Source organism: Amphiprion ocellaris, chromosome 7 (assembly GCF_022539595.1).
Source record: "Amphiprion ocellaris isolate individual 3 ecotype Okinawa chromosome 7, ASM2253959v1, whole genome shotgun sequence".
NCBI lineage: Eukaryota > Metazoa > Chordata > Actinopteri > Pomacentridae > Amphiprion > Amphiprion ocellaris.
Window position 1 is genome coordinate 28,530,493 of NC_072772.1, and position 109,690 is coordinate 28,640,182.

A 109,690-nucleotide genomic window follows, 5' to 3' on the forward strand; every position below is an offset into this window, starting at 1 on the left:
GATTTACACCTTCATGACTTTGTGGTGGTTTCACACCTTTCACTCATTTACTGCAATGATACCAACCATAAAGAAATAAAGTAGTGGCAGTGGGGCCTCAAAACAGAGAAGAAAGTGCCGGGAATGTGCAGATGTTGTGTACAAAACTAATAAAACCAGTGAAGATTTAGGTTTCATGGTGCATATGGAGGATCTGTTTGTGAAGTCAGACATATCAGTGCGCGATGAGAAGTTGTTGTACAGCATTGAAATGATCATGAGAATTTAAGGAATTAGTTTTCTATCTCATTAACATTGCCAGGGGCAAGACATGTCTGTTTAGACTTTGATGTGTTGACTCCAAGACAAATACAGGATATTTAGTCAGCGCTGCCTCATGGGCATACACAGTAGGCAGGGATGTTGCAGCTCCCAGAGCAGCCTCTCGATCCCTCTCCCACCCTCTTTAGTAATGACTTTACCCCTCTCTTCTCTGCCTCTTCCCTTTTTTGCTGAAAGGAGGAGGGCCTGTTGAAGTAATCCAATACCTTCCCAATTCATGAATGTTACTGTAAGTTACTGAACTGCCCTGACAAGTGCAGGGGTTAAAACGCATTAGCAGTCTGAAGCTGACAACACTGGCTGCATCGGTGCATGGCAGAAATTTGCTGCCCAGCAAGGAGAAAGAGCTGAAGTCTGTCAAGAGAGGGGAAAAGGAAGAGAGAAATTAAAAACTACACTACAAAAAAGAGTGGAAAAAACCTGGCGCTGCTTCAAATGACTCCTTTAGAAGAATGAAAGAAGTAGCTGTGGGCTTCCAGCCATCCAACATGTCTTCGGAGGAGAGTGCTGTGAGAGACATGGCTGAGAGTGAGACGGATTGTTCTGAAGGACTGGATGAGGTTGTCTTGGGGCGCATTGCCAACTTACCTCTGGATCCATTCCCACCCAGGGACTTCAGAGGGAAATTTAAAAAGATGCGCCATAAGAAGAGGCCCACCATTCTCGAAAGTAGGTACAGCTTTGGCTCTGTGAAGCCGCGGTAATTGCCACAAGAATTTTGTTTTTAATTTGTGAGAAATGTGGTTTTTGAAAAGATGTTTTTGCACAGGCAGCACCAGCAGTTCAGCCACTATTGGCGTCAATTTGTAAAATTCCTCACCTCCTCATTGTATTTGTCATAGTTACACAGGAATCTGAGGGCTTGTTAGTAATGGACAGTTAGGGAGGACATTGCACATTTTTTGTAGTATGTAGTTGGACTCCCTGCCACAAATGACTACATGTTCCAATATTTATGTACATTTTAAGTCCTTAGAAAAATGAGCAACAAGAAAACACAGGACTTGAAATAAATAAGGGCATTAAAGAGCAGAATATGTGGGCAAACAAGACAAGACGATGAAGAAATGAGGGGCGCCAGGACAGAGAGTGAGTGCAGGAGGGAGTGAAGGGTTTCAACTTGATAACCGCAGCAATGGCTGAACTGGACAGACATACCTCACATTCCTTACCTTCATCAGAGCTTGATAATGCTTTTAATAAGTCCCTAAAGTGTTAGAGCCTTCGCCCACTAATTACTAAGGAAAGACGTTTACAACCTTTTTTTACTAACCAGGACAGCCTTTCTGAGTTATTCATCTTCTGTTTTGCTGTTTTGAGAGTGAACACGAGTGCTCGACAAGTTGCCAATAAGGTGCAGAAAACATGGTAATTATGAGACTATTAGTGAAGCAGTTTTCCTTTCTAAGAAGTGACACTGATCCTAGTCAGCGTGCCAGCAAACCGTCACTGCTTTGTGTCTGCATGTTTGGCTGCAGTTAGCCTGACAAGTTTGGAGATCTCCAGATGAGGTGCTATGCTGTAAACACTGTTTAAGTTTCCTCACAGTGGCATTAGGAATGATATTTTCATTATGCGCTCTCCTGTATGGTATGATGTGATACTGACACTAAGCTTTTTCTTTCACGGGCATATTCATTACCTAGATCTTTCTATGTACATTCACATTTCAGACGTCTTTAAAAGCACACGTTTTATTCTTTTTAGTCCAATTTTGTTTATGTAGTACTAGTTTACACCTTCTCATGCACATTATGCCTTGTGACTTTCTACACTTGTAAACTTTATCCAGTCACTGTTTTGGATTAGTGACATTTTGAGGAAGTTAGTGCCTCACATAAGCTATTTTACAACTGCATCCATTCAGTGTAGGGTCTTCAGTGGTTCAGAGTTGGCAGAAAAGTTTATCTTTGGTCCTGTAATAAAACTTTAGTTAGTCATAGTGATTTTAGGCTGATAACACAACAGTATGGGTGGTGTTTTCACATTTCTTTTCTTTAATTCTTTCAATTTAAATCCTGAGATGTCTCCATTAGACGACCGCTGCTTTGACTTCTTCCTGTTTTCCAGATTTGTTGAAAAAAGCAAAAAATTCTTCATCCAGGGAATTACATAACCGCCTGCCCTTCGGAGAGCCTCTCGCTGGACAAGTCAGGCAGATCAGATTATAACTGATGGATAAGTCATGGAAGCAAACTTTCTTCATTGTGTCTATTTGGGTTGAGCTCTTCCAGTAATTAAGTGTTTTGCTTTCTATAATAGGCCAAGGAATTGCACATAACACTGGTCTACAAGCAAAATGCTTCCTGGATAAGAGTAGTGAAATTTTACCAACTTTTGGTCACTATTAAAGAAAAAATAAGTCAGAAGTGCCAATTAGCTATAGTTTTCAAGATACAGTATTAGGTCAAATTGTGAAATTTCTTGAAAATTAATGAGAAATCGAGTCCCATTTCAAATGGAAATATATTTCCCTAAGACATAATCGATTTCAAACAGTGATTCCAAACAAGAATACTATCATGTTGAATAGAAATTTGAATGAGCATCCTGTATTTGACACATTACTTGCAGAAAACCTGTGTCTTGAAAGTTAAGGTAATGTATTAATGTAGAGATATTTCTTGATCAGTAGCACGAGTTGACCTGTGGATTATAATTCCCATGCAGCCGTTTTCATAACTGAAAAGTTGCCAGGACCTCATATTTCTATGGAACTCTTTTTTTTGGATGCAAAATAGGTGACCAGGACAAAAGCTGGGCCCCACATTATTGCTGTAACACATATGCATCAAATCTACGCCAGTGGCTCAACAAGAAAAGAAAATCTATGCCTTTTGCAGTTCCAATGATTTGGCGTGAACCAACAGATCACACTACTGATTGTTATTTTTGTATGGTACCCCCAGTTGCAAGTGGTATTTCCAGAAAGAAAAAATGGACAGTGCAATATCCAAATATTCCATCAGCTCTTCGCCCTGTGCCTCATGGAGAAGACCTACCAGTTCCTGATGCACCAGAATCTTACTCCTTAGACTCTGATGATGACCAAGATGATGATCAGGATGCAGCTAGTCCTGACCCATCAACATCAGCTGATCCAGACTTCAGGCCGTCACATTCCTCTCCTGAACCACACTTTATATCTCAGAGTGAACTGAATGACCTAGTCAGGGATTTGGAACTGCCTAAGAGTAAAGCAGAGCTGTTGGGCTCCAGGCTGCAACAATGGAATCTCCTGGAGAGTGATGTCAGGATCTCTAGCTTTCGTGATTGCCAAAAAGGTCTGGTTGAGTTTTTTCTGATGGAAGGTGATCTGGTTTACTGCAACGATATCAATGACTTGATGACAGCCCTTAGCATCACTCATGATCCAGATGAATGGACACTGTTTATCGATTCATCCAAAACAAGTCTTAAAGCAGTTTTACTCCACAATGGAAATGTTTTGCCATCCATTCCAGTTGGTCATGCCGTTCATATGAAGGAAACATACGAAAATATGAAACAGCTCTTAAGGTGTATAAAGTATGAGCAACATCAGTGGCAGATTTGTGGAGATTTGAAAGTGGTTGCACTCGTACTTGGGCTACAGGGTGGATATACAAAGTACTGCTGTTTTCTATGTGAATGGGACAGCCAAGCCAGGGAATCTCACTATGTTCGGAAAGACTGGCCGCTACGACAGTCCTTGGAGCCAGGAAAGAAAAATGTCCAACACTCACCCCTTGTTGATCCCCAGCATTTGTGCAATAAAACTTTAACATTAAATATCTTGAAAAGAGTAGCCAACTAAGACGTTTAATGTTTGTTTTTCACTTAATTGTATCAAATTACATAAGATTTAGCAAGTTTTATCTCTGAAGCAGAGACTTCCCATAATTTTGTAGACCAGTGTAATTAGTCAGATTTGCTTAGAGCACATGTAATAGGTGAAAGATGACTCTCCTATCTAGTCTGGATCATACCTAAGATTGCAATCATTAACTTTTTCGTCAACAGACGACAAAATACTGGGAACTTGCAGAGAGAGTTGATTGCACAGTGTAGTTGTTGAAGAGTTTACTCAGAGGACAAAGATACTAATAACCCCTGATTATTAACAAAATACAGTACCTTTAAGAAAATATTCACACCTTCATTGACGTTTTCCACTTTAAATTTTTTTCACTAGTGAGCCATAGTCAACTTCATTTAGCTTTTTTGACAAAAAATTTACTAAGACTCTTTCATGTCAAAGTGAAAACTGATTTTTGCAAAAAAAAATTAAAAATTAAAAAATTAAATGTATAAATACTTCTTAAAAAGCAAATTATACTGATGTTCATTCAGTATTGAAAAGCCATAAAAACTTTTTATGGGCACGATATTGAAGCAAAAACATTGGTGTAATGTTCACATCACTGTAACATTCTACTCTGTATGTTTTAGTAACACACAACTGATGATCTGGGCAATAATAAAGTGGAAATATAGATCTGTGACAGTTGTAGTACTATGATTATCATCACCATATGAACAGCAGTAGAGTCAGTATGTAAAGCTGGTTTCTTAATATTATAGCTACTGTATTAGCCTAGCCACTTAGTGCTTTATAGTATCAACATACCTAACAATCTAAAGGAACCTTTTTTCCCCACAATTTAAGACTAGTTGTTGAAAAAATATAGACAAAATGTTTGATAAGAACATAGTCAATAAAATCTGAATTTGCAGTCATCCCCAATTTATGCAAAGCGAACAGATGGTTGGTGTGTTAATCTGTTGAATCGGTTAAATTTGTCAAGAAGCATAACAAGTTGGAAGCACAACCCTTAAAAATGGTAGGGCAAATCACAATAGCAGTTTTCTGCAAGGAGGTTTTTTTTCTTTTCTGGTAGCATAACAGAAAATGACTGCATGGCAAAGGAGGGAGAATATTATTTACTATATATAAAGATGGACCGATAGGTTTCTTGAAAAGTGGTTTTGATGCTCAGTGACGTTGCTCCGGCCATCGCCATGTTAGCATTTACTCTGCTTGACTATCAACAAATCCAAAATTTAGCAAAGAGGTGGAGTGTTAGTGGATCTTGTGCAAACATTTCCGGGCTGGACTGTCCTGTGACAACATCCACTTTTCACTCAAAGTGGCCACACCCGTAATTCTTAATATCTTTAGCCTTAATACAATTTGAATTGGTGAGTTGTAAAACAATTTACTTCCAGTACGGTTGTCATGAATGGGTCAATTAGCTATATGGAGCAAAACCTGTTTCTCTGCCAGACTGTAAACATGTTTCTTTCTACTGAAAACTTTGACATTTTAACATGAGTGTCTATCGGGATTGATGCACTTTTGGAGGCAACCTCAAGTGGGCATTTTAGGAATTGCAATGTTAGGCACTTCCATATGGGCATCATTTTTCAGCACTAGAAGTTGCCACTTGGGTTATACAGAAATAAATTGCAGAGTATGTCACAAATAAAAATAAACCATGTGATTCTAGAGACCCCACAGGAATCCCAGACAGTATTGTTTTCGGCATAGCCAGGACGGGTAAAATATGTGTTTACCAAACGTTGCAGCCACCAGTGACGGCTTCTCCATCACAGAGTGTTATGTAATCAAGGTCAAGTGGCTGTCGCTTGATGGACAGACAGAGTTCTGATAGGATTATACTAAGAGCACTGAGAGGCAGTAGAGGAAGGGGGATTGGGGGATGTAGTCCATATGGTTAAAGACATGCATCTGATTTTTTACATGGCAAAGTATTGTGAGTATTGGATGTAATTGTTGCGTGGTCAGAAAAAGCCACAGGAGAGCTTATTATCATTTTACAATAGTTGGAGTGTGGTAAAAGGAATTTAATGGCATCCATAAAAGGGCTCTCTGAAGATGTGACAGAACTGTCTCCTTTTTGTGTCCCCTTTTAGATTAAATTATCAATCCATTAATTGAAAATATATGTTCCAAAACAAAAGGAAATGTGCAATATTTTAAAGTTTTTTTATCTGACTCCTGTCTAAAGTTGGTGCTGTAAAGACCTAAAGGGGTTAAATGTCATCAGACAGCTTCTGTTCCCATGTAGATCCTCTGTGTTCAGTTGATCCCATCTGCTTTCCGATCACTTTAAGTGTCTTCCTCTTTCCACTCCTCTCCCAGATGTTCGTTGTAGTGTGTCATGCTTCTCACATTCTCCGTCTCCTCTGTCAGCGGCGGTGACCCATCAGATTTTCCCCAGTCATTCTGAAAGACGCACTAGCCCGGCCCTGTCATCATTATCAGGCCCTGCACGCAGACAAACAGTAGTTATTATTAACTGCGCTCTGCTAAGAGGATTGCTTCCTGCACTCTCAGCCTCCGCGCAGTTATTTAAAGGGAGCTTGCATTGCCGCCCACTGCCTGCCACAGCTTTAGAGAGAGAGAGAGAGATGTTGAGAGAGTGTGGAGGGAGAGAGAGAGAGAGAGAGAGAGGGCTGATAGCCAAGGACAGGACACAAGAGGAGGGCTAAAGCAGCGCTAGTGTGTTTTCTCAGGGTCTCATCAGCACAGCATTGTGTGCGTCACAGAGAGGTGACAGCAGGCAATACCTGCTGGTCCCAGCTCAACTGCTGCTGCTGCTGCTGCTGCTGCTGGAGGGAAACCACAACTGTAAGGGGGACACTCAGTAAGAAGCTGCAGCCATGGCCAGTCAGCAGGACTCAGGCTTCTTTGAAATCAGCATCAAGTCCCTGCTGAAGTCCTGGAGTGGAAGTGAGTAGCAGTTTGTCTTGTTGTTGTGCTCAGCTGACAGGACTGACAGACTGCAGCTCTACTGGGAACACGACTTTATAGCCTCATTTTCCTGTTGTGGTCTGTGACTGGAACATGCTGCCGCTTGCTGCAGATTGAGCTCAGCACAATTGTATTGTTCATGATGCCAGCAAATGCAAACTTGGAAGCGTCTTACTGTACTTTTAGCAACAGAGCACCACAGGTTTTCAGTTGTCTCTTAGCAACAGCCAGATACATAACTCTGCTGAGAGTTGCTGGCCAAGAAGAAGTTGCATATTACTGCAGAAGCACACAGTGTTATGGTGCAGTTACTCAAATTAACTGTGCAGTAGTTCTGTTGCTGGTGATTCTGCATATGATTTCTGCACCTCTTAAAATTGCAGCTCTAAATCAGTTGAGTCTCTTTTACTAGCGTTTCTGACAGAGTCTAAACAGCTCTTATTAGGTATGAGGACACAGTAATAGGATTAGCGGAGGTTCAGCTTGGTTGCATGTTCTGTCTAGAGCTCATAGCTTCACTGCCTTCCACTGGGCCCATGAGACTGGGATGGAATGCCTTCCTGCTTCTGACATGAGAGACATGAGAGGTGGTCCAGAGGATGGATGCTGAAACCAGCAGACAAATAGACAGTAAACAGCAAAACAGCTCCTTAGCTGTTCAAGCATGTGTAACATAGATTCCCCACTAAACCAAAAATTGCTTAGTTATAAAGGCATGTGCCAGCACTTAATATCTAAAGTGAGAAATGCGAATAAATCTGCTGCTCCACTCAGGCAGTGTGGTATCGTGTGTGTACCTACTGTATGTGATTGTAAAGAGATACCATAGAACATGCTGTCCCTGTCTACACACTCAACATTGAGCCATCTCCTGATGATGTTGCATAATCCTTACAGTAGGTCACTTTGCTAAAGTGATAAAGGCACAGGCAGTCATTGTACAGTATCAGCACAGTCTCATGTCTATGCATTTAACATTTTCATTAAATATGTGCTCTGCTAATCTCATCCCTCTGCCCTGAATCGCACGAGCTGTTATGTAATGAATCACAAGATGGCAATAGAGACAGTGTAGTTCCTAAAGATTTATATAAATTAATGAATATTGGCTGCTGATGTAGACGTTGAAGATTGTTCTTTTAATTGTTTAGTTTTTAAGTAGACCATTTGTGAATTAGTGACTGCAACCAGCAGTATGTCTTCCCTGCTGTGTGTCAGATACTGTTTGCACTGTGACCACAAAGTTAACAATCTCACGACCTTTTGGACAGTTCCTTTAATAAGTCAGTGTATCCAGCTCTCATAAAACAGTGACAAACAGCCGCACAGAGCTGGCATTGTGCAGCAGCGGCATCAGGTCTGCTGTTCAAAGTGCCTGAAGGCCAGTCCTCCAACAGCCAATCAGAGCAGGAAAAGAGCTGTTGGGAGCTGGGCACAGCAGTGCTCCTGATGACGAGTCAAACATGCTGCTCAGTTATTCACCTACTATTGCGAAATACAATCACGCTCTTCTTCTGTTTGGTTTTTAATCTTGGATCATTTTGAACTGTTTCTGCTCTATTCTTTCACTTCTAATTCAAGTTCTGTCATATTGGGCCAAACCATTAAATCATTCTTCGCTGTGTAGCTGTAAAATACTTCCGCTCTATTTTTGAGCAGCTAAAAATAGTATTTCAACAGCAACTGAAGTTAAACGTAGAGGAGTCCCATCTGTTTAGTTGGAAAAGACAGATGCGGGCTTTTAAAGAGGACTTATATAATTGGCCTGAAATGCTCTCTCACAGCGGGCAGCAGTTTCCAGCATGATGTCAGCTCACTAAAGCAGGGCTGATAGTCAATAGTAAGAGACCGTCATTTTAATCTGCTTTTCATGGAGGTCTGTAATAACACCCTCTCTCTCTCCACACTCTTCCCACTCTTTGAGACACTCAAACTGTGAACTTGCAATTATGTATTAGTATTATAACGCTGCTGCGCCATCGGCTCCAGCTGTTCCCTCTCTTTTGATAAATGCTTCAGCAGAAATAGTTCAGCTTGAACTTTAGATAGCATTCCAAGAGATTTGAAGCAATTATTATGGGAACGTCATAGAGTGGTGTTAGTTCTTATGATTTATTCCGTTTGAGTTTAATATGGAAATATGTTCAATGTGGCACATCTGGTTGTTAGGAGGAGCTGGTGCTTTCGCTTGGCCTAAAACTTTATGACTTCACCTCGCCAACAACATTTTGTCACTTTTTTTTTAAATTAACTCTCCATTTTACTGGAGCACCTAAAACAGTGTCCCTTTATTCCAAGAATGAAGTTTAAATAGTGTACAGTAATGGAGGAGAATAGTAGCATTACAAAGCTTGCATTTCCCACTACTCACTCACAGAAATGCAGTGTCAGTGTTTCTTACAGAAGCTGAACAAAGTGTTCTCAGAGGTTTATGTTGATATTGGAATGTCTAGTCCAGTTAAAGAGGTCAGTGGTATCTAAATATCCACCCACACTGTTCACAAACGGCCGCTAAAGTGGTTGTTTACTCAGTGGGAACGTCTCTGCGGACTGCATTATATGCAATCGTGTATGTGTGTATGTGTATATGTGTATATATATATGTGCGAGAGAGAGTCACTTGTTAGCTTGTCTGCATTGTCCCTGAGGGAGCACCACCATGCTCAGGGTGTTTCCAGCATGGCAATGATGTAATGCATGCTGTGCTTGAGCTCCTTGTTTGCAGAGTCACATGTCGCGTCTGAGACTTCATACAGTGCTGAGAGCAACAGAAAAGAGCTTGATTTGCACACGGGTTCCTTTATTTAAGCTCTCATTTCAAGTTTAATTCATTGGTATAGGACAATTTTGATACAATTATGTGTTTATTTCATTTAATGGAGGATAAAAACGTTTTAGAAAACAGAAAGGCCTGCACACCAACCCTCTGTTGCTGGGAAGTTACCTAAATTCATTACCTTAAGAGCTCTACTTCTTCTTCTTTAAGCCAAAAACTGTGATGGCAAAGTTTGAGTGTGCCTGATCAAGAATGGTGTTTACACTCTGTTGTCTGTGCCTCGCGCTCCAGGATCACAGATACGAGGAAAGGGGAGGGAGAGCTGCTCTGTCAGTATAGTGTTTACCCCAGGATAAATATAGTCGCACAACTATGCCACCATAGCATGTTGGACCTCATCACTGTGCCGTGCCTCAGCTAAAAATTCCCACCTGACCTTCACTCTTGGAAGGCACCGGTTGGTCACAAGGCTAGAGGAAGCCATAGAAGAAGCAGCTCAGAGAGAGAGAGAGCGAGAGAGAGAGATCCAGCGATTGCGTGGTCTCCCGTACCAAACACTACTCCCACTTTTTAAAACACACCCGCTGTTGGCTCTGCACGCCATGGAAAATATACCCAGGAGGACAGAGCCAGCTGACACACAAGACATGGAAGTTGGTGGATTTTACTAGCGAGCGTTTGTCTCGACTCAGGACAACCCTGGATACCGTATCCTCCTTCCCCACTATGGACGGGACAGCTGTGTGCTGGAGTAAGGCCAGCGTCATCAGCTTCATCAAGGGTCTGGGTAGGTGCTGAGTTGCCACGAGTGAGGGAAGCATGTTCTGAGAGCCATAAAAGGTCGTCACACATGCTGGGCATTCCTTGAAAGATAACCAATGCTTCATGTCCTGAGAAGACCTGGAGGAGAAAACCTATTTACCAAAAATGATTCTCCAGCTTGTCTTGTGCAACTTTGTTCGTGCCACATACTTTGTGCTGCCTGTAAAAAATGCTGATTAGAAGGTTGACATGATTTTTCCGCTATGCACAACAAGTGTTGATGTGCAAAATCTCAATTCCCCTTTCACTTTTGTGGATGTGTTTGCATTTTCCTTCAGCTACCTGTAGCGAGTTAGAGAGCAAAGCAGTTTAGTCAATTCATTATAGCTGTTTCTAACCTCCCAACATTTGAAATGCAAGAGAATCTTTCTACTTGTGGTCCCTCATTTGGCTGACAACAATATTAAATCATTAAATTAAATTACTAGCTATCCAGTTCCTCTACTTAATGCATGCTTTAGGTTTTTGTTTCCTCACAACTCAAGCTGAGACATACTGTTTATTAAAGGTCAAGACTTCTTCAGCCCACGTCTCGTACGTGATATACCAGGCTACAGTGTACATGGTAAAGATCTTTCTAATTACACTGTGTAAAAAAGAAATAAATACATGTCTCAATTTTTTCTGTATTCGTGGCTAGGTGTGGCCATCTCTGCATTAATTTAGCCATTCAGAACTTCACAAAATCTCTCAATATGGCACTTTGCATGAGATGTATTTGATTTGTTTTGATCTGTAATTCAGCAAAGTAAAAGAAAATCTAACTAAAAAGCTGACTCTGCAGTCTTCAGTTTGATATGTAGCTTTGACAGATGTACAGTAATGTGCTCCTGTCACTGTCTTGGCCGTACTTTGCTTCTACTGATGTGATTTCTGCTCAGTCACATTTATTACATGCTGAAGCTGAAGAAAATGTGGTTCTCATTGTACGGCAGTAAGTCTAGTCTGTCCCCCCTGAATATTTTACATCGGATTTATGGCACTTCGTGAGGTTGACATGTGGTTAGTAGTTGCAGAGTTTCGGGCTAAATGGAAATTTCACACTTCTACTGAGATGTTTGTATGCATTTCTTTTCTATATTTAGCACTTTGTGTGTGAAGGCAGCTAAGTGTAACACTGAGGTAAATTTTTAACTTGTTAGTTCGTTCAGGGGTTTTTCGTGGCCCGAGCCCATCCATCCGTAATTTCACATGGGCCACATCATAACACCGGCTGAAGGACAGTCACATGCACAAGATTCTTGCTTCCCTCGAAGGGCAATCTTTGGTACGAAATCAAAACACCAGCTGCCGGCCATGGTGTTTTAATTTCCATATGTGCACTGTTCACTGTAGCAATCGCAAAAAAAAGCAGACTCAGGGCAAGCCTGTGCCCTTTGGACAGTCTTCCTCAGGAATGCTCAACATGTTGGGAACTTTTTGTCCATGTTTGGAAACTTCTCTGCAATACCCTGTTCGGTGATCTCTCCTTATAAACAGATCTGTGCCTGATCCCGTTCTAGTCGTTTGTGCTGGAATTAGCAGTGTTTTATTTTACAAAATTGTTTCCCATCTTGTGCTTTTTGTGTCTTTTCCGCAGCCTCACCCGTGGGGAACGGATACAGTAAACCTCCCATCCCTCCAGTCTGCTGTCCTCAGGGAGAAAAGGGTCCACCAGCCATGATGCCCATCAGCATTGACCCGGAGAGCAAACCGGGCGAGTACGTCCTCAAGAGCCTGTTTGCCAACTTCACCACCGTGTCCGAGCGCAAGATCCGCATAATCATGGCTGAGCCGCTGGTGAGTGGGCAGAGAGAAACCGACCAGAGAGTTACTGGTCCTGGTTTTCTGTAGTGACTCGCTGTTGTTGCTCTGTTTAATTTTAGAGGAAAAACATACAGTCAAGGGTGTTATATTAGTAAAAATGTAAATATATTCTAAGATTTTTTATCTTGTTTGCTGCTTCATTAATCGTCTCGTAAGTACTTGTGAGTGTTTGGTGTTTGTTTCTAGTTGACAGTACAGAATTACGAGCAGTGGTGCAAGTATTTAGATCCTTTACTTACAATTGAGAAAGTGAAGTAAATGTTTCAGAATAACACTTTATAAAGATTCAGTTGCAAACAAAGGTCATCAAAAGTAATGATGGAAGCTAAAGGAACTGAAGAAATCTTAAAGAATCTTATTTCAGCTGAAAAAAAACAATGAAATAGTTGGTTAATTTGTTATTGACTGTCGAAATAGCAGTTCTAGGTTTTGCTTTATGAGTGATATACATCATTTTTACAAACTCTATTGGATTTACAAAATACTCTGTACACATGGATCATTATCGGCCTTTTAAAGTAGTCAGTTAGTCAAAAAATTACTTGATTTATCATTAAAGTAGTTTACCGTTGCAATAACATTTGGCCATTCCTAACTCTGTGAACCAAGGATTTGTGGCTTTTCTGTTTTTTTGCCTGTTGATCAAACAAATCAAGACATTCAAAGACATTAATTTGACTCTGGGAAAAGATGATGCACATTTTACTCTATTTTGTAACATGCTATAGAGCAGACAATGAATTAATTAATTTAAAAAATAATTGGTTGATTCATAATGAAAATAAAGTCATAATATTCCCAGTATTTTGATGAAGAAAGTACTTTTGGCCTGAATATTCATCAGTATGTAAAGGTTTAGGTTGTTCCAGTATTGAATCATTTTCATTTGGAACTGATGATCAACTATTTCTATCTATGATTTTCTGATTTGCCACTAAAGATACAGATTTATGATCATTTCTGGAAAAGCAGATGAAGGTAAAAGCTGCCAGTAACATCTTCCAGGAGACTTTTTGTGCGGTGGAAGGTGAAGCTGCTCAGTAGGGCCAACAACAGCTGTTATAAATAATTCTTTTTACAGAAAGGCAGGTGGGGAAAAGCCATTGTCTGGTGGTGTGAGCACCATTCACCACCTGCTCCTACAACCACATTAGCATCTTACAAATGCTACTGAAAGTCAGCCAAAAATGACCAACTGATCCATATTACTAGGAAACTGAAATGCATTTAGCAGTAATTTTCTTACCTTTTGCTTTGTGTCTTTAGGCACGGTTGAGTTGTTTACCAGAAATAGTTACACTTCCATGTGATTTTTAACAGATCTGATATACTGTGAGTTGTACTTGCGGTCTTACATCAGTGAGGCTGCTGTGGACGTGCTGTCTCCAGTTTTAGTGACTGTGATTTATATGTAGCTGTTAGTCACTGGCCTCGGTCTGCAGAGACATGTTAATTACCACAGGGAAAGTGTGCAGCCCCTAGCTTTTTCGTAATACCCTCTAGAGGACGGAAGGGAGGATGTGTCCCTCTTTGTTTTTTCCTCCCAATGGAGAACTAGCTGAGTAAATTGTTTTAGCTTTGCGGTATAGCTAGTGGCATGTTGTCCCCCTTGTTTCTGACCTTCTTTAACCCCAGGAACCCCACATCCTTCCGGTGGGTTTGAAAGGCGTGTTGTCTTTAAAATAAATCACCAAAATTACGCCAATTATCAGAGCCAGGAACCGTAAAAACAGGCATAATTGGTGGATTTTTAACTTTGCGATGGTGAACTGCTCATCTGTGATTTGCTGGTATGTTGGGAAAAATAAACAAATAGGCTTTTCATCATGACATTTTATCAAAATCAATTTTATCTATGTGTCATTTGAAAATTTACCAATAATAAACATTTTACTGTCACCAGATTATGTATAACACAAAAAAGTCTGCTTTCCCTGGTGCAACTGAGAAGCTATTAGTAACTCAGCTGCAACCAACAGTCACGTAATAAAAATTCTGAGAGTTTTCAACTGGACTAAACTGCAGGCTGTGCTTACATAAAGCAGATAGGAGATAAGTATGGAAACTAATTAAAATGTAAGTAATAAAATAATAAAAGTATGCTCCTGTTTTTCCCAGCATTGGTAACACCTGTGTGCACTTGAAAAATGTTGTACATGATGATTCCAAGTTTTTTTTCCAACTTTCATTTAAAAAAATGTATTTAACAGTTCATGACATTATAACTTTATTATTTATTATACTGCAAAAAAGATATTTTTGAGTTTTCTCTATTTCTATCCATGCTTGTGCTGTTTCCACTGAGATACAGGACTTTATATTGCAGTGAAAAATGAGCCCACAGTAAAAATGCAACAGCTCAACGCGCCTAGAAACTTAGGATTGAGAGCGTCAATAGGATTAGTCAATTTTCAATTAAATGAAGTTGTATTAGTCAATAAAGTGCAGAAGAAGTAAAAACAAAACTAATGGGTACATGATGTTTAGGTCGCAGGAAATAAATTTAGTATAAATGTAAAACTATGAGGTGATTGAATACAGGTTTAGTGCAGCCGGCTGCCACAAAGGCCAGTAAACTTGGTCGAACCCTGACATTGCAAGAGGCATTGACTTTTCTGTCATTCCAGCACAGATGGGCTCCTCAGATGCAAGCATTTGTATAAAAACTGAAAGGTTCATCAGTGCATGAGGCTTAGCTGGTGTTCCAGATGTAAGAGAGAGAGAGAGAGATAGACATTGCCATCAGCCCACGCAATGTCAATGCCACTCACATTAGACAGTTAGCTATTTGGGATTAATCATCAAGAGATGTGCTGTCTGGCAGATGAGACAGCAAAGGGATGTGTCTGGGATAGCAGAGTATCAAAAAGGTGAACGAAAGCAGATGCTTTGATTTGTGCAACCAGAGATTCTGTGGAAATAGTGGGTTAAGTGTATATAAACATCCTCCTATTACTGCTTTAGATGCATCACTTTGCTATTAAGTCAGGCGACTGCTGTGTGATGAAGCTTCCCTTGCTGGAATTGCATTAAAGATCTTTAAAAGCTGCAGTGAAACACTTGCAGTAATTTACCATTATTTATCCCAGGTTTAATTTGTTAGCATTTCCCAGAAGATTGCAGGTAAATTTCAGGCAGCGTGTTAAATTTGTGTACAAATGTTATCAGCTGGCAATGTATAAAGTTCAAAGGCATTTTATTGGAACTACTTAGGAACACTATATTTAGTTTTCTGTTTAATCATCGTTTTTTAATGTCAGGCAGTAAACTCTGTCCTGATATTTAACTTTTATATATAATCAGCCTTCAGCCTACATTTACTACTAATAGTATGACCTGCTATCACACAGAAGTCATCTACAGGACTGTCTGTTTTGCAGGAGATGAGTACATTGAGCCTAAATCCCTCTGGAAGGCCTTTATCTCAGATGATAGAAGATTGTAATAATGGGAGCTGTCATGAAAGGCCCATCTCTAATACTGTACGTGACCCTGAATGCTCATGCCAGGCCACAGACTGATTGATGGCTCTCTCATTAGCTGCACTGTAATGAAACACTGTTCAAAAATACTCCACACTCTCCGTCCAGGGCGGATAGACTTATGAGCTTCAGACTTCTAACAACTTTTCCAGATTTAATTTACGAAATTAAGAAAACATACAAACTTGTAAAATGACTCCCCTTTTTCTGTGTTTTCAGGAAAAGCCATTGACGAAGTCACTACAGAGAGGAGAAGATCCTCAGTTTGACCAAGTAAGTGCAGAGAAATATGGACAACTGTTCATTTCAACATGCGTTAGATGTCATTTTTATTCTATAAACGATCATGTTAAACGCTGCTCCGGTGTGATGCACTGCAACGTGAAACAGTCGCTGGCTGAAAGCTCTGCTCACATCCCAAAAGGTCTTTCAGATTCAGTCAAGGGCAGGAGTGTTTACCTTGAGAGCTGGCACTGCCTCGGCTCTAGGTGTGTCCAGCAGGTCTGTGGCTTTGCAGAGAAGGCCCTTTCACAGCCACAGAGGTGTGTTTGTGCTGCTGCTGCGCGAGGCCATTCAGCAGCCACACAGAGCCAGGATTCTTCTCCAGCCTGGTGCTGAATGAAGGGCTCGCTGTGTTCCCCAGTCCAGCCAGACTCTCCTCCCTTCCTGTGTGCCCGACCCGTTCCTTCCTTTCCCTCTCCCTCCCCCAAGACTGGGGGAGGCAGCCCCATGGGCACCGAGTCTTTCTCCATAGTCCCAATAAGGACCAACTCACTCTTCAATCTCAATTCTCTGTCTTAATGTAGCCTTGGGTTTTACTTAAAAGCTGCCTCATTTAACCATATTTATTGTTTAAATGTTAAAAACATGAAGAAATGTAAATTAATCCCTGTGCGCTGTTGGAATTTTTGGTGAAATTGCTGCACAAATAAACAAAGGAAGCGCTGATTGCTATCTGTCGCTTTGGTATGTTAACTGCTTAACACTAATGTACATTTGCACGACGTATGTCTTGTTCTTTCTAGTTGATAAGCACCATGAGCTCTTTGGCTGAATACAGTCTCCCCTCCATCCTGCGCACTTTGTTCGACTGGTACAAAAGACAAAATGGACTGGAGGAAGAGCTGCACGAGTACCGGCCCAGAGCCAACACCAAGAGCAAAAAGTGAGAACCATTCCTCTGATTTCTGACGTGCCACCTGTTTAATATGTAGAGAAACAAGGGTGAAGCTCACATGATTGTAGCAAACCTGTTGTTCTTGTATTTTCTCTTTCAAACAGTGACGAGCAGCAGAGAGATTATCTACTTGAAAGGAGGGATTTGGCCATCGACTTCATCTTCTCTCTTGTGCTTATAGAAGTTTTAAAACAGGTGACTTGACCACGCCCTGAACTATACAAAAGCAACTTGCAGATAATCTTGTTATTTTATGACATAAAGCTAACTTACGTAGAACTCCTGTGACTTATTGCTACTAAAAAAATAATCTTGACATAGCCTGTATTTCAAGAATATCTTTTTTCCAAAGTTCATTCTCATACAATTGTGATTCTTTACTAGATGCCGCTCTACCCGGTCCTCGACAGTTTGGTGAATGAAGTCATTAATTTAGCCTTTAAGCACTTTAGATATAAAGAGGGGTAAGCTCTCATTCCTTCCAGCCCAGTTTATTTTTCTTTCATATATTTAAGTTTCTCTCAAGTTTGCTTTTCTTTGCCTCATATCATATCTCTCTGCAGGTATCATGGTCCTAACACTGGCAACATGCACACTGTAGCAGACCTCTACGCTGAAGTCATAGGAGTATTAGCCCAGTCCAAGTAAGTAGCAAAGACAGAACTATGATTATGTAATTGAATATTATTGTTTGTCCATCTTAATTTAGTGTCTGTCAAATCTTTATTCTCTGCTCTGCTGGTGTTTGGTGTTATGCCACATCTCGCTGGTGTGTTACCATTCCTAACTGCAAAACATTCCCTGGTCCAGGAGGCTGGGCCGTACTGTAGAGACGACACACTTTTAGACAGGTCCCCTTCACACCAAACTAGGACTGGAAATTGATGTCTGTTTATTTGAAGTTTTGAGATCATTACAGCAAGGAACAATCCCTTAAAATAGAGATATGGTTGGTGAGCGTGCCGCATACCTCCTCTCCAAAGTGCGCTCTGCTTAATTTCCTGCTAGAGATGCTTCACTGAAGGAATTATATAGAGATCTTTGCTTTCCTCTGAGGATAAAAAGAAAGAAAGAGTTTTACCGTAAACTAAAATTTGATGTAAAGATGCAGTTTTCTTAAAAATAACTTCTCTGTCTGTTGAAATAATAAACAGTTTTTCCTCCAAGATGCAGAAACAGCTGGATTCACTTTCGTACAAGTGCAGCACCAGTCACCAGGGAAGAGATTAAGAAGCGCTCTTATAAGCTCCCATGATGAATTAATGTCTAAATTTAGACCAGCTGAAGAATCCCATCTCTGGTTCAATTTGGGCAAAGGATCAGGTGCTCGACAAGGAGTTCATCTTGGGGCGCAGACTCGCAGTCGTAAAGCCTGGAGACAAGGGGAAGATATTTTTGTCAGGCACGCTCCCTGAATATTGTGACTGTATTCTCTCTGAGTCGCTGCTCTGAGTTCTTACTTTTTTGTGGAAGTGCTGATTTGGGATTCGTGTGAATGAGTGTCTTTATATAGAATCTCAATAAGTTGTTTTATTCTCAGGTTTCCTGCTGTAAAGAAGAAGTTTTTGACTGAGCTGAAGGAGCTGCGGCAGAAAGAGCAGAGTCCATATGTAGTGCAGAGCACCATTAGCCTCATCATGGGGGTCAAGTTCTTCCGAATTAAAATGTATCCCGTTGAGGATTTCGAAGCCTCTTTTCAGTTCATGCAGGTACAGTAGACTTCAGGAACTGATTCATATTTCAGTACTTTGAATTTGTTAGAAATGAGCTTTTAAAATCTGCCAAGATACAGGTTAAATGTTCTAAACTAAACATTCATAATCAGTTTGCTTTTCTCATTTATTGGCTGTCTTTTGAATTTTCGGTTTTAAAACTATTACATACTTAAAAATTCCCAACATTGTTAAGATTTTCTGCCCTTCACTGTGCTTCCCATTGCCTTTGTCATGCAGTTTGTGGATTGCATTTAGTTTTGGCCATACAGTAGCGTTAAAAGTCTATTTATCTCTTGTTTAAATTCTTACTTTGCATTTTCCACATGTACAGTAGATTTAAAGTGTAAATTGGACTATCTGCTGCTCTCTTTTCCACAGGAGTGTGCCCATTATTTTCTCGAAGTCAAGGACAAGGACATTAAGCATGCCTTGGCTGGCCTTTTTGTTGAGATCCTGGTCCCTGTTGCAGCAGTAAGACCCTGTTTTTTCCTCTTGCACTAATTGATCTCAATAGACGAACTGTGCAGAGGATTGTCTCTCTTGATGCTACCTCATGTGATGTTGTTCTAGGCGGTGAAGAACGAGGTGAACGTACCCTGCCTGAGGAACTTTGTGGACAGCTTGTATGACACCACGCTGGACCTGTCCTCCAGAAAGAAGCACTCGCTGGTTAGTTACAGAACAGAAAACAAACTGACGCTGATTGTTGGGTCTCTGTTTTCACTCCGACACCCTCGGCTGCATGCTGGATGCCTGTGGTCTCTGTGAATCCTCAAGGTCACTTTTGTGTAATTTTATTTTACAACACAGAAATAATTTATGAGGGCAGACAGGCAGCCAATACTAAGCACAGAAAAGAGAATGAAAGCAATGCAGCATGCAGTAGATATGCATATGTGAAGTTCCTTGCCTTTAAAGTGTCTTCAATAAAGCATCTCACCACATTAGTTCATAGGCATATAGAAAGAAAACAACCCTTATGAAACTTCAGTTTGCTGAAAAGGTTTACATTCCCCTGAGGCAGCATTTTATAAATGATTCATGATCAGCAAGATCATATAAAAGCAGAAACTGGTTTAAAATGCACTTATGCAGACTTGGTTCAGAGGTAATTCTTCAAATTGCTCAAATTGTCTACTTAAAAAACACACTCAGATTCCAGAAATAAGATTTAGATTTTTAAGTCAGTGTGAAGCTTTTTTTTTTTAACAAAAATGTGATCTTATTCTGGAAACTAAACATTTGCTTTCCTCCACTCAGGCTTTTTACCCACTGGTGACATGCCTGCTGTGTGTCAGCCAGAAGCAGTTCTTCCTTAACAGATGGCACGTCTTTCTTAACAACTGCCTCTCAAATCTGAAGGTAATGTAACCTGGAAACCAGCCGCCATTAAGTCAGATTACAGCTGTCTTTGTTTACCACAGAGGGGTATTTAGATCTGTGAAAGCTGTGTGGATCATGTATGGATTTCTGTTGCACAAAATACAGATAGAAGTGTGTTAAATTACATTGTTGTTTGATATTTGATTGTCTACATGGCACTATTACACCGAATGCTTTAGGCTATAATTATTGCAGCTGTATGAGCACAGGGTTATTACAGTAATGAGCTCATTTAGTTACTGCATCCTAATCTAAAATAAATACCACTTTCAGGCTGGTTCTGTCACTGACTTTGTTTTAAAATTGTGATTTTATTACAGAGCAGAGACCCGAAAATGGCTCGTGTTGCACTGGAGTCCTTGTATCGACTGCTGTGGGTTTACATGATCAGAATCAAGTGTGAGAGCAACACTGCAACACAAGGGTAAATATCTTTTAATTCTCTGTATTTGCACTTTTTTCCTCCAGTGTTTTCAGTAAGCATGAATGAGTATTTTTCGTGAAACGTGTGAGAAACTGCTAATGCTGAAAGTAGACAATGTAATATTTTAGTGAGAATATTTTTCTGGATTTAAGGGAAGAGCGCAAAATTTGATTTCAGTAGTGGCTTTGGACTAAACTGTCCATCCATGTTATGGATTTTATTTTGCTATTTGGTGAATGCTTTGTACACGTCCAGGGGTGCAGGTTTTCTGTGCCAGTGGCTCACAGGTTTATCAGCAGTTATTATGAGCCTCAGCCCACTGGAGGAATCCCAGACAGGCCCAGCCAGACTTTTTAAATGTGTTAATTAGGCCAAAAATAAACATGTCTTAAAATAAACCTCCTTTCAAGCAATAGAAGGACTGTACAAAACATTTAAAAGCTTGCTCAAGGTGTCCTCATAATGTGTTCTTTTCTTTGGCTCCACAGTCGTCTCAACACCATCATAACGACACTTTTCCCCAAAGGATCCCGCAGCGTGGTACCAAGAGACATGCCACTGAATATCTTTGTCAAAATCATCCAGTTTGTTGCACAGGTAAACACATCAATACTGTCAGCAGACGTCAATTTTAATGAAATGCTATGTAATATAATACTCTCATTGCATATTCTTATTTTCTTATAGGAAAGACTGGATTTTGCCATGAAAGAGATTATCTTTGACCTCCTGTGTGTTGGGAAACCAGCAAAAGCCTTTAGTCTTAATCCTGAGGTAAGAGTTCAATATTTACTTATACGGTGTGACACACTGATATTTATTTGTTAATTTATTTCTTTGTTTGTTTGGTTGTTATTTGTTTTATTTCATGTATCCCCGATCAAAATTCAGTTTCTTGAAGAGCACATTTATTCTTAGTTTAAAGGAAATTATGTGAAAGGTCTTTCTTGCCGTGTACAGAAGTGTATCTTGTAAGGTAAATATAAAATTTAAAAGTAGTGTTGCTGTGATTAAATTGAGTTGGAAAAATATTATCCATGGCTTATCAAAATTGATACCTCATCTAAATATCCGAGGACATTCCAGTTGTACATGTACTGGACAGTTTTATGCCACAGCAATGCCCTCAACTATACAGCAGCAGTACTGTTGGAAATATAACAATAACAACAACAAAAATAATAATACTTTTTCTATAGCACCTTTTGAAAACAAAGAACAAATGTTAAATTAGACAAATATTGACAACAAATTTTAACAAATGATAAGATCCCAAACATGCAATATAAAGAAAGTCAACAACAGCCGTTGCAGCAACATGCTTTCCAATAATTTTTTTTATAACAACAAAAAAACACGGTGATTGGCTGGAAGAAAGTAATCACATGTAAAAATTACGCTAATAATATGTTAAGACCCTGAACAGTTTTTTGTAATGTGATTCTGCCTGAGTAATTTACATACTAGCGATTAAACCCTCCAAAAACTATATAAAATTCCCCTCAAATATGTCCACAGTACTCCCAACACTGCTACTGTTACAAGGTAATTTTGTGCAGGTGGTTAAAGGATTTTTTTTAACCCCTGGTAATTAACATCTGAACTTTCCTTTCCATTCAGAGAATGAATATTGGTCTGAGAGCATTCCTGGTCGTAGCCGACAAACTGCAGCAGAAGGACGGTGAGCCTCCCATGCCGAACACCGGTTGCACTTTGCCCTCTGGGAACACACTCCGAGTGAAGAAGACGTACCTGAGCAAAACGCTGACAGATGAGGAGGCCAAAGTCATCGGTGAGGCAGATGAAGTGTGGTCAGGAATGTTGGAAATGGCCAGCTTTTGCAGACTCACATTACAGCATCAACAGAGTGGATTTAGAACAGTTTTTTCATTTCTTCCAGGTATGTCACAATATTATTTTCATGTGCGGAAGGCTATTGACAACATCCTCAGACACCTGGACAAGGAGGTGGGACGCTGCATGATGATGACTAACGCTCAGATGCTGAACAAGGAGCCTGAGGACATGATCACGTAAGTGTGCATATGCAGTCTATCATACTAGCTACCAAAACACTTCACCTGGTAGAAGTCCAGAATGACTCAGCAGGATAGTGTTAAAAGTGCCATCATTAAATAATTCTTACTTATTAACTCTTCATAACATTCATCACAATACTTTCTCAGTTTACGCTTGACAGTTAGACACATTGGCAAGACGCGTTTGGAGTAATAATGAAATCTGACCTTTTCCAGAGGTGAAAGGAAGCCAAAGATCGACTTGTTTAGGACATGTGTTGCTGCCATTCCTCGCATCCTGCCTGACGGGATGTCCAAGCCAGAGCTCATAGACCTGCTCTCTCGGTGAGTCCCCAACATTTCTAAGGAATGCCAAGCTCAGGCTGCGCAATCTGACTGTCTGGCAACATAATTGACTGCAGATGTAATCAAGTGTTATTAAATTTTGTTTCAAAAGCTCCTAACTTGTTGACAGACTCTCAGATACCAACCAGGGCAATCTTGAATTAAATGTTTGTTGTTTTTTAGAGACGACAATAAAGTTATTTATTCCTGAGTTATACACACACCACAGCTGTGACCTCCAGTAGTACTTCCAAAGGAGGATCATTTCTGTTTATCATGTTAAAAACATTCATTTATGTATTTTTTACTTGTAAACATTCCACATACTTATTTAACCAATTGCCTGACAGCAAATATGCTGCTAATATTGTAAAAATAGATTCAAATCAGATTAGTAGTTTCCTGTTGTGTTTTGTTTGGTTAAAGGGGGCAAGTTACATTAAACTGAGTGTATTCCAGACTTAAAACACCTAAAAGTTTGACAGCTTAACTTATTTGATGCTTCAGGGGAATTCAAGGTAATTGAATTGAAGAATTGCCTCTGCAGGACTTGTTTCTGCTTGTCAGATTTGTAACTTAGACTATGCTGAAAATCCTGCCTGCCAAGAAATCTTCAGGCTAAGCTAATTGGACACTTAACCTCACTGACTGACTGACTTATTTTTATTCCTGTTTGGGTTTTTTTTGTTTTTGTCCTACTCTTCAGATTGACAATCCACATGGATGACGAGCTTCGACTCATTGCCCAGAATTCCTTGCAGAGTCTGCTGGTGGATTTCCCTGACTGGCGTGATGATGTCCTGTTTGGATTCACGAACTTCCTGCTACGTGAGGTCCAAGACACCCACCAGGGATTGTTAGATACGTCCCTTAAATTACTGCTACAGCTGCTCACACAGTGGAAACTAACTCTAGCTGCTCCAGGGAAGAGCTATGACACCACGAAAATGCACACTGTGGAGGTACACACCTTGTGTTTATATTTATTTAGTTACTTATTTTGTGCCCTTAACAAGAGGGAGTGACTTTCTGATTGGGAATGCTAACAAACACCTGTTGTACACATAGATATTCACTTCACAAATGCTTCACTTTAATAGTACAACAATGAAATCCACTTTTTTTTCCTTTTTTTTTTTAATCGTCATGTTTATTTTATAGCTGTTGCAGAGTAGTTCGAGCCTGAAGATCCCTGCAGAACGAGGTCCTCATTCCACTGTGCTTCATGCTGTGGAGGGACTGGCGGTCGTGCTGCTTTGCTCCTGCCAGCTGAGCACCCGCAGACTCGCCATTGCTATACTCAAAGAGATACGCAGTCTCTTCATGACCATCGGACAGTCTGAGGTAAAACAAAGAAACAAAAACTGATCCAACAGGTTAACTGTGCAATAAAACCAAATAATCCTGGTCTGCCCTCCTGTATGCTTATAATTCTTTCCATTGTTATACTGTATTTAGACTTTTCAACACTTTTTATTGTAAATACCTGTACACTATTTACACAATAGTTTCCTTATTTTTGTGAGCTACTGGATACCTTGAATTTCCCATTTATCTTTCTGTCTATCTATCTATCTATCTATCTATCTATCTATCTATCTATCTATCTATCTATCTATCTATCTATCTATCTATCTATCTATCTATCTATCTATCTATCTATCTATCTATCTATCTATCTATCTATCTATCTATCTATCTATCTATCTATCTATCTATCTATCTGCAGGATGATGATAAACCGATGATAGAGATCATGGATCAGCTCAGCCCTATTATCTTGGAGAGTTTTGTCAACGTTGCAGTGTCTGACACAGTAAGTTGTTTGTATCTTCATTTTGTCACTTTCGTTTCTTTGAGGACACGATTGGGCATCACTAAACAATTTAACCACACTCAACAGCAAATTATTGTTTGTTGAGTTAACTGTGAGGGAGAAGCTCATTTTAGTTCCTGAGCGAACAGCTGGAACTGAGCAGCTGTTGGCCAAATGACTCTCATTTACATAATCATCAGGCTATCAACATGAGGCTGAGAATTTGTCGAGGATTGGATAATACCGTAAATATCCTTCTATGTATTATAAAAATGCATTTCTAAATATACTGTGCCATAATCTGACATGGGATTTCCCTTAATAGCGTTTAAATTCTTATTGTTACACATAAGAAATTAAACGAAAGCTTCTGGTTGGATGTCTACCACACTCGTGACCTCTGACCTTTGACCTTTGACCCCCGCTTGTTTGCAGGCCGCCCTGCCAGCTGGTCACCATGTGGACCTCCAGTGGCTCGTGGAGTGGAATGCGCTGCTTGTCAACAGTCATTATGACATTAGGAGCCCCTCGCATGTGTGGATCTTTGCCCAGTCTGTGAAGGACCCCTGGGTGCTGTGCGTGTACAGCCTCCTCCGACAGGACAACCTGCCCAAACACTGCCCCACAGCCCTGAGCTACGCCTGGCCGTACGCCTTCACTCGAATGCAGATGCTGATGCCGCTGGTAGATCCAAAGTAAGTCGACTCAAACGCTGCAGTGAGTTGAAGACGGATAATAAAACACTTCCTCTCTTTTCTGTTTTCTTACTTCCCTGTTTGGTGTTCCTGTTTTTAGAGTGACCGCCTGATACCAGCTTCCCATTGAGCATAAAGCTGAGATAAAAATAAGGATCTAATAATATTTCCTTTTTATGTGATTCTCCAGCAACCCAGTGTACGCGAAGAAAACCAGCACCTCTGGCAGTGGCGATAATTACGTAACCCTGTGGAGGAACTACCTGATCCTTTGCTTTGGGGTAGCCAAGCCCAGTATCATGAGCCCCGGCCATCTGAGAGCGTCGACACCTGAGATCACAGCTCCTACGCCTGACAGCGGTGTCAGCTACGATAACAAGGTAGCTGCGTCCCCCATCCTCCGGCCTTATTCATTCCCTCAGTGCTTTGTCTGTCCACGATCAGGTGTTCACACTGAGCTTGTTGACATTCAAACTCAAAGCATCAAATTACACAGCAGCCATTTCACATGAATGGAACAGAAAGCCAATATATTCTTAACTGTGCAGACACTTATCTCAATGCAGCCCTGAGTAATTAGTGGTGTTCAAGCAGCGTGAGGGATTTTATTTGTCTGACTGAACTGTCGCTGTTTGATGTTTCAGGTTATCGGAAGCCCATCTGTGGCTTGGCTTCTGAAGCAGTTGGTTCCACTGATGAGGGCAGAGAGCATTGAGTTGACAGAGTCATTAGTTCTGGGCTTCGGTCGCACCAATTCACTCATATTCAGGTATATCAAATAACCGCCTTTCAGATCTTCTACTCTGAGTTCTTCTACAGCCTTGATGGACAAATCTTTCACCTAATTTCCCTTTACAAAAATGTACTAATTGTTATGGTTGCTACTTAGGAACTGCAACAGTTCAGTGCTTCTGATTTGAGCTGCCGTTTTGTTTTTGCCTCTTTTAGTGAGACAGAAACCAGTGAAATGGAAGTTAGAGCACAGTCCATTATTTTCTCCATAATTAAAGCCTATGTTGACCTGTATTTATGTGGATTTAAAGTGGAGATGGACAGCGGATTATACTGGAGTGCTGCCTTGTTGCCTTTTTACAGTTGTTTCCTAGAAATCTGATTTTACAGTTTAATCTCTTTCCTTGAAAAGATAGAAAAAAATTGTCACAGCGCAGTTTAATTTTGCTTATGGAGCCAAACATTGTTTGATGAAACATTTTACAAGTTTTTTTTTCCAATGTGTGCACACAGGGAACTTGTGGAAGAATTACATCCCCTAATGAAGGAGGCATTAGAAAGAAGACCTGAGGTTTGTTGGTCTCATTTGCTGCACAATGCATGATATAAGCAGAACCATTAGAGTGACTAGAATGGACTACATCATACACCATCGTATCAGAGAGCTGCTATGTTTCAGAAAATCAGTCAGTAAATGAGGATTACTAATAGTGCCTCCAGGGCTTATTCTTCAATTAAGGATTTGGATTAATGATATTTTGCAGAACAAGAAGCGGCGAGAGCGGCGAGACCTGCTGAGACTGCAGCTGCTGCGGATCTTTGAGCTGCTGGCTGATGCAGGTGTCATCAGCGACAGGTAAGCGTGGCATTAATGAACACTTTCAGCCCAATTCACAGATAAAACCACATCCAGCATACTTAACAACTAAGAAGGGTCAATAAGATTTATAATACTGACTTTTTGCTGAACTGTCCGCTCACTTTGGGCTAACTTTTTTATTGCAATATGAAGCCCTGTGTCTGTATGAAAACAGCACAACGGCTAGAAGTAGAGGAAACACTAAGATGGCATGTATGGTATATCAAAGATATAATGTCATACATTTCTTTGATTATTAATTTTACATAAATCTTAAAAACAAGCATCAGAATCAACATGTATAATTTTTCCAAGTGCACACAGGTCTTACCAATACAGGAAAAAATGGGAGCTCTGTATACTATAGATATTTCATTACTAATTTGTTTCCATACTTGTCTCGTCTCTGCCCTGTATATGTATATCCTGAAGTTCAGCCCCTCCAAAAACTATATAAAATTCCCCTCAAATATGTCCACAGTACTCCCAACACTGCTACTGTTACAAGGTAATTTTGTGCAGGTGGTTAAAGGATTTTTTTTAACCCCTGGTAATTAACATCTGAACTTTCCTTTCCATTCAGAGAATGAATATTGGTCTGAGAGCATTCCTGGTCGTAGCCGACAAACTGCAGCAGAAGGACGGTGAGCCTCCCATGCCGAACACCGGTTGCACTTTGCCCTCTGGGAACACACTCCGAGTGAAGAAGACGTACCTGAGCAAAACGCTGACAGATGAGGAGGCCAAAGTCATCGGTGAGGCAGATGAAGTGTGGTCAGGAATGTTGGAAATGGCCAGCTTTTGCAGACTCACATTACAGCATCAACAGAGTGGATTTAGAACAGTTTTTTCATTTCTTCCAGGTATGTCACAATATTATTTTCATGTGCGGAAGGCTATTGACAACATCCTCAGACACCTGGACAAGGAGGTGGGACGCTGCATGATGATGACTAACGCTCAGATGCTGAACAAGGAGCCTGAGGACATGATCACGTAAGTGTGCATATGCAGTCTATCATACTAGCTACCAAAACACTTCACCTGGTAGAAGTCCAGAATGACTCAGCAGGATAGTGTTAAAAGTGCCATCATTAAATAATTCTTACTTATTAACTCTTCATAACATTCATCACAATACTTTCTCAGTTTACGCTTGACAGTTAGACACATTGGCAAGACGCGTTTGGAGTAATAATGAAATCTGACCTTTTCCAGAGGTGAAAGGAAGCCAAAGATCGACTTGTTTAGGACATGTGTTGCTGCCATTCCTCGCATCCTGCCTGACGGGATGTCCAAGCCAGAGCTCATAGACCTGCTCTCTCGGTGAGTCCCCAACATTTCTAAGGAATGCCAAGCTCAGGCTGCACAATCTGACTGTCTGGCAACATAATTGACTGCAGATGTAATCAAGTGTTATTAAATTTTGTTTCAAAAGCTCCTAACTTGTTGACAGACTCTCAGATACCAACCAGGGCAATCTTGAATTAAATGTTTGTTGTTTTTTAGAGACGACAATAAAGTTATTTATTCCTGAGTTATACACACACCACAGCTGTGACCTCCAGTAGTACTTCCAAAGGAGGATCATTTCTGTTTATCATGTTAAAAACATTCATTTATGTATTTTTTACTTGTAAACATTCCACATACTTATTTAACCAATTGCCTGACAGCAAATATGCTGCTAATATTGTAAAAATAGATTCAAATCAGATTAGTAGTTTCCTGTTGTGTTTTGTTTGGTTAAAGGGGGCAAGTTACATTAAACTGAGTGTATTCCAGACTTAAAACACCTAAAAGTTTGACAGCTTAACTTATTTGATGCTTCAGGGGAATTCAAGGTAATTGAATTGAAGAATTGCCTCTGCAGGACTTGTTTCTGCTTGTCAGATTTGTAACTTAGACTATGCTGAAAATCCTGCCTGCCAAGAAATCTTCAGGCTAAGCTAATTGGACACTTAACCTCACTGACTGACTGACTTATTTTTATTCCTGTTTGGGTTTTTTTTGTTTTTGTCCTACTCTTCAGATTGACAATCCACATGGATGACGAGCTTCGACTCATTGCCCAGAATTCCTTGCAGAGTCTGCTGGTGGATTTCCCTGACTGGCGTGATGATGTCCTGTTTGGATTCACGAACTTCCTGCTACGTGAGGTCCAAGACACCCACCAGGGATTGTTAGATACGTCCCTTAAATTACTGCTACAGCTGCTCACACAGTGGAAACTAACTCTAGCTGCTCCAGGGAAGAGCTATGACACCACGAAAATGCACACTGTGGAGGTACACACCTTGTGTTTATATTTATTTAGTTACTTATTTTGTGCCCTTAACAAGAGGGAGTGACTTTCTGATTGGGAATGCTAACAAACACCTGTTGTACACATAGATATTCACTTCACAAATGCTTCACTTTAATAGTACAACAATGAAATCCACTTTTTTTTCCTTTTTTTTTTTAATCGTCATGTTTATTTTATAGCTGTTGCAGAGTAGTTCGAGCCTGAAGATCCCTGCAGAACGAGGTCCTCATTCCACTGTGCTTCATGCTGTGGAGGGACTGGCGGTCGTGCTGCTTTGCTCCTGCCAGCTGAGCACCCGCAGACTCGCCATTGCTATACTCAAAGAGATACGCAGTCTCTTCATGACCATCGGACAGTCTGAGGTAAAACAAAGAAACAAAAACTGATCCAACAGGTTAACTGTGCAATAAAACCAAATAATCCTGGTCTGCCCTCCTGTATGCTTATAATTCTTTCCATTGTTATACTGTATTTAGACTTTTCAACACTTTTTATTGTAAATACCTGTACACTATTTACACAATAGTTTCCTTATTTTTGTGAGCTACTGGATACCTTGAATTTCCCATTTATCTTTCTGTCTATCTATCTATCTATCTATCTATCTATCTATCTATCTATCTATCTATCTATCTATCTATCTATCTATCTATCTATCTATCTATCTATCTATCTATCTATCTATCTATCTATCTGCAGGATGATGATAAACCGATGATAGAGATCATGGATCAGCTCAGCCCTATTATCTTGGAGAGTTTTGTCAACGTTGCAGTGTCTGACACAGTAAGTTGTTTGTATCTTCATTTTGTCACTTTCGTTTCTTTGAGGACACGATTGGGCATCACTAAACAATTTAACCACACTCAACAGCAAATTATTGTTTGTTGAGTTAACTGTGAGGGAGAAGCTCATTTTAGTTCCTGAGCGAACAGCTGGAACTGAGCAGCTGTTGGCCAAATGACTCTCATTTACATAATCATCAGGCTATCAACATGAGGCTGAGAATTTGTCGAGGATTGGATAATACCGTAAATATCCTTCTATGTATTATAAAAATGCATTTCTAAATATACTGTGCCATAATCTGACATGGGATTTCCCTTAATAGCGTTTAAATTCTTATTGTTACACATAAGAAATTAAACGAAAGCTTCTGGTTGGATGTCTACCACACTCGTGACCTCTGACCTTTGACCTTTGACCCCCGCTTGTTTGCAGGCCGCCCTGCCAGCTGGTCACCATGTGGACCTCCAGTGGCTCGTGGAGTGGAATGCGCTGCTTGTCAACAGTCATTATGACATTAGGAGCCCCTCGCATGTGTGGATCTTTGCCCAGTCTGTGAAGGACCCCTGGGTGCTGTGCGTGTACAGCCTCCTCCGACAGGACAACCTGCCCAAACACTGCCCCACAGCCCTGAGCTACGCCTGGCCGTACGCCTTCACTCGAATGCAGATGCTGATGCCGCTGGTAGATCCAAAGTAAGTCGACTCAAACGCTGCAGTGAGTTGAATACGGATAATAAAACACTTCCTCTCTTTTCTGTTTTCTTACTTCCCTGTTTGGTGTTCCTGTTTTTAGAGTGACCACCTGATACCAGCTTCCCATTGAGCATAAAGCTGAGATAAAAATAAGGATCTAATAATATTTCCTTTTTATGTGATTCTCCAGCAACCCAGTGTACGCGAAGAAAACCAGCACCTCTGGCAGTGGCGATAATTACGTAACCCTGTGGAGGAACTACCTGATCCTTTGCTTTGGGGTAGCCAAGCCCAGTATCATGAGCCCCGGCCATCTGAGAGCGTCGACACCTGAGATCACAGCTCCTACGCCTGACAGCGGTGTCAGCTACGATAACAAGGTAGCTGCGTCCCCCATCCTCCGGCCTTATTCATTCCCTCAGTGCTTTGTCTGTCCACGATCAGGTGTTCACACTGAGCTTGTTGACATTCAAACTCAAAGCATCAAATTACACAGCAGCCATTTCACATGAATGGAACAGAAAGCCAATATATTCTTAACTGTGCCGACACTTATCTCAATGCAGCCCTGAGTAATTAGTGGTGTTCAAGCAGCGTGAGGGATTTTATTTGTCTGACTGAACCGTCGCTGTTTGATGTTTCAGGTTATCGGAAGCCCATCTGTGGCTTGGCTTCTGAAGCAGTTGGTTCCACTGATGAGGGCAGAGAGCATTGAGTTGACAGAGTCATTAGTTCTGGGCTTCGGTCGCACCAATTCACTCATATTCAGGTATATCAAATAACCGCCTTTCAGATCTTCTACTCTGAGTTCTTCTACAGCCTTGATGGACAAATCTTTCACCTAATTTCCCTTTACAAAAACGTACTAATTGTTATGGTTGCTACTTAGGAACTGCAACAGTTCAGTGCTTCTGATTTGAGCTGCTGTTTTGTTTTTGCCTCTTTTAGTGAGACAGAAACCAGTGAAATGGAAGTTAGAGCACAGTCCATTATTTTCTCCGTAATTAAAGCCTATGTTGACCTGTATTTATGTGGATTTAAAGTGGAGATGGACAGCGGATTATACTGGAGTGCTGCCTTGTTGCCTTTTTACAGTTGTTTCCTAGAAATCTGATTTTACAGTTTAATCTCTTTCCTTGAAAAGATAGAAAAAAATTGTCACAGCGCAGATTAATTTTGCTTATGGAGCCAAACATTGTTTGATGAAACATTTTACAAGTTTTTTTTTCCAATGTGTGCACACAGGGAACTTGTGGAAGAATTACATCCCCTAATGAAGGAGGCATTAGAAAGAAGACCTGAGGTTTGTTGGTCTCATTTGCTGCACAATGCATGATATAAGCAGAACCATTAGAGTGACTAGAATGGACTACATCATACACCATCGTATCAGAGAGCTGCTATGTTTCAGAAAATCAGTCAGTAAATGAGGATTACTAATAGTGCCTCCAGGGCTTATTCTTCAATTAAGGATTTGGATTAATGATATTTTGCAGAACAAGAAGCGGCGAGAGCGGCGAGACCTGCTGAGACTGCAGCTGCTGCGGATCTTTGAGCTGCTGGCTGATGCAGGTGTCATCAGCGACAGGTAAGCGTGGCATTAATGAACACTTTCAGCCCAATTCACAGATAAAACCACATCCAGCATACTTAACAACTAAGAAGGGTCAATAAGATTTATAATACTGACTTTTTGCTGAACTGTCCGCTCACTTTGGGCTAACTTTTTTATTGCAATATGAAGCCCTGTGTCTGTATGAAAACAGCACAACGGCTAGAAGTAGAGGAAACACTAAGATGGCATGTATGGTATATCAAAGATATAATGTCATACATTTCTTTGATTATTAATTTTACATAAATCTTAAAAACAAGCATCAGAATCATCCATCCATCCATCCATTATCTATACACCGCTTAATCCTCACTAGGGTTGCGGGGGGTGCTGGAGCCTATTCCAGCTGACTCGGGCGAAGGCAGAGGACACCCTAGACAGGTCACCAGTCTGTCGCAGGGCCACACACAAAGACAAACAATCACTCTCACATTCACACCTACGGGCAATTTAGAATAATCAATTAACCTCAGCATATTTTTGGACTGTGGGAGGAAGCCGGAGTACCCGGAGAGAACCCACGCATGCACAGGGAGAACATGCAAACTCCATGCAGAAAGATCCCGGGAAAGCCGGGATGTGAACCAGGGATCTTCTCGCTGCAAGGCGAAAGTGCTAACCACTACGCCACTGTGCAGCCCGCATCAGAATCAACATGTATAATTTTTCCAAGTCCCTTTCAGTCAAAAAGTCCCTGAATTTTTGTCACAAGACTGTTGGTTGCACTTGAGCCACTAATGGCTTCACAACTGTGCTGAGGCCCACAGAATGTCTTTTACTTTTACTGAATTTGGTTGCTGTACACTGAATATTTAAAACAGACATTTAGAGTAAAGAAATATCAGGACTTCACTCTTAGATTTGGTTACATTTTTTGATCAAACTGCACATCACAGATGAGTAGTTCATGGACAATCAGGAAAGTGACTGCTGATTCTTTCTGTTTTCAGAAAATGGTTTGATAAATGGTGTAATTGTAGCTTTTTTTTAAAAAAAATATAAGATGCCATTAAAACCCACCAGCAGTTTTCAAAATTTCAGTGCAAAGTTCAGGGGTTGATTAAACACCTTTGTAATTAACACACACACAGTTTGGGTTTTGACAGATGTTTAACTAGAAATTAAGAAAGAATTGTTGCATACTATTTTTTTTCGTGGTTTGTCTTGACTGGGCGTCTCCCTGTTTTCTCTGTGATCCCGCAGTACAAACGGAGCTCTGGAACGTGACACCCTCGCCCTGGGCGCTCTGTTCCTGGAATATGTGGATCTAACCCGGATGCTTCTGGAAGCTGAGAATGACAAAGATGCAGAGATCCTCAAGGACATCCGAGCTCACTTCAGCGCCATGGTGGCCAACCTCATCCAATGTGTACCAGGTGCTCCTACGGCTCAACTTTACAGTCCTTTTTTCTCCAACCAGTTACCGCTCAGACAAATTTCCGAATACAGCCTGCAAACTCGCCTACTACAATCCCTCTGTCTATTTGCGAACTGTGAATTTTATAAGAGGCTTCAATTTGGCTGGAGTTAGCACAGCACACAGAGTACCAGACTCTTGACATTGATCTTGTTTTGGATGTAGTCCAGGGGGAGGTGATCCAAAAATAGAACAACTTAAGGACACAGCAGGCAAGGGCAGGTGATGACTCATGGGTTACCACGCATTCACAAGTCCCTACTGAACGGCTAATGGTCTGTCGAGGGACATCAACATCTTGTTATCATATTGAGGAGTGCACTTTTAGTTGTGAGCTAAAAGTTTAAGATTGCCTGGATATTTTAGATGACTCCACACTTTCTTAATGAGCCTTTCTTTATTTCCCTCCTCAGTGCACCACAGGCGCTTCCTGTTTCCACAGCAGAGCCTTCGGCATCACCTCTTCATCCTCTTCAGCCAGTGGGCCGGCCCGTTCAGCATCATGTTCACTCCTCTGGACCGTTACAGTGACAGGAACCACCAGATCACAAGATATCAATACTGTGCCCTGAAGGTAAACATAACTTTCTTCACTCTAAACAGAACAACCCAGCTGTTAGGATCATTACAAGGTCACCGAGGCTGAAAACTTTTGGAACTCTTCACCTTTTCTTGTCCAGTGTTGTGTTGACATTGGATTGAAATGTGCTGCTATTTTGGCAGTGTAAGATGAGGCCAACAGTGGAACAGTTATTAAAACCATTAACATGTGAGCATTCTTGACTGATGTTTGTTGTTCCAGGCCATGTCGGCTGTGCTGTGCTGTGGGCCTGTGTTTGATAACGTTGGCCTCTCTCCAGACGGATACCTCTATAAGTGGCTGGATAATATACTGGCCTGCCAGGATCAGCGGGTATGTAGCCAATACTTTACCACTGTGGTGCAGTTAAACAAAGAGCTGACCCAGGAAGCTCATCTGATAGCTTGCTCAAGCCTGCTTTATAAAGGCCCAGCACTATTCTTTGCCAACTGCTCACCATTATCTTGCTGCTGGCAACTACTCAAGGAAGAGTTTTGTTTCAAAATAAACTTGTGTGATACTATCTTTATTCCAGTTTACTGTGATACATGATAAAGCAGCTGCATGTTTATTTTATCTTTTGTTTCTTCCTTTGAAAAGCCCATTACATGACTTAAGGTGTAGTATTTACTGGGCAGCTAACCAGAAAATATAATTTATCAACTCTGTGATATGACAGAAGTAGAGCTGCTGGAATCATTTTACACTGAATGTTTAACTCTCTGAGTGCCAAGCAGTTTTTGGGCATTTTTTGCTCCTGTTAGATTTTTACTTACTGTGAGCTCATTTTTCACTGCAATATGAAGTCCTGCAGCTCTATGGAGACGGAACAACCATGGCCAGAAGTAGAGAGACTTCAAAATGTCTTTTGTGTAGTTTAACAATATTATAATTCCACGAATCATTAGAAAGAATAAAACAAAAGGTAAATTTCTTTGATAATTTAATTTACAGTAATTGAAAAAACCTGGAATCGATGTTTTCCCAAGAGCAGGTATTACCCATAGTGGCACAAATGGTGACTTTAAAAACTATAGGTTTTTTACTACTTGCTCTGTGATAATACAGTCTGCAGTTGAGCCAAAAAGTACTTTTGTCGTGTGAGTGTTTATCGCAGCTGAGTCACTAATGGCTTCCTGTTGTTACAAAGAGCACAGAATTTTTTATTTGTTTTTACAGAATCTTGTTTGTATAAACAAGTTATTTTGGCAAATTTTAAAACGAGCCATGTAGAATAATATGATTTTAATGAAATGTCAAAACTTAAAGTAGATTTGTTTAAGTTTCCTAATCGAGCGGCAAGTCACAGATGAGCACTTCAACAACTGTCAGAAAGTGCAAATCCTGATGAATCACTCTGCTTTTAAAGTTTCTGGCCCCGTTAAATGGTGAATTTTTGTGTTTTTGCAAATACAGCATGTCAGTGGGTTTGAAATGCAGATTCAGAGGTTTCAGTCATTCAAAAAAGAAACAGCCTCAGGTCATCACTGAACAAAAAAAGAAAAATTAAATGAAATATGAGATTGTTCGTGTTTCGTCTCAGGTCCATCAGCTCGGCTGTGAAGTCGTCATCCTGCTCCTGGAGCTCAATGCTGACCAGGTCAACCTCTTCAACTGGGCTGTGGATCGCTGCTACACAGGCTCCTACCAGCTGGCCTCAGGCTGCTTCAAAGCCATCGCTACAGTCTGTGGCAGCAGGTAGAAAATCTCATAACAAGCTAAACTCAGCTGTCTGCACAAACCGTTTATATCAGGGGCAGTTATACTCCAGTCTTCCTTTCTTTCCATTTGTGTTGGATAATCTTGTGTTTATTTGTAAGTCTTTTTAATGAGGTGAAGTTAATTACCGTTTTCCCTAATTACCTTAACTACCACATACTCTGGATAATGCACATTTCTTATCCTAGTGAGGAAACTGGCAAAGCCTCTAAGTGTCACCTCAGCTAATCCTATTAAAGGGCTCATTATTCACGAGAAATTCACCTCTTCAACTCTCACTTAATCTCAGCAGGAATTAACCCAAGGATCACATGAAACACTCACTTTCTTGTGTTGAAACTTTACTTCATAGTGTATTTTCTCTCTTTTTCTATACCAGCAAAAGCTACCCATGTGACATCGTGACGCTGCTGAATCTGGTGCTCTTTAAGGCGTCAGACACCAACAGAGAAATCTATGAGATTTCAATGCAGCTAATGCAGGTGAGAAACGTAACCAGTCTGTTGTGCTGCTGTGTAGTTTAGCATGGCAGCAGTCCAAGTGACACATTTTTACTCTTTCATTGAACAGATTCTTGAAGCGAAGTTGTTTGTATACTCTAAGAAGATTGCAGAGCAGAAGCCAAACAGCATCCTCTATGGCACCCATGGTCCACTGCCATCTCTATACACCGTCTCTCTGCCTCAGCTCTCCAGCCAGCTGGCCAGGATGTACCCCGAACTCACGCTACCTCTATTCTCAGGTAGCTGTTTGTCTTGTATGTGTGACTACAGCAGTGCTAGCCAACTGTATTCTATGTATTTCAGATTTCCTCCCTGCTGTAATACTCGGTCGGCTTGTCATCTTCTCCTGGTTTGCCACTAAATGCTGCTCAGTCATCTTCCGAAGAAACCAGACACATACTGTATTTACAGACACTTCCACAAACCACAGAGAGTTTAATTTCACTGAGAGACACCCCCTGTTTAAGTTTAATTCATATGCGAATCAGAATCAAACTGCTCATTATGGTAAAACTGAGTATACATTCTGTGTTTGATTTCCTTATAGAATATAACCACCGCAGTTGCCACTGATGTTATTCTGATGTTAGTGTTGCCTTCATTCTGAATTTTTCCAGAGGTTAGCCAGAGGTTCCCCACCACTCATCCCAATGGGAGGCAGATCATGCTGACCTACCTCCTGCCTTGGCTTGGTAACATAGAGCTGGTGGACAGTGGCCTTCTGCTCCCAGTCTTCACACCGTGCACCACAGCTTATGATGCTTCCACCCAGTTAACCAACACAACTTCATCACACCTGCTCAAAGGCACCGGCTGGGGCTCCTTACAAGCTACATCCATGGTTCTCAATAACCTTATGTTCATGACCGCCAAGGTAACGTCATGTTGAGGTGGTCTGATGAAAACATTAATAAGTAATCTGAGGTCAGGGCAGCTAACATGGCATTTTTTTACCTACTCTAACCAGTATGGAGACGATCTACCTGGACCAGAGATGGAAAACGCCTGGAACGCTTTAGTCGGCAATGAGAAGTGGAGCAACAATCTCAGAACCACACTGCAGTTTGTCATCAGCTTGTGTGGTGTTAGCAGTGACACCACCCTCCTCCCATATGTAAGACATTTAGGTCTTGCTGGAAAATGCTATGTAGCTCTTTTTCTTTTTTTTTAAAAATCATTTGAGTTTCTCACGGCTACTCTGTGGTGTATTTATTTAGATCAAGAAGGTGGTGATCTATCTGTGCCGGAACAACACCATGCAAACCATGGAGGAGCTGATATTCGAGCTACAGCAAATGGATCCAGTGAACCCTGTGGTGCAGCACTGTGATAGCCCTCCTTTCTATCGCTTCACTGCCACAAGCAAAGCCTCCGCAGCAGCTTCAGGTACATCTTTTAAAAACACAGTCTCTCTGAACAGAACGGACACCTGTTGAAATTGATATTCTTTAATGGAAAAAATCATCTAACCGTGAAATCCCAACTGTTTCAATGGAACTACTTAGTGGTCAGCCACAGAAAACCAGACTTTCTGTGAACATACTATAAAATATGGGCACGGTTTTGTTTCATTTCTAGGCACAACATCGAGCAGCAATACTGTTGTTGCAGGCCAAGAAAGCTTTCCTGACACAGATGACACCAAGATTGTAAAGGAGAATGAAGAAAGGTACAGTCATCAGTGACCTCTTAAGTCTTGTGATTCAGTGAAGTACTGCATTAACAAGACACATTCTAATGTTGTTTTTTTCTGACCTCAGGCTTAGTCACATAATACGAGCACACAACCGTCTGGAATCACGCTACAGTAACAGTTCAGGCGGATCTTACGATGAAGATAAAGGTGAGTGTTTTTCTGTTTCAAAGACTGCATGAAAAAGTGTGGTTGTTGTGGTTTGGTGTGTGTGGGATACACAGGCTGGGTTGGAGGGTAAATGGTAACCGGCATGGTGTCATTGATAATGCATGAGCACTGCAGAGCAGCCTGGGGCTTTTATAGAGCTTCTGTGAGAACTGGCACTCAAATACAAGTAGTGGAGCCCAGAGCCCCAGCACTGTAGCCAGTGACCCAAAAACTGCTTTGTTTCACAGTCTTGGGCTGAATTAGTCCTGCATACTAGTGTGAATAAGAATCACCTGAAGATATAAAGTATCCTGGAATGTCCTTTGGATAACTCTTCTTTTAAACTGAAGCTCTCTTTGGAAATGCTTTATTGATAGTTCTTCGTCTCTATGGAAACACCACAACCATGGCTAGAAAAAGAGAAAACTCAAAAATGTGTTTCTTTGCAATATGACAAAGTTTAAATGCAAAAAACACGAAAAAAGAAAAAAAAAATTTAAAAATGACATTCACAGATGCTACCACAACTGGAAAAAAAGTGGCGACTCTAAATGCAAAAGATATTGTACTACTTACAGTGCATTTTTGTTTTGATTTCCATACTTTTCTCCACTCTACTCTGTGTAAGCACAGCCTGCAGTTCAGTCCAGTTCAGCTGAAAAGTCCCTGAAGTTTTGTCATTTGACTGTAGGTCACAGTAGAGTCACTCACATTTTCATGGTTGAGCAAAGGAATGCAGAATTTTTTTATTTTTTACTAAATCTGGTAAATCTAATTTATTTATTTTTAATACATTTCTAAATGAGTAAAGGAATTTTGATGAAATATCACAATTTTTAGCTTAGATGTGGTTACAGTTTCTGACCAAATGGCATGTCACAGATGAATATTTCAAGAACTGTTAAAAATCTGTCAATTCTTTCTGTTTTTACAATTTTTGGCTCTGATAAATTTTGCATTTTGACAGTTTTCTTAAACTGAACTTAAGTGTCGAAGCCACCTTAAGATTTTGAGGTTTAGAGTCTTAACTGTGTCCTTTGCCTTCATGCCACTTATATCCTGCAATGGAGAAACCACAAACTCATTTAAATAGATGTCTAAGCTGGGATTAATTTAAACACAGTATTCTATTACCATTTAGGTGAACCTTTGCCCCCCTATGCTGATTGGTTAATGATGGTTATTGAGACCAACCAGCCCCATCCTCTGCCCATGCCTCTGAATGGAGGATGCTGGGCTCCACTGGTGGACTTTTTACCAGAGACCATCACTCCCAGAGGACCACTGCACAGGTTAGACTGCAAAATGTGCTCATTCTGTCACTCCGGAACAATTTTAAGGGGTGCTTGAGACCAGTGATGGGATTAATCTTTAGCTTTTAATACTCTGCCACAGTTGATTTTGATTTAAAGTGTGTTTCATTTAATTGAGAGGCTTTACAGTGTGTGTTTTTGCTCATTATAGGTGTAATATAGCAGTCATCTTCATGACAGAGATGGTGGTGGATCACAGTGTGAGGGAGGACTGGACCATGCACCTGCCTTTACTGCTGCATGCCTTGTTTTTAGGTGAATTCACTCATCCTTATAGCAGCCATAACATAAGCAAAGTAAATGTTGTGATGTACTGCGTATTTGGACGCAGATAATTGAAATAACAAGTAGTGACATTATGGTGAAAGAGACTACCTGGTCTAATCATGTTTTTTACTTCAGGCATGGATCACTATCGTCCAGAGGTGTTCGAGCACAGCAAACGTCTTCTCCTCCACCTGCTCATCACGTTATCCTGCAACAACAACTTCCAGGCCATCGCTTCAGTCTTACTGCAGACTCGTGAGATCAACTGTACAAAGACTCTCACCTGCAAACCGAGTCTGCAGCCGGACTGTTTACCTTCAGGTAAAAACACATCTTCCTTTACTAACAGTGACGTGTGTGAGTTTTCTGAGTTGCAAATATGATCACACTTTACTAAAATGTTGACATAGCAACTTGGCATTTGACACATGTCTCTTCTTCTTGGACTAATAAAAACTTGAACATCAGGAGGGGATGGCTAGCATTCCTTTCAGACAATAGATAAGTTTCTTATCTGGGGAGAAAATATTTGGACGCTGTGCCAAAAGCAATAACAGAGGACATCAAAGGTCTTGATTAAAGCATTCCATTCTGCTATTTTTATCCTCTTGCCCAAATTGGGGCCATCTGCTCAGGCCTGGATAGGCTGCTTCAGCTTCCCTCCTCCCCCAGCTGATAAACTGTTTTGCAAATGTCTAGACATTTGAAAATATCCAGAATGTTATTTGTCCATTTTACCAATCAGGTAAAATTTGTATGCCAGAAATAGTGACTTTTTAAACAATGACGACGCACAACAATAACAACGCTGCCTCTGAAATCCAAAGAAAACATGAATTGCAATGTCTTCCCTCACGTGTTTATTGAATTTGTGTGTAACGTGTCGTGTCTTGCAGGAAAAATCCGTTTTTCAATAGCAACAATAAGATTAGATGTGCAGCAGCTTAGTAGTTAAGTTTGACAATTTCATCACATTAAGTATATTCAGTGAGTAGACAAGGCTAATTAGATTCACATTCCATGTAATGTTAAAATGCAAGTCATGCTGTTCACTGCATGTTTCCTACTTACATTATCCACTGCTATTTCCAGCTACAAGTTGCAAGTCAGGTAACTGTTTTGATTACTGCACTGAAAAGGAGAAGCTTTCCAATTTCGTTATACACTGTATAATGACAATAAAGCATATTCTATTCTATTCTATTCTATTCTATTCTATTCTATTCTATTCTATTCTATTCTATTCTATTCTATTCTATTCTAAATGAAATCCAACATCAACAATGTGTTTCTGAACAAACACCTGTCCCTCTGTTGTGTTCAGGAGGTTTTGACTTCTTGCGGGAGTGTCAGGCATCTCCTGTGCCGGACTCTGGTCTGAGTTCTTCTTCCACCTCGTCCAGTTTAAGTCTGGGAGGCAGCAGCAACAACCTGCCAGAGATCTCACAAGATATGGAAGAACTGGTGACCTCCAGTAAAATGGATGAGAAGACTAACAAGCTCATTGAGTTTTTAACCACAAGGTACGGATTGTTACGTGATTTTATACAATAAATGCATGTTACAGTGCAAAAACATTTTACGGATGGCAGTCAGAAGTAGAATTCTGATATGCTGGTAGGCTTTCTCACATTTCTTGATGTAGGTTCCCACCTAGTGGTGCTGCATGCATAGTGCAACAGATAGGAGTAGATAAAGTTTGATATTAATTGTACATATTGTAAATTCCAATTAAAACCATGATCTTGTAAACTCCTGTAAAATTTAGGATTTTATTTATTTAAAATAGGTTTCACTACATACATAAACACCTAAATTCACACTTGGTGCAGGTTATTCAGAATGTTTAAGTAACTGTCCCATGTCTATGATAGCATATTTCTGAAAAAGACAGTATGCTGGGTGTTGTTAGTGACAAAGAAATGGTTGTTTTGTAGAGCATATGGACCACTCTGGTGCCATGAAGACATTTCACCAAAGAATCAAATTTCAAAAAGCACCGGGCAGCTGACGAACTTCCTGCGACATGTTGTGTCTGTGTTCAAAGATTCCAAGTCAGGTAATCCTTCCGTATATTCTTAACGGGGATTATTAAACAAATACACTACAAAACTCTGTCTCTGACACTGAATAATACTCTCCACGCTCTGTCATTGTTAGATTTCCACCTGGAGCAGCAGCTCAGTGACGTAGCGCTGCAGACGGCCTTGTGCAGTTCATCGCGCCACTACGCTGGTCGCTCCTTCCAGGTGTTTCGAGCCCTTCGGCAGCCAATCTCTGCCCACGCTGTGTCCGACCTGCTGTCACGGCTGGTGGAAGTGGTCGGTGAGCACGGGGAAGAAGTGCAGGTAAGTGGTCTTTGTGTGTATGTGATGCATGGGAGTATTTGCATTGTCATATATCTAACAGCAAGAGTTCACAGGATGTATCAGCGCTTCACGGTGTTCCTCAAGAAGCCAAATTCACAAGTTCAGTCCTTGTTTCCAACTTTGAGATTGTCCAGGTTGTCCAAGAAGAAACAGATTCAAACTGTTTTTTTAGGGAGCTGGATGAACCTCTGTGAGTAATGGGATTTCCGTTCTGTTAAAAAGACTCTTATATCTGTGGACATCCAGTATTGTTGTATGGCAGTAGGCAGGTACAAAGTGGTATCCAATCAACCAAAAATGTTCAGCTTCCATCTACAAAATATCCTTGTAACTCAGTTGTGTCGTTTACTTTTCGAAACAAATGGAGCCTGAGAACCCCTAATTTTTTAAGACTCATTGTGTTCAAGATGACTTTTTAAAATGCCATTTAAGCTATAGTTAGTTTTTTTAAACAATGTAGATCATTGATTGGTACACAAGAAAACACCCAAAAATGCAGTTGTGTGTTTTTCTTGCAGGGCTATGTGATGGAAGTATTACTCACACTGGAATCTGTGGTGGATAACTTGGCTGAGTGCCTCAAAAACAATGATCTCATGGCTATTTTGACAAGGTTTGTGTCTCCTTTACATGTATTTATGTTTAAAGATGTTAACATTTTTGTTGAAATATTTGGTAACTTTATTTTTTTTGGTAAATTACAGAGCCTCATCTCCAGATTTCCTCACCAGTTTCAAGTTGCTGTCCAACAGGAAGAGCACCGGGCAGCTCAATCTGAGAAGAGAAGAGAGGAGCAGACATCAGAGGAGCTCTTCAGTTCCCAAGAAGTTTGGTGAAGCAGACAGGTGGTCAGATCCACCTCGCAGTGCCACACTGGACCGTATCCAAGCCTGCGAGCAGCAGGTGTTGTTAGCAAAGATCCGCAGCTCGTCCTCCTCTCAGGACAACATCACCGACCCGACGAGCATCAACCATCCCACCAACCTGCTGGCCACCATCTTCTGGGTGGCAGTGTCACTGATGGAGTCAGACTTTGAGTTTGAGTATCAAATGTCCTTAAGGCTGTTGAATAAGCTGCTGGCCAACATGTCGCTGGACAAACAGGAAAACAGAGAGAGGCTGGAGAAACTGCAGAGCCAGCTGAGATGGAGCAGCTTCACTGGGCTGCAGCAGCTGCTGTTAAAGGGCTTCACCTCAGTGTCCACAACTGACCTCACGCTGCAGCTCTTCTGCCAGCTCACACCTGTGTCACGAGTGCCTGTAGTGGACACATCACAAGCCATAGGTACAATGTAGAAATCAATGGATATGGTTTTGTAAAACATAAATTTTGTAGTACACGTTGTGTCCATTCTTGTATCCATATAATTTTAGTTTCATTTACACCAGTTACTGTGCTTGGAAATTTTTTAGAAAAGGATTCATCAGAAATACTGCAGTGATTTCTCTGTTTCATCTATTAGGTTTTCCTTTGAATGTCCTTTGCCTGCTCCCGCATCTGGTGCAGAACTTTGATGGTCCCACGCAGTTCTGTCAAGATGCTGCTGAGAGGATAGCTCAGGTTTGGCTCTGTTAATGTTCCTATTCTCACTTTCACTCATTATATGTTTGAAACTAATGGACTTTTTTTTGTAGGTGTGCCTCGAGGAGAAGAACACCAAGCTCTCCAACCTTGCTCATGTCATGACTCTGTACAAAACACACTCCTACACTCGAGACTGCTTCTCCTGGGTCAATGTGGTGTGTCGATATCTTCATGAAGCTTTCTCAGATATCACCCTGAACCTAGTCACTTACATGGCAGAGGTCTGTGCCGCTGATCTGATCAGATTTTCTCAGTCACATTCACGGTGTGTTGGAGGTGCTAAATATATTGATTGTTGTGTTATTGTTGTAACAGTTGTTGGAGAAGGGTCTTCCCAGCATGCAGCAGACCCTTTTACAAGTCATCTATAGCCTCCTGAGTCACATGGACCTGAGTGGAATTCAAGCCAAACCCTTCAACATGGAGGTGCTCAAGACAATAGAGAAATTTGTCCAGGTGAGTTAAAACACTGTGTAAGAATTTGTGTTCCCCTATACATGATTATTTTGAACATGCAGCGACCAGATGCTTTTCCCGGTGTTGATTTTTAACTTGCGGCTGTTGAAATTTGTATGATGCTTCTATGGTAACTCACTGAGTTACACATGTGCGTGGAATGTGAAAAGAATTGTATAACTTAGATCAGATGTGATCAGTGGAAATCTTTAGCTAGTGGGGTGTGAGTAAGAGTCTTGTGTTCCCTTTTCCTTTTGTAAGTGTTCATGAGAAAAAATGGGGAAAAAAGCTGCCTTGTGTCAGTGCAGTAAATTCGTAGACACACCCAGACTATAAACAGCCTGCCTCTCTGCCACAGGCCAGGCCTCTGCCTCTTCTCATTCCATTTTCCTTTCACACCTCTGTCTACAAAAATAGAACTTTGTAAAAACACACAAAAAGACATTTGTGGTTGTGTTTTTTCAAACATGTAGCTATGCTGGTTTTTGTCTGTGTGCACAGGTGAATTTGTGTGTTTCTGTTCACTGTAGACTGCCCATTGGAGGGAAGCGCTGAAAATCCTGAAGCTGGTGGTTTCTCGATCGGCCAGTTTGGTGCAGCCTTCCTCCCCACAGAGTGACCTCTCCTATGAGGACATCAGCCGTGTCTGGGATCGCTCTTCCAAGGCCTTGCCTGGGAAAACGCTGGATTTCTACTTTGACATATCTGAGGTTAGAGACCCCTTCTCTTGCTTTCTCTTTACCAAGGTCTGTGCAGTCTGCAGAAATCCTGTATGTTTGGCCCTGTATTTTTTCCTGTACTTTCCAGGGTGTGGTGCTTGTTGAGGTTGTGCGGAATCTTTTAAAGCTCTTTGGAGGGGAAACATTTCTTCCCCTTCCTTAATGGTGATATTTCTTTTTGACGTAACCTCTTGAGATTAGCTTGAAAGCTCGAAAGGTAAACACAATTAGTCAAGCAGAGCGAAGCTGGAAAGTGATGTGAAAGATACAGAAGCAGTGCTGTATGTGTGGGAACCGAACAGGGAGCTATTTGTGTCGTTCATGAATGACAGGAAATGATGTCAACTCTTTGCTGCCGCACTTTGTATGTGAATCAGTGAGCTCCAGTGGATATTCAGCAGTGTGTGTCTTTAAACTTGAGAGTCACTGGACAAACCGCTGATATTTCTTAAAATACCCAGATATTTTTAGACTGACGGATAAAGCAGAGGAAATTAAAGCATTTTTTTCTTTAGATGCTATTTGCATTTGGAATGCTGATTGGAATAAAAACTGTGACCACTGAGAAAAAAATTTCTGCCAATGTATCTTAAAGCATCGATCACTTTACAATCATTGTGAATCAGTTACGGTCGAGATGAAGCAGGAACTGCAATGAAGCTGGACTCAGGATTGGCTGAGCACAAAAGGACACAAAAGGTAGTTTTCCTGACTCATTGCGGTTTCTGTCTGCACGTGTTTGCTTGTTTGTGTCCATCCCTTTAGACACCGGTGATAGGTCGGCGCTACGATGATCTGCAGCGCTCTCCAGGCCAAGATGTGAAGAGCAGGACGACAGCAGTGACCCGCAGCACCTCCTCGACCTCGTCTGGATCCATGTCCAACAACGTCCTGGTGCCAGTCAGCTGGAAAAGGCCACAGTCTTCACAGGTTAGAATTTCTGACTGTTTTCTTTCAAATTTAGGTTCATAATTTTAAGGATGAATGGTCAAATTGTTCAGATTTGAAAACGTGAATGTCAAATGTAATTGTGTTTAATAATGAATATATACATATATAAATACCAAGTGTTTGTAGCTTGTTTTTTACATTTGTGCTCCATTTACACCTAGCAGTAAAATATGTCTGCCTAGATAATGAAAAATGCATGTTGATGCCAGGTGTAAATACGTGCAAAACAAACTGTAATATGCTAACCAGCTGAAGATAAAATGTTAATATAAATTGTAAGTAGGGTGTAAAACTAATTTGTGGTTCAAATGAAATCAAATTATTCACATTATTTCCATTTTATCTGGTCGTCTTCAGAAAAGAACACGGGAGAAACTGGTGAATGTCCTGTCTTTGTGTGGCCAAGAAGTGGGGCTCACAAAAAATCCTTCGGTAAGATTTGCATCATTTTAGCAGTGCTATGAATTCAGCACTCTCATTTTTTATTTTTAATTGTGCATTCAAAAACCACCTTTAATATATATATATTTTTTATCTCTGTGTAGGTGATCTTCTCCAGTTGCGGGGAGCTGGACCTCATGGAGCACCAGCCCAGCCTGGTGTCCTCCGACGATGGGACCCGGGAAGCAGACAACATGGACGACACTGCCTCAGAGCAGCAGTTCAGAGTCTTCAGAGACTTTGACTTCCTGGATGTTGAGCTTGAGGATGGAGAGGTGAGTCTGAGGATCTCCAAAGGTTTAACACAGCATAGTTCAACTTTTAAAGCAAAAGCAGCAGCAGTATGAAAAACTGTCCTATAGAACGAAGAACAGAGTATTTTCCTCTGTATTGTGCTGGGTCAGGTCTGCCTACTCTCTGTAATGGGGTTTCTTTTTCTGTTTTTCCTGTTTGTGCTATCTAGGAGCTACAGGTAAGTTTAGTCGTGTTACATTTTTTTTGCTGTGTTCCCTAAATGGGTGTTTGCTCGTGCAGATAATTTAGTGAGCTGCCACACTGATGGCAAAGAGTAGCAAATGTGTGTGCATGCTGTGTAATTTACAAAACTGATACTGCAACATTCTCATAGCAGAGAGACAGAGGAAAAGTATTGGAAACAGCGTATTTAACTTGTTTCTAATTGACACACAGAGGGCTAACAGTCTGATAGTCATCGGTTAAATAGATGTCAACATAAAGCATCTTTAACCAGGAATATTCCCTTTTATTTGATGCACAGCTGCAACTTCAATTGATTTAACGGTGTTGGATCATTTTTTAAGTATTCTTTATGATATTTTCCCATTGTATGCATATATTAATAGTTTATGTGCCTGTGTGTAGCCTTCAACTCTGAAAATGAGCAGCTTGATGTTCACTCATATTTGCACCATATTTTTACATGTTATGATCCTTGTAGCCTGTGTGTAGATTTTATTAATTCAAACTGAACGTCTTTTATTTGACGCACAATAGGTTTGCCCTAGTTTTCAGAATTCACCCAATTTTTTATCTTAGTACTCTGAATAAAGAAAAAATGCTCTTGGCTTCCTGAATTAACAAGATACCTTAAGATCTCCAGGAAAACTCTCATCTATTTAAGAGTTTATCGACCTTTCGCAGGCTTCCCAAGAGTGGCGGTATCGCATTAATTCAGAAAAACAAAATCAGTTTTGTGTCCTCCATGAAATCTTTTCTTGGAATTCTGACTTAATGATCTTGGCAATCCAGGAAAACAGCGCAAACTTTTTTTTTTCTCAAGTGAATGCATTATGCTTCTGTAACAATCAGATCAACATGATATGGTTTTTAAAAAAATAAGTCTGTGTTCCAATTCTACATTTACAATTCATGATATTTTAGCCCCATCTAGGGACTCAAAAGTAAAATACAGTGCAAGAAATTGTGTTCAGTTTTAACAATTCTCATTGTCATCACACTGAAATCATTATTTATAGAGTCCTAACACAGATTAATTCTTTAATTCTGCTATACACCTGTACCCTTTGCTATTTAATAAATTTATGCAGTGCAATGTAACATAAAGTTATATTTCTTTTAAGTTACTTGCAGTAGTAAGTATCAAATTCTCCAAATTTGCTCATGTCAGTTAAAAAATTCTGATGATGTACATATTGTTCACATTGTTCAGATAAAGCATTGTTGCTTTATTTATAAGTGATTTAATTTAACTTCACTCATGTTGCATTATTGTAGTTTTGGGTGTCTTTTTGTTTAATTTCAGGACTTCAAAAACCACATTGTAATATTTTAATTATCAGCTGTTTCACCTGCAAAAATTTCACACAGACTAAAAACAAAAACAGCTACAATGGTCAAGAAAAGAGCAGCATAAACAGACAACAACTCAGACAACATGTGAGGACAGATTTCTGATCTCATGCAAACTTTGTATTTTATCTCAAACGTGGGATGGTTTACTTTAAAAGAAACTAATAATGTTAAGTTTTGGTGGATGTTGACTGACAGCTTCAAAATCATGTCAACTTGAAAAGTCACTCAGCATTTCATGCAAGAGATGAATGAAATCTGTAAATATTCAAAGTCTGGCAATATCAGGGTTTTTCTGGCACTTTCACCGGCACTGTGGATATGTTGGTTGTAGTTTTAGTAAAGTGTATATCAGGGTGTGAAAAGTTTCCCAGAAACTGGCCCCTCTTTGAGTCTACACTGCATGTTTGTGAGTGTATAAGTGAAGTATGTGTGTGTGCATGTGTTTGTGTTGAGAAGAAACTGTGCTGTACATCTTGTTCTTTGGTAACTCAAGGCTCTTCACTGTTGCAGGGGGAGACTATGGACAACTTCAACTGGGGTGTGCGTAGGCGCTCCATGGATAGTCTGGACCGAAGTGACCTGCAGCCCTTGGAGGAGAGTCAGCTGTCCAGCAGCATGCCGAGTCTCAGCAAGATCGCCCGTGAAGACTCGGATGAGTCGTCCGAGGAGGATTCCCTCACAGCCAGTCAGATACTCTCCCACTCACAGCTTGTAAGTTCATCTGCTAGTTTCAGGTCATACTGAAGGGAAAATCGAGCTGTCACCGCTCAGTAGCATTGGGAAAAGATCTTTATTAATGCAAATGGTAATTTCAACCATCATTCTAACAAGAAATAGGAAAAAGGCATTTAAAGGGCAAGCTCTTTTCATGTTGGACTCATTAAGACCTTTATTCTTGTGCCACTGTCCAATTATCGTTTCCTTTGTGCATTAAAAAATGCCATGAATCTAATTGCAGATTACTGTAAAATTTGCTGAGCGCATTCATGCTTCTAAGAGGATATGGCCCTTTTTTGTAATCACTGGAATGGCTTTTCCTCTTTTGTCAATCTCAGGACAAATATTTCAAGCTGTGAAATTTTTCTGTTTAAATTTAGTGTCCAGGAACTGTAATGGGGCTTTTTTTCCTGGGTCTTTTGACATCCTCGTTCTGTTATTCCGAGACAGAAAGTAGTCTTCATACAGTTATCAGGAAAAGTTTGTGGCAACTAGTGTGGCAGATGGAAAGCCCATGTGTCCACGCAGCTGTCACCCCTCTTCTGTCTTCTTGCTGATTTGTCAGCCACTCTACCAGTGTCAGTGCTTGCAAGAGTGCTGAGGATTTTGCAGTTCTTTATGGTGACTTTTTTTAAGATTCCAAAAAGTTTGTCCTTGTCTCTTTTCAGATTGTCAACCTCTCTCCAACAGCAGAGACCAGTAGCATGGACTCTCCCTCTGCCTTTTTTGATACAACTTCAGCAGAGTCGACTCCTCTGAACACCAAAAATCCTAGCTTCGAGGTCCAACTACCAGAGGACTCGAAGCAGCGGGTGAATAAGGGCTTCAGAGTGTCTGAGATTCTGGGAGCTACTAATTCCTATCGCAATTCCATACTAGAGTTCTTTACTAATTTTGCCAAATAGGAGCTTTTCTGTTGCATGTTTTGTTGTGAAATGTCTTTGATGTTGCTTTCAGTTTTAGTCTATGTTAATTGTTATTTTGTGGCACTGTGACTTTTCTACATTTCCTCTATTCAGATGGGAGCATGAGTGGGTCTTTTCTTGATTTTAGTTGCATGCAAAAGGAGAATGAACTTAAACCTGCAAGCACAAAAATCAATAACTCTGGGCTCTGGGTTAGTCTTATTTTAATCGTTGCAGAGATTGTGCAGGGATGTGATGGGGTTGTAGCCAGCAATAGAAAAAAAATTCTTTCTTTCTGTGTCTGTCTGTTCAAGGCAATGTGTATACCTATTGCTTCTGTGTGGGTGGCTCTAAGCAACAACTAAAATACCTTGGCATGTGGAAGGTCAAGAAAGGTTTACACATTGCCTGTCCCAAACCATGAGTGTGCAGGGCCACGATGTTGGCTGAGCTAAATTGTTTTATCTAATTGGCACAAACTATGCACACAAAATTAACTAAATAAAAGAAAACACCACATGGAGTGTCCATAGGGTCCAATGCAAGGTTAGTGTATCCATTTTACCCACAAAAATTATCAGTTTAATAGCTAAGAATAAAAGAGGGAACACATTTCATGCATGCTGTCTCAGTATTCGTTTGTGACTTAAGTTCATTTTACCAATTGCTGTCCCTCTTGATGTGTTTCAGCATGAGATGTCACAGGAAGATGAAGACATAAACGTCCATGAAGACAACATCTCCCTCTGCATCAGCGAACTGCCCTCTGAATATCACTGTGGTGACAGTTTGACCATGGATATGGTTCACTGTGATTTCAAAGGAGAGCTGGACCTTGACAGCTGCTTACCCAGGTACCTACTGTGTAGCCTTTTTCAAACATGGGGTGTGTAGCATTGATGGCTTCATCAGTCTGAAAAAGTGACAGCATTCTACCATTCAGACAGGAGACACTTTGACGTCATGAGAGCTACTATATGCACACAGTATATATATGACATTGAACATCCTACACCAGCGTGTTGTAATCCTGTGTATTCCTACCTGTTAATGCAGTTCAGGCTTGTGCTGTGCTGAAAGTAGTAATAATAGTAATAACTTTATTTGTGTAGCACCTTTCAAAACACATGGTTACAAAGTGATTTACAGTAAAAACAATTAAGATAAAATGATTAAAATTAAAAACAAGATCCCATAAAAACACTGTGAAATTGTACAACTAAAAGCAGCAGTTAAATAAAGACCATAAGTTAAAGTGAGTTTTAAGAAGACATTTAAAAAGAACACTGAGTTTGCATGCCTGAGAATCTTACGCAGGGAGTTCCAGATCTTTGGGACTCGAGCATTGAAGGCTCAGTCACCTTAAATGACCGAATGGGAATTCAGAACCATCAGAAGGGCCCTGCCAGAGGATCTCAGGCTGCGATCAGGCTCATAAGGAGCTAGCAGTTCCTGGATGTAGGGCCTGGGCATTTAAGGCTTTAAAAGCAAGCAGTAACATCTAAAATCAATTCTAAAACTCACAGGTAGCCAGTGAAGGGCAACAAGGCCTGGTGTGATGTGGTCATTTCAAATTGATGTGTAAATCTTACTAAGCTCAACCTAAGACTGCCATTGCAGCTTTTAATAATATGTGACTCAGACACAAAGCCGACCAGCTTAGATGCCATGAGATCAATGCAAAGGAGTGCATGTCTGAAAGGAGCTTAGAATAAACGCAGTTACATAATCGTGACATAGTTCATAACATGGCTTTCTGTCCCTTCAGTCTTGCTGAGGAAGAGAGAGACGACATGCTGGAGTTACGTTCCTCACCGCCACCGTCGCCCTTCTTCTCCGCCATCCTCGCTGCTTTCCAGCCAGCATTGTGTGACGATGCAGAGGAGGCCTGGCGGAGTCACATCAACCAGCTTGTGTCTGACTCAGATGGCTCCTGTGCAGTCTACACTTTCCATGTGTTTTCCTCACTGTTTCAGGTATTACTTCACGACCGTGTAGACATCCTGCTCTGAAATTCCGTTAACAGTGATCCTGGTCAAACTGAATAATTAAACGGAAAGGGTAACAGGATTACTTATGTGGCTGATTAACCTTTTAGAGAAAGAGCCTTCCTTTCAGAAAAGGTCTGCTTAATTACAAATCGAGGACACTGTGGAGGCTTTCGCTTTGAAAATCTTCTGAGATTCATTAACCAGATGTTGTTCACTTCACTGACCAAAGCCGACAGCAGAGAATTATAGAAAGAAGTAGAAATGATGAAGGATGTCAGTACCTTAAATCATGTAGGAATGATTTCGACAGTATTACAGTGAGAGTGTTTTTTGGTTTGCAGAGCATTCAGACCAAATTTTGTTCTTTGACCTGCGACGCTGTGAATTACCTCGGTGATGGCTTGAGAGGATTAGGGTCAAAGTTCCTGAGGTCTTCTCAGATGCTGACATCGTGCTCAGAGTGTCCGACGCTATTCATCGATGCAGACACAGTAAGTGACCTGACAGTTTAACATTGCAGTTAATCTAACATTATACCTCATTGGTGAACAAATTCAATATCCAAACTGTGTTTTTGCAGATTATGTCTCATGGACTCCTGGAAAAAATGAAATTCAGTGTGTTGGAACTTCAAGAATATCTTGATACTTACAACAACAGAAAGGAGGCGGCTCTCACTGTAAGGAGATTTAATATCATGCTGACCTTTCTGCATGTCATCTGTATGTATGTTGTCACTGAGTTTTCTCTGTTGCACATAGTGGCTGAGCAACTGTAAGGCCACCTTTCCCAAGAATGCTGGAGGTTCTGTGATAACATGTCAACCAGTGGAGCACGAGGAAAAGGTACGTTTTTTTTAGGAATTTGAGCAGCAACAGACAAACTGAAGGATTTAGTAAATCACTGGGATAGCATTTCCTTTGGCTTAACTAATGCATTCAGCCGGTTTGCACGCAAATGAGAAAATAGCTGCTGATTCTGTACATTTTATAAAAGTGACTGAAAATACTAAGGATTCCATTTCGTCTGATCTTTCATACTGGACTTTCTGCATTACTGTGTGATACTGTAGCTCTGTGAGTGTTACCTCTAATTTTCTCACACTATACTATAAATGTCAAGTTTCTGATAACCTTGAGTTGCCGCTCGTCACATTGAATATTTCATATCCAATGTGCCTTGTTATCATTTTCGGCTCTGCTGAGCATGGGAGCGGTTTCTCTTATGTTGCATTTAATCTAGCTGTGAACAATTACACTCACTCCATAACCGAGGAAAGTTAACAGCAAAACAGAAAGTTCTGCTGTTAAAGTTTACTTAATGAGCTCAGACATTCCCACCAAAGTGAGTGCATTTGTGCTGATTAACAGGCAGAATTTTTGATTTGCTTGGCTTGTTTCACTTGCCGTTTTGATTAATTCATGACCACTATCAGCCCTCTTTTCATTTCTAATTTACACATACATCGACCCTTACTTTTCTTCCTTTGTGCATGTCAATAAATGACCTCTTCTAATGTTTTTCACCCACTTTTCAACAGAAATAACTGCATGCCCTTGATCTCTCTCCCTCTCTCATGTTTCCTCACTTCTTACTTCTTTTCTGCCTTACAACATGCTTGCTTGGTAGCAAATGGAATCTCTGGCCGTAAGTAGGATAAGGATTGTGTCTATTTTCCCTATTTGTAAAAGTCAACCTTATATTTGTTGTAATGTCATTTTCAGCAAACTGCTTTTTTTTTTAACTCTTTGACTGTATTTACATGTGAGTTTATTATTGATCAAAAGCATAACTCGCTAGATATCCACAATAATAAGGAATTTGTGAATTTCATGACCCTGTTTTAATACCTGAATTGCTCTTACTTCCAGGAACTGGAACTCTGTCAAAGACTCTACAAACTCCACTTTCAGTTATTGCTGCTTTTTCAGTCCTACTGTAAGCTGATTGAGCAGGTCCATGCAATAAGCTCTATTCCTGAGGTAGGTATAGCATGTATTTTCTTGCCTTCTTCTTTTTGAAGCCATGACACCCACTGTCTAATCCATGTCTCCATTTTAATAATATTAATCCTTCTTAACCTTAAGCTGACAAACATGTCTGGAGAGCTAAATGAGTTGAAGAGCAACCTGAAGATAGCAGCAGCCTCAGTGACAAATGATGAGATTTCAGCCCGTGAGAGTTCCTGTTCTGAACCCGTCTTCAGCTCCTCTGAGGCTGCAGTTCAGGCCATCCTGGAGGCTCTGAAGAGCAACGAGTTTGCGACAGCCATTCGCTACATTCGTGAGTGCAGGTGAGACAATCAGAATGCTTGTTTCCATGTTTAATAGAGTATGCTGTTATATGTCGCTTTCTGTCAATAAACGTCTGTTATTTTCTTTGCAGAACGTTGTGGCCTAATGACATCTTCGGCAGCCCCTCTGAGGATGAAGTCCAAACATTACTGAACACATACTTCAGACATCAAACTTTGGGTCAGACAGGAACCTTTGCTCTGGTGGGCTCCAAGCAGGACCTGACAGATATTTCTGTCAAGCTGATGGAACTTAATGGAGAGACTCGGGACATGATCCGACGAGCCCAGGGCTACCGAGCCATCACAGCTTTTCTCCCAGACTCCAGGGTTTCAGGCTCGACTCTCTGATGGCCGTGTGGCAACGTGTGATGCCCATAACTCCACAGCAGCCTGCGTCATGCCTAACCTCTCTTTGTGTCTGGGGTAGCTGCTATCATCTCAGTGGTTGACAAGAACTATGCTCTCACCTGGGATTAACCAAACCCCCGTCTCTTCTTCATGCCAGAATACATCAGAATGTCAAAAATACGACCTTCAACCGTGCAGCAATACTGTTGTTTTCACACAGGTGCGTGACTTTGCCGTTGTAAACAAAGTTAGATTCTTATTGCACTAATAATAATAGAAGCTGTCACAAAGCGACCACTTGCTACTGAGGTCAACAACTTTCACATTTCACAAAAGACATACCAAAGCTAAGTGATGCTCTTTCTGTTATGTTGTTTTAATTGTCAAGGGAAAATGTGCAATCCTTCACTGAAGTGGAAGACCTTTATTGTCTCCTGAAAGAATGTATTTGAATATCAAAGCATTGGAAAACATGAACACTGTTCGTACAGAAAAAGGGAGGCTTCATTACTTGGTGAAAGTAGTGGGTCTTTTGTGTGTTTGCATGTGGGTGTAGGTGTAGGTGTGTTGTGAGTGTGCTCGAGAGTGTGAATTTAAATCCGACGACCATCCTAGATGGAATTATTGATACTGATTATGTACGTGGTTCATGTTAAACTACTCTGACATGCTGCAAACCTACTGTAATGTCTCTCAAACCTACATGCTGCTGTGTGGGTTTTCTGTCACTTAAAACATCTTACTGTACCTTTTAACTGTGCAGCTTTTAGCAAATAGGTAAATTATTTATATTGTAAGCAAGAGAAAAACATGCTTTTATCAGACTAGATTTCTAGAAAACAACTATTTTGTTTCACCTGTTAAACCTGCCAAGCTTGCAAATTCTATGTACTATAAAGTGTAATAGTAATGTTTGTGAACAAACACAGAAGCTATTTTAACTAAACAATTGTACATAGTGAAATGGGGGCTTTGCTGAGACTCATAAGATTGTATTTTTATGGATTTACAGTTGGAGTTGCATGCAGCGTGAGTAGCTACATATTTGTAAAGCTTCCACAAGAGTTGTCGTAGCCTCTCGCCTTGTAAATACTACTGCCTTTGCAATGTACTGTACTTTGGTGTTCTGTACACTTATGTAACAATACAATAAAACTTACATTTGTTAAATGTTTCTATTTTGTCATTTTTGTAAAAATACTAAGAGCTATACAGTTGTTTCTTTATTTGCACAACACAGTCCTCATGGAAGTGCGGCCTGATGGCATTGCTGGTAAAGCTAGGAAGGGAACAAGTGTACCCAAAAGTTTCAAGCATATTATTATTTTCATTATTGACTAAGAAATACAGCATAATTGCCAGCTGTTGTTACAGAGTAGGTCCTATATTTATATAAGTTCCTTTTAAGGCTTGTACTCTTTTCCATTAATTTCATGTTTGAATGAGTACACAGGTCACTTTTTCATTGAAGTCACAGTGGTGATTACTAAGTTAGACTTACCAACATTTACATATCACTTTCAACTCAACACAACACGTCTGAATCGCACACTAACCAAGAGGCATGCACATCAGCATGTCATTTGGCAAAGACTTCTTCCAAATTTCAGCACCAGTACTCATAAAAACAACACATTGTGTGCCAAAATCACAATACAAGTATTGTCTGTCACTTTGATCTACAATTTCAGATCTGAATTGTAATAAAACTTTACTGGGAATGAATGTTATTTGTGAATGTATATGGATGTAATCAGTGTTTGTTTGATTGATTTTACACAGGACTTTAACAGTGGCTGCCATTTAGTTTGTTGCTTCCAGCTGTTTACAGGAGTCTTTCCTTTATTAAACACCTGCAGCATCAAACAGCAGCAGGGTCCATATGAGTGTCTCCGAAGCAAGAGAGTTGTGTGTACTTACGTTCTTTGCATACTTAAAATATAAAATATCCCTGACATGGAGACAGGATCAGTCTGGATCTTACAGCAAATCCCAGTGTCATTTTCTTTTCTTCCAACAGGTGAGTTGTCACACATAGAGCTGCAGTTTATAAACAGCAGGTAAATTATTCTTACATTGCTGTCGTTGAGTCCTGAGCTCCATTACAGCTGTCTAGGTATTTTTATGTCGCTGTTTAGAAAGTAATACTTGATTATTGCACACATGGGCACAATTTTCAGTTGTTAGGGGAAATCATAAAGAAAGTAGGCTATTTAACATTTGGATAGTTTGATAGTCTTGCTATTAGTTTAAATTTAATATGTTCACCATTATTAGTGCAGTACTTAAACATTACATTACAACGACTTATGTATGAAGGACAGAATGCCGTCTCTTTAACAGATTGATGATGCAGTAATTTTACGTTTCTGAAAAAGCTTTTATTATTGTAACAATAACGTGTCTACTCTTATTTTGAAGACGCCGTGAGTTCCGGTGCGGGGCGCGCGAGGTTTGTTTTCATCGCATGCATAAATTAGCTAACAGGCTGACAGCCAAGGGCTGATTGTACGAGAGTACACGTAGTTAATACAGTACTTCTGCTGTTTTTTATCGTATAGTTTTGAGGTTTGGCTTCAACATTTCGTCAGGAGTTTCAAGGCGACATGAAAGTCCAAACTCTTGTACGTCGTCGTCAGGGTAAGTTTGAGTAACTTCAAAGCTAATTTTGCCGTCTACGGTTTCTTTTTGACAAGCATTAGCAGTCAGTGCAAGTTAACGGTGTTTTGCTAATATTGTCAACCGGCTGTAACCTTTAGAAGACTGTAAAACAAACTTTAGTCAAAGTTACATACTCAAGTGTTGTTCAAAGCGGTTTTGCCATCAAGTTAGCTGTTAGATGATGTAGCTGATTAGCGGCTACTTTTATGTTATTGAGGTCGGAAGCAGCAGAAAACAGCAGGTTGTTCACTTAGCTTGAAGCTAACTAGCTTTGACAATCTCTGCTTTTTTGTTTAAGTCATGATAAAAACTGTCTTTTCAGGTGTGCCATATAACAAAGTCTAAGTGTCACAGAAGTACATGGGATGGATTCACCCTCAAAAGACATGTACGACACGTTCAAAGATGAAATCTGGAAAGGTAAGCGAACCTTGATGTGGACGTGCTAGGTAACAATGTTGTGACTTTGATCGATGGAACAGTTAGTCCGTGTTGTCAAAAACAGTGATAGAAAACAGATTCCGTCCGTAGGAGCAGTTATCTTTATGTCCGCATTATTGTACCTTCTCTGTGGCCCAAATTATAAATAATTCAGTTCTTTTTACAGGTTAAAATAGCTTTAAAAGACCAATCCAACTTATAAAAAGCAATTTCCCACTGGTAAAAAAAAAGTGATTGCAGCCCCTACACTGTGAATAAAATGTAATTTAATGCATCAAAATGACTTCTGAGAGTTATATTTTAAATATTGTAGCCCATTTGGATAATATTTTCTTCATTTTATGAAGAAAACTCATCTGGAAATAATGTTAATTATAATGTAAACAAAGATAGTATATGTATTACAAATCCTAAACTCATGTAGCCTGTACAGTGAAAACAATATGATAGTATTGCCCATAATCATCCAACTGTCACACCAGATTATGCTATAAATGTTTGGTCACAATAATTCAGTTATATGAAACCTTAAAGTTCCGCAAAGATGTACTTTTTCTGTTACCACAAACATAAAATTATGTGTATTTGCACAGTATGACTGTTCAATCTGGGCATAAGCAGCTGTCGTTTAATAGAAGCTGGACAATAAGGCTTTAACAAGAAGCACAGTCAGTTTTGTGCAGCAGATCACTGTCTGGCACCACACTGACAAACAAATATCTTCATCACAATGATCACTGAGCTATATATGTTGCAAAATGCATTGTGCATATGCTTATGTTATTGTGTCTGCTCATTTAAATCCAGTTATGTAGTCACTAAAAGATACTTTTTGTGCAATACCAAAAGACAGAACATGTTCTGTGTGTGATTTATAACCAATTTATGATTTGTAATTTTAGAACTGGGACCACTGGACCCCAACTGGTTTGATATACTGACAGCTCAAACATCTGCTAATGAGGAAGATGTCTCTGACCAAGATGAGCTGTGTGCTAACCAAGAGGGAAATTTTAAAACACCTTTAGAAAAACCTGCGGTAGACAGTCAGCTGTTTTCAACCCCCAAAGTTTTCAGACACAGTCGAATTTTGTCACCTGAAACTGAGGATGAGCATTCATTCACTACTGAACAAGGTAATGTTCGATTAGTGTTTTACTGTTGATGCATTTGTCCAATAATATTTATCAGATATGTCTCACATATTACATAAAAACATGATGCTTAGGATATAGATGTTTGTTTTAAAGTCATTGTTATAAATTGTACTGACCTACTTCTCTGCATGAGCTAGTGAGCTTTCTTAAATCTAAAATTAATGTGTCTCTTCAATGTTTTTTAGAAAAAGGAGCATTGCCATGGTCAACAACACAAAGTCCATGTTTGTTTCAGATGTCAAAACAGGGGTGAGTGCAACAAACAAGTTATAAGTTCTTTCTAACTCATTACTTCTTATTTCTTGTGTGAATGTCATCAGTAAGAATGGAGTTTATGTGAAGTGATTTATCCTCATGTGAGATAGCTTTATGTGACTTCCATTATTAGGGGGCCATAGTCAGTATAAGTACCTATTAAATTAAAGCAGAAAAATGCACAGAATGTTTTATACGTAACTGTTGATGGTGCAAAAATTACGATGTTAAATAAATATTCATGAAGTGCCAAATTCAGTCAATTTAGTGCCTTATGGTGCTATTTTCCTTTTAATTTCATAATATTTTAGAAAAAATTGCTTGTGTTGTCCTTTGTTATTTCTGTTTTTTTGATATCTGTTTATGTCTTTCTAGCATTCCAGATGCAAAATATGGAGGTATCCAGCCTCAGAGTCAGGGAAGTTTTGGTGAGCTACAAATATATCTGGATTTTTATCTGTTTAAACTGTAAATGGAATCAAGGTTTAAATCTTAATTTGTTCATTTATTTTCTTATGCCATGGATACAGATCTGCTTCATACGCCACACAAATCTCCGGTAAGTTTGTTAAATCTAACAGCAATGGTATTTTCATGTCAGTGGTGCCAATACTTCAATGTGGATTAAGGGACACATTAAACTTACTCCTGTTTTTTTATTTTGTATTGATACAGGCCAGCTATGCCAAGCATATTTCTGAAAGTCTCGGTGCACAGATCAATCCTGATATTTCATGGACGAGTTCGTTTAATACCCCACCAGCAGTGCCATCCACCCTGATTTTATGTAAGCAAATGACACAATTTGCTGTTTTTAAAGTCTAAATATGTAATCTGTTAAATAACTAGTGTGTCTTTTTAATGTTACAGCTAAAACTGATGAGAGTCCCTGTCCAGTGAATGTTTCTGTCGACAACACTGTAGTTGTGAGTAGTCTGTCCAGGCCTATAATGAGTTCTCTGATTTGTAGAGCATCTCATGTGTTGGTTTCATGTCAGTGGCACAAGAGCTTGTGTTTTATTTTGAGGGTAAAATGTTTCATTTAGTTGCTGTTCTATTTTGTCACTTAACAATATACTGATGCTGCCTCTTTTTCACATATGAAATGTGAACATTTGAAAAATTGATGTTCTGAAATGTTACTCTTAAAATGCAGAAGATGTGCACATTGCCTTTATTTTTTTGATGTTGGACAAATGAAGCTTACAACATATTGTTAGCAAATAAGTGTGACCTTAAATATTGCTCATGAAACTTTTTTTTAAACCTTTTTCCAGTTTGTACGGAAGCTTTTTCCTTCTCTTTCAAATGCATCCAAAGTTGGGGTAGCACCACTTAAAAACAATGACATGCCTGCTACTGACCAAGGTAAAGAGTTTTTCCTCTACAAATTCAAATTGTCTAAAATGTATGCATGAGTATGAACCAAATAACTATGCCTTGTAATGGGTTTACTTATTTTGGATTGTGTAGACTCTTACGGGCTTAATCATGAGACATGATATGAAATCAAATCATATGATGTATTAGAATATATTGTATGACACCAAAAATAATACTTGTTGCTGCTCTGTAATCCACAGGTGCTGTTTCCCCTGATGATTCCTTCCAGACTTCATTAAACCAGAATGAGGTTGTTTGGCAACAGAAGCTTCCAGATGCAATTGAAGATGGAGAAATTTGCACCACAGTAGCAAGTGTTCCTGATGGAGCTGAAAATGTTTCCTCCATTTTCTTCGCCAACAGTAGTTCAGCACTGAGAAAAGTGAGACCTAACAAAACCAAACGAAAGCAAATCATTGCAGCCAAAGAACATGGCTGCAGTTTCACAGACAACTTGACAACAAACAATGCCGCATCAAGTGAAGAGAGAGCAGCTGATCGGGAACCTGGCAGCGTTTTTTCATCCCCACCTGAAAAATCTGGAGTTACAGGAATCACTCAGTGGTCCCCATTGAGTTTATCTGAAATTTCCCCTTCTGCTGTTGATATCAATATTTTAACAGGACAACTAAAGAGTGGCTGTGATTCTTGCCAGCCAGTCATGCCACCGATGAAAATCACAGACTCTGGACCTAATAAGAAAAAGAGAAAATTTGTTTACACTGTTGGGACCGTGAAAACACAAAGTCAAGGAAATGAAGCACAAATTCAGAAGATGATTTCCTCACCAGGGATTCCAGATTCTGGTAAAACCCTCCTCTTGCAATGTAGAGTGTGAAAATGTAATCGCATATTGTCTGCGAGCATGGAAAATGTTTTCTACAGTAACATTTTTTCTTTCTTTCTTTATGGTCATCATGTTTTCTTTTAGGACAAGAATTGAGTGTCAAGCAGTTGAGGAAAGCCTCGGGTGGAGCAGACTGTTGCAGTACTGGGCAAAAATTGGGAAATCTTGCTGGAGGAAATCTACCTCCATCTGTACAAGCAAATGTCCAGGATCTTGACATGTCTCAGCTTCACAGAGATTTTGCACAAGACTTCAGCCAAATCCCCGACTCTGGTATGCTGAGTAAAGTTGTAGAGCATACTAGAAGTCACTTTTCTCCATCAGCCTGTCTGTCAGCCATGAAGCAAGCAAAGCAGAAAGCAAAGCAAGCTAGCTCTCACTCTGACTGTGATGAGGTCAGAAGCAGAAGACTTGTTTCGGCCTCTTATCAAAATTATTCCACCAATGAAGGCACTGTAATTGACAGTGGATTCCAATCTGCAGTTACAGATCTAACTCATACAAGTACATCTTCATTTGCTGTTCCTTTCTCTGAGAACACTGACCAAAGTCAACAATGCCCTGGCTTTAAAACTGATATCCACAGGACTACTCCTTTGACATCTACAAATAAAGGAAATGGAAAAGTACATTTGGGTGCTGAAGCTAAAGCCGAGCTGTCCAGTGCGCAGAAGGAAAGATGGATACTGGACCCTGGAACAGAGACTGGCTTGCACATGGAGAGAATTGCAACACAACTACTGAGCAGTGCAAATGGAGCTGTCAATAGCACTAATTGCATTCCACTAAATGGTCAGATTCATGGCAGTCTGCCAGAAGAAACAGCTTTTTCTCTTCCTTCTGTAAGTGCATCAGGATTCAAAACTGCTTCTAACAAGAGTATACGAATTTCCTCAGCCAACCTGGAGAAAGCCAAGCACCTCTTTGAAGAGAGTCAAAATGAAAGGACTTTTAGTGATCGGCTTACCAAAAGCATCCATACCACTGAGCAGAAAATTAGCACAAGTAATGGACCAGTGAAAAATGCAACTTCTACCTCAAACTTAAATTCTTTAAGTGAAACATCTGGGAATGTGAGTTGCCAGTTAACAGCTTCCCAAAAAGCTGATGTGACAGAACTGTGTACTCTCTTGGAAGAGACAGACAGCCAGTTTGAGTTTACACAGGCCAAAATTTCTCAAGTACAGCAGCATGGTCAAGATGATGTCCGCTCTCCACAAAAAGCTGACAAGGAACTTGACCCAGATTTTCTTACGGGTATAGATTTTGATGACAGCTTCAGTTCGGATGCTGAAAAGCACCTGGCAACTGTAATACCTGACAAAATGACCTCAGTTTCAAATGATAAAGCAAATAGTGGGACATCAAGCATCACAAGGAAATCCACAGATGTGTCTTTCTCCAGCGCAGTGGTGAAAGAAAATTCCTCTACTGGAGATATATCTTTCTCTTCAGAACACATTTCTGAAGGCAGTAGCTGTGTTATGTCAACTAAACCAAATCACCTTCAGAGAACTGAGCACACTGAAACAAGCAAGATGGAGAACAAAAATCCTTTAATGCTTGGTGTGGCATTTAAAACTGCAGGAGAAAATGTTTTGAGAGTTTCAAAAACATGTCTAAGCAAAGCTAGAGCTTTGTTTGCGGATTTACAGGAGAATCTGCCAGATCAGAAATCACCAGACATGCAAAACAGTGAAAATGATGATAAAACCAAACAACAGTGCAGCGTGGATTCTAACACTGGCGAGGATGATTCTAAGTTGACCCTTAAAGATGACTGTCATGTTGGAGAGAGAATTCAAGGCTGTCATTCCAGTATGGAGTCTGCCGTCTGTTCAGACAAACGGGTCACAAGCATTGCAGATAACGACGCAACCAGAAGTTTTAGAAATGGCAAAGTGGACACAACCATGTGTCAAAGTGGCTTCCACATGGCTAGTGGGAAAGGGATCGCTATTTCAGCAAAATACATGCGACAGGCAGAGGCTTTTTTCAAAGACTGTGATGCAAATGACCAAAATGATAGCATATTAGTAAAATATAAGAAAAGCATAGAACCTGTGTCTGAAAGAGCTGACAATAAGAAAAACCTTTCAAAATATAAAAGCCCTCGACAAGTCAGAATTTCTGATGAACATGCCAGTGGACGCACTAATTGTGAAAATGTGAATGCTGGACTGCGTGCACCTCACACAAAGGAGCCACATCCCGATCATATGAAAATGAAAAGTATTGGTTTCAACGGCAGACTACCTTTAAAAAATACAATGTCTTTCCATGGAAACCCATTTTCCACTTCAAAACCATTTTCTCACCCGCTGTGCACGACATCAAAGAATACTGATTCTGCTGCCATCGATGAATTGAGCAGTTGTGATGGATTCTGTACAGCCAGCGAGAAGAAAGTATCTGTGTCAGCTGATGCACTGAAAAAGCCTGAGAGTCTTTTGAAAGAAATTTGTACACTCGAGGACACAAACAACCCGCTAGATCAAAAAGAAAACTGTGAAAGCACAGGGCAGCTTACCTCTCAAACTCAGGTTTCACCACCTAAAAATGGTGGATTTCAGACCGCCAGTGGAAATAGAGTTGTCATTTCATCTGCAGCTCTCAAAAAAGCAAAATCTCTGTTCAGTGAATGTGATGAAGTGGACGATAAACTCTGTGTTAGGCCATCACATTCCAAGCCACCAGTTCATGGTCCACCTCCCAGGAATGATGAATTTCTCACAGCCAGTGGTAAGCGAGTGGCACTTTCATCGGAGGTGCTCCAAAAGGCAAAATCTCTCTTTAGTGACATCAGTGCAGAGATCCAAGATGGTTTGCACACAAGGGACAGTGACAAGAAACAAGAGAAAATACATTGTAGTTTCACAGCTGCTCGGGGTGAAAAAGCCCATTTGTCACAGAAAAATCCTGTGAAAGAATTTGATTCAACTTCAACAAAAGCAAACCAAGAGACAGATGCTTTCTTCAAAGACTTTGATATGGATGGTAACAGTGGAATGTCAGTAACATGTAAAAGTGTGAGCAGTTCTGCCAGCGACAAGAAAACCCTTTCAAACATTAAAGCAGATCAAACGCTGCCAGTCAGATTTTCTGAGCAACGTGGACATGGATACACTGAGCACACAAACAAACTAGGGAAACAAAAAGAAGACGCTGTGCTACCACAAAATACTGGATTTCAGACAGCCAGTGGAAAAGGAGTTTCCATTTCATCCGCAGCTCTCAAGAAAGCAAAATCCCTGTTCAGTGAATGTGATGAAGTGGATGAACTCAGTTTAAAACCGTCACATTTCAAATGTCCAGTTCAAGGTCCACCTCCCAGAAAAGATGGATTTCTCACAGCAAGTGGAAAGCAAGTGGCACTTTCATCAGAGGCACTTCTGAAGGCAAAATCTCTCTTCAGTGACATCAGTTACAGTGCAGATGTTTCACACATAAAGAGCAGTGACAAGAAACAAGACAATCATGAACAATGTGGTTTTACAACTGCAGGAGGACAAAAAGTCCACATGTCACAGAGAAATCTTTTGAAAGCAAAACATCTTTTGAGTGAATTTGATTCTGTTTCAGCAAAAGCAATGCAAGAGGCAGATGACTTATTCAAAGATTGTCAAATGGACTGTAACAATGCAACGTCAATAAAATGTAGGAGTATAGCACCTTTGAGTAGAAGTGACAACCAGAAGAAGCCACATGAAAGGTTGACAGTAAATGTTTCTGAACGAGCTGAAAGTGGATGCACTGAGCACACAAGTAAACAAGAGGAACCAAAAGAAGAGACTTTGCCACCACTGAATGGAGGATTTCGAACAGCCAGTGGGAAAGGAGTTGCGATTTCGTCTGAAGCTCTCAGGAAAGCAGAAGCTCTTTTAAGTGAATGTGAAAAAATTGACCATAAGATTGGTTCAATGCCACCACACTCCATGACTCCACTTCCTGCTCCATCATTCAGGAATAGGGGATTTCTAGCAGCCAGTGGAAAACTTGTGGCACTTTCTTCTGAGGCCTTACAGAAGGCAAAAGCTCTCTTCGGTGACATCAGTTTGAGTGCAGATATCACAGCTATTTCAGACAAAAGGAAGAGTGATGAAAAATTCAAAGATGCTCAGAATAATACAGATAAAAAGCACAGTGGTTTCACTACTGCAGGGGGAGCAAAAGTCCATGTGTCTGAGAAAAGTCTTTTGAAAGCAAACAACCTTCTGAAAGAATTTGCTGATGGAGAGTGTCATGATTCACGCTACTCTGGAGCAAGCCCATGTGACACCCATAAGTTAGATCTATTAAAAATGAAAGATGTGAACCAAACTACAAATTCTGATCTCACTGCAGCCATTGACAAGTATATGCCTACTAAGGAAAGTGCTTCGTTCGCAGTTAAATCAGCACCTGCAGATGCATTTCAGTTTCAGGAAGACAAAATCATCCCATTGGGGACAGAAAATTTACATGACATCACTGAACAGGAAATGTCATGTGTGCTGGATTGTGAAATAAATGAGAGAAGCAGCAAAGGGCCTAAAGTTATAAGAACAGATGAGTTTTCAGTTCTAAGCTTTCAGTCTCTTAACCTCACCGGCTGCACAGAAACTCAGCAGAAGTTTCTTGCCCAGGAAGCCCTGGACTGCACCAAAGCCTTGCTAGAAGATGAAGGTCTCGCTGGCCAAAGTCTTCCAATGACTTTAGAAAATATGCCACTGGAAGATAACCCACAATCCAGCAACACATCTGCAGAAGATGAAAAAACAAGAGGGAAAAGATCAATGGAAGATGCAGATATGACTAGTAAGTGTCTGCATTACTGTTCAGAAATATATATAGTGTAACATGATTTTATTGAATCCGAATTATTCAAAGAGCAGATTGTGTTAACACCGTTACTATTACTTGCCATTTGAGTGTTTCAAATAAATATTTCTCGTATTGCACAGAAACCACAATGTACATATTGTTTAAAATGCCTGATTATTATCATTATATAACTTTAACCTTTTCTCTATTGGCATTATTTGCTTATTAAACATAAAAATTACCTTATTGTTTTGAAATAATCTAGGTCAGCCTCCCCTGAAAAGACGATTACTGGAAGAATTCGACAGAACGGTTGATGGGCCAAGAGGTTCAACACTTCAGCCAGTGAAAAATTGTCCAAATGGTAAATCATTTGCACTATGTCAAATTATTGATGAATGCTGATTTTGTCTTGTATATTAAATTTCATCATTATTCTTTCTTCTTAATTAAGGTGTAATGAGAGACAGGAGAGTCTTCAAGTACAGTGCTTCTCTCCATCCAAACATCACAGGACCACCCAGGTAAGTTGGCTGTAAATTGTTGGTTATGTTGTCAAGTGGGTGACAGATGTTGTCAGCTTTGTTTTCTTTTTACAGGACTGGAAAAAACTTAATAGAAACCAGATTAAAAAGGACAACACATCAGTCTACCCCAGGAGACAGCAGATCAGCATATTCCAAGATGCCAGCGTTTGTTCCTCCATTCATCAAAAATACAACCACAGAGACTCATAAGAATGCAGCGGTCAAGGACGAGATAAGGGCACCGACTGTGTTTGTTCCTCCATTCAAAAAACAAAGAACTGTGCAAGAGAGCTCCTCTAAACCACAAGAGGAAGAGGAGAAACACCCTCATCACTTTGCAGTGCCGTCTAACAGCTGCACTTATGTACCGCCCAGTAAAAAAACACATGGTGCTCGAGATGTAACTGCCTTGATGGATACTACAAGTGATAATATGATGAATAGTCAGAGCCTTTCTGGTGGATGTGGGTCAATCAGTTATGGTGCAGAGGTATCACATGTGGATGACACATTTTCCAGAAGCCAAGGTACAGTAATCTTTTTTAATGAGGTCGGTTAACAATGCAAATATTTTACATAACCTTGGTACAATTCTGATATGTTCATTGTCTGTTGACAGAGATTTATCAGAACCTTCAGAGCACTGAGCTGGCACGAGATATGCAGGACATGAGGATCAGGAAAAAGAAGCGTCAGACCATTCGGCCTCTACCAGGAAGCTTGTTTCTAACAAAAACCTCTGGGGTGATGAGGATCCCATTGAAAGTCGCAATGGATGAAAAACCCCCAGCAAGATACACCCAAAAACAGGCAAGTCCATGACTGTCACTGGATGTTGATGCATTTGTTTTCATAGTCAGTTTTCTGTTTGGTTAAAAATGCAGCCTCTTTTATGGAAACAACATGTAGCATCTTGATGTTCTTGTTTTTCAGCTGTATGAATATGGAGTTCATAAGCATGTTTCTGACATCACTGGTGAGACTGCAGAGTCTTTTCGCTTCAATTTGCTACAGTTTCTGAAAAAGGAAGCGTTTGCAGATGAAGGTGGTATTCAGCTTGCTGATGGAGGATGGCTGATCCCCAGCAAAGACGGGACTGCAGGAAAAGAAGAGTTCTATAGGTATTAATGATCATGTTTAAATCAATGTGATGTTGAACTAGTCATAGTATCCGAGTGTTTAGATGTATTCCTAGACTGCAAGCTAATTGTACTGTCTGTCATCTTGTCCTACACTGTCCACAGATCATTATGTGACACCCCAGGTGTGGATCCCAAACTGATTAGTGAGGCGTGGGTGTACAATCACTACAGATGGATTGTTTGGAAGCAGGCTTCCATGGAAAAATCCTTCCCAGAAGCAGTGGGCGGCCTCTGTCTCACACCAGAGCAGGTTCTCCTACAACTTAAGTACAGGTACATATGTGAGAAGCTGACTGTAGTTCATTATATTTATGTATGTAGTTGTACCTCATTTCACCATGCACATATTCTGTTGCATAATGTGTATAAGTATGTTCCACAACTAACTGTGTTACAGCACATTGCCACCTGCTGTTTTGTGTAAGTTAAACATTCCATGTAATTAAAATAAATGCACAGAAATATAGAACTTCTACTAAATTACACTTTGGGTAATTTTGTGGAGCGTAGTACAAACGCAGTTCTTCCCACTGAAATCTAATTTATTTTCTGGTATGTTTTTTTGTTTGTTTGTTTTAAACAAGTCAGCAACAGACTCCTCTTAATGAATAGATTAAAATATTAGAAAATAGTGTTTAAAAAAGTAACAGTACATTTAAAAGAGTTTTTGGCGACATCAGAAGTCTTGCTTTGTCCAACCAACTGTTTATAATCCAAGAATGTTTCATTATGAATGACATAAAAGGCTAAAATCAACAAGTCCTCACAGTGATAAAGCTGCAACTGGAATGTTTTTACCATTTAAGAAATGTTCAATTATCAACACAGTGGCTAAATATTGCCTGCCAGTTGACTAATTCAACATTTGCATGTTCTCTTAAGCATTTCAAGCATTAATTTTATGTCATTTGTATTAGATATGATGTAGAGGTGGACCACAGCCGCAGGCCAGCTCTGAGAAAGATCATGGAAAAGGACGACACATCGGCCAAAACCCTGATTCTCTGCGTTTGTGAGATTGTGTCCAGAGGTCACTCCCCAATCAGACAGATTCGCAGTGACACAAAGAATCCACAAAGTGCCAATGCCAAGGTCGAAGCTCCATCTGCAGTCGTTTGGCTGACAGATGGTTGGTATGCCATAAAAGCCCAGCTGGATGAACCTCTGACTGCCATGCTTCACAAAGGTCGACTGGCTGTTGGTGGCAAATTGATCATCCATGGGGCTCAGCTGGTGGGATCACAAGATGCATGCTCCCCGCTGGAGGCGCCTGAATCTCTCATGTTAAAGGTAGATTATGGGGGAGGTGGTGAGTTTTACTGTCTGTTCACAAGGCAACCAGGTGATAAATTGTCCTATTTATTCTTTATATGTTTAGATTTGTGCCAATAGCAGCAGACCTGCGCGTTGGGATGCAAAGTTGGGATTTCACAGGGATCCACGGCCATTTCTGCTTCCAGTCTCCTCTTTGTATAGTAATGGAGGTCCAGTAGGATGTGTTGACATCATCATACTGAGAAGCTACCCCATACAGGTGTGCTTAGTCAATTTCTTTATGTACTATATTGCTGCTGTTAGTTCTAGAGGTTCATGTTCTGTTCCTTTTTTTCCAGTGGATGGAGAGGAAAACAGATGGAGGTGCTGTGTTCCGTTCTGTTCGTGCCGAAGAGAAAGAGGCGAGACGATACAACAACCACAAACAAAAAGCCATGGAAACTCTATTTACCAAGATTCAATCGGAGTTTGAAAAGGAGGAAAAAAGTAAAAATCGTGCTTTCCACAGTTTTGTATTGATCGAATTTGTGCAAATTTTAACAAATTGTCATCTTCAGGGAATAATAAACCTCAACGAAGAAGACAAAGAAGGAGTCGTCAGAATTTTGCAAGTCTGCAGGATGGAGAGGAACTGTATGAAGCTGTGGGAGATGACCCCGCTTACCTTGAGGTGATAAGACATTTGCTTTATAGAATGTTGATTTGCTTTCTCTTATTAATAGTTTCATTAACTTATTTTTTTATTTTTTACATCCATGTCCTAGGCTCATTTGAGCATACAACAGATGGAGACTCTTCACACCTACAGGCGTTCCCTGGTGGAGAAGAAACAGGCTGAACTCCAGGATCGATATCGTCGCGCTCTAGAAGGCGAGGATAATGAAGGGAGCTGTCCCAAACGAGATGTAACACCTGTGTGGAGACTCTGCATCACTGACTCTATGGGCCAACCTGGCAGTGGTGTGTCTTAATTTTAATTCTTTTGTGACTTATCGTTAGACTTTGATATAGTATTGTGAGCCTAAATAAAAAAATTTTTTTCTTGGTTTTAGTTTACCAGTTGAGTCTTTGGCGGCCCACCTCGGATCTTCAGTCACTACTGAAGGAAGGTCATCGATACAAAGTCTATAACCTCACAACTTCAGACGGAAAGAAACACAGCAGTGTTGAATCTGTTCAGCTCACTGGGACAAAGAAAACACAGTTTGAAGAGCTACAGGTAACAGGAAACCAACTGCCTTCAGCACATCTAGTTTAGATCTGGAATTTGTCATGTAGTATAGAAATTATATAGTTGATGCAAAGATTTTCTAAGATGTGATTTATTTTAACATTCAGGCTTCCCAGGAATGGTTATCAGCACGGTTCCAGCCAAGGGTCTCAACAAATTTTGTGACTCTTCAGAACCCAGAATTCCAGCCACTGTGTGGAGAGGTTGATCTCACAGGATGCGTCATCAGTGTCATAGACGTACAGGGTAGGTGATGTTTTTTGCTAACTCCTAATGAACGCTCTTTCATACCTATATTGCGATGATAATTGTTTGTTGTTTTGGTCACAGGTCCTTCTCCTGCATTTTATTTGGCCGATGGTAACCTGAACTTTGTGAAAGTGCGCTGTTTCAGTAGCTTGTCTCAGTCTGGCCTGGAAGATGTAGTAAAACCAAATGTCCTGTTGGCTCTGAGCAACCTGCAGCTGAGAGGTCAGTCCATGCATCCCACACCTGTTGTGTATGCAGGCGATCTGACTGTCTTCTCTACAAACCCCAAGGAAGCTCATCTTCAAGAATCCCTCAGCCAACTCAGAAATGTGGTCCAGGTACAGTGCTAAAATGCAAAAACTTCAAAGCTGCTAATTTGCTTCAAAAACTGTTTCTCCTCGAGTGCTTCATGTTTTTTAGGGAATCAGAATCATAGTTGAAATAAGTTACAGTTCAGTCAAGGCAGGAGGAGATCTTAATTTACAATTATGATATATGAAATAGAAAGTATTTTTGTCAGATTTACTGAGCTGAACAGTGGTAGAAGTGGATTTGTAGAAAATGGGCTGAATTTGATCTCTTAACCTTTAACAAGTCTTTTTTTGTATATATCTTGTTTTTCATCATTTCACACTTGAAAGGAAAAATGTCTGCTTTATCAGAAATCTTTAAAGTGCATTGCACAGTTATGGCTGTAAACACAGAAAGGTTTGTGATAGACAAATAATTGGATTACTGTCCTGAACCATTTTCTCATTTTTCTATTCTCTTCCGCTTGGATACAATAAAATGTTGTTAAATAATAAAATGACTTTTCTTTTTTGTCATCTGTTTCTAGCATCACGAGAACTTCTTTCTAAGTGCTGAAGAGAAGCTTTCGCATTTAATCAGATCTGATGGCCTCAGCTCCATCACTTCTCCAGCTCTGCAACCACAAACCCCAGCTTCTGCAACGGACAAAAGACAAGAAACAAAAACCAGTGTGAGTTTATGTTCATGCTGTAATACCTTGGGCTTTTCGATGCATTTGTCAAAATCACTGTGTGTTGAATATACACTGTCTTTTTATGTAGGGAACTTTACAGAAGCCAAACAGAAGCCTTGGATCTTTCACACCCGTCAGCAGGAACCCTCCAGCAGCGACATCTTCATCAGAAAAAGACCCCAGAAGTCTGAAAAGAAGGAGAGCTCTGGACTATCTGTCTCGTATCCCGTCTCCACCACCTCTCTCCCATCTGGGCTCAGTTGGTTCTCCATGTGTAAATAAGACGTTCAATCCCCCACGGAGGTCTGCGACTCCTAGCACTTTAAAAACTGTACAGACCCCAGCTCACAAACCCACCGACTCACTGGTTGAGGATGAATGGGTTCATGATGAGGAACTGGCTATGATTGATACTCAGGCATTGCATGGTGGTGATTTACTGTAGTTACTTTTGACTGCATGGCGAGAAGCACAGTACAGCTTTTATATGAAACACTGTACAAACGACTGAATGTAAAGATTTAAGGCTGTTTAACGTATTCCGTGGTTATTTTTGTAGTCTCACTTGAATCATTAAAGTGAGGAAAGTTCTTAAACAGTAAAATCATGTCATCACTTTACATTGGTCTGTAGTCTTCTCTTCTGTCTACTTTTTTGTCTATAAAGTAAAAGTAAAGTGTTTCCTCGACTCCCTGTTTTTGCTGTATTGACAGGTCAATAGCAATGCAAGGGGCCTACAAGTGACATACTGGTATGTAGTTGTTTTTTGTAAGTGATTTCTAAAATACATACTGTATACTTCAAAAGATGCAGAATAATAAACAATCTGAGCCTTGTGATTACTATAGGCAAAAATATTAAGCACTTAAATTAGTTAAGGCTACTTTGAGAACAAAACACTTTTAATAGTCACAAAGAAATGCTTCTTTATGAGTTCTGAGCTCTGTGGTTTTAATGTGTGTAATGTGGAATCTGTGCACTGTCCCTCATCTATTTCTTATTGAGGTCTGTAATTTACAGGTCCATCTTGGCAAAGGCGTAAATTGACTGGCTATAAATGTGGTGGATTGTGGCATCGATTAATGCTACATACTCACCGCCGTATGAGTATACATTAAGTTATTAAATAAACTAGTAACAAAAACCCAAGGACATGTTTAATTTGCAACTTATGAAGAAAAAATTTGCCATATATATATATAGAGAGAGATATTGAAATTTGTGTTCCCGTGTGTAATCAATGGGAAAAAAGCTCATTTAAATTACTACCACAAATATTATTTTATACTAATAAGGACTTAGAGGTCATTAGCATCAACAGTATATAACAGCATATCTTCCACACCTTTACACTTTCTGTTGCCATCTTCAGAAATGCCTGTCTCGCTGCAGTCCTGCTGGTGGCGCTGTCGGGCTCATCAGAAAAAGTCCGTCCGCCGTAAATGAGAAGAAGAAGAATGACGTAATTTCCGTAAACAGAAGGCAACTGCAATGTGGAAGATCAGCGCCGGGTGTTAGGTTAATGTCGCTTTTGACTTTCATTTATGCTTTCTGAATGTGAACGGTAAGCACTCATAAATAGCGACTGTACTCTTTATTGTTACGCTGAGGTAGAAAGTTATTTATTTACTTGTATTTCGTTTTAATTCATCGTCATGAGGTGGTGACACTTTAGCTAACGGTTAACAGTTGACTGTATGTTCAGTTTCGGTCTCGGTATATTAATACATTCAGTGAACTCGGTGACATCCTGAAAATAATAATAATACAAAAACATTTTGTACTCTCGGATACACACTTTAGTGTATCAACTCGTTGAACTACTCACTGAAATTTTACACCGAAGTCGCGGTAATAAGTGTTTATTAGTTCTAAGTGGTTGTGTATATTCACGGTTATCTCAGTCATGGTAATCCTAACAAGCTTCAGGAGAAGGCAACTGGACGTTTCTTTTTGGGTACTGAAAACGTTTGATATCTCATTCAAGAGGCTTTTTAGTTCTAACGTAAAGATGGCGAGTCCCGGATAGATGGTGTCACCCACAAATCAGATGACTAATGGCCCATAAACGACCCCAGACTCAAATTCTTTATACACCGATCAGCCACAACATTATGACCACTGACAGGTGAAGTGAATTACATAGATCATCTTGTTACAGTGCAACATTCTGAGGAACCTTGAGTCCTGACATGCATGTGGATGTTTGAGATGTACCACCCACCTAAACATTGCAGGTGAAGCAACCCCCAACCTCCCATGGCAAAAGCAGTCCTTGATGCCCATTGCCGCCCTCAGCACGACAATGCACCCCGACACACCACAAAAAATGCTCAGGAGTGGCCCGGGGGAACATGACAAAGCTAAGCTGTTAACTTGGCTGCGACACTCCCCAGATCTAAATGTTATTGAGAATCTGTGGGATGTGCTCAGATAAGCCTGATCTAGGTAGGTCCCACCCTGCAACCCACCATCCCAGTGCCACAGGACATCCCCAGAGGTCCTGTGTCCCTGCCCCACTGGGTCAGAGGAGCTTTAGCAGCATAAAGAGGACCAACACGGTATTAGGCAGGTGGTCGTAATGTTATGCCTGATCGGTGTTAGTAGCAGATAAGCAGTGTTGCATGTATCTGTTTACAGATGACTATTTCAGTTTAACATAGATTACTTCCTTCATTACACTTTCATACCATCTGTCTGGTCTCAAAAGAGTCAGCTACAACTGAAGACGCCGTTCAACTGAGCAGTGAAATGTCTTTAAGAACCAAAAGCAGAAATCAACCTTCCTTCTACCTAGACAGGGAGTTGCTCTTTACTGAAGCTCTTTTTATTTTTCTGGCTGTCCAGAGTACTAACTGTTCTTATCTGTTTTCATGCAGATGTCTCAGACTGAACTCTCCTGTACGACGTCTAATGTCATAGCAAACCCTTGTCAGGGTGCATGTGCTGGAGACTGTAGAGATGACTGCAGTAGTCCGAACACCAGTAAGAGGGACCGTGTGTTAAAGGAGGTAGGACTCACCAGCACAGCATTCATTGGTCCAGCATTTCCTCCACCAGCTACCCAAGTCAAGTCTGATATTGAGGATTCACTGAGTGAATTTTACAAAGAGCTTGGGAAGATTGATACACTGGACGGTGCTAATGGTAACTCAGTGAAACAAGATGAAGGTTTTGTACAACCACTCATACCTCCTGAAATGCCTACAAGCAAAGAGACTCAGGATGTGCCCAAGGAGAAAATTCAAAGCACAAGAAACTCAGATGTCACGGAAATAGATGGCTACCAGAAAAGTAGTGGAAGGAAACAGTCATCCTGGTCTCACTGGTATCAAAATGAACCATACTACCCCAGAAGACCGAGGCCAGGTTTAGACCTGAGCTCTGGTAACGCTGTTTCAAACCAAAACCAGTGGCACAATTGTCCACCACTGAACAGGCCACCTAACCCAACATTTCACAGACCCCCGTTACCTCATCGACCACCCCCACCTGCATTCCCAAATCAACAAAATGCTCCACCGCATCTGAATCCTAGCTTTAGCAGTTCAGGCTTGACAAACCAGTATCAAAACAAGTTGCATTTTCCAACATATTCCCACTTCCCACCACCCAGTGTATGCAGTCCTCCCTCTTGGGGGTTTCACAGAGATTCTCCACATCACTTTGACAGGGACAAACAAGATTGCAGCTATGATGCACTTGTAGATAATGGAACTGATAGGTGGTCTAGAGATAGAAAGGAAGAATGCTCTCACTTTGATGAAGAATATGAGAGGCAGCAGGGATTTGACTCCGAAAATGAAGCGTGGGAGCGACATCATCACTACGAGCCCCGTGAGGGTCGTCATACATACCACTCAGCTTTGGTGCTAATCTTAATGAGGGGATTACCAGGATCTGGAAAATCAACACTGGCCAGGTAATCTTGAGTTTCATAAATGTGCTTATTGTCCATTTAAGTTTGTTCTTACCTGAAATGTGTGCTGTGTAAACAACTGTCTTGCAGGGAGTTGCTCTCCACTGGTCCTAGTGGCATCATTTTGAGCACAGATGACTACTTTGCATACAATGATGGCTACCAGTATGAGCCGGGCCTTCTTGGAAAGGCGCATGAATGGAACCAGGGCAGAGGTATTGTCTGCTTAAATGCTCGTTGAAGTTCAATGTCATGTAAAAAGTTTGCAGCAACCACTAAAGCATTTTTGTTAGGACGGTTTTTACTGGTTTCTTCACATTAAGGGTGTTTTCAGACATACAGTTGAAGACAAAATTATTAGCCCCCCTATGAATTTTTTTTTCCCCAAAAAAATTCCCAAGTGCTGGTAAACGGATCAAGAAATTTTTAGCAGAGTTTTTCCAAACATCCTGGTTTTATTTGGATGCTTACATTATTTTACTTTGCACACAGAAACAAAGTTATTTAACAAAACACAAAAACTACCAGGGTTAAAATTATTAGCCCCCTTGATGCTAATAGACAGTTGTATATCCTTTTTGCTGGACAACAGCTTGCAGTCATTTGTTGTAGTGTGTACCTAGTCTCTGACATCTCCTGAGGAATCCCAGCCCATTCTTCTTTGGTAAATCTGTCAGGCTCTTCCAGATTTGATAGTGTTTTGACATGGACCCTGGTCTTCAGATGGCCCCACAGATTTTCAGTGGGATTCACATCAGGGCTTTGTGCAGGCTAGTTAGTAATGTTCACTCTGGTCTTTGGTCTTTGTTCTAGCATGTTTAGACACATCTCTCACAAATTTTCTTTGCAGAGTCTTTGAAATCTTTTGCTTCCTACCTCTGCCAGACTTATTCTGTACTTTGTGGCTCTCTTTGAATTTCTTGATGACACTTCTCACTCCACTTCTTGACACTTGGAAACGCTGTGATAACTTAGTTTACCCATCTCCTGCTTTGTAAGCATCAACAATTCTTTTTCTCAAGTCTAAAGTGATTTCTTTTGTTTTTGGCATGAAGCTTTCTCAAGTGACAGCTCAGATCATTAGTGAAGTTTTTATACTGTGTGTAAAGTGAATGATGACCCTCATTTTTAACTTGACTGATTATTTATTTATTTATTTATTTATTTGGTAGGGACAGTGCACATTAATGAATGCCCATTTATTCAGAAATGGGCGTAAATATGCCGGATAATAGCACAATGCTAATTTACATCTGTAGTCCCTAAGAAAAAAAGACACAACAGTGAAACATAAAACAATAAGTCACAATAAAAGCACACTGCAAAAAGTACACAAGGAAAACATAACAGTGAAACATACAATAAAACATAGGACAATGGATCACAATAAAAGGTCAATAGGTCGCAATAAAAAGACAATATGTCACAATCAAAAGTAAGTAGATCGCAAAAAAAAAAAAGCAAGCTGTGAGCATTACAAAGTTAAAGCACATGATTGTACAACAGTGGTTTGTGCTTTGGCTCAATAAAAAGTTGATGTCCTAAAGGGCCTAATAATATTGACCCTTGTAATTTTTCATTTTTGAAAAAATATTCTGTTATTGTGTGCAAAAACAATTCTTTTATGCTTACTGAAGAAAACTAGTATGTTTAGAAGTACTATGTTAAATGTCCTCTGTTGTTTTAAAAATGCACCTGGGAAAATTGTGAAAAAAACAGTGAAATTTCATAGCGTGGCTAATAATTTTGTCTTCAATTGTATATTAGTACCAGCTGCTGTGTTGTGGTTGTCCACCGGTTAAGCTTGAAATGTTGAAAAGCTGACTTTGTAGTTAATGAAATGCTTGTTTGAAGCAATTTAGATTTTCTTTACAAAATGTTCTTTTGTGTGTTTCAGCTAAAGATGCTCTGCATGATGGCCGGTCTCCCATTATTATTGATAATACAAACATCCAAGCCTGGGAAATGAAGCCATATGTCAAAATGGTAAGTGTTACATATTCATTCATATGTAGTAGTTAGTATTTTGTTTTTCAAAGATCCTCTTAAATTTTCAATAGGCCTTGGAAAGAGGATACAAAGTGGACTTTTGTGAGCCTGACACCAGATGGAAATTCGATCCTTACGAGCTGGAGAAGTATGATTTTTCAAATTATCATATGTACGTGCTCTTGCAGAATTTGAAAAATATTAATACTATCGCCTTGCTGTCCCTCCAGGAGGAACAAGCATGGTGTTCCTCATGAGAAGATTGCGAAGATGTTGGATCGTTTTTCATTTCCCGTATCGGTAGACATTGTCATGAGTTCACAAGAACCACCTCATGTGCACCAGAGACATCACCCGAGCAGCCACAGGTGATGAGGAAAAGCAAGATTTCCATTCGTTTTTACAGGGACCAAACAGCCAAATCATTTGCCTTGAACAATTTTATACTGGTGTAAATATTGTTCGCTTCTGTTTATACAGAATTTTTAATATATTCTTTTTTTATTGTACATTAATATAAAAACAGAAGAGATTTATTTTCTGACTAAGCTTTAATTACTTTGACGTGTAATATCTTTCATAGGCAATGAAAACAACAGTATTTTTGTATTTTGCTGTTTGTGTGTTCAGTCCAAGATGCAACAACACGGAAAACTAGAAGGTTGTCCCTGACTGCCTCGTGTCATCTTCCTGTCTGAAGTGATTACCAGTTAGTTGTTAACAGTTTTTGGCATCTTCTGATTTCCTGAAATCCCCTGAAAATATCCAGTTCTGTTGCGATGAACCCAAACTTTCATTTTCAATTGCACACAAAAAGCCAGTTTTCAGTCTTCTTCCAGGAAGTGACTAATACCTTCTAGTGCCAAATTTCATTTTAATCAGCATGAAATTGATTCAGTTTATTTAACTCCTGACCTCAGCACTCAGGAAATTAGTTGTTTAAGGAGGTTTCCATGCAGATTAACTGTATCTGAGGAGATACTGTTGTGTATACTCTTGTGAGGTCTATATGGTGGCAAGTTATTTTCTTCCACAAAAATAGTTTACAGCGGTAATATTTTATCAGATAATAGTATAGTTGTGTGACAGCTAGGGAAAAAAAGCTTAAGTACTTTCTCGAATTGGACCGTTTCCAATTTTTTTTGCTTTCCAAATGAACAGTTGAAGAGGTCTTTCTTGTTGTAATTCTCCTGTTCGTACCAGCCCCTTCTAATCTGTTTTCAGTTCAAGTGATGGTGAACTAAACCCACAGTTGTCAAACTACCTAAAACTAATTTCACACCTCAACAATCAAAGTGGAACAAAGGAACTGGACTCTGCTTAATACAAAAGTCTGTCTTTGTGTTTCCCTGTTGAGCTGCAGAGAAAGGATAATAACAAAAAGTATGGAAAAGACTGTGACTGGAGGATCATCACTTGATTTGTTTACTGCAGACTGTTAGAACTCCTGTTAGCTTCACTTAAACATTTGAATATATTTTTGCACAGATAAAGCACAGGATTTTATGGGATCACTTACATTGAAATCCGTATAAACATATGGAAGGATTACACTAACTGTCAGTGTTAGGATGGAAAGTAATAAAATTAATTTATGGACTGAAGTGTGAAAGTGAAGCAATAACACATTTACAAGTAGTTCAGAAAACTCATAAACTGTTTTATTCTGGCATGTACGGAATTTCTCATGAGAACATTTGGTCATAACAGAATAACCTCTGTGATCCCGCAGCAAATTACTGCAGTAAACCAGTGTATAGAGACCTTCAAACATCTCATATCAATAACAGTGAGTGTGCTGAGGTCTTTGTCTAATAGCATTCATTGCTGCGTCTCACAGGAAATCACATTTTGCCTTTCTGTTCCCCCCGGTGTTCATTAAAGCAGCACACAAAGGTCCTTTATTGTTGACTTGATGCTTTGTTTTTCCAGTCGGAGTTGTTTTTCTCTGGACCTCAGCCTGTTTTTCTGTTTGGAATTCTACATGTTGCTAGTGTGTAGTTTTTAAGGAAATACCACATAAGACAAGCGTTTTATTAGGGAAAAGGTAGTAATTTTCTGCAGAGCTTTGTGTGACAGATCTGGGTTAACTTTCTTGTTCTCTGCTTTACATTATGCACACTCCACTTGAGCGTGTTTAAAAATAGCTCACTGACAATTGGAAGCGCATAAACTAAGATTTTTTCAGTATGTGCTGGCATTGGCTAAGAGAAGATGATCAGCAAAAGCTTAAAATACCAACATGGGTGGTGGACAAAACAGGAACATTTGACAATAACAACTCAGAAGTAAATGTGAGTTTTGTGATGTATTGTTGGTCATTTTAAGGTTCTAGCTTGTTACGTTGTCATGTTCTCTCAGTTCACGATATTTAGGGTCTGTTTGTGATCACTTATCTTTTTTGTCACTAGCATTCTTACCTTCTCAACTGTTCTGTCCTAATTTTTTGAAATCTCTCCCAGACATGTTAACTTATTTGCCAGTGTTTGGACTGATGTTCCTCCAACCAGTCAAAGAGATTTACTTTAGTTGTTTTTCCAGTTGAACAGTCACACAGGTTTCAGTGTTCTTTAAACTTGGCTGCTGTGCTTTTTTCAATTGTTCAGTTGCTTTTATTCACTCATTAGTTGTGGAGAATGTGATGATTCTCCCAACAAATAGTTTTTTTATTATGCTAACATTGGAAATAAAGTGAATGTTTGATCATTTTCAATTAATAAACATTGTTTTCTACTTTTTCTATTTCTATGTTCTACTAAGGTATTCATTATACTGTCTTTTCCCTTGAGGATTATTAACATATAACTAACCTTATATCCACCAACAATGGAAACTTTGTCAGTGTGCTGACATATAACTGAATTCAGATCATTTGCAACAGACTAGAATCTAAAGCTCAGGCAGAAACACAAAGAGGTGCATGATGTGGGATTCTAATTTAATTGTGTCAAGCAAATATTAAATCAAAGAGGGGCGTTTTCATTTTGGCATTGTAAACACATTTTCCACAAAGTGAAATGATGGATAATGGTGAGATGATTTTCATCACAGCGATCCATCTCTGTCAATAGTCGCCATCAACTAAGAATTGGATTCATGACACAACAGTAAAAAAGCAGTTTATAATTTCCTGAGCAGAGTCACTATAACCCAGAGGGATATTAAATCGTCATTTAGATTCCTAGAATTTAATATCAAGAGAGTTTTTCATGAATTGTACTATGTGACTAATTGTAATTTTGCCAAGAAATCCTCATAAATGATTGAGTTGTTTAAATGTAGCCAACTGCAATAGTGCGATTATGGAGAGAGTAATGCAGGGATTAAAAGACAGGAATGAGGTGCTGCATCAGTCAAGGATGTTACTTTGGTTTTTTTTCCACCTGATAAAAGCTTTTTAAACAAAGAATAGACATGTTTGGTGACTGTTTTGTAGATATGAAGGCTGAGCTGTTTAGCTGGGTTTCCCTGAGATAACGACGACCTTGATTGTAGAAAATCAATGTGAAGGCAGTTTTAAAGAAATGGGTTCCCATCATGTGGGTAGAAATGCAATGAAGAGTTAGCAGTTTGAGTTATTGTTAATTCTTTAAAACATGAAGCCTTTGACGCTTTACTGGCATTTAAAACCTTGGTGCATACAGGCAGAGACAGCACCCTAAAATGAGCCAGTATGAAAGAAGAGAACTGTGACGTCCGACTGCTATTAAAGCAAAAATGAGCCTTTGATGAGAGTGATTCTTGTACTTAATTGTACCATTCACCAGTGTTCTTCATCAGTATTTAAGAATCTTTGATGGCTCCATCGCTCTTGTCTGAATATTTAATGTAGAGTACATTTTCTCTTTTCACCTTCGAGAGCACCATCATATTGTCAGCATGCAGCAGGGTGACAGCTGCCTTCCATATCTTTAAAGTAAAAGCTCTGACCTTTGAAATCATGGAGCCATTCAATGAGCAGGACCTAAAGCTTCAATCAGTACGTGAGCAGAAGCACTGACACACACTGAGGGTGGAGGCATGAACTGCAGTAGGAAACAGTTCATTTCCATAGGAAAAGAAGATTCTGTTTGCTAATAATGTAATTTTACAATAGGGGTATTTCAAACCCCTCGAGCAGGTAGTCGGTCTGAATGGCTCACACACGATTGTCACAGACAAGGCTTTCAAGGAAACCAAAGGGCTTTGATTAGAGTAAAACAAAAAGCGTCTGCTATGCAGTTTATGGAGGCAGGCTTCAATCAGTGGCTTTCTTCAAGGATGCTTAGAAAATATTTTCCAATTATTGAAAGAGAAGATGCTCTTGTTATTGTTCTGTATGCAAAATTTCAGCACCAGAAACTCCAACAAGCCTTTTTCTGATGAGCATATTGGAGGTTTTAACTGTGATTAAAATGGTTAAATTGTGTCAAGGTGAGGAGATATATACTTATATTACAACCTTTTCCATCACGACATCACTGTATCTTCTATTAGCAGTGGTCACAGGGATCTAAATTACCTCGAAAACTACTAGCAACACTAATTTGTGCGACAGTGACCCATTATGCAGCTCAACAACAGGACGTCAGAAGCAGGAAAAGTCATCATCTCAGGAGGAGCAAACAAACCGATGCTTCATCCTGGCTGCACAAAAATCACTAATCTCTAAACACTCAGCAGAAACCTGTACGTACATATGAAAAGCAAAAACTACCCTCAATGTGCATTAAATGCGATATGATTTGGTTTATGTTTTAGGATTAGCGTTGGAGGAAAGTGCAACTTGTCCTGCTGGGACTGATATTAAAAATATGCATTAAACATATAAAAGCATACATGAGATATGGTACTCAAGGGCAACAAACAATCACATCTATGCTGGAATTCTATTCTTTAGTGATTCTTGAAAGAAACCCCATTTGTGATCTGTTTGACAGTGTTCCAGTTAGAAGAACATCTATAAAGAGCAGTTCTAATTCATACGTGGACTACAGGTATAACCAGCTGACCATAACTCACCTGACATGTCATATTTCCACAACAAAAGACAGTACAGAACTAGTTTGTCATGACAAAAGTTAAGTGTCTTATGCACTCTAACAGTTTGCATAAATAGTGGCAGAATTGACTTTATTTTATCCTCTACTGCTAGCTAAATTAGTGTCTCTGCATCTCATACATGTGAGTACAGAAAGAACAGTGAAGAATGAAACTGGCTGCTTTGTTCTGCACAATTGAAAGTTTTTTTTTTTAAAGATGTTTTTCAGCAGCACTTGAACAGATGTGTGACAGATTGAGGGGTATTATTCCACATGATTCCACTGATATCGACAGGTTAATCAAAGTGTTATTAACAAGAACATTCCTATTACCAGGTACAATGCATTTAGTTCTCATAGTGTTCAGCACTACTTTATTCATTTTTTACTCGTTCAGTAATGGTTTGCAACTCAGCATGTTGATTCTCTCTCTAATACAGTTGAGTCATCAGTGTACTTGACTACGCTAGCATTTATTGAGGTCATATGGTAAATAATTCATAAAAAGTGAAAATGAAATGGGCTCCAACCAGTGGAGTTGTTAGATGTGGGAGTCCAAAGCTACAGTCTGGAAGGTTTTATGAAAACCTGGATTTTGTTTTGATTTTTTTTTGTCTTAGAAAACTCAAATGCTCAGCAGAGAAAGCAGATACATGTTTTTCGAATCAGTTATTGATTTTCGGTGCTGCCTAACTCTTAACATGCACAGCACTTTGGTCATCTGGGGTTGTTTTAAACATGCTTAATGAATAAACCTGATTAAATTTGACTCTATTACATTAATACAAATACAAGCCAATACAATGATAATGTACAAGATTTGGTACCAGGGGGACACTATGGACAATATGGGTTAAATAAAACAATAAAAAATACAACTAGTTGTAAAAGAAAAACAGATAAGAACAGAAAGGTAACAGCAAAAACACATTCAGATAAATGGAAGTTTTTCTACAACTGGCTTAAAAAACTAAAGTCACACTGATAAGACCTACCTCTCAGGAGGAAAGACAATTTCTTATAAGTGCCTCCTTTGCTGATTATGGTTCTTGTAAGAAATATAGTGTTTTTGCAGCACTGGATGCCTCCTTGCGTTGTAGTATATTGATGTACTAGTATGACAAACCAACTGGCCCAGTAGGTAAGGACTACTGCTTCAGGAAAAGAAACACACCTGAGTAATTTCTCACCTTATTTAAGTGGCGTGATCACTCTGAGATCTTCTCCAGCTAGTTTGGTTCTGATTTTATGGTTTTATTTGAACCTGTTACACTTTATATGTATTTCTGACTTCCTTGATGAGCCATTAATTACCTAAGTTTGTTATAAAATTAGCTTGCTTAACCTTTTTTTCATGTGTGATTTCTATTTTTGTAACTGACCTTTAACACAATCCTCATCCAAATAGATATATAGGTTTATTCTAGGACTGGCCAAGCTGAAAAGACATGTTTGTTTATTCTGTGTATGATGTGGAGCCCACATGGCCTTTAGTGAAGTCTTTTATCGCCAGTAGGGAGGGGGTTTCATATATTAAAATTTTCTCTATTAGATGCAGGATTTAGGTATAAGAACTATTTGTTTGTTTGCTGTAGGTTTGGACTAAGAGCAGCAGTTGTTCCCTGTTTTAGTTTCGTTTCCCTCATCTTGTTTTGCTCGAGGTTTTGCTTCAGTCGCATGTTTCATGTAAGCGCTGGGCCACTGGGTTTTCATTTCAAGAGCTTGATTGGAGGAGCCATCTGCTCACAGATCTGTTCCTCTCCTTTTTAGGTTTCAATGGCTTTTCCCAACAGGGGATGAGTCATGTGAATGCAAATTCGGGTAGAGCAGTTGTCTCAGGAGCACATCCCTGCATGCAGAGGGGTCATTGGTAGAGGTGGTAAATATATTTAAGGTACAGAAGATGGGTAAACGTCAGCTTCTAACTTCTGGTTTACTGGGAATTCGTTCAGTTAGTTAGAAATGCACAAGCAGGAAGGCCAGTTCAGGTCTGCTCCTCTGACCAGTAATGCATCTCTGCAAAGACCAAGAAACATTTTGTGCATTGTCTGATGTGGATGCAAGGAGCTGGGATCTAAATTGAAGTATTATTACACAGCTGTTGTGTCGTCTTATTGAAGCAGTTCTGCTGGTCAGTCGTGTTCCTTGTCATATGAACACAATCAATCAGAGAACATTGATTCCATTTTTTTTTCTATTTCTATTAAAAATCATATTTCTGACAGACAGACCAGGGAAGGATGATGAGATTAGAAAAGGAGATGCTGTGTGAGGAAGTGTTCTTTCTGCTTGGGCTTGCTGAAGCCTTCTCCTCCTACTATTAGAGTTTCAGCCTTCAGGGCCAACACAATGCAGCCTGTGCACTGGATTTCATTCATTCACACTGTGGCAGACAGCCTGACAGGATTGATTTTCCTTCACACATCACCATTGTTCAACAACCTCGCGGTGCATCTGACACAAGAACAGCAGATACAAACATTACTGTTGCCTCTGTACTAGCGCCACCTCTTCTACCCAGAACCCTGATCCAGCCTCTACAGCAGGGGTGTCAAACTAACTTTATTTCAGGATCCACATTCAATCCAATTTGATCTCAAGTGGGCCGGACTCGTAAAATCATAACATAAAACTGATAAATAACAACAACTCCAAATTTTTCCTTTGTTTTAGTGCAAAAAGTACATTCTGAAAATATTCACATTTAAGGAATTATCTTTCTACAAAACATTATGAACAACCTGAAATTTCTTCAGAAAAATAAATTCAATTTCAACAATATTATGCCTCAGTTTATCATTTACACATTACAAATTCCAGATCACAGTATCTACAAAGGCACAAAATCACAGGTATCTGGAACTGAACAATATAGTATTTTACTTTTTTAAAAAAAGACAACAAAATATTACAAAAATGAGATACAAACGACAAAAGCGAGAATCAAAATGACAAAAAATGAGACAAACAACATGAAACAAAACCAAAAAGTGACAAAAAAATTGACTAAAATGTTACAAAAATGGACAAACAAGACATAAAATGATGAAAGCATGAAACAAAACTACAAAAATTTTACCCAAAACAATGAATAAAGCAAAACGCAAAATGACAAAAATGAGAAACAAAACAACAAAAACATGAGACAAACGATAAAAGTCAGACAAAAAACAACAAAAACAAGACAAAATATTACAAAAATTAGAGACAAAATGACAAAAGAACAATGAGCAATCTAGTATTTTCCTTTATGACCAAAACAACTTGTCAAGGTCTAGGAATTATTTTAAATTTATACTTTTACAAATTTACAAATTGCACTTAAAGTCTTTTCTGTAACTTTTACACTTTACAAAGTCATCCTGCGGGCCGGATTGGACCCTCTGGCGGCCGGTTTTGGCCCGCGGGCCGCATATTCAGCACTCCTGCATATTTGGGGAGTTTCTTTTCAGATGCATCTTCCAGGCCTTCCTCCGATGGGACAGTCTGCTCCAAACATCATCACTTGTTTGGTGGCCTCTAACAAGATGACAATATCTCATCTTAGTGTGGTTTTCCGTGTGTCCGACTGCCAGTCTCCTGCTGAGGCCTGAGGGTTTTTGCCGCTCACCTGCTCTAACAAAATGAGGCTACTTGAATGTGAGAGAATTCATCCAAATATATTGTAAATGACAGTGTCTTGAATGTGGCCCAGCTGTTACCTATTATCTACCTCCGCTTTGCATTTTCTTTGTGCTGCCTCTGAGGAACATTTGCAGCTGCATGAGAAATAGCAATCTCCAGACTGAAGGCTGGTAAGAATCCTGTCCTCGAAACACAAACGCTGTGTAGGATGGTGCGTGACTACTAACTGATTTCACAGCTGAATAGACTTAACAGAGCAGCGGCAGAGGAACAGACAGTTGAGCAGCTGCTGACACCTTCAGCGACCCACTTTGTTTTACTGGCCAGCAGTGTGAATGTGTTTGAACTGTGTGCTGCACGGGCATGTATGATGTTAATGTAAGAATCCTGCAGCAGGAGAGAGCACGAGTGCTTGACAGTTACGATTAGTGCTTTGTAGCCACTGAATGGCAGCTGAGAATCACTGTTATTACTGCTGCTGTTAAGCATGTTAGTGGGCAAAAAGGGCAGAATAAATCAGAGCTGACACTCACGTGGGAACAACAGAAACTGGACATGACGAGCTAATATCTTGTAATCATCACATTTGTAGGCATTGAAAAGCACTGTTTAATTGTGTAGAATTTATTTCATTTTAATATTTATACATTTCATGCCTTTGCAAGTGGAAAATCAGGAAACTGCAGCTCAAGATATCACTTGTTTGAGGCTAAAGAGATAAACAGATGCTTGACAGGGCTACAAACAAACCTCCTTTTAATTAAAAAATAAAATAACTTATGTTACAGTGATGATTTCCACCATATGGGTTAAGTCCATACTGTAAATGTTCATCTTATATTTTGTTCTCAGCCTCCAGATTTAGCTCAGCAGACTTGCTTTTTTTTAATCTGTATTTTTCCTCCAGTCGCAGCCTTCAGATGCAAACAGTGAATTTAAATTGAAGGTCGTTAATCCTGATGGGAAAACGGATGAAGCAGAAAATAAAAGCTCTCGTGAGCTGTCAGAAATGGTTCACGTTGTTTATTGTGGTCGTCACGTGAGGCTGACAGCCAATAAGAGCCGAGCTCTGCGGCCGCACAGCGTGTCATCTTTTTACACACCTACGACCATCAGCTGAGTCAAGTCCTTCACAATAAGAGCAAAGAACGGCTCATACGTTCTTCAAAATAAAAGCGTCACTCTGTCTTTCTTTTTTGCAAAGAAAACTTACTTTTACTGCTGTATAGAAACAGTTAAAAATATATAAATCTGCAAGTACTGGTAAGCAAGGAAGCTAGTTCACTCATATAGCACCATATCAGATACAGTAATTAATCAAAGCTGTTTACAGGCAAACAGAAAAAATAAAACTAATAAAACACAAAATATATACATATACATATACAGCAGAATAAAAATTTAATAAAAATCGATTAATCCAAAACAGAAGAGTTAAACAGAGTTACAAATTTTATAGAACAATTAAAATTGATTTAAACAGGAGAAAAAGGAAAAGGTTTAGAAAAAAAATGAAGCATGTGAAAGATAGAGTATACAATAAATAGAAAAAATAAATGATCAAAGTGCAGACGAGTCAAACAAAAGTACAGGCAATTTGGACTAGACATTATGATAAAACTGATTAGTTAAAAGCAGTGAAAGAAAGAATTGTCATGTGCTTGCTCCTAAAAATGTCCAGAATTGTGGTGAATCTGAGTTCCAATCTAAGGGATCTGGATCCAGCAGCAGACAGCGTAATAACTAAATGCCATTTTACCATTTCTGGTCTGAACTCTGGCCACAACTAACTGATCAGTCCCTGCAGATCTTAGAGACCTTCCAGACCTGTACTCAGCAAACATATCCTGGATATATTTTGGTCCCAGGCCATTCAGAGAGTTTCATACGGCAAGAAGGGGCTTATCAGGGAGCCAGTGCATTTTGAAAATCTGAGCAATGTGTTCAAAATGCACAATATTTTAGTTTTTTTTCATTTTCAATTAAACTGTTAAAATCAAGTTTAATACTAAATATGTATTTCTAAAACTGAATACAAATCATGACAGTTAGCACAAACACAAGTGTAGTTTCTGTAATTTCATCTATCTGTCTATCTATCTATCTATCTATCTATCTATCTATCTATCTATCTATCTATCTATCTATCTATCTATCTATCTATCTATCTATCTATCTATATATATATATATATATATATATATATAACCTTTATATATCATAGATAATTTCATTATTTTTTACTTGTAAATATCATATGCTAAACATTAAAAGGCCAAAAATATGATAGATTATTGTAAAATTAAGGTTAGAAAATATATTTTAATTATTTAAAAAATTACAGTACTTTGTGAGATTGTTTTTATTGCATTTTCAGGTCCCCAACCTTATGAAGGGTATTATTTTTTGTTGTTTGTTGTTGTTTTAACAGTGTATGCTGGTCCTATGTTGGTGTATCAACCAGATTTGTGTTGATTTATATGATATTTCTATGCGTATTATTAAAACAGAACTATTTTAAAATATCACAGTTATCATTAATAATGTCATCGTACTGCCAGTCAAATGGAAAAAAAAAATCCTAAGTTATGATACAAACACGAAATTGTTCCGCTTAGAATTGCTTTAATTTTGAAAAACCTCCCCGGACGTGTTGCTCCGCACTCTCACCACCTTAACAGGTGAGCAGCTCAACTTGCTGTGGGTTTGATGCCGTCCTGCGGGCAGTGCGCTGCTGGCGGTCACCCTCGGCGGGTCTTCGCTTCAGTTTCGCGGTGTCGGTCCTCACCATGTCGGTGACGGTGGACCCGGTGCCGCCGTGTGGAGCAGCTGCCTCCGATCCCGGTGACACGTCGATCATATAGATCCATCAGAGGGAAGTTTACCTTCAGCGACCTGAGCTCTGAGGCGGATTATTGCACAGTGGCTGCTACGTCCACGGTTAGTGATTTTGCATTTTTGAAGTGTATTTGAGGGAAGTGTGTGCAGAATTTCTCTAAGATAATAGCAGCTATTGCAGTGTAATAATGACATTCTAATTGATTAAAACAACCTTATGTGTGTGTGAGTGTTTAAGAATCCAGATTGGTGAAACCTGCATCAGTTTTAAAAAACAAACTTTGAGAGTTCAAGTAGCATCTCACATACAGAAGTCTTAAATTCTAAAATCTGAACAATGCAGTTGATTTTAATTTAGAGCACCTGTAATTATGATTTAATTAAGTTGCAGTTGTTTGTCCTTCTCTCTATGCTTTGCCTCTGAATGCCTTTATTTGCTGCACATTTTAGCATCTAGTGCCAGTAATGAGGGAGTCTAAGTTGAGCAGACTAAACCTCTCGACCTCTCACCACATGTTGAGTCATTAACTGCTGGCATACTTGATGGATAAACCTGTTCTCTCTCTGTGGCTGCTCACAATAACACAGCTGAGGTCACGACTGTCAACATGGACCAGGAACATCAGTTTACAGTCACATATGTGCTGAATAACACAAGGAGGGTTCAAAGGCAAATGCTGTGCAACCAAAATATCCTCCTATACAACTTACGGCTCATTTTCCAGGGAAGCTACAGGCAGCCACAAATGATCAAACCAGTGGCTGATTCCACCTTTATCCTCTGAATGTCCTCCACCTCAGACAAAAATCTGTGTGCTGGACGCTGCCTCTGTCCTCTGATTTAATTTTAGGTCCCTTTGTCAGTCAGAAGCAGTGCTGTGAGCCTCCCCAGCTGCTGGTTACATAATATCAGCTGAGGACTACCATGGTCTAGTGAACACAGGGGAAAACTCAGGCGCAATTGAACACAGACAACACTGAAAGAGGCCCAGATTACAGCATTGCATAAGGGATATTTCACTTCCACTTGGCTGGGGCGATGCAGATGATGGTGGTCCAGAAATAGGTCTGAGTGAAGGATGCTGCATACACTGTATTTACCACCGCAGGAGAGCAGGAGACAGCCTGTTATTGCACAGGGAGGGGAGAGGGAAATATTTGCATTTCATGCAGCAGAGGTCGGCCTTTGTTGCTAATATCCTGCCGTAAATGTTCCCAGTAATGCTCGTTGTGTGCACAATGGGAACCAGTACATAATAAATCCCAGGACGTATCAGTCTCGTGTCTTTTAAGAGAGGTGGAGGGGAAACGTCTGATAGCTTCGCTTATGGTCGACCTCATCAGCAAAGTGCACTGTGGCATAACACGCTTCATTAGGCTGCAACGCTCAATTTTAGATTGATTAATGTGAAATTCTTCACTTGGAACAGTCTTATATTCAGTTTGACAGCCCACCATGAATGGATGGAGGATGAAGTAGACAGCTAATAAATATTAGACAGTGCATTTAGAGATATACATAAGTGGGAAACTTTCCTCATGTTCCAGGCGGAAGATTTAAGTTAGATATTCTCTGTATGTGTTGCAGTGATTATTGATTTTGCCACTCCTGTCAGATATATGTTGACACTGATATATGGTGTCTGCTGGGGCGGTTTAGCAGCACCGACAGCTTTCATCCATCACACCTGATTCAAAAGAACAACCTGTATCTTTCGCTCGTCTCTACGTCACATAGAGCAGAAAATCTTTGACACAGTGTGAACATTTTGAAGTGTGATTTCCAAACAGATGCTTTGCAACAAAAAAGATACAGTTGACTGGTCATGCACTGCGTGATCTAATGATGATTTGATGCTTAATATCAGCATTTTTACAAAAATGATGTTGGATGCAGATGCAGAAGTAGCGTCTGTCTGATTAAATTGTAGGGAAGCAGTCTGTTTTCCTGATGACACATTTAATATGGCATTGTCGTCATTGATTACAGACTCCCTCAGGAGTAAAATTTAATATCTGTAATTTAAAAAGATTTTAAAAGCAGAAAATAAAGTCAGAGCAGGCAACAACTATGATTTCAGTTTGATGAATGAATTGTATGTTAATTAGATAGATAGATAGATAGATAGATAGACAGATAGATAGATAGATACTTTATTAATCCCGAGGGAAATTCAAATATATATAATAATATAAGACAAAACATTACCATTAAGGTTAGTACATACTCCCGAAAACTTGCTGTACAATACTATAAACAAAACACTTCTAATTTTAAAGTCTATACAATACTAAATGTAATAAAAATCAACATACAGTATTGCATTTTTGCTAAACCAATTCTATCTCATCTAAACCAACTGATGCTGTGCTACAAGAAAACATGCAATAAATTTATCCTACATATGTGTCTGGAAGACGGCCGCTCTGAAAGTCTTAATAGGATTAACATAGTCTGATTGCACATTTGCAGTTTACACACAAATGCTTGAGTCGACGTGATGGAAACTGCATTTTGTGTGGGTTTGATTTGCATGAAATTAATTCAGCCACCAGATAATAACCACACGGGTCAAACGAGAACTCTGCATATTGAGACAGTTTCCCTTAAAGTAACAATCGAAGCCTTCAGATGATAACGTAGAACAACTGTTTGTACATGTAGTGCTTGAGGGAGCCACAACAGCAGCACTGCAGGAGCTGTGGGCTGCATCCTAATAAACTGAGATGGCTGCAGTGGGAGCTGTGAATAACACAAACATCACAATTACATAATCCCTAATATTCTCAGTTGAGTCCCAACTTCTATGATAAATCTGAGAATTTAATATACATATACTGTATAGAGAAATGTAGGGGGTTTGTTGTTGTTGTTGGAGATCGTTCTTTATGATTGTAGCTGCATATTTGATGTTGTATGTAGCTCTAAAGTCCTTATTTCAACATCTTCAAGACAGGAGCAGAAACATTTTGTGTTAAATACATGCATATGAAACTACCCTGCAAGTAGCCACATTTATGTATCAGAGGAAAAAATAACAACCTCCACTAAAGCAGTAACACAGTTAGTGTTGCAGTGCTGTCAGATAATCAAAAATAATGCAATCAGACCGAAAGTCTATTCACATGTGTATAAATTAGCCACAGATTTCCGGGGAAGTAGAACGTCCTCCTCAGAATCAATGAGGGTCACGTTAGGTGAGCGTGAGTCCTGGAGGAAGAGCTGATGCTGAAATCTCCCACTGCTTTTAACACTGATGGAAGCATGACAGCATGTAAACCCCAGCGGCAGCCCAGTATCCAGTGAAAATCATTAACTCAAGCATGATCGATGCTGTTCGTTCTGCATCTTGTTGCTGACAGAAATGATTTATGCATTGACTTTTCACCTCTGTTTTACTGTAAAAACAATCTGCCACAGCTGCCATGAAAATAAACCTCATGAGGTGAGATCTGCCTCCTCACCGTTGCTTGGTTTGGTTAGTTAATTTCTACCAACCGAAGGATGGCATATTCAACCTACTGAGCTGTGCTAGAGATGTTTCACCTCAGCCTGCCCTCGAGGAGGTCTGCCGGCTGGATGTGAGACTCCTTACTGATGCTGCTGGTACTTTGAAGTACAAAGCGAAGGGTTTGGCATTAAATTACCGCTGCGGCCTGACAGATGTTTGAGTGTGTCTGCTGATTAAGGCTTCCAGCTGACCTTGTTAGACCTTAACAAGCATGTCTGTCTAGAGGAACACCACTGCGCTGTTCCACTTCAGGGGTCTACATGTGAAAGAAACAGGGTCACTATGTAATGGATTAGCCATTTAGAAGTAAGCAGAGATTATTTTGTCCTTGCAGCCATGATGCTTTGAGGCCGCTGCATGAGGCAGCCTGGACGAACATGATGGAGGAGGCTGCCAGTCGGCTCGAGCGAGACCATGTGCACAGTATCTATGACAAGATTGCTCCATATTTCAACGACAGCCGCTACAAAGCCTGGCCAAAGGTACGACAGTTCCTGCTGGACCTGCAGCCTGGGAGCATCGTCGCTGACATTGGTGCGTGTCACTTGATCACCGATATATGGTGCTTTTTCTGTTGTTTTTGGAAACACAACACATATTTCTTAAAGTGTCCTTTCTTTAAAGAGAAGGATGATATGTTTTAAATCTAATCAGGCCACTTATCTGTCATAGTCACTCTCTTGTCCTCTAACTGACCGTCTTGTCCTTGACAGGTTGTGGCAATGGCAAGTATCTCCACATCAACGAGGAAGTGTTCAAGCTGGGTTGCGATGTGTGTCGCCCCCTGGTGGACTTTGCCTGGAGCCAAGGACACGAGGTCCAGATGTGTGACGGACTGCATTTGCCTTACAGAGACGGCTGCTTCGATGCCGTGCTCTCTATCGCAGGTAATAAACACATGCACGCAGTTAAAGAGATGTTTGGATGTTGCTGATTCCTCCCACTCAGGGACAAATCACTCCCTATATATGCATGTTGCAGCTGCCGTTTGCGTGGAATGAAATTAAACTCTCATGATAATAAACCTCAGTTCACCATAAACTTGTGTTGCCTAGCCAACAGTGTGAAATAATTCACGTGTCCTCTAACAAAAGAGTGTAATTAGGCCCAAAGATGACAACAGACACCCACACTGTTAATTTATCTTGTACGCCTTCCACTGTGTACATGATGTGTTCTGTTAACTGCGAGTGCTGAATGTGACACAACATCATAATTAAATAAATGCCTACGCACCAGCCTACTTAATTCTGACAAATGAATGTTTATGTCGCAGTCATTCATCACTTGTCCACCAAAGAGCGTCGTATTCGAGCAATAAAGGAGATGGCTCGCACCCTGCGAGTGGGTGGACGCATTATGATCTACGTGTGGGCCATGGAGCAGAAACGGCGGAAGTTTGAGAAGCAGGACATCTTCGTTCCCTGGAACCCGAATCCTCACGTGGCGCCTGGCTTCAACGGGGAGCACGTCAAACCCCGGAGGAGAGCGACGGCACAGAGTGTGAGCGAAGCCATAGACAACACTGAAAAGCACAGGAAGGTTAGAAGCACATCCTCTGTGGCGGACGAGGAAGATCTGTCCCGCAGCGTGCCGCAGCAGAGGACTCAGAGACTGTGGTTCTTCTCCAGGTCTCTGGATTCTGTGTTTGACTTCGGGAGCTTAGCCATCTCCCGGTCGTCCTCCAGAGACCTGAGCACTTTATCCTCCACCTCGGGCGAAAACGAGGGGAACAAGTCCAACCAGCGCGGGAGAGGACGAGGCCTCATCAAGCAGGTCTCCAGCTTCTTTTCCCCTCCGTCTGTGATCGGATCGGAGGAGGACGTCTTCGGCTCCGTCACAGACCTGCACAAGGGACAGAACCATCCCAGAGGCGACAACAACACCGGCACAGGAAACCAGAGCGTCTCAGTATCTTTAGCCAAGGAGTGTGGCTCCTGGGCTCTGCCAGATCTGGTCTCTTTGCAGCGGGAGCCCCTGAAGCAGTCTGAAGATGAAAGCGAGGGAGGGCAGCAGGGAGAAGAGCAGCAGAGACGCACGCTGAGTCCTCAGGGAAGTGAAGGGCAGGTGGAAGGCTCCTGCCTGAGGTACTATCACGTCTTCAGGGAGGGAGAGCTGGCAGAGCTCATAGAGAATCACGTCGAGGAGCTGCACGTGAAACACACCTACTTCGATCACGCCAACTGGTGTGTGGTGGCAGAGAAAGTCCAGTTGTGGAAAATCTGATGTGAAATAGTTTACTTTGCGTTGCCTCTGCCTCAAATTTTAGCACTGAATCACACATTCAATAATTGTTGCGTTCTCATACTGGAGAAGTGTAGAAATGTACAGATGTAGCCATTGTTGAAGGTACAGTTAACACTAAACTACTCCACTGCTGACAGTCTTTACTGAAAGTGTGATTTTTATTATTTAAATTTTTATTTAAGGAGTTCTGGAACCAGCTGACTCACTGTAGTGTTTTAATCACTGTAATATTTCAGCAGAGAGGATGTTCAACAATGGCTCTTACTGTATACTACAACACATTTTTAAAGTATTTATTCTGTTTCAATACATGAAGCCAACAAGCAGTATCCAAATCACCAGTGTTGTCTTTTTTCGGAAATCAGTTTTAAATATTTTATGTTTTTTTCTATAGCGAGCTCCACGGCTGCGACTGATTTTAACTGTTTTCAAAGAACATTTCTTTAAAGGAAATGTTAGGAAATGCACTATTTTTGTCTTTGGGCTTTAAATTTTAGCCCAAGATGAATTAGGGAGGTTAAAGTACACAGTTTCATTTGCTGTTATATGTTTTTATGCGCTGATATCAGTGGAAACATCTCAGTTTCGTCGTGTCTGCCTGCTTTACAATCCCACGTTCTTTCCAAATGTGCAGCAAATATCTGTCCAGACTTCTTAGTGAGGCTTTCTGTAAACTGCTCATGTGTAATCTATCACAACACTATCATAAAAAGAGCTCTAAGTTGTGCAGAATATCTTCCAAAACAGTGCCATTGTCGTCTTGTGTTTCAAAAATCACGTTGCCAGTGTGTGTGTGTGCGCTCGATGTTAATATTTGCAATAGTTGTGTGTTGTCTTGTAACCGGCTGAATATATAACTCGTATGTTTCAGCAAATCAACTGCCTCATATACTGTGAATAAACATTGCACTGTACCACAAATATGCCGCTGCTTGATGTCAGTGAATGACATGGAAATAGGTGAAACTTGAAACATTCTGGTTTTCTGTCCACATCGTGCCACGGACGGTGCATCTTCTCATCAGTACAGTATGTGTGGACCAACTGTGTTTGTTCTGAAGTGACAGCAGTACCTTAATGTCTTATGTGACCTGATGTAAATACTTTGATTTTAATTACTTTCCTTATTAAACATTTTTTGGTCACGAGTGTTTTCGTGTTGCTTTTAGTCACAATATACCTTTGTTCATGCGATACGTTAACAATCACAAACTGTCTAGTTCAGTAATCATGAACTTTAATTCTGTAGCAGCTTTCAAAACAGTTTTTTTAAAAAAAAGAATAAAACACACTAGGACGAGTTAAAATGTCACAAAAACATTTCACAAAAGTGGGTTTTTGAAGTTGATTTGAAACACAAGGCAGAATTTGCAGCCCAGATCTCCACAGGCAGTCTATGAGCAGATCTAATAAATAATTTGGAGGGAGATCTCCCAGGGTTTTTTAAGTAATCAATAACGGCTTAAAATCGATTCTGAAGGTAATAGCCGGTGTAATGAGATGTGCTCATGTTTCTAACTCAGTTATGGATGAGCTAGAGTTTTTTTTTACTATTGCCAGAGAAACAAGTAATTCTAAAAATGTAAACGACAAGTTGTGAAGGTGCGAATAACAGTTTCCAAATTTTTGGCAGAAAGAAATTAGCAGGATTGAACCACAGATTTAACATGTTTGTATAAGCTGAGGTTTAAATCACAAATGAGAGCAAGATTTCTGCAGTGCTGAGTTACTGAAGTAAACTAAGACTGTATGATATCTGGGTATTTGCACTAACCTGACCATTGATCAAATATCTGTCTTATTTGCATTTGGCTGCAGGAGGTTTCACACCATCCACTTACAGCGTCCTGATGTCTGAGTATTGTCTAAGTAAAAATGGAAAATGATGGTACATCCATGTAAAAGGTAACTAACAGGGAGTATTTATTAGTTGTACAGTTAATACAAATAAACGTATCTCGATGAGGTAAACAGCAAGTTGAACGTCTTCTGAAATCCCTCTTCAGCCAACAGGCAGTACCATATATGGTACAACGAAGTTCGATGCACCAGCTTTCCTGAGTTCATATCGGATTATATACATTTTTAAAAAAATATATAACATGTTTGTTGCTTGTTTAAGATATAAAAACATTCCAGAAGATGAAGGTTTTACATCCCACACTCCCTCCAAACCTGAAATATAAAGAACATGACAACATTCACTTTATTTAAGTCATTATTTCTGTATTGAACTGGTTTATTTGGTAAAATCTGTTTAAGGAGCAGTGTTCTGTTTACCTGACTTGCGGCTCTGTGGACGATAGAGTGTCTGAGGGCCAGTTTATCAATGTCTCTTGAGTATCCTCCACCTATAACAGTAGCTATAGGAACCCCTTTACTCACCACCGTCTTCATCACGTATAGATCTCTCTGATAGAGCCCTACAAGACACGTAGTCATTCAAAAAAGCCTGCAAGCGATGTGTAGGTGGACTAAAAGAGCATAAAAAAGAAAAGAATTGCTCACCTTGGTCTGTCAGACGAAGCCTCCCAAGTTCATCGTCCCAATGAGGATCAACACCAGCGTCATACAGGACCAGATCTGGGCGAAAAGTCTCCAGCAGCCAGGGAAGATGTTCCTTTACTGTTAAGAACACAATCAGGCATATTAGTTAGCTTGAGGGGAAATATTGCCAATTATAATAGTTTTATTCTAGGATTTTTAATTTTGCTTTAACAAAAACAGCAAAAAACTATGAACTTTCAACAAAATGAAGATATCAGTGCTCTATCTTGACATGACTGTGACACTGTTTTCCTGTAAACACTGAACACATGTTGCATTTATTATTGTGCCCTGCTTTAACGTGCCTGTGGAGAGGTACTCCTGGTCTTCCAGCCCATCCTCCACACTGATATCTAGATCACTCTGTTGTTTACGGAGGGGGAAGTTTTTCCCACAATGCACCGAGAATGTAAACACAGATGGCTCCTCTTTAAAAATGAAAGCTGTACCGTCGCCCTGTCGGATGCAAAACAGAGGACGATTGACACAAAGTTGAGCTGGGGTGTTGAAATCAAACGTCGTTCTGAGAAAGTGACAAGTTAACTCCACCTGATGCACATCTAGATCCACAATCAGAATCTTTCTCTTGGTCGAAGAGGTGTTCAACACATATTTGGCTGCAACTGCTAAGTCATTGAGGAGACAGAACCCTGAACCGTAGCTGGGGAAAGCGTGATGGGTTCCTCCTGCTGTGCTGCAGGCCAGACCTCTCTGCAGAGCCACCTCAGCAGCCAGAACAGTCCCACCTGTCAACAGCAGAGAAGGTGATAGCGGTGCAGTGTGATCTTTCCACGTCGAGCAGCTGTCAAGTCGTCCTCTTTGTGCTGCTTCTAGTTCTCACCTGTTTCATATCGACAGCGTCTCACGATGCCTTCGCTCCAGGGAAACCCCGTCCTCCTCTGTTCCCGCTCATCTATTTTTCCGTTTATGAAGTTGTTCAGGTAATCCTCAGTGTGCACACTGCTCAGTAAATCTTTAGAGGCAATTTCTGGGACCCACACCTACTGTGAGGAAGGAAAATCACATCAATGGGAGAAAGTGCTTTTGATATTAATAGTATTTGCTGTACTAGCAGCGATTTAACATCAGTTTACCAGCATTTTATGTCACTGAATAATCAGTCTGTGCAATGAAAGAATATTAAGTTTCCTTATATAACCCAAAGTACCCAACAGGGCATATTAAATAATTTTGTCCTCTAAAAATGAACAATTGATGCATGAACAGAGAAAAAAAAATCTGCATTACCCATTAATAAACAGCCAAGTTAGTTGCTGATTATATCATGTCATATTTTATATATTATTTCCATGATTATTTCTCTATATTATACATATCATGTTGTATATTTTTCAGAGCAATATCTGGCACAAGACTGTTTATTTAGTATAAGACGAGCCTTTATTATTCCCACATTTGAGAAATTGGCAGTGTTACAGCAGCAAAGGGGGTTAATAATAATAACAATAATAATAATAAACTATTTATATAGCACTTTTCAAAACACATGTTTGAAAGTGCTTCACATCGGCAGCAAATTAATCATCAAGTTTAAATGGCAGGAAAAACTAATTCATATGAAAACCAATGCAAGAATGGTTAAAAAAAAAAAAGATGTTACAAAATAAAAGACCTACAAAATGCCTATGGTGCAAACACATAGGGAACATGAGCAGAAAAAAAAATTATAAAAAACGGATTAGATTGTACAAATTCCTCTGGATGTGTAAAATACTAATATTTCACATACTAATAGTAATATACTGATTCTCTCATGAATAGAAATACTGATCAAAAGTGACAATATTGCAATGATTTGTCCATAATTAGAGTCTATGCAACTAATGAACAGTTTTTTTTTTTGTTTTTTTTTTTACAGGTCTATTTTCTATTAGACATATCAATGGTTCACTCACCTGTTTGTCTGTAACCACCTGGTCCTTGAGCAGAAAGTGTAAAACTCTGGGGAACTTGCTCATCGGAAACCTGTGGTTGGCTGGCAGCTCACATACATACCTGCTGTGATGGATTATGGGAAGTCCACTGGACTCATGTCTCACCTGCGGGGTGAACAGGTGAGCCGGCAGGTCAAGTTAAATGCATGTGTGTTCGTCATAGTCCCAAATAAAGAAACACGAGTTTACTTCATTTAAATAAACACGTTCTTACTAGTTCAGCGTGGAAACGCCTGCAGGAGCTGAGAGCTGCAGCGACCAGCCGCCTCTTAAACGATATTCTCTTCATGCAGGTCATTGCTCTGATCAGCACAACAGCTGAAGGACAGACAATTACACAACAACGTTCAGTTTAACGCACTGTGATGTTATGAAACGAGCCAGGAGGACCATGAAGGAGCCGGTGGAGTCCTGAGACGGATGTTTGACTGAGATCAGCTCTGAACTGCTGCCATCTTCTGCTGTGGAGTGGAAATATCACGTACAACGTGTTCCAGTCCGTGGGTCCCTGTCGCCATCTGCTGACCTGAGTGAGTACTGCAGATGAAAATGAGTTGGAAAAGGATTCTGAAATCCGATTCTGCAACTGAGTGTTGAGTTTGCTGCAGATTAAACCTTAAATATGTCTTTTAAACTTGATATCTGTGATACAAGAATCTGGATTAGAGCCCAACTCTAATACTGGACTTGAAGGGCAATGCTGATTATAAGAGCTGAAAACAAATACATACAGATGTAATGAGCATGTAATGCACCTCTTCTTTTGTATTTTTGGTTAGATGCTAAACTTGCTGCTGTACTCTGTGCAATAATTTTTAAAAAGTTGAATATAGTCTAATCTGCATGTCCTGTTGTATATGCTATTCTAAATAGCTTAATATTAACTAATGATCAATGTATCTTTATATTTAAGTATATCAAAACAACAACAACAAACAACATAATTAAAGTCCATACGTCCTTTCTACTAATGCACATAGTCTCTAATCTATCATACTAGCTATTAAATTCCTGCTACACGTGTCTTCCCAACTATTATTTCTGTGGATTCAGCTCCAATTAGAATATTTTTTTATATAAAAATATCACAGTTTATGTATAATAGTCACTAGCAGTAACTTTCACTTCTCTACTGCGGAGTTAAAACACGAAGAGCTACTCTGTTAGGAATGTTCAGGGAAAACTTACTTTGTCTCTGTTGGAAAACCAGACTTTTAAATTTAAGTTTGTAATAGATGCAATGACTAAAACATGGCCTTTAATATCCAGATCATTGCAATCAGATGAAACTTTTTCAACATCTGGGCTGTAATGATCCAAAAACTGTCATGGATTCATGCATATTTAGAGAAGTTTTTAAACAAACATCTCTGCTTATGTAGTCATAAATTAATTTTTTACATTTATTCCAAAGAGAAAAAGTTGAGAAATGAACAGCCAGTTTTTAAATGAGAATATGATTTTTTGCTTCCAATTATTTTAGATAATATCTAAAATACACAAGTCATTTTGCTTAAGTCTGTTATACGCTGAAACACACAGAAAAGCATTTTGTTTCTTTTAAGGGGATTCCCCAAAACGTGATACGTTATGTATTTGTTTTTTGGACAATTAAAGCTATAATCTGCAAATCCGTAGTTGTTTCAGACAACCAAGAAGACCCTGTATTCTAATGGCTGGCTCACTGCATCATTACTTTGAACTTTATGGAAGCTGGGCACTTGGATTAGTCATTAAATATAAATGTTACTGGTGTTAGCAGTTCAAGATGAATCCCATATTCTTTTTGATGTTCCATTCTTTTTATTCCCAAACAACCGAACATTTGATTGTTTTTTCTTTCAAAAAATGCATTGAAACGTGGCACAAAGAGGTTGAGATTTACTGAACATAGGCAAATGGTGCAATATGTATTTAGATCTTTGTGGCTGGGCTAAACATATTTGTTAATTTCTGGTCATTCAGAGTCCTTTATGATGAGCATTTGGTTTGTAGAAAAGGTCATGATGTTGCTCTTTCTGGTGCCGATTTGCTTCTTGTTCTTTTGATTCCTGTGGTTATACATCTTTTTTACATCAGTGAGCGGCATGTGTTGAAGCAAGCAGCTCAGATTCCTGAGTGAGGAGGGGAGAACACAACGGTTTAGAGGTGGTTTACAAAAAACAGAACATACATTTGTTATATTGTTGACTGAATGAATTCTGCAGTAAGAGTAGTTGTCACTTTGAGTCTGTTGTATCCTGTTTTATACTAGCCTCCCTTCCTATCCACTGACAGTGTTTCTGCACACTGTTTCGTTCTGAGAGGAAAGCCAGGACGAGTCATGCAAATTTAGGTTAATTTATCACTCACAAGGCTTTTTCGGTTTTCATCAAACGATCAAAGCTCCATTTAGAGTTTTCAGCTTTCACCCTGTGACAAATTGCTCATCCTTTCTTGTGTATTTACATATAATCATGAGGGTGGTTGTTTTTTCTTTTCTTTCTCTCTGATGTTTGTCTGACCATCTTCATTCACTCCGCCTCTCTCCTCATCCTTTGCAGCCATCACAGTCAACTCCCGTTAAGTCAAAGAATGTTGCAGCCGGAGTGGTTAATCACATTGACAGAGGAGCATTTATGGTGTCACGCTGAAATAATGTCAGACTCAGCCTCAGAGATTCACTGGCTGCACTCCTACATGATACAGTTTAACCCTTTACAACCTAGAGGAATCTGGCTGCTTCTATTAATAGTATGCGCAGTTTTTCAAGATGCGTTTAAAAAGTGAAGAGGCTGCCTGATTTTGCTGTGATTTGAACGAGTGATTGTTGTGCTTAATGTCTGGTGCATCAGATTTGCAGCTAAGGATGTTTAGATCAGACTCACTAACATCAGCATCACTGACTCATTGTTACAGGGCTGTTATTTACTCTCTAAAATGTAGTTTTAATCAGGCACAAGTAACCTGACTTGCTGATGAGGATTAGAAATCTTGTTGTATTTTTAGATCCTCCCAAGTTCTCCTATTTATAGAGCCCAAGGTTGTTAGTTTTAGCTGTTGTAAACCTGATTTTAGGGATGTTTCAAAATCAAATCATATGGCTTAAAGGGAACTAATGTGATTCAAATAATAACCTTGTGTTTTACAATGTGCACAACATGTTTAATATTCACATTTGGACAGATTACCTCTCTTTGTGGATGGAAAATGTGTTCATTTAGCTTCATAATGCTGTGGTTTTCATGTCACTGTACTGAAATGGCCTTTGATTTGCTACTTTTGTGTCTGGTTTCACCGCTCCATCTGTCTGTTTTACATCGCTGGCAGGCAGCTCAAGGCGCTGTCTGGCGTACTGTCGACTCTGAGGATCTTCCATGAGTGTGTGTGTGTGTGAAGAGCCTGGTGATGGGGATTACTGCAGCCCCCTGGGAGGGGCTAGTGTACTCATAGACAGATAAGAAAAAAGACAAGCCTGTTGGCCCCAGGTGCAGAGGAGAAATCTCCTCATAATAGAGAAAAGAGATTAGAGCGGTAAAATCAATTTCTGACTTCAGCCCTGTTAACAGACATTTCAAATAGGGAGAGATGAAGGAGGAGAGGGCACTCAATTTCCAAATGAAAGACCCCAATTCATCCTGACAGAGAGATTGTGTAGCTTTGTGCAGGCGATAAAAGTTATATTAATTCATTAACATATAGATTTTCGGTTCTGCTTCTGCTTTGGTGTTTCTCTACATTTCATCTAGTCGTTTAAAAGCTCCACACCGCTGCATGTGTTCACTGTTACACATCACATCACTTGTAATCTACATCACACAGATAATTGTTTCAGTGTTCACACCTTCCTTCTATATTTTTAAAAGAAATTTTTAACTCGTCCAAGTATGTGTTTGTTATGAAAATCTAGCGGCAGATGTGTGTTTAATCCCTCACAGTGAATCACAGGTTAATTGCTGATAGATACTGCTCAAGTCATTGTTTTGATCTCTGAAAGGTCACAGATTTAAGGAATAATTCCCTAATTTATCAACAATTTCCTGTAGTTCATGATAACATTGCTTTTTTGCTTGATTTACAGTCAGAATATATTAAGTTTCCTATAATAATAGATTAGGTAAACAAGTATATGTTCACTCACTTGAGCCACTGGAAAGAGAATAATCAAATGATAAATTTGCTGCCAAATCATTTGTTGCTGATCCATTAATCAATAAATTGACTATTTGTTTTAACAATCATTCTGAATTTGAATGACATCACCATGTATTGATCAACTAACAGATTATGTTTATAGACTCTTCCAGTCCATTTTTATACAGAAATCAATGAAAATGAAGGACTGTAAGAGCATTTAAAAATCTAAAACTGCAGTGAATGCATTTTGAAATAGTCACCAGAGTCTAAATGAAGCATTATTTGTAGTAAGAGTTAAAACACTTGCATGGTTCTTTTAGTATTTTTAATAGTGAAGCCAAACCCAGAGCTGACAGTCAGCTGTGAGCTTCAGTCTCCTTCAGGGCAGCTGTTTTCAAGGCCTTGCAGCTCTGCATCTCATTCCCAGCAGCAACAGAGAAGAAGCAGCCAACTGCTGAGCTTTGATCTGATTTTCTCTTTTCTCATTAGTAAAAATAAAAGCAGGCTGTCTTAAGTCAGCTGGCTGTAGACTGTTTTCTTCCTCTCAGCACTGTGTTGTCATAAATTACAGTGGAATAATTTCAGGGGTCGTTAGGTTTCTTGCTTCGAAAGTAACATATTATGTTAATAACCCTCTGAACCCAGAAACAACATTAAAGGCATGTTTTCTTTAAATAATCCTCACAGTTGCACAATATATTAAAGCCAGGGGCTAGGGAACAATTATTGTACTTTCAACTTTCTCACTGTCTTTGACCGGAGTCATCTGTAATGTGTTGTTTTGTCGGGAAACTGAACCAAATCTAAGCGTAAGATTGCAATACTTCTTCAAAATCATTTAGTCCACATGTCTCATTTGAAGACTGACAAAAATAAAGCATTTGTACAAACCAGATTCTGTAAAAACAAAAAATATTATGTTCCTCAACAGCTAAGATGCTATTCGTCACAAATGGTCAAGAGACAAAAATTCTAGGACTTTTCGACTGAACGGCAGGCTGTGTTTGCACATTTTTGCCCAGTATTGGTCACACCTGTGGACACTTAGGAAAATGTTTTGCACATGGATTCCAGTTCATTTAAATTTTTGCAACATAAATAATCAATTTAAAAAATTTCCCCCTTTTTTTTCAATATGTTGTAGCCTTTTAACTGTCATACTGCACATAATGCATTTCTGAGTTTTCTCTACTTCTAACCATGGTTATGCTGTTTCCATAGAGGTGCTGGACTTTATATTGTAGTGGAAAATGAGCCTGCATGAGTAAAAATGTGAGTGTGAAACACTCCTTGATACAGATAAATATTTATCTTGGCTTCATCATGAATCTTGTGACCTGTTTAGTGAAAAACCGCACATTTAAAGATTATTACACTTGATTTTCTATGATTATCCACTTTGCTCACTGTTGCCATTGCTAGTTGCTTCTTTTATAGCTGGTTTTATTAGTTAACTAGCAGGCGTTCTATTCCTAGTTAAATCTATTTTATTATTAATCGGTTCTTACTTTTATCTAAGCTTGACTGAGGAGAAAGCAGGCTGATTTCCTATATTTTTGTCAAAAATGGAAAATCAACTCCATGCCTTATAACAGTTCTACATTAATTGTGGTTTTCCAGTATTGGGAAACTTAACACTTTGGAAAATGTTGTGCACATGGTCACCAGTTCATTAAAATTTTCGTAACATAAATAATCAATTCAATTCCCCCCTCCCCTCTTCAATATTTTATGGCTTTTGCACCATGTCATACTGCACAGAAAGCGTTTCTCAGTCCTCTCTACTTCGCGTCATAGTTGTGTTGTTTCCATGGAGGTGCAAAACTTTGTATTACAGTGAAGAATGAGCCCACAGTGAGTAAAAATGTGGCAGGAGTAAACCAACACGTAGTGTTAAAATTCAAATGAACTTCCCTTGGACCATATTTATTCCACAGCTTTGGTTCAGCCATAGATGGCATCAATTTTATGCTGCACACAATGTGTGTTTAACCAAATGAATAGCCCTGTCATCTCTGAATAGCCCTGTCATCTTGGCATGTATTTTCACGCTCCAACCCCAGTGGAGGAGTGGGTGGTGTAGCGTTTACATCAGACACTGGATATGAACATACCTGTCAATTACACAACATCACAATCACAACATCAAGCCCACAAACCCCTCCATCCTCACCCTCCACCTCAGCGGAAGGAATTCGCTGGCTGATTGCGAGTGCTGGCAGAGCGTGTTGCAGCAGGTGAGGACAGAGGTTGTTGTTGGAGTGAATTAATTTGTAGCTGCTGTCTGTGTGTGACGGTGACGGCCTGCCGCCTCGTCCCTCCGAGGCAACCGCCCGGTCACATGAAAAAGCTGAATTGGTTCACCTCTCATGCATCCCCTGTCTTTGTGTAATCACAGACATGCAGGGGAGACGGGCTGTGAAATGTTTGTGCTGGAGTGTAATTTACCATCATTGTAGTCACTGTTTACATCTCTCCATTCATGATCAGTGGAAATGACATCTTCACTTTATTCTCTAGTGTCTGTCATTGCTTGAGAATGTCCTTCCGACTTTTAATTAGTTGTGCTGTGTTGTGTGTGAGCAATATTAGGACTTTATGAGCCGAAACTATGCATGCAAAAATATTTGGCAGGCCCAGAGCATGTAGATAGACAATTCATCACATATTCTGTTGCCTGCAATTCATAAAGGGGGTTTCTGGTTGTGAACAACATTAACACCAGTGGTTGAGAGTTTCAACTTTTAAACTCAACTTCCCCACCTGAATAATTGTAAAGCCTATGAAAATCACTGAATTTATGTTTGAAATAAAGTAATCAACCTGCATTCTGTTTTTCTTCACACTGATTATTTGCTCTTGCATAAACAACATTCATTACATCACTCTCTTTTCAAGGTGCTAGTGTCTGGAACTGATTTATCAGCAAAAGAAAACACATTTTCCAACCAATTATCAAATCGAATTAACATCTGCTGGCTGCCAAAAGCTCTTGTGGGGTGTTGGAGGAAGAGATGTTATTGTAATTAAGGGTTGAATGCTGAAAGATCCTCAATATGTCGACAGTATTTATTATATGGTGTAATAGCAGTTTAGCATGTGTGCACACTTCTCAATACAGATGAATATACAGATTAGGAGGATTTTGCACTATATTATAGGATATGTTGTTTATGTTAAATCAGATTTAAGACAATAACAAGAGTCGTCATTGTTCTCTTTGCGTTTATTTTGATTCAGATTACTGTATTTTTGCATTTTTCTTGGATGTTGTGACCAGTGAAAATGTGAATTTAAAGATTTTTACATTTTAATTTCCATGATTATCTACTTTGCTCAATGTTGCCACTGCAAGTTCCTTATTTTATAGATGATCTGTTTAGCTAGCTAACAGTTTTTCTGTTCATTAAGGGAATTATCCATAGTATTATTAGTCTCTGCACAGTTTTTTTTTTTTAAGCTTGATTGTGGAGAAAAAATCCAGATTTCCTGTGTTTTTATGTGCAGTCAGACTGTGGAATCGCATACATGCCTTATAGCAGTTCTACATTTATCTTGGTACCTGTTTAAACAAAAACGAACACAATTTGACCATCTGCACACACAACTGTGGGATGATTTCAGCGGCTCTTTAGACTGAGACAAAGCGAGGCTACAGATAGAAGTGATAATGCAGAACATCTGCCATGTTCTATGGTATGCTGGGAATCTGGAGGGGAGTTGAAAAGCAGCAGAGATATTGAGTCAGACTGTGCTATTGCTGGAATGTTTTCTAATGATGTTTGAGTTTTGTATTGTACCTGTCTGTTGCCACAGCTCTGTACAGTTTGTCTTACCTAAGAGTGCTGAATGCAACAAAATAAACAACACTGATGTGAGTGTTATCGGTGTTGCAGGAGCAGGTAATATGTAATAGTTTTCCATATTGTACAAGTAGTTGAACCTTGTCAGGCTTTGCTGTCTTAACAGATGCACTCCTGTTCTGTGTAGAAATTGTATCGCTGGCAGGCAAACTTGCCACCATACAGCCACATGTTTCAGCAACACAGCTGGCTCCATTCTCTTCCCCTCACTTAAATCTCACGATGTGGAGACCACAGGCACTTCAGAGCGTCTGCCTCGTCTTGACAGCGTGTTGATATCGCAGATAAGGCGAAGAGGGAGAGAAGAGAGTGCAAGTGAAATGACAGCGCAGTGTGTTTCTCCTTATACACTGTAAAACAAGTCATAAGCCTTCCAGTATAAGTAACTGAGCCAGAATAAAGTTAACGCACAAGAATCTATTATTGTTTGAACTCGTTACCCATAAACATTTTACTATATTTGAATTTTTAGCAGTGACACCTTGAACTTTTCGTCCATGTCTAATTGCATTTTAAAAAAATCTAACTTAATGTACTGTTGTATGATACATTATTGATACAGCAAGCACAGATTACACATAATGTTATGCTCAACACATCCACAGGTTCCTCATATTTCAATGATTAATTGATATGTTATTCTGCCTTGTAAGAATAATATAGATTTCCCTTAAGTTTATGTTAATATTTGAATCACTAGATAGATACTTTATTCATCCCCTTGGCAGAATTCAATGTATTAAGGTAGTTCACATGTTAAATTTAAGATAGATAAGGAAATAAGATGCCAAGAATGCTGATATTTACAAAAAGGGTGCAAAAATTGGTGCAAAAATATAGTATTAACCCCCCCAAAGAGGTTTACTGAGGCATATTGTTTTAATAGGATTAGGGTTAGGCTTTTAGATGCCCATGTGGTAAACATATATTTGTGAAAAGGTATTATTTAGTGAATAGAACTAAATCTAATGCAGCCACTGATTTTCAGCACCGAGGTGTTTATACTACTGAGTATTTTTACAGTGTTTCAGACGGCTATGTAAACTCTTGGGGGCTGAAATGTCTTCCAAGCTCGAGTCAGTAAGTCGTCTTGTGTCAAACTGTCATATTTCTAAAACAAGAACAGACCAGAAAATAATCCAAAATAGAAACAAGTGCGTTTAATGGGTTGATAAAATGTTATATTAAAAGTACATATTTCCAGCCTGCTTTAAGATTCATATCTGGCTGACAGAAGTATTGCATAGCCTCGGGTGTTCTAATTCTTCAGTCATAAACTCTGTCAGTTTCGATCTGTTATACTTCCAGCTGAAGTGAATCGTGAACAGACTGGGACATTATCATTCTTATCACTCTGTACATCAGCCAAAAGCAAACAGTAATATCCTCTTAAACTCACGTTTGTTTCTTTCTGGAAGGGCACTGAGCTGCTCCGCCTGCTGCTTTCTGGCCCTGGTATGTCTGCCGTCTCTGGCAGTTTGCTTTGCCAGCCTGTCCAAGTCCTCCCAGTCCTGTCCTAACATAGTTGTCATAGCAGTGATCTACAGCAGGAAGTCTTGTCTTGTTTCCAGTTATTTCATCACAGCTCTCCTTATGACTAAAGTTTCATCAGCTGCATTTGCACTGACATTGAGGAAATGTCAGTTTTCAGGACCACTAAAAACAGAAACTCAAATCTGCACACAGGCCCCAACACATTACTTACAGGAGCTTTTAGTAAAATGTCATTTATATTTATGGTAAATCTAAATATGTAAGTCTAAAAATCTGCTTTAAACAACTTTAAGATCTGTAAAATGCATAGACATACACTAATGTCACACTAAGTACTGGACAGATTTTGAAATGTATACATCTTACTTTTTCTCCACCATGAGGTTCACATTTTTTAGTTTTGAGTCAGATGTTTCAACACCTACTGGAAGGGTTGCAATAGAAGTTAATGTGCACATTCAAAGCCCAATGACATGCACAAGGCTGTGTGTTTTTACTGTTGTGGTTGCAAAAAACTATGAATAGCCCATCATTGCTAGTTAAACTAAATTAAATCACCATATAATCAAAACTCTTATTGCTTTTTAAGAGGCATCCCTCCATGGGACAAAGGGTCTTGAATGACTGAATGCCGTCACTTTAATAGACTAATGAATGCAGCAACTTCATACAGGGCAGCAGGCACCAGCAGGGCAGCAGGTGAAGCATTATGATATAAATGTCAAGAAACCATCACCTTCATATTGAATTTAACGGGGAAAAGGCATATTTTCTGAAAAGTGCCATTTAAGTTGGAAATAGGCGAATGATTGACTAAAAATAAA

At 39.8% G+C, this 109,690-nt stretch overlaps 5 protein-coding genes across 7 annotated transcripts; 4 read left to right on the forward strand and 1 right to left on the reverse strand.

Moving 5' to 3' along the window:
- Positions 1 to 6,788: 6,788 nt before the first annotated feature.
- frya (furry homolog a (Drosophila)) lies at positions 6,789 to 55,959 on the forward strand. Of its 3 annotated transcripts, XM_023262861.3 has the most exons (61): positions 6,789 to 7,057; positions 12,256 to 12,455; positions 16,184 to 16,237; positions 16,990 to 17,129; positions 17,246 to 17,336; positions 17,526 to 17,605; positions 17,705 to 17,785; positions 18,682 to 18,850; positions 19,235 to 19,327; positions 19,427 to 19,525; positions 20,117 to 20,218; positions 20,560 to 20,663; positions 21,152 to 21,260; positions 21,351 to 21,437; positions 22,284 to 22,455; positions 22,564 to 22,696; positions 22,919 to 23,026; positions 23,733 to 23,988; positions 24,188 to 24,370; positions 24,756 to 24,842; positions 25,278 to 25,537; positions 25,728 to 25,917; positions 26,182 to 26,306; positions 26,783 to 26,840; positions 27,034 to 27,125; positions 33,736 to 33,908; positions 34,363 to 34,523; positions 34,752 to 34,862; positions 36,073 to 36,227; positions 36,628 to 36,730; positions 36,819 to 36,990; positions 37,369 to 37,625; positions 37,719 to 37,865; positions 37,969 to 38,137; positions 38,330 to 38,420; positions 38,512 to 38,594; positions 39,736 to 39,886; positions 40,059 to 40,162; positions 40,310 to 40,495; positions 41,499 to 41,697; positions 42,112 to 42,233; positions 42,335 to 42,522; positions 43,062 to 43,156; positions 43,248 to 43,828; positions 44,007 to 44,104; positions 44,179 to 44,349; positions 44,444 to 44,584; positions 45,115 to 45,294; positions 46,069 to 46,233; positions 46,612 to 46,686; positions 46,800 to 46,970; positions 49,039 to 49,239; positions 49,914 to 50,057; positions 50,841 to 51,004; positions 51,919 to 52,126; positions 52,483 to 52,632; positions 52,722 to 52,820; positions 52,903 to 52,986; positions 54,013 to 54,123; positions 54,229 to 54,434; positions 54,527 to 55,959. In XM_023262861.3, the coding sequence occupies exons 1-61, from the start codon at positions 6,988 to 6,990 to the stop codon at positions 54,783 to 54,785; spliced, it is 9,018 nt and encodes a 3,005-aa protein (XP_023118629.2). In that variant the 5' UTR covers positions 6,789 to 6,987; the 3' UTR covers positions 54,786 to 55,959. The 3 variants fall into 3 exon arrangements, with proteins under 3 accessions (XP_023118629.2, XP_023118619.2, XP_054868122.1); XM_023262851.3 differs by lacking the exons at positions 6,789 to 7,057; positions 12,256 to 12,455; positions 16,184 to 16,237; ... (20 more) ...; positions 26,783 to 26,840; positions 27,034 to 27,125 and adding exons at positions 27,716 to 27,883; positions 27,992 to 28,124; positions 28,347 to 28,454; ... (7 more) ...; positions 32,414 to 32,505; positions 53,771 to 53,788; XM_055012147.1 differs by lacking the exons at positions 6,789 to 7,057; positions 12,256 to 12,455; positions 16,184 to 16,237; ... (20 more) ...; positions 26,783 to 26,840; positions 27,034 to 27,125 and adding exons at positions 27,716 to 27,883; positions 27,992 to 28,124; positions 28,347 to 28,454; ... (6 more) ...; positions 32,163 to 32,220; positions 32,414 to 32,505.
- A 1,301-nt stretch (positions 55,960 to 57,260) lies between these two features.
- Positions 57,261 to 72,429, forward strand: brca2 (BRCA2 DNA repair associated). The gene is made up of 27 exons (XM_023262849.3): positions 57,261 to 57,425; positions 57,769 to 57,866; positions 58,790 to 59,023; positions 59,230 to 59,293; positions 59,675 to 59,727; positions 59,830 to 59,858; positions 59,975 to 60,086; positions 60,170 to 60,225; positions 60,577 to 60,667; positions 60,883 to 61,488; positions 61,614 to 66,326; positions 66,598 to 66,696; positions 66,787 to 66,856; positions 66,932 to 67,386; positions 67,479 to 67,669; positions 67,793 to 67,980; positions 68,104 to 68,274; positions 68,919 to 69,291; positions 69,380 to 69,535; positions 69,615 to 69,762; positions 69,834 to 69,946; positions 70,041 to 70,236; positions 70,329 to 70,495; positions 70,615 to 70,753; positions 70,838 to 71,094; positions 71,595 to 71,738; positions 71,830 to 72,429. The coding sequence occupies exons 2-27, from the start codon at positions 57,812 to 57,814 to the stop codon at positions 72,184 to 72,186; spliced, it is 9,237 nt and encodes a 3,078-aa protein (XP_023118617.1). The 5' UTR covers positions 57,261 to 57,425; positions 57,769 to 57,811; the 3' UTR covers positions 72,187 to 72,429.
- A 776-nt stretch (positions 72,430 to 73,205) lies between these two features.
- Positions 73,206 to 80,391, forward strand: n4bp2l2 (NEDD4 binding protein 2-like 2). Its single transcript, XM_023262885.3, has 6 exons — positions 73,206 to 73,305; positions 74,621 to 75,663; positions 75,751 to 75,875; positions 77,558 to 77,646; positions 77,721 to 77,797; positions 77,880 to 80,391. Exons 2-6 carry the CDS (start codon positions 74,621 to 74,623, stop codon positions 78,019 to 78,021), a joined length of 1,476 nt encoding a protein of 491 aa, XP_023118653.1. The 5' UTR covers positions 73,206 to 73,305; the 3' UTR covers positions 78,022 to 80,391.
- An 8,585-nt stretch (positions 80,392 to 88,976) lies between these two features.
- trmt9b (tRNA methyltransferase 9B) lies at positions 88,977 to 96,039 on the forward strand. The gene is made up of 4 exons (XM_023262886.3): positions 88,977 to 89,234; positions 92,979 to 93,178; positions 93,358 to 93,531; positions 93,921 to 96,039. The coding sequence occupies exons 2-4, from the start codon at positions 93,022 to 93,024 to the stop codon at positions 94,868 to 94,870; spliced, it is 1,281 nt and encodes a 426-aa protein (XP_023118654.2). The 5' UTR covers positions 88,977 to 89,234; positions 92,979 to 93,021; the 3' UTR covers positions 94,871 to 96,039.
- Positions 96,040 to 96,790: 751 nt separating this feature from the next.
- On the reverse strand, positions 96,791 to 99,832 carry hdac12 (histone deacetylase 12). Its single transcript, XM_023262901.3, has 8 exons — positions 99,608 to 99,832; positions 99,355 to 99,498; positions 98,280 to 98,439; positions 97,988 to 98,184; positions 97,744 to 97,894; positions 97,400 to 97,516; positions 97,172 to 97,314; positions 96,791 to 97,066 (listed from the first exon to the last, which is right to left on the reverse strand). Exons 1-8 carry the CDS (start codon positions 99,689 to 99,691, stop codon positions 97,043 to 97,045), a joined length of 1,020 nt encoding a protein of 339 aa, XP_023118669.2. The 5' UTR covers positions 99,692 to 99,832; the 3' UTR covers positions 96,791 to 97,042.
- Positions 99,833 to 109,690: the final 9,858 nt, after the last annotated feature.

Bases quoted from the DNA above. Each gene is read 5' to 3' on its own strand.
- frya (XM_023262861.3), top strand. From the start codon at position 6,988: ATGGCCAGTCAGCAGGACTCAGGCTTCTTTGAAATCAGCATCAAGTCC. The intron at 42,523-43,061 runs GTAAGTGGTCTT...TTTTTCTTGCAG, and splicing joins AGCACGGGGAAGAAGTGCAG to GGCTATGTGATGGAAGTATT. The intron at 43,829-44,006 runs GTACAATGTAGA...TTCATCTATTAG, and splicing joins GGACACATCACAAGCCATAG to GTTTTCCTTTGAATGTCCTT.
- brca2 (XM_023262849.3), top strand. From the start codon at position 57,812: ATGGATTCACCCTCAAAAGACATGTACGACACGTTCAAAGATGAAATC. The intron at 57,867-58,789 runs GTAAGCGAACCT...TTGTAATTTTAG, and splicing joins CAAAGATGAAATCTGGAAAG to AACTGGGACCACTGGACCCC. The intron at 69,536-69,614 runs GTGTGCTTAGTC...CTTTTTTTCCAG, and splicing joins TGAGAAGCTACCCCATACAG to TGGATGGAGAGGAAAACAGA.
- n4bp2l2 (XM_023262885.3), top strand. From the start codon at position 74,621: ATGTCTCAGACTGAACTCTCCTGTACGACGTCTAATGTCATAGCAAAC. The intron at 75,664-75,750 runs GTAATCTTGAGT...ACTGTCTTGCAG, and splicing joins GGAAAATCAACACTGGCCAG to GGAGTTGCTCTCCACTGGTC. The intron at 77,647-77,720 runs GTAAGTGTTACA...AATTTTCAATAG, and splicing joins TGAAGCCATATGTCAAAATG to GCCTTGGAAAGAGGATACAA.
- trmt9b (XM_023262886.3), top strand. From the start codon at position 93,022: ATGATGGAGGAGGCTGCCAGTCGGCTCGAGCGAGACCATGTGCACAGT. The intron at 93,179-93,357 runs GTGCGTGTCACT...TGTCCTTGACAG, and splicing joins GAGCATCGTCGCTGACATTG to GTTGTGGCAATGGCAAGTAT. The intron at 93,532-93,920 runs GTAATAAACACA...TTTATGTCGCAG, and splicing joins TGCCGTGCTCTCTATCGCAG to TCATTCATCACTTGTCCACC.
- hdac12 (XM_023262901.3), bottom strand. From the start codon at position 99,691: ATGACCTGCATGAAGAGAATATCGTTTAAGAGGCGGCTGGTCGCTGCA. The intron at 97,895-97,987 runs GTGGAGTTAACT...TGCATCCGACAG, and splicing joins TGGATCTAGATGTGCATCAG to GGCGACGGTACAGCTTTCAT. The intron at 97,517-97,743 runs GCACGTTAAAGC...TGTTCTTAACAG, and splicing joins CCAGGAGTACCTCTCCACAG to TAAAGGAACATCTTCCCTGG.